Source organism: Cheilinus undulatus, linkage group 5 (genome assembly GCF_018320785.1).
Source record: "Cheilinus undulatus linkage group 5, ASM1832078v1, whole genome shotgun sequence".
Classification (NCBI taxonomy): domain Eukaryota; kingdom Metazoa; phylum Chordata; class Actinopteri; order Labriformes; family Labridae; genus Cheilinus; species Cheilinus undulatus.
In genome coordinates, this window is record NC_054869.1 from 51,281,043 (window position 1) to 51,425,221 (window position 144,179).

Genomic DNA, 144,179 nt, shown 5'->3' on the forward strand with positions numbered 1-144,179 from the left:
GACAAAAGGACCCTTTGATTCAGTCATGGGCTCCAGGTTTAACACTTCATCAGGAATCTGGCCCAGTCACCCTGTGTTGCTTTGTATTTACATATGCAGCAGAGTCGACACCTCCCTAGCCCTATCGTTTCCCCATGTCTGTGAGAGGATAGGCTCCATAGAAAGAGAACAGTGGGGGGTGTGAGTGTTGAGACAAAGGAACTAAAACCCCATTACAGGAGGCATCTTGATCAGATGTCCAGCCACCTTAACTGGCTCCTTTTGATGTGAAGGAGCACCAGCTCTACTTTGAGATCCTTCCAGAAGCCCGAGCTCCTCACCTTATCTCTAAGGCTGAGCCCAGACACCCTCCTAACGAATCTCATTTCGACTGCTTGTATCTGCGATCTCATTCTTTCGGTCATTACCCAGAGTTCATGATTGGGTTGGCCAGTAAATCGAAAGCTTTGCCTTTCGGCTCAGCTCCCTCTTCACTACAACAGAGTGGTACAGCACCTGTAAAACTGCTTCTCATTCTACCCTCACTCGTGAACAAAACCCTAAGATACTTGAACTGTTTCACACGGAGCAAAGACTCACTCACTAACCACCCAGAGGGAGCAGTCCACTGTTTTCCAGCAGAGGACCATTTAGTTTGGCCTACATACATCATACCACAAGGATTTTTCAAAGTATAGATGACATGGATGGAGAGGCAGTTAATAAATTGGTTTTTCATAGTTTATTTTAACTTGGATGTTACTGATATATTGCTTCTTCTCTTCTCACTTCTGTGTTTGCACACTACCCTGCAGTGTCATGCCCTTATATGGGCATTATGCTTATTGGAAGATGTCTTCGGCCCCGTCCACACAGAGATGAATTCAGGCGTATACCCAAAAGCTTTTTGTTGTATTGGCATTTCATCCACACGGAAACGGCATTTTGGGTGACTGTAAACGATACTTTTTAAAAATGGGTCACAGAGTGCATAAATCCGTAAACGACTATGGTTTCGTTTCCGTGTGGACAGCTATCTGCATCTTTCTTGAAACGATTACATCACACACAGCGTAGTGCCCTTAAGGCGCCTGCATGGGTCCAGCCAAAAACAATCATGGCGGACTACACAGTTGTGTTTGTGCTGCTGAAGCTAAAGAGCTTGCCATGGCTTTTTCAGCAAAATCTGATGCGCCTTTACCACCACCACGAAACGCACACACCATATGTTCTTAAATCCAACACGGAGAACAACCAGAAGGGCAACAAGAAGAAAGTTTGTGTCAGTTTTCTGTGATCTTCTTCTTCTCTTGTAGTGCATTTCCGTGACAGCAATACAGCGCCACAGACTTGGCATATGCACTATGGCGTTTTCAGTCGTTTCAGTGCTTCCATGCTTAAGCAGATATTTCCTGAAATGATCCCGTCTTTATGGAAAACTTTTTCAAAACGAAACAGCAATATATCGTTTTTGTTTACATGGGGACAGGGCCTTCATGTGACTCCTGCTTAAGTGCTGTTTAAGATCATGAACCCAAGAAAGTTTCTCTCTCAGAAAGCTTAAAAAAAAAAAAACTTTGAAAGATATTAGTGAAAGAAGCCTAATAATCTTATCTTAGCCAGACCGTATTTTTACACAGGAAACAGTCGCATTCTGTGCAACAAAGGCCCTAAAACTACCCATGTAGAATTGTTGCAATGCTATGGTTGGGCTAAAAAAAATTTTTTATTTCCTTTTAAGGTGACATGAGTTCTGCAGTCTCATTGATGACGGAAACAACGTCAGTGACAGGCAAGCACTCTCCAAGTGTAGAAAAGATGACAACACCGGCCTCTAACCACTGCTGACGTAGGTGTCAGATGAGGCAATAAACACCAACGTTGCATAAACAGCCAGCAAAGAATCATTTTCTGTCTGACTGTTCAGAGACACCAGGAGGATTTATCAGTAAGAGCTGCTTCATATGTACAGGACTAGATCAGCAAAGACGTAGGAGGAACCACTTTGACCAAAGATGACATCAAAATCCACACAGTCTGAAAGTTTCTTCACAGGAACTTTTATTTTGAAGGGTTCAGGAGACTTAATTTCCTTTGCAGTGATTATTCTAATCAAACTTAATTCTTTTAAGTGCTTGTAAGTACAGACAAACCCACATATTCAAAGATAAAAATTTATCAATGATTGAAATGTGATGTGGGTTCATTCAGAGGTGTGTTCTTCTATCTCTTGTTTATCGCATTAGAAAGAGAATAAAAAGTGAACCATGTCTCTAATAATTGAGCTTAAAGAAAACACTGAAGGGCTGACTGAGCATGAAGTTTCAGTTGGGTACCCCACCCTGAGCGAGGCAGATGAGGTGAGATGCCTGAGAACAGCTGCTGGGAGGAAAGCACAGACAGACCGGGGCTGCAAGCGTCAGTTTGAGATGAAGAATGAACGAGTGTGGTAGCGGCAATAAAGAGGCGGAGGAGGTGTGACACGCCGCAGCAGCAGAGACAAGAACAGGGGAAAGTTTTAAAGAACTAACTGATAAATCAGGTCCACAATTCTCCATGTGTAAAATGAGTTATAGTGACTGCACGGACACAAATTGATTATTGATGCTAATATTGCATTAGTTCTGGTCTTAGAATTAAAATTGCAGTAGCCTCTCTGAGTGTTTCCATGTTTGTAGTTTACATCTCACACATCAGATTATACACAGCTTGAGCTCTCTTATTTTCCCTCTAGAGCAGGGGTGTCAAACTCAAGGCCCGGGGGCCAAATCCAGCCCGTGGCACAGTTATACCCGGCCTGCAAGATAATATTATATTCTATAACTGGCCCCAAAATATAAAGTCTGATTTCCTTTGGTGTTAAAATGTAAACTTAACCTTGATTATATCAAATATCCTTAAGTCATAAAAATGTGAAAAATATTAAGAGTCAAAATAATAACATAAAAAAAATGTGGGAAAATCATTTGTTTTCATTTCATATTTTAAATTTTGCAAAGCACAATTATGACTTCAATCTGTTATTTGGACTATTATCTTATGTTTTGAGCTTTTAATATTTATTATTTGAACTTTCTATCCCATATTTTGACCTTTTACATTTATTATTTGGACTTTTAGCTAATGTTTAGGCTTTTTCAATTTATAATTTTCATTTTTTCTTTCATATTTTGACATGGTCAATTTATTATTTTGACTTTTGTCCAATATTTTGGCTCTTCTTTTTCTAATTGACTTTTTATCTCATGTTTTGACATTTTTGATATTATTATCTTAAATTTTGACATTGTCAATTTATAATTTTGAGTTTTTAGGTCTTATCTCTCTTTTAGGTTCACAGTTTTAAATTTTAAATTGTTTTTTAGCCTTAAAAGCATGATTGTGTTTTTTTTTTACATATATATTTGCCCTTTAAAAGCATGATACTAACATCTAATTATGTGTTTAACCCTTTGCACTAATAATTTTGACTTTTTATCTCAGATTTTGAGCCTTGTAACTTATCATTTTGGCTTCTTTAAATCCCCAAATCATTTATTATCAGTGATTATTTTTTCTCTATAATGTATACTGGTGAAAATGAGGTTGACAGTTTGGGTTAATGTGGACCCTGGTAGGACCTGAGGTTAGACCTTAATTCAGAATCCGGACCCTTCTGTGATTGAGTTTGACACCCCTGCTTTAGAGTTTTCCCACAGTAACACGCGCCATGTGATGGCTTACAATTACACTCATGACAGCCAAACGTATACGCAAATGCAAGAGGAAACCAAAATATAACTGCCCCTTAATGGGACTTAAAATGCTTCTGCTGGGGAGCAGGTGGCCTAGTGGTTAAAGGTGCTCCCCATGTACATGGACGGCCTGGGGTTCGAATCCGGCCTGAGGCCCTTTACCGCATGTCTCTCCCCGACTCTTGACCCTGTTTCTGACTCTATCCACTGTCCTCCTCTATCTATTAAAGGCACAAAAATGCCCAAAAATAAATCTTAAAAAACAAAAAAAAATGCTTCTGCTGTCAGCCTCAAGTAGACACTTGAGGAACTGCAGTCTTCAGTCCAGTTCATGATTCAACATTGAGAAAGAGACTGGGTTTAAATGGCATCATGGGAAATTTCCGAAGTTTGTGCTACATAATTTACTGATGGCGGATGTTTGTCATCAGGGCAGATGCTTCATCCCTAATTCTTTAATTTTGAAATACTGGATTTTTGAAATCATGATCTGCAAACTGTAACTGTCAAGATTAAACGAAAACCAAGGCTGGGAAAGGTTCACTTTATTTGTGGTGCTAGTGTGATGGTCTGGGGCTGTCTTGGACTACTTTCTGATGTTGACTGAACCTTGAATTCTGCTCTCTAAAAGAAAATCCTGAAGGAGAATGTCCTTCCATCAGAGCATGACTTCAAGCTCTACCACAGGACAGTGATCCCAAACCCTCAAGGGTGGCTGGAATTAAAACATAAACCAGCATTAATCATCATTGTTAACTGATAAATCTTGCTAAATAAATTAACTGTATTGTTATTTTAATACAGCTTTAAATAACTGCAATATTTAAATAAGACAACAATATTTTGAAAAACTTTGGTGATCAAGAAGCTGAGGTTTATAAGTGAATTTTAACATGAATCTTCTGTGCGTGTCTTCTTTTAAGCTCCTCTTTATCCTCCGCTGAAATGCAAAGTGTTGAAACTGTCCTGTCTACCCTTTAGTGACCTTCCTCAGTCACAGTTGTGCAATAAATCACACACACACACACACACCCCCACAACTAGAGCACAGGATATTGAGTGAGCTGTTAGATTAGATGGTAATCACACTTCTTAAATTCTGATTTTCTCATGCACAGATCAGCAGCATCACTAAAATAAATTCCCGTCATCTCTTGCATACCTACCAGTGTTTTTCCATATTAATCACACTTAAATGATTCGGATCATCAAACCAATTTCAATATTTTACAAAGACAACCCAAGTAAATACAAAATGGAGTTTCTAAATGATGATTTTATTTATTAAGGGGGAAAAAATTCCAAACCTGTCTGGCCCTGTGTGAAAAAGTAATTGACCCCTGAACCTAATAACTGGTTGTTCCACCCTTGGCAGCAATAACTGAAATCAAGCGTTTGTGATAACTGGTGATGAGTCTTCCTCATCGCTGTGGAGAAATTTTGGCCCACTCTTCTTCACAGAATTGTTTTAACTCAGCCATATTGGAGGGGTTTCCAGCATGAACTGCCCGTGCAAGGTCACGCCACAGTATCTCAGTTGGATTGAAGTCTGGACTTTGACTTCGCCACTCCAAAACCCTCATTTTGTGTTTTTTCTGCCGTTCAGAGGTGGACTTGCTGGTATATTTTGGGTTGTTGTCTTGCTGCATGACCAAAGAGTGCTTGAGCTTGAGGTCATGAACTGATAGCCGGACGTTGGCCTTCAGGATTTTCTGGTAGACAGCAGAATTCATTGTTCCATCAATCACAGCAAGTGGTCCAGGTCCTGAAGCAGCAAAGCAGCCCCAGACCATCACACTGCCACCACCATGTTTGACTGTTGGAATTACGTTCTTTTCAGCAAATGCTGTGTTATTTTTACTCCAGATGTAACGGGCTGCACACCCTCCTGAAAGTTCAACTTTAGTCTTGTCAGTCCACAGAATATTTCTCCAAAAGTCTTGGGGATCATCAGGATGTTTGTAGTCAAATGTGAGACGAGCCTTTGTGTTCTTTTTTGTCAGCAGTGGTTTTGGCCTTGGAACTCTCTCATGTTGCCATTGTTGCCCAGTGTCTTTCTGATGGTTGAGTCATGAACTCTGACCTTAACTGTGGCCAGTGAGGCCTGCAGGTCTTTGGATGTGGTTCTGGGTTCTTTTGTGACCTCCTGGATGAGTCGTCGTTGCACTCTTGGGGTCATTTTGGTTGGCCCACCACTCCTGGGAAGGGTCACCACTGTTCCCAGTTTTCTCCATTTGTGGATAATGGCTCTGACCGTGGTTCACTGGAGTCCCACAGCCTTGGAAATGTCTGTAACCTTTTCCAGACTGATAGATTTCAATCACTTTGTTTCTCATTTGTTCTTGAATTTCTTTGGATGGTGGCATGATGTGTTTCTTTCTGAGATCTTGTAGCCTACTTCACTTTGTCTGACAGCTTCTATTTAAGTGATTTCTTCATTCAACAAATCTGGTGGTAATCAGGCCTGGGTGTGGCCAGTGAACCTGAACTCAGCTTTCCAAGAACTGTGGTTAATCACAGCTAACTCATGATTTAACAAGGGGGGCAATTATTTTTTTCCATAGGGCCACATAGGTTTGGATTTTTTTCCCTTAATAAATAAAATCATCATTTAGAAACTGCATTTTGTATTTACTTGGGTTGTCTTTATGAGATATTAATATGGGTTTGATGATCAGAAACATTTAAGTGTGATAAATATGTAAAAAAAAATCAGGAATCAGAGAGGGGGCAAATACTTTTCACGGCACTGGGGACGGCACTTTTGATCGAAACATGTCTGGAATCTTAATCTAAATCTACATCGCTTGTTTAGCATTATGTGAATTTTTATTATTCGTTTCTGTGGATTTGGTTGTTCATTTGAAAATCCATGGCTTTTAAAGGTAGCCCATTATGGACTTACTTAAAGACCATGGACAGAGAAGAGAAGGAGATGGGGAAAAGCAGGATTTCTACAGTCTTTGAAAGTCTTGATGAAACCCTAAAGGACAGTTAAAAGGGAAATCCCTGTGTTGCTTTAAAATTCCTTGTTATGACCTTCAAGAGTGCTCCTTTTCTACCCAGTCAAGGTACCATCATGTGTTACCAGTTACCTGTGGAATGTTTCAGGTGTTTTCTGCACAGCTTTCACAGTCTTTTCTTCTCTCCGTCTTATTTTTTTTTTAAACATGTTGCAGGCATTAAATTCAGGATGTTTGTATAATTAAACAAAAAGAAAAACAATATAAGTTTGGAAGCTAAATATCTTGTCTTAGTGCTGTATTCAAAATCATTTTCAGATTCCTATATTTGATATATTTATTAACATTTAACACAATGTGCCAGCTTTTTGGAACTGAGTTGAAACGTCGACCCACTAACTATATAGTAATAAAACATGCTAGAATACAACCAGAATTAGATTTCTAGATAATTTTATTTTCACATGGCATCAAACAGTTTCATCTAAATTTCTCAATCCACAGAAAATGTGAGATTTTCAACTTTTTTTGTTCATTTTTTCTTAACTATGGCACAGCTTAGAGGACAAAAAACATGAAATATGTAGTGCATTTTTACATTACTCATCAGTTTGTTTGCTAAACACAAAATGGAACATTTCTTCATCATTCTACATTATTTAATTTTAATGGTTAGCATTTAATTACAGAGCCCCAGACAGGACATGGTCAAAAAAAATTAAATTAAATTCATGGCCACAAAATAGCTATAACATGCGCAAGAAAGACTAATTCATGGCCATGAAATACTAATTCATGGCCACAAAATACTAATTCGTGGCCATGAAATACTAACTTGTGGCCACAAAATGCTAATTCATGGCCATGAAATACTGAATTGTGGCCACAAAATACTAATTCATGGCCATGAAATACTAACCTGTGGCCACAATATAGCTATCACGTGCACACGAAATACTAATTCATGGCCACAAAATACTAATTCATGGCCATGAAATACTAACTTGTGGCCACAAAACACTCATTCGTGGACACAAAATACTAATTTCTGGCCATGAAATAAGTATAATGTGCGCTCGAAATACTAAATTGTGGCCAAAAAATACTAATTCATGGACAAGAAATACTAAATTGTGGCCAACAAAATACTAAATTGTGGCTACAAAATATTAATTCATGGCCATGAAATACTAAATTTTGGCCACAAAATACTCATGTCTGGCCACGAAATAAGTATAACGTGCGCATGAAATTCTAATTTGTGTCAACAAAATACTAATTCCTGGCCAGGAAATTCTAAATTGTGGCCACAAAATACAAATTCGTTGCCACGAAATACTAAATTGTGGCAACAATATATATATATATATATATATATATAGTTTTTTTTTGCACCTTCATTCATGCTTATAAGTTTGTACATTGTGGAGACATGATATATAATGCATACCATTGGTATACCTATGGGTAGGTACTAATTAATAATATTAATATCATTCCTGGACAGCTGGGTAAGCAAATCAAGCACACCTTCCTATCCTGGCGTCCAAGTCATACCTCCCCCGGTAAAGCAACCTCGCTCCCAATAGTCTGTTTAAATGCCTCTCGGTAATAATGGTTCCTTGCAATGCCAGGCTTTTCAGAACGTTATTGTAGCTCATTCCCAGACAAAAATAAAATTCAATCATACTATCCCTGTCCATGGTGTAGCTTTAGCCCCTCTACCGCCTCTACCTTAGACCTTAGAGAAGGTACACTCGATTTGCTTATCCAGCTGTCCAGGAATGATATTAATATTATAAATTAGCATTTCATGCATTATACTTACTTCATGGCCACAAATTAGTATTTCGTGGCCATAAATTAGTATTTCGTGCGCACGCCATAGCTATATTGTGGCCACAATTAAATTTTTTTTTTTTTGACCATGTCATGCCTGGGGCTCCGTATTTAATAGGTAAAAGCTAACTGGTAAAAAGATTCCAGTCTTTGAAAGGCAACACACAGTGGTAACTGTCCCTGTTAATATGAAATCATTCACAGTAGGATCATCTATATAATCTACAACATGACAATTAGAACACAATGACATTTTATTAATTGACCCTTTGTTGGCACTCTGATTGGTCCACTGATCCACCAATCAGAGAGCCCCTTCTCTTAGCAGCTGTTTCTGGGTTATTTGTCTTTACGCAAACTTCTACCAGGGCCAAGTCAATGAAACTGTGACCTTTATTTCCTTACGTCAGCATGGTTTAAAGGTGTCACCAGGGGTTATGCAAGAGCAGCTCAAGATAACTACATTTTTGGGCTGGGTGATATAGTTTAAAAATGTAACCTGTGATTTTTTTAACAGCACATTTACAACGTTAATCTGTTTTCTTCTTTTCAAATGAAAGAAACTACTCAAAACTGCATGTAACAACAGTAAGCTGAATTTTCCCTTACAGGTTAAAGTGAGAGCTTTGCCTTAAAAAGTGCCCTTTGGGATTTGTTTACATCAACACTCTTGCTCTGAAAGTCTTACGGCTGGCTCAGACTACATGTCTTTTTCAGTGGTTTATGATGGTGATACGTCAGACTATGCAACAAAAATCTTGTCCCGTCTTGGCTGACAGGCTAACCACACTACAAGAGTGATCCTGACTGCTCATCGTATGAGGGCATCACCACTGTCCCGTGACTGTGTGGTCGTCACATGTGATGCTAACTGCCTTTTGCTCTTAAAAGAAGAAAAAAAAAAACAAGAAGCAATCATAGACTCCTCTCCTATGTAACGAGAGGAGGATAATATAGACCGGCTTTCCTTCAGATAGAATTTGAGGTATGAATGTGATAATATAACAAGAAACTATCCCAGTTAACTGAGCAAATACAAACAGATTCATTGTTTTACACATGAATCTGTGGAGGTAGAAAGGTAGGTACTTTTATAATTTCACTCTGGTAAATAATGACATAAAGAAATGCTCCCCCACTGGTAGGTGTCAGGTCAGAATGTACAACTAGACCACATTGCACGAAAAATTTATGTTCGTCTTGTCAAGTTGTGGTCTTGGGGTATCTTGGATTATGTCACATTACAAGAGAAAGTGTTGTCTCTGACATTCATCAATTGAGCCCCAGGTTTGACAATGAGTTAGCATGGTGCAGTCAGGCCAAAATCTGGCAGAGTTTGTGTCGTCTGAGCCGGCCTTTATTCTGCTTCAGAAACTGAAAGTAAGAAAGTAAGAGACTGAAAGTATTGCTGAAATCTCCCCACGGTCTATGAAAGTTAACAAGACTATCATGAGGGTATGGATTATTTCAGTATTCTGTATTTAACTGTCTGAGCCCCAAGCTGTTTTTTTAACCATTGTGTCTCACCTCCACTTTTTGTCTTAAAAGTGTGTTAAACATCGACGCTGTGGTGCACAGTCAAAGTCTAAACAACTTTCTCATGACAGCCTGGGCTTTAAGAATACGTGTGCTGCAGTCATTTCACTTATATTTTAAAAAAAGCTATGGGACTATAAAGTAAAAAAAAAGAAAAAAAAATTGAAATCAAAACTTAGACTTGTTCTCCCATCTCTTTGGAACCAAATAATAAATCATTCTGTGATAAAAAAGTCTTTAAAATATTCACTTTTTTCCCAAAATGCACTGGGGATTTCATGAATTTGAGTCATTAGAAGAATTCCTGTCTACAGTGACTCAGAAGGCCACATAATAACCTCTCTGTGACTCTCTCTCCATTATGAGTCATTCAGGTTCTCTTCTACAGTTTAAGTGTGCTTTCACATTAGGGGCCCCGTCCTGAATCTAAGTGCACTTGAGCCCAAATTCTGGTTTGTTTTGGTAGTGTGAATGCAAATGAACCACGCCCGGGCACTGGGCCCAGGCCCACTTGGGGAGGTGGTCTTGGGTGCAATTCAAGTGGACTCTGGCTCAGTTCGGATGAGATGTGAATGCAACTGCACCCGGATACGGGACAGAGCGACATATCAGCTTTATGACATCATCGTAAAAACTAAACTTCTTTCTACAGCGTGGCAGTTTATTCACATTTTTCCTCAATAAAGGGCAGAAATCAACAGAATCCAGCCAATAAATGGTCTGTTGTGACTCATCTTACAGATGAACACAAGTTGGAGTCAGTGAGAGGAGTTGCAAAGGCAATAAAAGTCTCTGTCACCTCAAAAACCGCTGTATCTGTGTAGCCCGAGCCCATTTAATCCTCTGAGCTGCACTTAGATGTGCGACGTTGCTGGCATCTTAAAAGTGATTTTAAATCATCCATGGCTGCAGGAGGGACATTTTGCCAGGTCAAAACACAAACAATCTTCGCTCAGGTCATGACCCCAGTGGTTGCCATGGTAGCTTCTTCTCTTTCCACCTTGTTGGGGTTGTAAACCAGCTACGTGCATACTGCCATCTGCTGTTTCAGACTGAGTAAATACACAAGTGGCCCTGGGCACGGTTTGATGTTGCTAGTGTGAAAGCAAGCCAGTGGGGGAAGGGGGAGGGGGAGGAGGAGGAATTGCGCCACGGCGCAATTCAAAACAACTGGGCCTAATGTGAAAGCACCCTAAAAGTCTGTGTACATGTGTTGTTTGGTAAAGCATGCCGTGGCAATGGAACAGCCTGCTATTGGTTGTCAAAGCCCAGTCACAATGCATTATGGGATATAACAGACAATATGGCAGCGGGCTAACCCACAAGCTGCAGCAACGATCTAAAAAAATTGATTATAAAATAAAAGATGCCTGATATCAGAGTAACTGGTGTGGATTTAATCTTTATAGACCCTGGAAAGTTAGCCATGTTTCAGGCTATCTAAAAAAAAACCTTCGGTAAGAGCTACAAAGGCATGGATAGCTTCATTCGAACACCACAACAGAGGAAAAAAAACAAGCAAGTGGCTTCCATTTTCGGTTAAAGTTATTTAACTTTAAATAACACGTGTCTTCTTTTCATATGTGACACCACCAGCTACAGAAAGTTAACTGCTAGTCATCTCTGCCACAGAAGCAATGTCAGTTAAACTTTTACCAAGACCAAAACTAAATTGAACTTTAATATCTTAAAAAGGGTTCAGAGTGAGTGATGTGATTGCTTATAAAAACTGAGCAGGATGTTTTTTCTTTGTTTGGGAGGATTTTTTTCTGGAGTTTGGGAAAACTAGTTAGGCCTATTACATACTAGTTATCCAGATTTTTAATTTTTAGAATCTTGATTATACAAAAATCTTCTTATCGATCAAATCTCCCAGCCCTACCACATGGTAATCCAGGAGTCTGTGGGCCAACACTGGCAATTTAACCCCCTCAGCAATCACATATAATGTTTATGTTCAAAGGCAGGAGAAAATCATTTCAATACTGACATTATGTGATGTTCTTCTGCTGTTAGGTAGCTTTAACCTTATTTAAGTTATATTAGTGTTAGAATAACGTAATACTGATGTTTCTATTTTGTTAACTTTAATGCTGCTCTAGTGAGACAGATCTGAAACACATTTTATTTTTCCCTTTTTGCAAAAACAATCTGTTGATGTGCTTAAAGATTACAGTCCAAATACACCCGACTGTATCTTTATGGTTACATTTTCCTTGGGGAACAGTTTAAAAGAATCAGATCAACCAAATATGAATAAAACTCGTTCAAATAGTCTCAGTTGTTTCATATAAGAAGGAGCCTTGTGTCTAACCTAGAAACAGTAACCAAGGAGGACTTGTCAAAGGGTAAACTATGACTTTTCCCTCTTCTAACCTTTAAAACATTCACACACTACAAGTTAATACCACAGGATCTCTGCTACCACCAAACAGGAAACCAGACTTGCATTTATATGTTGCTTAAATAATCAAGTACCAGTTTCAGTAAATCACTAATGTAAGCTAGCTCTGGGTCTAAATCCTGATTATACTTATGATGTCTGTGTTTTTGAGTTTCACTACATTTTATAAAAGTTCAGGCACCAGGTGTGCATAAGAAAGATAGAAAGTAACTGCAGAACTAAGAGTTTGTCCAGGTCTGATCACTGTACGTGGTAAAAAGTGAAATATAAACAATCAGGGCTGGTTTAATTCTCTTTTTTAATGGCAGAGTAAAGATCTGCACAGGGAAGGGGGGGTTATTGTGAAGCTGCTTTTAGCAGTTTTTGCACCACCACTAAAACAAAAGCTCTCATATTTTCACTAACTATTTAGCTCCACATAAAAATTACATTCATGCAACACATCTAAAGTGTGTGTTTCAGTAAATATTAAACCTTAAAATCACAGGTCACTTAGCTTATCACACCTATGGTGTGCAGAGATCGCTTCATTACTGGACAGATGTAACGCTGTATCTGTGTTAATGCTTCCCTATAAAATACAGCTAAATCACGGGTGTCAAACTCAAGGCCTGGGGGCCAAATCCAGCCTGTGAAACAGTTAAGTGGAGGAAATCTGCAGACCTCAAACCAGTGGGCCAGCCATAAGAAAATATGATATGATCTGGTAGGCCGGATATAATTGCCACAGGCCAGATTTGAGTTTGACCCCCCCCTGACCTATATGGAGTTATACACTTCTACTAGAGTGAATCAGAAAAGCTCCTGTTATTTGTAGATTCTAAGTAATCTGTTGATCTTTGTGGATTTTAATGTGTTTGAATTAAATCTTGATTTGGATTGGTGTGGCCCTTTCAGATGCAGTAGGACTATTTTTGTTGAACTATTTTGATCAGGAGAGAACCATTGAGCTTTTAATGAAGTTCCAGGATTCTATAATCTGTTGTTAGTTTCCTGGTGGGTTGCTGGATTGTGGCTGCTGGTCTGAGTTAAACAACAGTTGTGTATAATGTATACAACAGTTAATAACTGTGAAGAGGGGGCGGACTGTCAGACTTCCGAGAGATTTTGACATTAATGTTAACTTCTGTTGAATTTGGGTGAAAGTCATCATTAATGGATCACTAGTTAATGGAGTTAATCTTTCCTTAATTGTACCCATCTCTGCAGGTACACTTGTGCGCACTTAAGCCATACCAGAGAAAAAGTTCATCACTTAACACTTTCATTAGTGTTATGTCTGTACATAGTTAGCTTATATGTAAACAATACTGAAGTTAAGGATCGGAGCTTATTATGCAGAAAATAGTGCCAAAGATCGACACTGCATGTTATAAATGTAGGATGTGCAGAAAGTTCATTTTGTGCAGGACATTTTTGTATGATGATAGAAATCTTTTAACTATTTTTTAAAATTCAAGGCTCTCTAAATACAATTCCATCAATGTCCCTATTTTACCAAACTATATACAGATCAATAAGGTTTATCTTATCTTAATTTATCTTTGTCAGAGACAACAAAACAAAAGAAAAAAGGAAAGAAAACTGAATTTGTATACTTCCCTGTTTGGAGAGCACATTCTGACAGAGGCAGAATATTTTAGACAGAACCCTTTAAAAACTGAACTTTTAAAACCACAGAAATGAACAAAGTGCTAGAGAACATGAGGCACACCGGGACTTCCCTTTCCTCCTTATGCTAAAAGTTTTGAGCCCAGAAATCCCTGAATCCAAACAGCTTCATGTCCTGCTGAGGTGTCTGAGTATTTCTTGGCTGCAGGTTTTGTAAGGCATAAAAGTTACCAGCATTAAATGTGTGTCATGGCTGTCATGACCTTGATGTTGAAGACCTCATGGCTGAAAGCTTTGTGAGGAATTCTTCGTACGACGTCGAACCCTGATTGGAATTTCTTCATCCTATAAAACAGAAAAAAAGATGTGGACACATGTTCCCTTTACCTTTGGATGATGGCTTTTTGTTGTTTGATGATAATTGCATTTTTGAATGAATATATTATACTTGTCTAATCCTTACTGTTTCTGCTGTGTCTGCAGTCTCCTCTCCTTCTGTGTATTCACTGCCGGCGTTGAATGCCTCAAAGTCAGACAAGGCGCTTTCCACTGCCTCCTCATCGTAGTCGGTCTGGTACTCATCAGAAAGTTCCTCTGAAAGAAGACGAGAGCGAACAACATGAATATCAGTTATTTTACCATGGTCTTGGTGAATACTCGATTCTGATTGGCTCTGGAAATTCCATTGGTGTCCATTAACTTCTGATATATGGACATTGTTCGAACTTCACAAGTAGTTCGGGTCAAAAAACATCACACTTCCAAATTAATGCGCAGCAGCTGTTAGCCGTTGCTCCATTAGGAGTAACTATAGCAACCTGAGACAGTCATATTTTCTGGGCAGGGAGTACAGCACTGCCAGCCTAAGGAGCCTGCGGCAGACATAAATAAAATGACAGACTCCAGGTTTAAGACCAGTTACGTAAGATGGTCTTATCTTCTGTATCTGATGTATGTCTCGTTTCCAGGCTCACCTTAACACTGAGAGGCGAGTGTCGCAAAAACACTCACTTCCCTCCTGTTCTAACTGCTATAAACTATTGTCAGAAGATTCAAGTAACATAAAAAAAAAAGAAAAGAAGCCATTATTTCTTTGTAGAGCCAAAGGACACACTTCTGGTAAACTGGCATGATAATATCTGATAAATACAGACGTATCTGATGGAGAATCAGCACCTACAGGGCGTGGACAGCTCTGTTTCATGTCTGTGACCTAGTAGTGCAGAAGGGGGATTTATTCTCTTTATTCAAACAGCTGGTCTACTAAAACTAAGCTTTCTATCAGATGACTGTTCATGTTACCTTACAGGTTTATAGTCTGATCACTGATGACTCTCACTATCACTCGTCTTTGTGTCTTTTCATTGATAAATCTGTTCAAAAAGCGTGCGGAGTGGACTAGTATTTTTGTTCCGTTGTGACTTCCAATCTATGGCCCATCCTATTTACTGGAGTACTGAACTACGTTTACATTCCCTAAGAACGTTATGGGATTGGAATGACTATTCCAGTTATTAGTCAAGCCCTCAGGTGCTGCTAGGGGAAAGAAATTGTTGTTTTAGTAAAACTTTCTATTTTGATCAAAAAAACATGAAATTATAAATTAGTAGTTTTATTAATTATTTTCGTTGGCAAGTGACCATGGTATAAGTGGGATAATGCCCTTTGCGGAGGCAACCGTTTAATGCGCAGCAGAGAACAGTTCAGGCCTCCATGTCATCCATTTATCCCTGATAACTGGACACCTCGTCTGGCATTAACCCTTACTTAAATGATAATAATAATAACTTTATATGCATAGTATCTAGTGCCTTGACAATAGGCAAAAATCACCATTTAGACAAGGCATCATAACCCAAGCAAAGGACACAACAAGAAAGACAAAAGCCCAACAACAGAAGAACCCATGAAAAATTCAGCCAGCACTATAACCCCAACATCATAATGACCCTAGTAGACACATTATAGAGCCAGAAAACATGTCAAGTTAGAAATGCATCATAAAACCCTTGATATATAGAATTCCAGAATAAAAGTAAAGACCTAGAATAAAAACCCAGAATAACCTAGACCGGTCTAGGCAACAAAGGAACCCAACCACCTAAAAGAGACCTAAGGACCAAAAATGTAAGAGCATTTGAAATATTAGGAAGAGACAGAAAGGAGTAGAAGTAAAGACAGTAGAAATAGAATAAAAACAATTAAAATTTGTAGAGATAAATAAGTCATAATACTAAATTTAGACAGCTAGAGACTTTAAAAAACTAATCATAGTAATAGTTAAAATCATAATAACTCCTAGAATAAGGGTAAAGGCAGTCTTTTATGTATTTTGGTGCCTGGAAATGCAAGGATTTGAGAGTCATTAGCGAAATATTAAACTGTGAAAAAAGCCAAGAGAGGGGGTGATAAGTTTTGACAACTTGTAAACGTGCTTTTGAAAATCTGTTAAAAAGGAGTTTACAGTAATGGTTGTGAGAAAAGATAAAGATGAGTACACCAACATTCACAAAGCCTTACCATCGATTAGGGCATTCTTTACAGGTTCAATTCTTGACACGATCTCTGCCAGGTCAGTGAAGGAGGCATTTGGACAGGTGACCACCTAAAAGACACAATGTGCATCATGCCATTTAAGACTTTAAATCAGCTACACCTTCAGTTTATTCTTACTTTTTATATGCATTATTATAACAGATATTCATAGGCATCATAAAGAGATCTGTCTGAATGAACTACATGACAAAACCTTCCCATTTTGGGAATCACATAAACTGAAGCACATTTTTATTATAACCCTCATGCCTAAGTTTGCATAAACCACCTCTAATTAAAGGGCACATGTTTTACCTTTTTAAGACAAGTCAATTTTGGTCTCAGATGTCCCCAAAACATGCTTCTGAAGTCTGTTGCTGAAAAAACACTCCAGTATTGGATTTTTGCATGTCTAAAAACCCCTCTGTTTCAGCCCTGCTCAGAACGAGCTGTTTCTGTGTCTGTGGCTTTAAATGTTATCGAGCCGTCAGACTCTGCCCCTGACCACACCCCTTTCAGGAAATGGATGTGGCTCCCCTGATCCTCCCCAGGAGGGGAGGGGCGAACTTTCTCCCAAGCGGGAAGGGCCACCCAAACCTGGGGGTGGGGCTTACTGTCCACATAACATCATGAGGGGAAAATCTGAGAATGGCTCATTTCAGCATACATTTTCTGAAAGAAGGAAAAAGGGGGTTCTGGTTCTTGGGGGGATTGTGGACAGGCCAGGGTCACATATTTTTGTCAGAAAAGCCAATAAAGTGATTTTTGAACAATATACCCCCTTTAAAGAGGAGGCAGCCCTGTATGAAATCTTTCCAACATGGACCCCCAGAGTGTAAAAATGCATTTAAAATAACATACTATATAAAGAGATAAAAGATATGACTGATAATTGTTACACACAAGAATTTTAAGACAGAAATGTGCCGTACAAATACTAACACACCAGCCTGCAGGTGCACCTCGCTCTTAAAGGTAGCGGAACTTATGCTGCTCCTGAACACACCCCTATACAATTGGGTATCTCAGTCTTAATCTTTGTGGTCTGTGCCTGGCTTTGCGCCTGATGCGAAGGATAAAATGTTGACAGACATGTCCTAAATATGACCAGTGGGGGACATCATCATCATCACCACTACTTTAGACATGCTTCATGCTGTTCTAGGATCAGATATTCCTGTGTGTCAGATCTGCACAATATGATTGTCTGTATCTTTGCATGGATTATTTATAACTTCCATATTTGAAGTATTTGTTATCAACACCTTAATTGTGGTATATGTGACCAGTGACGTCTGTAGTTTGCACTCACATGGCCAGTTTTGGTCTTATGGAACTCCTCCTGATGCCTGTCCTTAAGTATGCTGTCCACCACGCCACTGCGCTGCCACACATCAAACAGCGTCTTTCCATGCTGGTATCCCACCTCCTGCAGGCGCAGCGAAGTAGGGTTAGGGTGACATTCAACCTTTAAAGAAATTAGGGTAATGGTGTTAAAGAGCAAAGCTGAAACTCACAGCAATCTCGTCAAACTTGCCAAACTCCAGGGTGCCGTAGTGGTCGATGGGAGGTCGGATGTACTCGCAGTATTCACTCTCTCTGACCACTTCTAGCTGCCGGACACAGCAGACGTACGCAAGCCGGGTTTGGATCTCTGCCATGTTCAGGACCTGGTGGGAAAAATCGGTTTAATGGAGATTGCTGATAATCATTGCTTCTAGGGCTTTTTCCATGAATGTAAAAAATATTCAGTAAACCTAGGGGCTACCTTCACTTTCTCTGCCAGAGGATTGAAGCGTTTCCAGAGCAGCCAAAAGCCGTTCAGAGAGTCACCATAGTTTGTTAGATTGGTTTCATCCCGGCTTCCAACATCAATGGCGATCACAACCTTTGCCCCCATGGAGCGGGCCACATCAGCTGGAAAATAGAAATGACAGAAACTTGTTTACTGGAGGTCTTAATGGTTCAAATAAGCAATTTTTACAGTCTGTTTCTTAGCTGTGTGAGTTGTATACATGTCAATAGTAAAGCACAGATCAATTCATAAAATGTACAAAGCAATAGTAATAGTATAGCAAAAGTTTTCATCATTCTATGTACAGCCAGTGTAGTGGAGTTTGGCATCTTAATGAAGCAGAAAAGCTGTATTGCACAGTGAGGATAGTGGATGTCTTTTTAATTGTCATTCATTGATTGTTGTAATCTGTATCTTAGAACTTGACACTGAATTTTCAGGGGGTTCCAAAAGTGGAAGCCAGTTGGTAAATTTAACTTTTACCAAAGCTGGACTGAAGAAGAGCAACTTTTCTGCTGAAAAAAGGCTTTCAGTGCAGTTCTTTGCTCATCTTTTAATAAAGAAATGTGGTCCAGTTGTGATAGAACTACTGCCATAGCTGCATCTATGCGAATCTCTTCATCAGCCACCATTGTTTACAGGCTTGTAGTCATTTAAACTAAGACAGTGATTCTCAAATAGTGTGTCTTGAGCCAAGTCTAGGTGTGCCTTAGGAATTTGTATAGCATACATGACTACAACCATACAACAACTAGAAATACTATAACCTATGCCCTAACTGCATGTCAGACATTGCTTTGGATCATGCAGTGTTGCATGCCATCTGTTCTCTGTTAAATATGTTTCTCTTTGCCCTGTACAGTGACTGTTTTTCCACATATACAAATATGACATCTCAGGCTGTTATTTTGAAAGTGGAGAACTGGAGGTGTGGTGCCTCGGATTGACTATCCTTCAATAGCTGTGAGCCACATAGTTTGTCTCCATGTTAGCACAAGTCAGACCACAACATTTTATAAATGGATATGGACAATATTCATGCATCACACTCTCTACTTTGTAAAACATGCTAACAAGTCCGGGGAGTGAGGACAGTGGAAGGAAATTAAGAATATCTTCTTGTAGAACACTCCTGGTACCTTGTCATCCTCCTTAATTCAGATCTATTTTTCCAAATTTACATCCCAAATTCTACACCGTTAATAATCTTCTTTCTTTATTTTCAAATCATCCACTCTCCATCAAACTAGATTAGCATCATTCCTTTATAAAAACATTTAGTCTTTTGCAGTTTTATATACTCACATAATATTCATATTAGATACGTGATATATACAGTGCTTAACAAATTTATTAGACCACCTGTCATATTTGTCACAGAGACCATCCATCATAATGAAGTGCTTTAATGCGGACTCTTTCAATTTCAGTCAGCTCTCCATGTTTTACCATTTTGAACAGGAATGAGGGATTTCAAACTGAATTCACCTAAATTTGTGCCGGCTCACCGGGCTTCTCTGAGAAGTCAGAAATTAATCAAGCATAAAATTCAACCACTAAAACTCATTTTTCTGCTCAGGAATGCAAGTAAATAACTATAATTTGACATATTAATCAAGAAATATTAATATGCTTTACTATTTTTTCCATTTTTTGTAAATCATTAAATTTGAAAATTCATGGATAACAATAATAATTCTATTTTAGCATTAAAAATATCATTTGGGTTAAAGAACTTCTACATATTGGTGTATTAACCATTGCAGAAACATAAAAATAGATTTTGGTAATTACCAATGCTGTTAATCTAGGGCAGCTGTGGCATAAACCTTACTTTGGTTAGGATTAGGGCGATCTAATAAATTTGTTAAGCACTGTACATTGTATTTCTGTGATTTAATAATAAATCTTCACAACATCAGTTGTTGTCTAGAAATCATTATTAAGTCAGGAAGTGGAGTCACTGTCATGAGGACTCATAACTTGAAATATGAGATTGATTCATAATTAATTTTATAAATTAATTAATTAAACTTTAATTAATTTATAATTATATTATTCAAATTGATCCTAATCAATCTGAAACTGCATAAGCGGTGGTGCCCCTATTATTAATACTATAACAGGTTTATAAGATAATAGGAAAATAAGAACAGGGTGATGGGGGAAAACCTTGCGCCACTGAGCTGCATTGCACTCCAGCGCTCACAGGCTGTGGGGATGATGCTCACTGAAGTTGCATGCAGTTAGCACATGCAGCGACACATGATAAAGAGGCTATTTTGCAAAGTCATGAACATGGTGTGCCAAGTAACTGAACTTGAAGCTTGGCAAAATGGACACGCCTAATGGCAGACATGAAATCTGGCCAAACCATCTGCTTTGCAAAGACAACTGATAACGTCTGTAGTAAGAGCAACTCATTAAAAAATGAGGCGTTAATACAGATCTAGATGGTCCACTTGAACAGCTTTTCCTCTGTGTTGTTAGAATATTAAATGATCAGTACCATGCTGTCAGAGTTTCTTACCAGGCAGGTTGTTGATGTATCCCCCGTCCATGAGCAAATGTCCATCTTTGGGATCACAGAGAGGCGGCAGGTAACCAGACAGAGACATGCTGGCCCGGACATATCTCCACAAAGATCCTGAGGTTGAAAGATGAGTGAAGCGTTAACAAGTTTATAGAACATACAAACATTAAACTCTATCCAGGGGTGGAAAGTAACTAATTACATTTACTCAAATTACTGTAATGGTGTAATGTTTTGGGGTACTTGTACTTTCTTGAGTGAATTTTGAAATCAGTACTTTTACTTCTACTTAAGTTTTAACTGGCGTATTCCTGTCAGACATCTGACTGTAGCACTTAAGCAGATTATTCCAAACTCTTGTTTTTACTGTACGCACAATCATATATTTCCTCTTTTCATTAACAGTGACATTTCTCTTTTAAAATTAAAAAATGAGACTTAAAGACAGATTCAAAATTGCACAGACCGTCAGTGTGAATCCTCATGGAGGAAGCTGTGATGTCCGTTGTAATGTTGAAGTATGGCAGCCAAAGATCCTGGAAGAGGAGAGAGAAAGTTTAATACAAATTATAATTTATTCAAACCTAAGGGCTAATTTATTTTTGCTTTTAATCTGGGCACTGCTTTTTTCATATTTTGGGTTCTAGGCTTACAGTTACAAAAAACATCTTCAAGTCGAAAAAGAAAAATCTTTCTAAAACAAACAAACAGTATTTTCCAACAGTTAAAACAATCCACTGGAGCAATTTTAGTAAACTCTTTGTATTCACTCATTTAGACACACATGAGCTTTAATCGGGGCCAAAGCTAAAAATTAGAGTGTTTTTTCAATGTCCTACAACAACGTCCTACATGAAAGTCTCATCAGTGGCTGCTGAATACTCTGTAACTGTTGCTGCGTAGAGTTTGATATGTGACTTGCAACAACCTCAATCTTCTAAATAAAGATAACCAATGCCTTTTCCTCTTTATCTTTGACTGTTAGAGAGCTTGATTTTAAAATCTTACCTCTATCTGTTTACCCTTGAAGACGGCGCTAATGCTGGAGTTAAAAGACGCTCCAGAGAACATGGAGGTAACGGGGTAGGTCAGATCCAAGATCTTCTTAAAGTAAGAGGTCATATCCTGAAGAAAAGACAGTTTAAAGAAAGATTAATATACATTTTACCAAATAAAAATGACTTTTTAGAAGTGGTGTAGAGCAGGGATTCTAAAACTTTTCAGGGCAAGGGACCCCTTACAGGGCAGAAAATTTTCCAAGGACCTCCACATAACCCTCATGCTGATGAAACATATGTTAACTCTCATTTGTACTCCTAGATGCTGTATTTTCTGTATGTATTCCTCACATTTCTTCAGAAAAAATCTTTTGTTTTGTACTTAAACTCTGCATGCTTTGTTATCAGATGACACTTTAGTTTTGCGTGCTTCACAACAACACAACAAATGTTGGTCTTCTGTCACTGTTCTTATTAAAACCAAACTCCAGCTAGCTGCCATCACATCCTCTCAGTTTAGCTGGTTTGGGTCTAGCATTACTTGATGAAGTTGACGCACTTAAATATTCATCCATTGTTGCTATCTGGACCTGCACACCATATACAGTGCTTAACAAATTTATTAGACCACCTGTCATATTTGTCTCAGAGACCATCCAGCATCATGAAGTGCTTTAATGCGGACTCTTTCAATTTCAGTCAGCTCTCCATGTTTTACCATTTTGAACAGGAATGAGGAATTTCAAACTGAATTCACCTAAATTTGAGCTGGCTCACCGGGCTTCTCTGAGAAGTCAGAAATTAATCAAGCATAACATTCAACCACTAAAACTCATTTTTCTGTTCAGGAATGCAAGTAAATAACTATAATTTGACATATTAATCAAGAAATATTAATGTGCTTTACTATTTTTTCCATTTTTTGTAAATCAGTAAATTTGAAAATTCATGGATAACAAAAATAATTCTATTTTAGCATTAAAAATATCATTTGGGTTAAAGAGCTTCTACATATTGGTGTATCAACCATTGCAGAAACATAAAAAATGATTTTGGTAATTACTAATGCTGTTAATTTAGGGCAGCTGTGGCACAAACCTTACTTTGGGTGGCGATCTAATAAATTTGTTAAGCACTGTATATTCTGAGCAAAGAGACGATGCATGGTGAGTGATAGATTTATGTGATATCTCACAATCATATCTGAGTTTTTATTGGCCCAAAGCTGACTGATGTGGGAGTCACTGGTTTAGTATGGTTGTTTTATGGTGCTGTGGTCTCTATATGCATTTATTTGCTTTTTAATGACATGGCCTCACTTTAATAATTTGTTATGAATTAATTTGTGGACCCCAAAGCTGTGACTCACAGACCCCCAGGGGTCCCTGGATCTCAGTTTGAGAACCACTGGTGAAACTGTTAAAATATTTTGATAACAATTTAGCAAAATATTGCCAATATTCACTCACACACCACTTTTTGGTGTTTAGCTACTTATTGGTACAGATATCTAATCAGCCAATAGCAATGCAGCAACCAGTGCAACAAGTCATGTAGACATGATCTAGATCCATGTTTCTTAATGGTGGGGCAAGGCACACTGGTATGCTTTGAGGTAAGTCTAGGTTTGCCATGGAAATTGTGCAAACAAACATTACTACAACAACTAAAGTTACTGTTACATGTTAAGGTTATTCCCTACACATTTAAATATGGTGCGTCTTGAGATTTCGTCTTGATCTTAGGTGTGCCTTGGCCCTAAAAGTTTGAAAACCACTGATCTAGATCAGGGTTCAATTTTTGTTCCATTTTTTCTTGGAACCCCCCCCCCCCCCATATTAAGAAAAGCCAAGCCCCCCAAAACAAACATAAAAAAATATTCTCAATTTATCATTGCCAAAAACAACATCCAGTGAAGTGTTTCACCGATAAAATCCAAAGAAATGGCTCTATACATGTTTTTCTTACCCAAAAAAACATTGTATAAACTGTTCATTAAGTGTTCTATCATCATTTGACTTAATGTATGCAAAAACAATATGAAAACCTCAGAGCAGAGCAAGCCCAGATTCGATTGGGGGAGAAAGGTGGTTTAAGTTTGCAGTTTTCCAAGTCAGGGTATATACTATAAACAGAAAATCTGACATTAAATTCAACAATTTTAAGAACTTGTTCAAGACCCTCTTCAATTTTTAATCCTTTTTTTTCTGAAACCAAAGATGGATGTTAAAAAAATATGCAGACAAAAATGTCAGACACTTCAATAATTATTTAAAGATCAGGCAAAGATGTTTGAAAATGGAGTTTGTTTCATTTTTCAAATGCTATCTTTTTATGGGCGTGGTTGAGAACAGAAAATATTGTTCTTTTAGTGAAGCCTCACTCTAGCACAGAACTGTGATCTGATTTGACTTAATTGACTCTGAATTGTTGTTTGTGGTCAACGAAGTCTTTCATGTTATTGTTGCCTTTCTGTCAGCTTGAACCAGCCTGGTCATTCTCCTCTGACCTCTGCCATCAACAAGACCTTTAAACCAGAGAAACGTCTTTAGATATTAGACCGTTCTCTGTAAACCCTAGAGATGCTTGTACACGGCTGCCTCAGTAGATCAGTAGTTTCTGAAATACAGATTTTGAGTGTGTCTACAAGCTTGCTAGATATTTACATTAATGAGCCGTATAATAACAAGTTATAACTAATGCAGTGAGTATATATGATATAATAGTATAAAGTCAACACACCATAGCCCACTCTCGAGCTCTGACCCTCATGCGACTGTTGCTCTTCTCCTCGGCGTAAAGCGCTCCCATGAAGGAGCCGATGGAAGTCCCACCCACCATGTCAACAGGGATTCCTGCCTCATTCAGCGCACGCAGTATGCCAACTTGAGAACAACCCCTGAAAGAATATCAAAAAACATCTCAAATAAAATTCACATTTTGATTAAATACTATTGCAAATGATCGTTTTGACAAGTCCATCAGTCTGTTGTTTTACTTTGTTTTCCTATTTTTCTTAAAGAATATAGAAATTTTACAGCAGGCAGTAAGATACTTTTAACAGACTTATTGGTTGCCTTGCTCTTTTAAAAGTCAAAAATCTCAATCATAATATCTGTATATTTACCTTACTCTAAAGGTCACATATATTTCACCTTTAAGACATATTTATATTGGTCTCAAAGGTCCCCAAAATATGCCTGTGAAGTTCCTTTCTGTAAAAACCACTCCAGTATTGGATTTTTGCATGTCTAAAAAATCCTCTGTGTCAGCCCTGCTCAGAACGAGCTGTTTCTGTGACTGTAGCTTTAAATGTTAATGAGGTATCTGAATCCGCCCCTCTCAGGAAAGGATGTGGCCTAATGGATGTGGCTCTCCTGATCCTCCTCTCAGCTGGCAGCTGAGTGGAACTTCCTTCCGAGTGGGTAGGGCCAACCGAACCTGAGGGCGGGGCTGACTCCCCACATGACATCATGAGGGGAAAATCTGACAATTGCTTGTTTCAGCACACATTTTCTGAAAGGTGGAGAAAGAGAGGGGGAGGGGGAATGGATTTTTTTATTCTGGGGGGGGGGTTGTGGACAGGCCAGGGGCACATAATGTTTGTTAGAAAAGCCTGAAAAAGTGTATTTTGCATAAGATGTGCCCTTTAAAATGATTTATTTGAATACCCTTATCCAGTCACCTGGTTTGTATGTTCTGTCATGTCATTAGCCAAGGTCTAGCACAACACAATAACACAATAACACAACAAACTAGCAAAATCCAGGCAGGGAGACAAGCAACTCCACTGTTCTGCAAGTAAAACTACTGTTTTTTGTAAGTTATCTATCTGCTTTGAATTTGTCAATGTAGCGAACAGTTCTCTCTCTGGTTAAATGTAGATCTCAGTTTATCAAGAGGGTTTATTTTGGTTATTTTAATAACTGTTTCAATAATAAAAGGGGTAAAAAAGCTATAATTTGACCTCCAGGACAGTGCTGAAGTCATTATAGAAAAAAAGAGGACTCTATCCAGAAAAAAAATCAAGACAGCTAGGAAAGAATCAATGACCACAGGTATATTATAACTTCAGGAGTCACAGATCAGATGTTTCTAGTCACAGCTGAAAGGAACACAGCCCCTACCTTATCTGAGCTCCAGATAAAGTCAGAGCAATGATGGAAAAAAAGAGATCAGAGTAAAACAACTAGAAGTCACTGTCTTATTAAATGTCGCTTCTTGTTGTGGAAGCAAAATGACCACGATATTTAAATATAAGCTACAGCCATTAAAATCAAAGACTTATGATGTTAGACAAACTGGCACAAGAAAGTCAAACATCATCTTTAGTTGGTGCATTTTCTACCCTCAGGTACCAAGTGAATCCAAAATTACATTGTTTTATGTTTTCCTTTAAGTTTTAAGTTGTTTTTTTAATGTGCTTTGGGGCTTTGGCTGCTGCCTTGGCCTGGTAACTGCTGTAAAAGAGATTTGTAATCACAATGAGACTTTTGGGTGAATTAAGGTAAACAAATAAGTACAAATTAATTTAAAAAGTGTAAATGATCCAGAATTTAGAGTTGATATGAATATAACTGTTCCTATGGGTGAGATCTAACAGTGCTAGTGTATTAACCCATGAATGCCTGAAAACACAAATTATAGCCAGAAAATTCTAATTTTTTTAGAACTGAAATGTTTATTTAACCTTCTACTGAAATTCAAAAAATCAAAATTTCCATAAGATTTAACATATACTTTTTGTATCTCATTTGATACATTAGGTATTTCTGGTAACCGATAATCCACTTGAGGGCATTTTTATCATTTATCAGATTGTATTCAGAAGTTTTATTTATTGATCATATTGATTAGATAGAGGTATCATAAAAGTATGTATCAAAAATGATACAACAGGCGTTAAGGGGTTAAATGTTTGTGTATATAAAAGTGCAGCACCTAGCCCCGCCTCCACCCAGCACGAGGGCGATGCTGTTTCCAGTCAGGATCCTGGCCAATCGAGAGAAGTCAGAATGACGATCTGGACACTTTTCAAACACACGCTGGTACAGCTCTCTCTGAAAACAACAAACACACACGCAGAAATAAACATCAGTTATCCAGGCCAGGATCTTCAGATTTAAAGGAAATGAGTTGGTGTTGAGTACCAGCTTTGGTAAACTCCTCCTGGAGAACACTCTGCGAGGGCAGGATAGGTGATGATGCCTGGATATCCAGCTCCGCATGTTCAGCCACTCGGCCGTCCCTTTGGGAGGTGGGCCGTCCTCCTTGTGCAGCAGCACCAGCTGCTTCTGAGCACGAACAGAACTCCCCTCCAACATCCGCTCCAACTACAGGTAGACAGACGGAAGAGGAAGGTAGCTTCAAACAACTCACTGGCTGTGAAATGTCTTTTTAATGAACAAAGGCTGGAATAGGAGTGATTAGCTTATAAAACAGATTTATGCAGCAGTCTCTACCCTGAAAACATAGGGTGTAACTTCAGTGGGCACACCTAAACACCTTTTTGTCCTTTTAATTTTAAACACAGAAACTGAGCTCATCAAACTATGGAACCTTATGAGGAATGTTTCAGTCCTGGAAAAAACAAGAGCAGTTTTAAATAACAAATCCCTGCTTACTATGTTTTATTCGCTGGTTTTGCCTAATCTAAAATAATATCTGAGCTAAGACCTTAGCCCTGCATTACGAAAAGGCAATAAGGACAATGAAAATATCATAAACACACCTAAACACTGTCTATAAAGTCATTTGTTTTGAAGTTTATGGGTCTGTCAATATTTTAAACACAACAAAAATTTGGACTTGAATCTCAGAATACGATCATGTATTTGGTCATATATGTACACTGTTGGGGTGTGCCGGTAGTCGAGTGATTAAGGCACGCACCTACCGGTAAGCAGCCAGCCCAGGTTCGAATCCGGCCTGAGGCCCTTTGCCCCCCCCCCCAACTTTCATCCCCATTTCTGAGTCTATCCACTGTCCTCCTCTATCTAATAAAGGCATGAAAAGGCCCAAAAACAAATCTATTAAAAATATATATATATATATGTACACTGTTGTAGATCTAACCCTGACGTTGTTGATCACTGTTGAAAAATAATGTTAAAAAAAACAAAAAAAGTTTTGATTTAACATCAATAAATGGATGCATGGCTATTTGATGTTGTACCTCAACATTTATCAGAAAAGAGATGATAATTTTTAAACACTTAAGACTTTTCTTGTTTAATATCCTGTACTTTTCTGTTGTAAGAACCATTCAGAAGCTAAAGGGGTTTGAGTCTCACCTCACCCACAGTGGGCTCCTGCTCACCCAGTCCCACAATGATGATGCAGTCAGCCTGGCGGATGCAGCGCTGCGTCCACGGCGTGAGGCTGGGGTCTGACTGGTAGAGGACGATACGATGAATGTCTTCCTGCTGCCCGAGCCAACTGGACAGACGATACTCGTGGACACTTTCAAAAAAATCATAACATACAAATATCAGCTGATTTTAATTTGATCATCTGTTTACAGTCAATTAAACATCATCTTGTACACAAATCAAGTATTTTCCAAAGAAAGATTATACAGGATGCCACTTTTGGAATAGGTAGCATGTGTTTTAGTGTTGAGTGATGTCTAACTTGTTTTAAAAGAAGAGCCAGAAATCATATCTAGAAATGCCTCAGGGAGTACCTGTCGAGGGCAGCAGAGCCTAGTCGCTGTTTGATGATGTCACTGGTCAGGAGCAGAGTGGGGCCTTCAGAAAGCAGAAGCAAAACAACATATATATCATATATATCAAAAATAGACATTTTTTTCAATTGTATTTGTATATGACTTGGATGTTGTGTTGGCGATGTATTTTACAACAAACAAAAGTTATACTTGTGAAAAAGCAAAGCCAGACTTTCTTACCTAAACCTGCAAAATTTAAATGTTTTCATGTGGTCTTGCAGGTTTTTTTAATCTTTATATCTGTGTTAAAGTGAACAGTTTTATTTCTGACTGAGGTTAGTGTGGACAAGTTGTGCAAAAATCTCTTTAACACTATGTAAAAAATACAGGCAATTAAAAAAATGAATGTGCAAAAGTGTTGGTTAATAATCTATTCTTTAAGTTTTCTGCTCTGCTCTTTCTGTGTTGCATGTTCTCTACACTCCTGGAAAGTTCTGAAAGATGGACTACCTAACAGACCCAAGCAGTAAACACATTTGTGAGCCGCTGTGCTTGCTTAATGAGTTTGTATGTCTAAAATTTAGCAGTAGGAATAAATCCATGATAGTGATAGATTTTGCAGCTATATTGCTACCCATAACATCTGAGTATGAAAAAGATTCCATGACCTCCCACCAGTGTTAATTTCATTGACTAAAACTATGACCAAAACTATTAGTGGACAGCCTTTTTTTCCATGACAAAAACTAGACTAAGACTAACAAAAATAGATCTGTGATCACTTAAACTGACAAAAACGGAGTTTAGTTTTTGTCAAGTTGACTAAAACTAGACTAAATGTAATGCAGTTTTTGTCGGACATTCAAAATCTGTGATATTTCTCCACTGTGGGTAAATCTGTCAAAATGCAGTGCATCTGTATCTATTCTGCCTCTCAGCTGTAGAAAGCAGGAACCCCAGGTTTGGCAGGGTGCAGAGAACACAGTACCATGATTTGGTACCAGAAAATAAATGCTTTACTAAAAGTAAAGACTAAAATGTGAGGATTTTTTATGGACTAAAACTAGACTAAAATGTTTTGAGTTTTTGTCGGCTAAAACTAGACTAAAACTAAAAAGGGTAGAAATGACTAAAATTGGGCTTAAACTAAATGTATTTCATTTAAAGACTAAAACTAAAATTAAAAATAGCTTTGAAAAATTAACACTGCCTCTCACATGGTCTGCATAAGGGGAGTCACTCTATTTTTTTGTGTCTTTACCAATGCCACTGAGTGCATGCTGCAGCTCCAGAGTGAAGGCTGTGAGGGGAACTTCCTCAGACACGGGGAGGATGGCCACAGTAGACAGGTTAGATGCTGGATTCCCAGAATCCCACTTACTAGTGGGGGTGTGGAGACCAAGACTACGAGCTGCAGGCAGAGGAGAGTTTTATCATTATAAAACGTTCAGATACAGAAAATCTGTGAATGCTCCTTACCAAGTTGCAATAGTGCTGACACTGATGCTGCACTGATGTATCGCACATCCCTCACCATTTTATTATCAGGCTAGTTTCACACTTTTCTGTGTGCATTTCCTTTTGTTGCTCCATCTCTATCTTTTTGTCTCAGTTTCAGGTGAAGGCTGTTCAACATGTGTCCGGTTCTGCTTCTGTTTAAAGAACAGTTTCCATGCTACTGAAACTTTGTTAGAGTGCTGTGTTTATGATAGGTTAATACTGTGCATTATATTCTAAATGGTGTAATAAATGTGTTACGTAAAAGAGAAGGATCTATGTTTGAGACAACTTGTGTTATAAATTTGCACATACAAATACAAGTTGCCTTATTTATTTGTTAGTTCTTACTGATCATCATTTGAAAAGTATTTCTCTTTTTTATGCATCAGTGTAGAATTCAAGCTCAGTCAATAGAAGACACATGAGTTGACAAAAAGATAATGTGGTTACCAGCCAGAGGTCCATTGACCTGCTGCATGTTTCCCAGGATCTTCTGACCAAGCAGATGAATAAGCCTGGTGACAACCTGAGGGTACCTCCTCTTGATGGAGTTCAGAGCTCCTTCAGGAAGCTTGGCCAGCTCCGAGTCTCTGACGGCGTGGACTGTGGTGGCTCGATTCATGTGGGTCAGGGCCTCAACCTGGACAATCCACCAAACAGATGTTATGCTGCTGGTGATGGGAATTTTGGGACTTTTTAGAGATCTGAATCATTTGGTTCAGCTGAACAATAAACACGACTCTTTCAGCTTCCAAGAAGCTATCCGTTCACAACTATCCTGGCTTCATTTACTCATCCAGCACTGCGTTTACTTAAGACTGATATGTGTGGATGTATTTTATTATCAAACTAAACTGTATTATTATTATTATTCTCTGAATGATACTCTACCACTGACTAACAGGTGAGCCTGTTGATGCCTTAATTCTTTGATGTACTTATTAATAGTAAAAGGCGGATAAAGGAAAACAACAACTCCAGCTCATCTGTGACCAGAATGTCACTAAATTCTGCAATATGTAAAAATAAAATGTCATAAAAGAGTTTCTGGTTTACGCACAACACCGATAAGATCTCCACGGCCATACTCTCCAGCCAGCTCCTTCTTCCCATCATCCTTTGCGATTACAGAACGCAGGCGACCACTGAGGACGATGAAGGTGCTGTCGGACTTGTCTCTCTGTCTGCAGAACAAAATAAAATCCAACATAACTTAAAAGTTAACAAAATAATAAAATTATGTTTGAAGATTTATATGGAATAAAATAACAATAATTCCTCACCCTATACCCAGTTTACTGACACTTTTACCATGATGAACACCTGCATTACATGATTTATAATCACAACATGAACCTTACGCTTAATGCTTTGTAAATTGGCTGCAGCCAAACTGGGGGCCAGCAAAATCATGGTCCATTGCAAAGTTAAGCTGTGGTATTTTATATTTAACCTGAGTAAAAAACACTCTTATCAAAGAAACACATTTTAATTCATTTGTGTAGTAAGTAGCCCTCTTTTAAAATGTAAATCCTTTTGTTGAAAACAGAATTAAAATACATAAAAAATAGCTTAGTTTTTTTAGGTATCTGGAGACCTCCTCTCAGTGTCTCCCCAACGTCGATAACCCCTGTGTTAGGTTATCTATCTACTCACTGATTGACAATGACATTATATAATCTCACAACATGAAACACACGGCACTTTTCTCATCTTCAGTCACTGGAGATTTAACCCTGTGATCAGTCTGGTGACTTCAAGCATAAACTCTGATCTATGAATCATGTAAATAGGATATAGGATTAAATTGATGTTTTGTGCCAGGAAATTTGAGCTTTGGAAGGAAACACGACTTTCCTGAGTAAACCTATACAATGGCAGCAGACACTGGTGCCTTTAGGCTTTTTCTTTTAAATTTTGATCTTTCCAAAGAAGAAGAAGGATGTGTACAGTAATTAATAAAGCTACAACATGTCTTTCAGTTTCTTTTAGGCACACATAGAAAACAAATCCTTCTTTACATAACTAATGTAGGAGGCTTAGAACAGATCTAAAAATGCTGCTTTTAAACATTTCACTCCAAAGCCTTCAGATACCGGTAGACAGCCCGTCCAGCCTCCACAGCCATCCAGTCCAGAGCAAAGTCGATCTGCCTGACAAACGGTGAAACCCTCTTCACCACAGTGTGAGCTACGTTCAACACCACCCTGGGCTCCTCACGCATTATCCTGCAAAGTTAACACCCAGATTTCAGCATGAGGAGGGAAGAACCCATATTCAAGAATGTGACTGAGAGCTCTGTGGCTGATCTTACTCATAGAAGTTGGCCTTTGATATGGAGAGGAAGGTGCAGTCTCTGTGAGCTCGGACACTGAAAATCAGCGGCTCTCCTGTGAGAACGGCCAGGTGACCCACCATCTCTCCTGGGTGGGTGACAAACAGCAGGGAGTCCTCCTCGCGGTCTATCATACGCTGGTAGACGTGGAGCGACCCTGAGATGACGAATGCAATGCTCACATCCTGTGTGTGATGTGGAGAGGAGGAAAATTAAAGTAGTATGGCTGAAGAAGACACAAAAGTCAGTTACATAATTTAAAAGCTGAAAAATAAAGATCAGAGTTGTTTGAATTACAGTTACTATATTATCTTTGGAAACACTTTTAAGAAAAGGAAGTTTCTACTCAGACAAAAACAGTTGAAAATGCCTGAAAACACTGCACCTCCTTCAGACAATATTTATGTTTTTTTCTCTCTTTAGCAAGTGTAAACTAAGAAAGACTTAAAAAGAATTTAACATCCCAGAATCTGGTCATAGTAGTGATGGAAGTGAAAGACAACTTCCTGTTAACCTGTCAGCCAATCACAAAGCTCAAAATCCCCCCTTTGTTGTTTTCTTGGTGGTAGCCAGAGATGGAAAAAGTACTAGACTATTGTACTCAAGTAAAGTAAAGTTACTTTGGATAAAATATACTGAAGTAGAAGTAAAATCAGTCATCTGTAAATTTATGCAAGTAAAAGTAAAAAGTGAGTCTTTAAAAAGGTATTTAAAAGTACTAAGTACTGAGTAACTACTTTTGATATTTGAGGGGGTGATACAGTAAAATATCTTTTATTAATATGAATTAACTAAAAGAGAATATGAATCTAAAACCAGGTTGTTTTTTTATAAGTTAAGACTTTACATAAAGTCAAATGCAACAGCTGTTTAGGATTAAATGTGGAATCATTGTCTCACTACTAGTGATGGGTATTCTGGCTCTTTTCAGAGATCTGGATCATTTGGCTCCCACTTCGGCTTTTAATAAATCAGATAAATTAAGCATTTTTTATCCATGGGTAAAAAATATATATATATAACTGCATTTATTTTTATAAAAAATTGCTGGACTAAATCCTTTTGTTCTCAGAATAGCACAGATTTTACACAATACTTGATTTGAGGTAATTAAGCACCAGTTCTATAACTTTTTTAAAAATGCTGAAAGCTGTAAGTTTTTATGTTTTTACATTAAACATGAAACACAGTCCAACTAGTCTGCTGTGATTTCCATTAAAACATAAATAATAATAATAATGAAATATATAACACTGCTTTGTCAAAATAATTCCCAAATAATTTAAACTCTAAATGGAGCATAACGCCAAAAAATAAACCATAAAAATCAAAGAATGACTACATTTTACACAATCTTTTGTTATTTAAAAAAATATGTTACACAACCTAGCACATGTCCTTATTTAAAGGAATTTATTGCTCTTGGTTGCTGAAATTTACATTTTCTCCTCTCTTTCTCTCTGTAAGTGAATGTTCACGAAGCACTGAGCAACAGCATCCCCCTCCCTTCCAGCTTTTCTGTTCTTGCATCTGATTGGTTAAAAGTCGTACACACAAACACACGCAGCTACACACACATATGGATTCAACAACAACAGTTACGTCATTTAGTTATTGTCTTTAAGGTGCTGGCTCGGGCAGAATGGTGAGGAGGAAATATCCTCCCTTTATTCTTCACACTAAAGAGCGGGCACATAGAGATGGGTCGTTCGCAACCGACACGCCACTACTCGCCATCGTGTGCTATGAAAGTCAAACTTCTGGACATGTTCTTGTTGGCGGAAGGCTAACCTCCTTGTTTTTGTCTTTTATTGTTATTTTTTGTACTCAGTACTCAATGCTTATTAAAATGTAGTGAAGTACAAGTGAAAGTAGTAATTTTGAAAAGCACTCAAAAAAGTACAAGTACACAAAAAAGCTACTCAATAACAGTAACCTGAGTAAAGGTAATTAGTTACTTTCCATCTCTGGTGGAAGCGACCAATCAGTGCCAGCCAAAAGATCAACAAGAGACAAGATAGTTATCTGCCAGGCCGTAAAGGAAAGAGAAAATAGTCCTCCATGGCCCAGATAATGAAAAGAGGATGCTAGAATGAGATTCATGTGCATTTTATGCACTGAAAAACCACATAAGTGTAACTTTGTTTTACAGAGATAAATGAGAGTGATAGTTCGGTTATGTTTTGTTAGGAAGTTGATATTTTCTTTAATGAAAGACAAAGCGTGTTGGAACTAAATGCAGATGTGAAAAGGGCTTGTTCATTGTTGGTCTGGGTGGGATTTGTATAAAGTTCTTTGAAATTCTATTTCTGTTTTGTTCTTGTATCTGGTCTTTCTGGTGTTGTAACTGTTGATAAATTCATCTGACATCCTTGCAGAACACATAATCTGATAGTTCGGGTTGTCTTTAAAAAATAGATGTCTACAAGTTGATTGTGCTTGAGAGGGTTGTGATTCTTCTGGCATTTTTGCAAAAAAAAATACAGGCAGGCCAAAAATAGCAAAAACTGCCTTGGGCTTCCAAGTTATTGAACTTGTGTTTTTTTGTTCTAGATGTTTCTCCTTTAATTGCGTTTACCCTGAAGGCAGAGTTCACATAAACAGTCAAATCAGAAATCCTTTTAATGGATTACTTACACATCTGTTAATATGACTATCATTTCCAAACATGAATAAAAATAAAACCACAAACAATCCAAAATGTGTAATAGGAGAAAAAACGTTGATGGGTCAGAGTTTCTGGAAAAAGACCCATAGGCATTGAAGAGAAGTCACAGACTGACCTGGTCTCCTTGGTGGGCCACAACAGAGCCGGCTTTGACCTGTCGCAGATTTACTCTCCCCTCCAGCAGATTGGGGTTCTGTTGGCATATTACAATTAAAAGAGCAAACTCTGTCTGAAATACCTCCTCATAACTATTTTAAAAAATCAGGGGTTCATGATTAGGAACAGCTGATTTTGCAGTTTGCAGGAATGTCATTAAAACAGTTTATTCATCTCTTAAAAAACTATTTTTTTCCTGTGTAATAAAAAAACAAAGGATTTTAAATTGATTTTTTCTTTTTAGAAAAATCTCACAGCAGCTAAAAAAAGAGGCCATTTGCACTCTACCTGTAGCTGGATGACTTGCAGCAGATCCTTTTTGGCAGCTTGGAAAATGGCATTAACTTTATTATGGTTGACGTTTCCACCTCCAGCATCACTGTAGTGATAAACAGCAGATGGAGTCTGCAGCATTGTAACGCTCTTCTTTAATATAGACTGCAGAGACAGAGAGAGAGGGATAAAGAGAGAAAATTAATGGCAATGAAGACTATGTCCTTTTAAACACCACTAAACTATAAGCTCATCCTTAGCAATAAATAAAGCATAAATGTTCTAAAATTGAATCTGCAGTAAAGAGAGCAGAAGCCTGAGAAGTGACACATTTATCAGCATCTGGTCTATATGTCCTCTTTTCTGTGAGCATGCATCACAAACAGCAGGTATATATTTAATTTGCCAGGTGTAATTTTCAATCAAACCTGCCTTTTGGATCTTGTCTCTCATTCATTTATTTCTTTTTATCTGGAAAAATAGTGAGATATTCTGAACTGTTTCTTAGTCTGAGTATCCTCGGGTTTCTTGATTTTAAATATATGACAACAGATTTTTTTTTTTTTTAAGAGCCACCAAAGAGAACATGTTTTATAGTTAACAACTTTATTTTTCTCCTTCTGCATTAGTTTTTCATTTCCATCCCCTTGCTTTATTTTAATGATATTGTGTCAGCGGTTTCCAATTCTAAATTTCATCTTTATGCCAATGACACAGTTTTGTTTTGGCATTGCTGATAATGTACAGTGTTCTCTCCATAGCTGCTTTTATGATTTGGAAGTTGCTCAGACCAAACACAGGTTAGTTCTGAATGCAGAGAAAACAAAATATAATTTTTTTCCAGGACTAAAAGCACTGATTCTGAAAGTGTCATTATAACTACTGAAGGTGGCACCAATATAGAAAGAGTGATAGTATATAAATATCTGAGCATTTTAATTGATGAGAAGATTACATTAAAACATTTTGTCTTATTTTGTAAATAAACTTAGACAAAAAAATGGCTTTTTCTTTAGAAATAAATCTCGCTTCCTCTGAATTGTAGAAAAACCCTGTTTGAGGTATCTTTTCTATCAGTGCTGGATTATGGTGATATTTTGTATAGGCATGCTTCGGCTGTAACATTTTTTTTTAAGATTAATTTTTGGGCATTTCTGAGCCTTTATTGATCGAGGGGGACAGTGGATAGAGACGGAAACAGGGACGGGAGCAGGGGAAAGACATGTGGTAAAGGGCCTCTGGCCGAATTAGAATCTGGGCGGTCCACGTACATGGAACATGCCTTAGAATACTAGGCCACCTGCACCCCGGCTGTAACTTTAAAACCTCTTGATGCAGTTTGATGATGCGCTTAGTTTCATAACAGGTGAAGCCTGCCATCACTGCATCCTTTACAGTAAGGTTAGATGGTCTTTGCTCTCTAAGACAGTGCTTCTGAACCTTTTCAGCCTGCAACCCCCAAAATAAAGACACCAGAGCCTGGGACCCCCCACTGTACCTGGAGGTGGCTGAACACAGACATGAACATTCAAGAATAATGCAGACAAGGCTGTCCATAAGGGGGGATAAAGGGGAGGTCTCTGGGTGCAGCCAAACTGGGGGCCCATGGAGGTTAGCAAACCCATGGTCTATTATGAAGTTAAGCTGTAAAAACCATATTTTATATTTGACCTGAATAATAACCACTCTTATCAAAGAAACAAATATCTTTATTTATTCATTTGTGTAGTGAATAGCCTTCTTTAAATGAAAATAACTTTTGTAAAAAACACAACTTAAATGGGTTAAAAGTTGCTAAAATTGGTTAAAAATGGCAAAAAATGGTGGAAAAGGTGGTAAGATTGGATTTCTAAAGAATATATTTGGGTTAAAGTGGCAAAAACGAGCACAAAAAGTGGTAAGAGAGGATTAAAAAGCGGCTGAAATGGCTTTCAAGTGCAAAAATTGGTGGAATTAAGGCAGAATGGTATAAAATGTCAAAAATGGGTTAACTGTGGTTAAAATGGGCAAAAAAGGGTTGTAAAAAGTGACTGATAGAGACAATAAAGAAAGTGGCAAAAACTGGTTTAGAAGTGGCAGAAACAGGTAGATAAAATGATGGAAAGGGTTTAAAATGGAAAAAAAGGGTTTTAAGTGGCAAAAATGTTCTAAAACTGGTGTTAAAAAATGATGAAAAAGGGTTGACATTTGGCAAAAATTGGTGTAAAGTGGCAACAGTGTAATTTAAAAAACATTCTCAGTTTTTTTCAAGGTATCTGGTGACCCCCTCTCTGTGTCTCGCAACCCCCGAGGTTGAGAACCGATGCTCTAAGAGACAAGACCAGGATGCACACATGATTTTACAGAGATCTTAATAGGATGCTTTTTTCTTGTATTTCCTCTTCTGGCTTTCTGGAGCTCATAACACCCGCTCTAACGAATGGCTCCTTAGGTTCATCAGAGCTGGTTTCGTTGGGGTATTTCAGATCCTTAATTGTTATTTCTTATCCTCTAATTGGAAATTGACTATGTCGTTCAATTCCAGATTTTTATGTCATTTTAACTTAATACTGTGCTTTTTTATTTTAAGACATGTTTGATATAGTTTATATATTGCTTAATGGTCTCTCTTGCATTATATTCTTTATCTGCTCAACATCATTGTAAATGAGGGCTGGTCCTAAAGGATTTTCAAATCTAAATTAAGATTATTAGAATAGGAGTAGAGAAATAAAAGTCTTGAACCAAATGCTGATCCGTCTAACAGCTCTAAGCGGCTGCAGACAGAAATCCACCGACCTTTGTAGGACTCTGTGATGCCGCCTCCTCTTTGGCTACCCGAGCCCTCTCGTACACTCTGTTGAGGTCGACCGACATTTCACCTGCATGACAAAAAGTAGACAGTCATCACAATCTTTACTATTAGATTTACTTATCATAAAAAGAAGCCACTGGTACAGGTGAGCAAGCATCCGTAAATAGGACTGTGTCTGAGTGGCAACAATGATACAGATAGAATCTAACGCTATAATAGCTGGTGACCGCTGCAGGAGCATCAATAACGTATTTGTTTTGTCAGATATCTAGCTTCTCCTTTCCAGTGGACTTAAATGCACAGTTAGTAAATTACGCCACTAGGGGGCGTAATTTACTAACCATACTGAAAATGAACTCCAAGTGATCACAGTCATGTCTAAGGAGGGAGGGAGTGTGAGCAACAGAATGGCAGGGAAATAATCACAATCCATCACAACTAAGCAGCACAAACATGACTGGGATACAGCAACAGAAAGGCAGCTTTAAGTATCAGTAGTTGCTTCTTTTACAGCAAAACTTTCAGATGATATCCACAAGCAGCATACAGCATACCTTAATAAATGTAATGGCAGGAATTCTACAACAAAAACTAAGAATCTCTTTGGCGTAGAAAATGTTAAATAAATTTACTATTACTGGGAAAGCAAACAAATTTTAACAGCTGAACTCATTCAAGTTTCTTGCCAAATCCTAAACTTTTTTCTTGATGTAATATTTGGAGATGATGGTTTATTTACATTTGCCTTCTAGTATTTCTGAACTGGCCTTCAATACATCACAAGTCACCTTGTTTAATTAGCTTTAGCTTTAATCCTGCTGATTTGATTTCAACATTGGATTTACTATTTTAACCCACAGCACTTGTTTGGCTGCACTTGGCTGTTTTAAAGGAGGTGGATGGTTGTAATGCAGCAGCAACAGCCACAGCTGGCTTTTTGCTATCTTAATCTGAAAAGAGAACTGCATTTTGGTTGAATTTAACTCAGTGCTGATGTTCTTGGAAGTTATGTTCCTCCTTGCAAGAACGGATGTACTATTTGTGCACCAGATTTTCACGTTTGAAAAATGCAGACTGGGTCCTGGTTGAGCTCAGAGCAGGTTCCCATGTACAGAGTCTAAAGTCCTCATTGCATTGGTAGCAGGTTTAAATCACAATCCTAGAGCTTATGGTGTTATCAAGGTTTTAAAAGACAACATCCCATCATCCCAGTTTTAGCTTCTTTTAACAGGATTTTCAGTTAGTTTTAGATTTATTACAAGATTTTACTTTTCAGTTTTAAAGCATGTATGTGTCTGGCTCTAAGCTATCAGAATTATTGATCCCCAATGAGCCAGCCCTCAGCTTCAGATCCCCGGTTGGGGGCCTCCTGGTTGTTTAAAAGACAAAACTAAAAACTAACGGTGACTGGGTGGTTTCCATCAACATCCCATGACTTTGGAACAACCCAGAATCAGTGACATCTTTTAAATCACTTCTTAAAAGTCAGACTCATCTACTTGCTAATACATCTCATTATTTCCTTCATATCATCCTCTCCCTTGCTTTTTTCCAAAACTATTTTTGAGCCTTTTTTTCTTATTTAGCCAGGATAACTGCAGAGAGAAAAGACACATGGGGAGAGAGTTGGGGGAAGATATGCACCAAACAGCACAATTTTCAATACCTTTTACTCTTTTAACTGCTTGAATTGCCAATCAGACTTATTACCTCCTTTTGTTTGTTTATTCATTATTGCCTTTCTCTCTCAAATGCTTGTATCTCTGTTATTGTTTTCCCATTTCATACTCTAATTGTTACATTAAACGCTAATACTGTTTTTATGGTTGTAGTGTTTTGAGTTATTTCTCTCTGTAATGATGTTTTTTATTGTTTGTTTTCTTATCATTTCTCATTTTCCTTTTCCCCAATTTGCTGCCTCTTCCCACCTTTGTTTTTGTATCTCTTACAGTTTTCTGTGGTTGTTTCCCAATCATGCAAACATCCACTTAAATCTTTGGTCCTCTTAATCTTATCTAATGTAGCTGAGTTCCTGGGTTCTTCTGTTGTTTGGGGTAAATATGTTGGTGGTTTTTTTGTTCCTTTAAAGGTTGGGTTCTGTTGATGTTGTTTTGTTGTCTTTAGTTGTTTTGCTGTGTTGGTTCGTTCTTCTGTGTGTTTCTGCACATGTGAAAGCACTTTGTAGACTCTTGTTTCTGAAATGTTTTATACTAGTAATGTTTTTATTTCTAACATTTCTCTACACTTTCTCTCAACATTTCCCTTTTCTTCGGCTGTCCGATCTGACACAGGCAAAAAGCAGAGAGAAAAGAAAACTACAGTGTCGTGGTTTGTTCTGTTTCTGAGTTTGGATTCTGATAATCATCTCTTAGATTCATCTCATCTTTTTCCCCCTCTGTGTATTTTCTGTGTCCTATTTGTGTTTATATATTATTATTCCTCCATGTAGTTGAAGTGTTTTCATTTTATACAACTCCTGGGTTCCTGTTCTCCTTGTGTGTTATTAGTTTCCCTTAGTTTGCATTTCTGGTATGTAATGTCTTACTTCGTCATCCTTCCTTACCTGTGTTCTTGCATTTTTCCTTGTAGTTGTTCCCTTGAACTTCCAGTTTTATTTTGTCCCTTGTTTTTTATGTCTAGTTTAACTTCCTGATGTTTTTCCACCTCTGAGATTGTGCCACTATTCTCACCTGAGCTTGATTCTGGGTTGGATTTGAACTTTTTCAGCTGCCTGTCACTGTGACTGCTGGATTCCAAAATAAAGCTGCCACACATGATTTTACCAGCCATTCTATTTTAAAAAGCAGCAATAAGGTACAATATAATAATCAATGTTTATAGTAGGGCTGGGCGATTATGGCAAAAATCAAAATCACGATTAATTGAACTTTTTACCTCGATTATGATTAATGAACTATTGATTATTCCACCCCCAACCTTTGACTCTGTTTGTTCTGTAAATATTTGTATAATTTTAAAACAAACAACTGAAAGGTACAGGCACAGATTAACAATTTGTTTATCTATTGAAACACCTGAAATCAAAACACAGCTGAAATGAAAATGTTTTTCATAAAAAGTCAAAGTTTTCCAAGAAAAGGGGAAGAAATTGAAGTAATTCACAGGCAGGTTTTCGTTGGTTAGAGGCTCTAAATGTTGGTTTCTATTATTTTTCGAATAATTGCCCTGCTGTAGTTTATAGTATTCAAGTAATAGGCTACTTAATAACAGAGAGTTAGTTCATGAGTAATCCAAACTGTTGCTAATTTCAAATCTTATTTTCCAATTGATCTGTCCTGTAATCAGCCATACAAACGTTTGCCATGTTTCCTACAGGTGAGCTGCATTTTCCTACATTATCATGGTCAGACTTGCTAGAATGTAATATTTTGTTTAATGCAGTCTCACAAAAATTCAGGCTTTGTTTTGATAATTTAATTGACAATTTTGGACTTGCGACAAGCAAGACATCACTTCAAAAATATCTTGAGCAAATTCATCAGCTGCAATGGAGAACTAGTCTCATGATACCGAGTCAAACCACCCCAGGACACAGCCGCTTGTAAACATATGACATCGCTCTGACATGGGGAAAAGGAGACAGGCTGATCCACTCAGCTTTGCTCAAAAAGTCAGGAGGAATGAGCAGAAAAAAGCGGTTTAATTTATGCCATTTACAGTACAGTACGGTTAGGTTAGGTTAGGCGTCTTTGATTTTCCTGCCCCAGTGCCTGGTAAGTAGGGCTGAACGATTTGCAAAAATAATCGAATTGCGATTTTTTTTTCCAGAGATTGCAATTACGATTTAATATGCGATTATTATTAGGTTACTCACCTTATGCATTTTTGAACAAATTCAAGCAATAAATCATTCTATATTATAAAAAACATTCAGCCAGGAACACCCATCAGACGTTTTTTCATATTGTGTAAATTGGATCTACAGTTTTACTTGTCAGAGAAAGCTCTGCTCTAAAAAACCCCAGATGAATACATAAATAACAATGTGTATAGAAAACAATGAATTCAGAAGCAATTAATCCATTGTAGCATGGATCTGAATATGGGGGTGCAACAAGCTTTAAGCTATAAAGGAGGCGACTGGGGTGGAGGAGGTGAAGCTGGCTATTAGCTGACTGCTACTGGGGTGTGACTTCTGTGAAGTAATGCTAAGCTTCATCAATATTTGATAGAATTAACTAATTATTTTTGTTCATATTACAGAGTTAATACCAATTGCTTCATTGAAGGGGATCATCATTTTTATATCACTCATTTTGACTGAAACAAAACACACATAAAACACGAAAAAGAGGATTTTTGTAAACTACTTGACACTTGAATGTTTGCAAGAAAAATTGCAACTGGCTTAAATGTCTTAGTTTTGTCTAATTAACCTTGTCTGTATTTAGTCTCTGTGCTCTGGCCTTTTGTGTTATTTTGTTGTAGTCAGCCTCTGTGTCTTCTTTTTGATGGACTTTTTTTTCCAAGTAATTTTTGTTTTTCTGGATTTATCCTTGTGGTCCCATAGTTGATTTTTCTTGGTAGTATTTTTAGTTATTTTAACTTTTTGTTGGACTTTGTTATGTGCTTTTTTGTTATTTTCCTCAGCCTTTTGTCTAATAAATCATGTTTCCAATCTACCATTTGCAAAACCCTGATATACAGTTAGATATAATTTATTATTTAAGTAGGTCTTAATAGATCTGCAGCTTGGGGTCCACTAAAAAGTGGAAGATTCATGTTTATTTGACCTTCATCTTCAAAATAAAATAAAGATATTTATTTTAAATAGTCAGATGACTACAAATGTGCTATACAAGCTCAAGTTTATTTACTATTTATTCTGCATTATGACCTACTGTTATCCTGAGATGCAATAAACATCCATCTTGTATTAATAACTTATTCTTAAAGCTGACCGAAATCCTTTAATTTCTACTTCATTCATAATATTAAGACTCTAATTATTATTTAGTTTCAGGACCTAAACCTCATTCATACAAGATAAATGATGCATTCCAAATAGACACATTTAGACACTCAAACTGATACCATAGGTGCAGTGCATTTGTTTACCTGTAACTGCCATCGGGGTGGAGAGTGAGCGAGACTTTTTGAACTTGGATGTGGGCACTTCAGAGGGACCTGCTTTTTCTGAGACACAGAGAATTAAGATAACAGATACCAGTTTCACAACCATCACTGCAAAATAACAGTGAGATGACTGAAGATGGTCGGTGTTTCTGACCTGTGTCAGCTTTTTCAGAACCCAGATCGTCAGAGTGGGACGGCAGCCTACGAAGGCCCCTTTGTGGATGAGCTTCACCCAGAACATGTGCCACCGATACCAGTGAGATAGCCTGGCTCTCCTGTGAAACACATAGGAAGAAATATTAAAGAACACATTACAGCATATACTGCCATGTTTACTCATACCACAGCTAGTATTTCCCACGGAATGACAGGATAGCGAGGATAAGATCTAGATACTGAAAAGATACTTTATGCTGAAATCAAAGCCCCATTTTTAGTAGGCCTATAGAAACAGAAGAGGTCGCACTATAATCAGTTACAGCAGGGGCAAAAACAAAAGAAAGTCTGTTATACTCTATTCTATTCTCTATTCTATTCTCCCTACATCATAAGACAGTCACCAGACCCTCTCAGGTCAACAAAAGGAACAAGGACATGAGGGGGAGAGAAAGGGAGATAATCCACAAATCCATCATGGGTGTTGTTAATTCAGATGGATTAAAAAAATAACATAAACCAGATTTAATTCCCTGCAGCCTTTATGAAGGATCACGCCCATGAACATAGAGAATAACAGAGGCTTTGTCCTTTAAACTATCAAAATTTAATCAGTTCATCTTGAGTGGAAATAGCAGTTAGTGCTGAATTTGAAGATATTCCCTTTTTTCACTCATGAGATATCTGGAGGAGGAAATAAAAAGGATGGAAACTAGGGAATTATATTTACTTACATTACTGTAACTGAGCATCTTTAACGTACTTGTGTTTTTGCTTAGTCTTTAAAACCAGTAGGTCTACTTCTACTTAAGCATATTTTTGAGGAGAGCTGCACCTTAGCACATTTTGAATAATATCCATAAAATAAAAACAAAAACTCATGCCTGGCTTGTGCTAACACGACAGTCGGTAGTAAATAACGGGGGGATGATTCCACATTTCATCTAAAATTTGTGGTTGAGTTAAACACTCTGGTTGGAGATTCGTCCTCTCTTTGTTGTTTTTGCTCTATACCCTGAGAACAGATCATCTTTTAAATTTCAGCCTCCTCAGTTATGTACATGCATTAAAATGGACAATTATTGCTCTATTAGATAATTATCTACTTTTCTAATCCCAGTGTGCATGCACTAAGAGGTGAATTCATTTATTGATAGGTGCATGTCCACCTCCACAACTGTAGGTGGAGATGTGTCCCTTTTAGCTAGTTACTGTGGATCGTCTTCCTGTTGAGCATGCTAGTAGCAGAGAACTAGTTGTATGTTGAATGATGAAAACATGGACAACATTACAGCTCTGTAACTTTACTGTATGCTTTACTTGTGGCACAAATGCATTGCATGCTGTCCCTCTAGACCAGTGGTTCTCAACCTTGGGGTCGGGACCCCGTTGGGGGTCGCGAGACACTGAGAGGGGGTCTCCAGATTCCGTTAAAAAAAACTATTTTGAATTCCACAGTTGCCACTTTATACCAACCAAATTCTAACAGGTTTTCATCATTTTTTCCCCACAAATTTTAACACATTTTTTGCCAGTTAACATTATTTTTGCTATTTTAAACCCTTTCCACCACCTTTTCTGTTTCTGTTTTTGCCACTTCTAAACCAGTTCTTGCCACATAAGCCTAATGTTGCCTCTGTTGACCCATTATTGCCACTATTAACCCAATTTTACCACTTTGAAGGCCCAATTCTACCCATTTTAACCACATTTAGCTATCCAATATGTCAATTTTTGCCAGTTTGACCAATTTCTGCCAATATCTGCCTCTTTTCTTTTTTCAGTTAGGCATATTTTGCCAGTGTATATCAATTTTTCTTCCCATTTCACCAGATTTCCACCCATTTTTGCCTATTTAAGCCTTTTCAGCCCCTTTTGAATTCTCTTTTACCACAATTTATGCCCATTTTTGCCTTTTTTCTACTATTTTTTGCCATTCTCATATATAGTTTTTGCCACTTCCAACCCAATTCTGCTACTTTTAGCATCCAAATTCACCACCTTTTCCTCCATTTTTTGCCATTATTAACCCATTTTTTCAATTTTTAACCCATGTTAAGTCCTTTTTTTTTTTTTTTTTTTTTTTACAAATTAGATTTACATTTTTAAGAAGGCTATGTTCTACACCAGTGATTTAAAAAAGAGATTTCTTTCATTGATAAGAGCGGTTATTTTTTCAGGTTAAATATAAAATATGGATATCACAGCTTAACTTTACAAGACCTTGATTTTGCCGACCTCCATGGGCCCCCAATTTGGCTGGGACCCAGAAAGCTCTCCGCTTTATACCCCCTTCTGGACGGCCTTGTCTGCACATGACTAATCTTGAATGTGCATAGTTGTGTTCAACCACCCTCAGATACAGTAGGGGTCACCAGTCTCTGGATCCTTTATTTTGGGGGTCACAGACTAAAAAGGTTGAGGACCCCTGTTCTAGATTATGGTGTTATCTGAAGGCAGACAATTACACAATGTCTGCTAGGCTACATGTGTGTGTACATGCAAGAGTACATCGATCCACTACCACCATCATTTTCAACCCGGCACGCCAAAAAGACGGTTCCAAAAACCCTTTGCATTGATTTATTTCAAACTCATCTGGGAAAGCTCCTTTATAAAGCATCCGAGAAGGAAAGACTTTTCAAAAAATTCTTGGAAGGAGGTTGGAAGAACGTTCTGTCTGTCACATTTATAACGGGCCAATCAGAGCGAAGAGTAAAAGTGGTAGTAGACATGCACTGCTTCACTGCTAACCTGAGCTACACAGGCTAGCACTGCCATAGCATTTGAACCGCAAAGCTTGTGGGTGGCTGAAATTAATGCCAAAGCCAATTGGGAGACCTGCAAAAACATCTTCTCTGCTAAGAGAAACTTTTGGTTAGGGTTTTTGCTCTTGTTTTAATAAAGAAATGTGGTTTAGATCTAAATAAACTGCCACTTTTCTACAGCTTCATCCAGCCATTGCATAGACCGGCTTACAGTACAACTCAACCCTTCCCTTACTGATTGCAAACCCACGCCAAAACAGGTTTTCAGAAGAGTGAAAGACATCTTTTCCATCATGATAAGCTTTCAGTGTGGCTCTTTGCTCTTGTTTAAATAAAGAAATGTGGTGCGGTTCTGATAAAACGGCAGCTGTCCTTTAGCTACATCAGAGCTAACCGCTACACTGGAGGTAGCCATTGCTAACAACCTTAGTTTGATACACATGTACTGTATTTGGTCTCTTTTAATTGCTATATAGAATTCGTGATGTCCTCTACCCACAAACAAAAGGATAAAATAAAGCCAAAAAGGAGAAAAGGTACATGGGAGGTTAAAAGAGGAAGAGTGCAGTGATCCAAACAGAAATGTTTTGGTACCGTACCGGGTTAAAGAGCTCGGTGGTCAGGCCAAGGTAGTTGTGCAAGGCAAGGAAGGTCACTCTCTGGAGACGTACCATGATAATCTAGAGGGAACAGAGAGAGTTGATAAAGACAGAACAAGAGAATTATTTACATAAAGTGAAACTATGTGAGCTTTATTTTGCATGTTACGCACAGGGTTAAATTGGATCATGTCATGCCTGTAGCTCTATCGGTGAATTAAAGTCTTCTCTGTTTGACACTTTACCTGTATGACACGGACCAGAGTTTCAGGATATTTTTCAAAGACTGACTGAAAGGCTGCGGCAGGAAGACGCAGGACTGTGGAGGGAACTGCAGCTCTTGCAGACACAGTTTTGTAAGGCGCCGGATAGCCCTGAAACACAGATAACACAGCTCATTCAGAGAAGAGGAACAGAAAGATTTATGAGGAGTAAAGATATTCAACAGCGGGTTTTCAGGATGGATATGCTAATCTGTTGGTATTAAAACTTAACATGCAAACAAGAATGCAGACTAAAGGCACGTCAGAAGCTTCAAATCATTAGATTTAAGATGTTGACTTCTGTTGTTGACTTTGGCAAAATTGAATTTTAATTATCAAATATGAATTAAGAATGGGATGTCACTTAAGTTCATATGCGAGTCAAGGCAGATGAGCAAATACTTTTGGCAAAATGGTGTATCTAATATCACTTTTCTCATTTTGTATGTTTTGGGTGTTGATTGTTCATTCATATTTAAGTGTTTTCTGGAAACAAAGAAAAAAATATTAATGTTTCCAAATAAGGTTGGTTTGTCCTGTCCTTTTGTTCAGTCATGGTTTGTTCCATCTAAGGTCCAAACTTCATTTTTAAAGTTGACTTGTTAAAGTATTTCATACATTTTGGACCTTATTTCTTTTTAAGAAAGTGAAGGTTGGGTCCTGAGCCTAGACTATCTAAGAACAACTGTCTCACATCATAACAGTCCAATATATTTTTGCCAACTGCATGCTATCTGCATGAAATCTTCTTTTGAACAGTCTCCTTTTACATGCAAAGACGTACAGTTATGATGTCAAGAATGCTGAGCAAACTGTGGACACTGTCTCCTGGTAAAACTTCCTTCACCACAGCGTCTGTTCCATCCTGCAGTGGGAAAGAACAAACATGAGAACGTAATCATGGAGGCGGATAAGGGTTCCAACATTTCTCCACACTGATTCCTGTAACCCCCCAGAATTTGGAGTCTTGTAGAAGTATGAATGTGAGTAATTGTGATTCCTCTAAAGCTGAGATGCGCTGATCAGCTCTGTGGTCTTACACTCTCATGGATGCACAGCTCCAGGCGGCCATCTTGAACCACGTAAATACTGTCATCAGTATCACCCGGTCTGAAGAGTGCCTCTCCCTGGTGCAGCTGGATGAGCAGCATGTGACGGCACAGCTCCAGGAAGAGAGGCTTTTCAAAGTGGCCGAGCACCCTGAGAACAACACACATGAGCAGCTGATGGGATTAAATTACAGTTTATACCAACACATTGCAAATAATTGTAAGAGCTTAATTATTTTATTTATTGAGACAATTTGAGGCTAATATTTCCCTTTAAATTTAATTAATCTAAAGGTATTACAGATTAAATTACTGTGTTTCTTTAAGTGGCACAACACATTCAAACGACATTACATTCAACTGTCTCTGATATTAAGCATTAAAAAGATAATCAGTTATAGATTTAATGCTTCAGATTTTCCCTGGTTGTTTTGGTCAGGCCTGTAGTTTTTCTAGAAAAACACTCCGCAGTTAAATTAAAAAATAACAGGACCCACTATTTGGGGCAGAAAACAATCCTTAATTTTTGTTATTTAATGTATATATAAGTGGATAAAGCCTCAGGTCTGCATATAAAAGCCACTGCCATAGAAACATCACCTTTTTATGTTCAAATAACCAACAGCTGGATTCTACTTGTTGGAACAAGAAGCAGGAATGCATGGATGCAGACAAGGAAATTACCCTTTTTCCCATGTGATTTATCACCTCAGTTAATGGTTTCCTAAAGAGCTTCTGGGCTCTTTTAGTACTGTTAAAGCCCCTTGATTACTATGTGGCGTTATTTCCATTAATAATGGACCCATTAAGAGAAAAAAAGAATAAATTAGTGTCAGTTTTTAGACTGGACAACATAAGAGACATGGTGGTCCAAAAACTTATTTCTTCAGGGAAAAAAATGTGCTTTGCTAACTAACATTATCATTAAATTTCCAGTTATTACAAATACAAATAAACAGTGTTCAGCACTCATATCGACATGAAGTCGAAATTGTTGTAACTCGTGCTTCTTTTTCTCTGAAACTAGCTCAGAAATCAACACAGACAGCTAACAAGTTAAATTTAAAACTTTAAATATTAGTCAAAAAAATCTACTTCTTAAGTAGCCTATGGCAGCTGCTCCAGTTTGCAACCAGGTTTGCAGTTTACTAATCCAGGTTTTATAATGAGGACAAAAGACATGCCTGCCATGGCCAAACCAAACTCATTACTGTTTTTTTTCTTACAGTGTGTAGAATTTCTGCTCTGCATTAATCTATAAATGACTAGACTTAAGTTTTTTTTTTGAGTAGTAATATTTCAAAAAGTTTATAAAGCCAGAGAAATCCTTCATCTTTATTGCTGCATGGGGCATGTCTTGTCATGGCAGCCACCATGAGAAATAAATGTGGAAAGACTAGATGTTATGTCACGGCTAATTCATAAGGAAGTGGGAACTGTCCCTGGAAGCAGCTGTTCTGTTGCTTTATCTCATTCATGTTTTGAGCAGCATACGTGTGATGGACCATGATTACTCCCCCTTATATCACACAGGGAGGATCTATCTTCAACTTCTGTTATTTTTTTGATTAAGAGGCCCCTGGCAGCGGAAATCACTTACAATGAATTTAAGCATTATGTAAAATGTGCAAGCATGATCAAGACTTCTTTAAATAAAGGAAGAATATTCATTAGTTCAAATATCATTACTATAGTGTGTAAAACTGTCTATGAACATGTCCATGTGAAGGATGGAAATAAAGCATATTATGCTTCTTACCTCACATTTTTCAGCATGTACAGCACCTCTGAGGGCAGATGGGAGCTCTGGACATCAAACTCTGTCAGGTCAGCCTCAAGGAGACAGGGTGGAGGCTCCTTAGGCTGCAGGGTGGGGGGTTCTCTCCGGATGCGCAGGATCCTTACATAAAAACAAAAATATTAAAGACATAATGCTAATCCTTAATAAATGTTTCTTTTCATTTTGGGATACTATACTGCATTTAAGGTTGTATTTATGATCATTTTAACAATAAGCTAAGTTTCTTCCATCTACCCTGAAAAAAACTCTTTTCTGGACTCCTTTTACACTTATTCCTTAAAAGGTACCTGCTATGACAGGGATCAATTCCTCCCGATTTTTCTGTACATATAAACATTCAGAGAGAATTCATTCATCTTGTGTTTTTTTTTTTTAGATTGCTGTGTCTTGTTCATGCTGAATTATCTAAATGTTGTACTTTATTTCTCAAAACTTGTACATGATGCATGTAACATTTAATGGTGGCTGGCTGTGATGATGTAATTTTCAGGGGCGTTTTTATTACTGAAGTAAACATCTTTAAAGTTAAGCTCTTTTTGGACTGTGTTATTTATAGTACATTTAATACTTAACAGAGCTGTTTCTAATCATATACATATGATTTATTTACCGCTTATCTGCATAAACCTTGAGTCAGTGTGAATTTGTAAATTGTTTCTGAGCTGAAGAATAAACTTTCACACTCAAATCTTATCTTCTGTTTGAACCTGACACTAAAAAAGGACTCACTTGCGTGCAATAGACAGGACTTTGGTCCTCTTCCTCACTCTCTGGCGTGAAGCTGAGTTTGAATTAGAGGCAGGGGTTGAAGACAACGTCTGGACCTGGAAAACGTGGAAAGTTTGCTTAATTGGCATTTAGAAAGAAAAGAATTATTGTGACTGAAAATGAAAACCCCAATTTAGTTGAAATGTCTGCAGTCATGGGAGGATTTATGCCTCAAAAACAACAGAGGCATATGATGGATTTATCAGTGCCAAGTCAGTAAATTTCATCAGTCAATAAAAAGATCAAACAGAACAGCTTAAGTATCTTTTTTGCTTTATTCTGAACTAGGGCTGGGCAATTAATCCAAAATTAGATTAAATAGCAATATGACCTGCTGTAATGTTCAAATCGCAGAAGGTATATATTTCAGAAGAGATGCAGAAATGTTATGCATGACATATCATGCAATCATTCTGGTATCATATTTCAAGAATAGTCTACAAAAAATCCTTCCTTCTTCATTTTTGTACTTTTTTCTTATTAGATATCAGAATGACAAAAACCCTTCAGTGCAATAATTCATATCCAATTTGCAATACGAGTCAAAATCATTGGAATTAGACACTTTTAAAAATTGTTCAGCCTCTTTTAAGGAATAAAAGAAAGTTAATGAATTATTGGATATCAAGTCGCAATTGCAATATTGGGGAAAAAAATCGCACTAAGATTATTTTCCAAAACATTCAGCCCTATTCTGAAACTCCTAACAGTGTGTAAAACAAAAAAAAATTCTCCAGCATAGGCCCTTAGGTTAGATCTGAATCCAGAAACTGGCCCCTGCTCTGACTGAGTTTGGAACTCCTGACTTGTTGCAAAATAAAAACTAAACAAACAAACCAGCAGTAAAAACGTATAAAAACTAATCTGAGATTTAAACCAAAAGGTAAAAACTAATAAAATATTCAAAACTATTACAACTCTTTTACAAGCACAGAACATCTCTTTATGCTGTGTGTTTGTTTGAAAGGTGCAAAGTTAAAGTTGCTTTAAGTTAAAGCAGCGAACTTGGATACAAGTGTGTCCACTCTAAAATCAAAACTCTCAGTGGGATGGTGCGACACTACTGACCTTTCTCATGATCTTTCGGCCGTAAAACATCACCTTATCCCTCTTACGAAAGCGATAGTGGGGAACCCCAGCTTCCTCCTCTGAAACACAGCACAGACTCTGTATAAGACCCTTTTATTTACTAAGAACCACTCTGACATGAGTTATCTTAAACAAGTCAAACTACAACAACAGCATACCCTGTAGTCATATGGTGGGTTAATATAGTATTAGATGGTATTAACTCATTCTCTGTTAACTTATTGTGTAATTTATGTTAGAGCAATTTGACAAATTGCTGCCGTTACTCAACACCAGGGGTTCTCAACCTTTTCAGCCTGCGACCCCCAAAATAAAGGTGCAAGACACCAGGGACCCCCACTGTACCTGAAGATGGTGAAACACAGCCATGCATAATCAAGAAGAGTTATGTGGAGACAAGGCCGCCCATTAGGGGAGGAAAATGGGAGCGCTTTCTGGGGCCCAGCCAAACTGGAGGCCAGCAAAATCATGGTCCATTGTAAAGTTAAGCTGTGGTATTTTATATTTAACCTGAATAGTAACCACTCTTATCAAAGAAACATTTTTTAATTAATTTGTGTAGTAAGTAGCTCTTTTTAAAAATGTAAATCCTTTTGATGAAAACAGAATTGAAATACATTAAACACAGATAAAATGGGTTAATAATGGCAAAAAATGATGGGAAAGGTAGGGAAATTGGATTTTAAAAGTAGCAGAAATGAGTTAGAAATGCCAAAAATTAGATGCAAAATAACCAAAAAATGACAAAAAATTGGTGGAAATTTGGTGAACAGGGATGAAAATTGATATAAACTGGCATAAAAAGGGTTATCTGGGGCAGAAAAAGTCAGAAACTGGCAAAAATGGGCATATCAAATTGTGAAATGTGGCTTAAAAAGTGGCATTAGGAGTTAATGGTGGCAATAATGTGTCAACAAAGCCAAATATAGGCAGAGAGTTGCAAGAATTGGTTTACAGGTGGCAAAAACAGGCAGAAAAAAGTGGTGGAAAGGTTTTAAAATAAACAAAAAATTGATTTTAAGCTGCAAAAATGTGTTAAAATTGACGACATTGGTGGGAAAAAATGATGAAAACAGGGTTTTTTTTAAGGTATCTGGAGACTTCCTCCCAGTGTCTCGCAACCCCCAATGGGGTCCTGACCCCAACGTTAAGAGCCCCTGCTCTACACAATGTTTTGTTTCGAAGAGCATCTTTAATGACAGTTTTCTCTATCAGTGTTTTTGTGTTCCTACACTGATATCCTGGAGTAATAATAAAAAATTTTCTCTTATACTTCTTCTCATTTCTCTTTACTTGCTTCCACTGTTTTCCTGCCATTAGTATGTGTGCCCATCCGTGTTTCTTATCTTGCTGTGTTGAGGGCCTCATAAATATGTGGGCGTGTTAGTAAATCATTGCTTGCTGAACATTTTTGTACACAAATTTACTCAGAAAAACAGGTTATCTTGAATGGAAAGTGTGCAGGGCACTGACTTGAGAGTTTGTATCTTCTGTAAAGAAGGAACACAATGACTCCAACGACAGAAATCATCGTCACAGCTCCAATCAGCACTGCTGTCCACTGTAAGAAAAACACACAGGACATTAGTTTCATAAGTCAAGGCTCAGAGTCTTAAATCTAATAGTTAAACACTCTTACTCTATCTATTTGCATGTAAAGGCACCAAAAACATTCATGTTTCCACCCTAAATCCTACTACAGCGTACTTCCAGTCAAACACTAATCATTACATTTTTTTAAAGGTCACATATTTTACCTTTTAAGACAAGTTTATATTGGTCTCAGAGGTCCCCAAAACATGTCTGTGAAGTTTGTTGCTGAAAAAACACTCCAGTATTGGATTTTTGCATGTCTATAAACCCCTCTGTTTCAGTCCTGCTCAGAACGAGCCGTTTCTGTGTCTGTGACTCCGCCCCTAACTACGCCCCTCTCAGGAAATGAATGTTGCTTCATGGATGTGGCTCTCCTGATCCTCCCTTCAGCTGCCAGCTGAGAGGAGGATCAGTAGAGGAAGGTGGAACTTTCTTCCAAGTGAGGAGGGCCAACCGAACCTGGGGGCGGGGCTAACTCCCCACATGACATCATGAGGGGAAATCTGAAAATGGCTTGTTTCAGCACACATTTTCTGAAAGGTGGAGAAAGAGAGAAGGGGAGGAAATGGATTTTCTGATTCTTGGGGAGATTGTTGACAGGCCAAGGGCACATATGTTTGCTAGAAAAGCCTGAAAAGTGTATTTTGCATAATATGTGACCTTTAAATCAAACAAGCCATTTGCAACCAGTGTCCCAGTTACCATAGTGGCCTCCGTCCTTTCCTCCATAAACTTTTCCATTGTGTCCTTGATCCCACTGCCAAGGGGAACCAGGGTCTGCAGCAAATATCAGGAGCAGAAACAAAACTTAAGGCCTGAAATCAGCTGAGAATGGGCAGACTGTTAAAAAGAAACTGGACCAGATGCTAGTAGCTAAGCAATTAGATCAAGCTGCATATACTGAGGCTAAAGTGCTCCAATTGGGAGACCCAGGTTCAAATCAGACTTGTGGTCCCATCCCATACATCTTTCCCCCTTCTCTTTTCAGAATTTTATACTGTATTCTCAGCCCTGTCATCTACAAAAGGCAAAAAATAGATAGACTATATCAGGCAATATTACTGGATATTTTAACCCCATATGGACCTGGCTGAAAAATTAAACATTGCAAAATATTTGTGATTTGTTTAAAAAATTTGATCAGATAGGGCTGTAATATCATTGTAATCTGCAAAGTCAAAGACAAAGACATGGACATTTACAGTAAATCCAAATGATGGAGTGAAATGAATGTTATCAAGGAAAGACATACCGGGTAAATGCTGCAGCTCCCCTCTTCATCATTGTCTTCCATGCCTGTTTCAAGAAAGTAGTGCAGGATTTAAAGTTTAAGAAAGGCACTTAATGAACAATAAATACAATCAAAAGGACACAATAACAATGTCTGATGAGTTAAATGTGGATTTTAAGATGTGAACAATAGTTACAGGAGACAGTTTAACAGAAAACAGGCAGTAGCAACAGTTTTGTTCATTCATGGCTGAAAATGAAACCAAAACCTAAGACTGAGTCCTGTAAAAAAAAAAAAAAAAAAAAAAAAAAAAGACCTATATAGCCATGGCCGAAAGTATTGGCACCTTTGGAATTTTTCCAGAAAATACACCATTTCTCACAGAAATTGTTGCAATTACAAATGTTTTTGGTATACACATGTTTATTTCCTTTATGTGCGTTAGACAACACAAAAAAAAACTGATGAAAAAAGACAAAATTGACACACAAAACTCAAAAAATGGGCCAGACAAAATGATTGGCACCCTTTTAAAACTGTGGGTGAATCATTTCATTTCAAGCATGTGATGCTCATTTAAACTCACCTGTGGCAGTAACAGGTGCTGCAATCTAGAAATCACACCTGAAGCCAGTTAGAATGTATAAAAGTTGACTCAACCTTTGTGTTGTGTGCCTGTGTGTGTCACACCAAGCATGGAGAAGAGAAAGAAGAGCCCAGAATCGTCTGAGGACTTAAGAAGCAAAATTGTGGAAAAATATGAACAATCTCAAGGTTACAAGACCATCTCCAGAGATCTAGAAATTCCTTTGTCCACTGTGCCTAATATAATCAAGAAGTTTATAACCCATGGAACTGTGGGTAATATACCTGGACGTAGACGGAAGAGAAAAATTGACAAAAGAATGCCACACAGGATAGTTGGAATGGTGGATAAACATCCTCAGTCAACTTCCACACAAATTCAGGCTGTCCTGCAGACTCAGGGTGCAAAAGTGTCAGCTGGGACCATACGTGGTCATCTGAATGAGATGAAGCGCTATGGCAGGAGACAGAGGAGAACCCCACTGCTGACAAAGAGACATAAAAAAGCCAGGCTGGAGTTTGCAAAAATGTACCTGAGTAAGCCTCAGTCCTTCTGGGAGAACATTTTGGGGACAGAGGAGACTAAGGTAGAGCTTTTTGGAAAAGCACGTCATTCTACAGTTTACAGAAAACAGAATGAGGTCTACAAAGAAAAGAACACAGTACCTACAGTCACACATGGTGGAGGTTCAAAGATGTTTAGGGGCTATTTTGCTGCCTCTGGCACTGGGTGCCTTGACTGTGGGAAAGGAATCATGAAATCTAGACAATCAAAAAATTCTGGGCCGCAATTTAGGGCCTAGTGTCAGAGAGCTGGGTCTGCGTCAGAGATCATGAGCATTCCAGCAGGACAATGACCTGAAACATACTTTAAAAAGCACCAAGAAATGGTTGGAGACAAAGCGCTGGAGAGTTCTGAAGTGGCCAACAATGAGTCCAGATTTAAATCCCATTGAACACCTTTGAGAAATCTCAAAATTGCTGTGGTAAGAAGTCAGCCTTCAAATCTGAGAGACCTGGAGCAGTCTGCAAAAGAGTGGTCCAAAATTCCAGTTGAGAGGTGTAAGAAGCTTGTTGATGGTTATAGGATATGATTGGTTTCAGTTATTTTTTCCCAAGGGTGTGCAACCAAATATTAAGGTGAGGGTGCCAATAATTTTGTCCAGCCCATTTTTTGAGTTTTGTGTAAAATTATGTCAATTTTGTCTTTTTTCTTCAGATTTTTCATGTTGTTCCAATGCACATAAAGGAAATGAACACTTGTATACAAAACATTTGTAATTGCAACAATTTCTGTGAGAAATGGTGTATTTTCTGGAAAAATTCCAGGGGTGCCAATAGTTTCATCCATGACTGTACATCTTGCAATCATTCTAGTGGCATCTTTTGAGAATAGTGTACAAAAAATATCCTATTTTCTTCATTTTTGTATGTTTTTCTGTGTTAGATATTAAATTATATGAAAATTATGAATCCCTTTGATACAACAGTTCATATCCAATTTGCAAAATGAGTCAAAATCATCACAGTTAGACATTTTTTCAAAATTGTTCAGCCCTAGTTTACTCTAGTATTGTGTCGGTTATAGTTTAGAATGAATTATTGCTTATTTCTGTTGGAAAATACATAAGATGAGAAACTTAAGAAATAATTGCATATAGAATCGCAATTGTAATATTAGGTAAAAAAAAAAATCGCAATTAGATTATTTTCCCAAATCGTTCAGCATCAGGCATGGTGAAAAAACACAATTCTTAATCAAATCAAAGTTAATATAAAATGTTGCATCTGTCTCTGATGAGTCAGGCAACCTCTCACTATACATCAATATTATCAATGACAATTCATGTTATCTTCAGTTAATATTATTGGTTATTACAGGTCAGAAGGCCTAGTTCAAATGATCAAATGACGACAGAATGAAATATGACATGTCCTGAAACCATCAATAACGGCCCTCTCTGTTGATGAAACTTATTGATTGTATGTAAATAGCGCAGGATTTGAACTTTTGACCCTTGGATCTTTACTATTTGACTCTTCCCAAACTGTCCGACACAGAGTCACAAAGTAAATCTGGGTTAAAGATCACCTCAGCTCAACAAGAAGCGGTCACAAGCTCTGTGCTTGTAACCAAACACTCACCCTGCATTTGTACTACCCAGTTATACTCCAGTCAACTCCACAAACGTACGCGTACTGACAGAGGGCTAGGCCGGGAAAAGGGGAAACTATCCCGTCCATAATTCTTAAATAGGGCGGTCTTTCATTTTTGATGTTAACAAAGGCTCGGTCTTGTCTCTTGAGCCAAGCTCAATTAAAAAAAAAAACCAAAAAAAACAAAGAAACCCAGAGAACTTTCTGCGAGTCACGGTCCAGTGGTGAATCTGACGAGGTTATTTGCTAAAGAGCAGTGGCACATAAAATTAACCTCAACCCAAATATTTGTTTTGACTATAGAGATGTGAAACTGTGCTCATGTTCCCTGTTGACGAGAACGTAAAGTAGCCAGGAGTCAACAAACTTATTCGGGCTTAAAAATGACAAATCATGACTGTGGAGTAAAGCAACGAAATCAAAACTGTAGTGTACTGATTTGCTATCTTTAACTTTGTTGTGGCCAATTCTCGCCGATTGTCTACGGACTCCGCTTCTTCTACTTACCGCTACATATCATAAAGGACTCACAAATGCAACAAAAACACTTAAAGAACAAGTCGACATTGACAGAGACTAGAGAAAAGATAAACATATAAATATACCATAAGCCAACTTTGACAGACTGAAGCTACCAAAAAGTTTTTCCCACGTACCTTTCTTGTGTGAAAGTTATTGTATACGGCTTCACGCAACCGTCAAGCCTTGTACGTAATGTTGATCCGCATTTCCTGCCATTCATTTCAAAATAAAATCACCGAAGACAAAAAAAGGTCAACATACCAATATTTTTGGCACAAAGGCAGCTCAAAAAACTGCTTGTTGTGTAACACTTTTTCAAGGTTGATTATTAAGAAATTCAAAGTACATCTATCGTCGAGGTAAAGATTTTCAAAAGACCTCTTGCGCCGCACTTACTTCTGTGCATTTATTTTGAAAATCTGGTGGTTTGTGGTTGAGGTAACTTTGCCTTTTTGACTATCAACAACCAGTGACAGTTCAATAGTAGTATCGCAGATTATGATTCGTTGATACTGTTGCCTGTTGGCCAATCAGTGACCGTTTCGTTGGATGGTTAGCCATATGACGCTTGGTCCATCGGCGTGCTCAAGGTGAGATGTGTCAAATTTTGTAGAAATTTGTTGAAGTAACGTCAGTTTAATTCTTTTCAGTTCTAGAAAAAAAGCAGAGTTCCTGTCAGTCGAGTAGTATGTATCATTTTAGGTTTTACTATTAACTTACAACTGGAAAATGGTGTGGCGTTAGCAAAGTTGTATTGTACACTTCACTAGCTTAGCTTGTCATCGGTTCATTGCACTCCAATCAGGCATCAGAAGGCCGTTCAAAGATTTAAAGACTGGCTCATTACATTAACCCATTTTGTCTACCCTTACATTGGGAGTAATAGTGAACATGCAGTGCTCACTACCATCAGTGGTTTCAGTGAGGAACGACAAGTTAAGGACGCTAACTGTAAGCTAGCTGTTACGGTTTGAAAAGTTACCATGTTATCGGATGACTTAAAGAAGAAAAACAGATGTTGACCAGCGTTACTATTGACGACTGTTTTGACTTTATTCAAGACTGAAATGCTTATTGTTTTTTGTCATATTTTTTTGTCATTCTGATGAGAGAGAAGATCAAGATTATCATACTCAAGTAAAAGTACAGTTACTTTGGTTGAAACTTCGTCAAGTCGAAGCAAACATACTGGTGTACAAAACAACTCAAGTAAAAGTAGATCATTTAGATTTTACTCAGAGTAAATAGTACTACTATTACTTTTGATCTGAATAAATATAATTAGTTACTTTCACCTTCCCACCCCTTTTATAGTTTTGGTCTAGTTTTAGTCAGTGAAAACATAATAACAATTCAGTCCGATTTTAGTTCATTAAAAGTCCTTACACTTTAGTTTAACTTTTTACTCAAACATTTATTGTCTCTACCTGAATATAAATAGGGAAGGGCAATTTCTTGAAATTTAGATTAAATTGCAATATATCTTTATGCAACTTTTTAAACTGCAGAAGGTGCAATATTTTTTTGACCTAAAATGTGTCAAAATGAGCGTTCAATACATTTTTTTGATGCAGAAATGTTCTGCTCAACACATCATGCAATCATTGAAGCATCTTTTTTTTTCTTTAGAAAAATTAGCAAAAAAATTTACTTTCCTTATTTTTGTATGCATTTCTCTTATGAAATATGAGAGACATTAAATTATCATTCCCTTCAATACAACTATTCATATCCATATAAACTGTGTTCGAAATAATTGCATTTAGAAATTGTTTCAAAATTATTCAGCCTTTATTTAATCCAGTGATTCTCAACCTCGGGGTCAGGTTTTGCCACACAAAACCCAATTATGTCCATTTTAAACCTTTTCTTTCTGCCTTTTTTTGCCACTTTTAAACTAAATGTTGCCACATTCTGCATATTGTTGCCTCTGTTGACCCATTATTGCCTCTATTACCTTTTCCACCTATTTTTGCCATTTTTAACCCATTTTAATTCCGTTTTTAAGCAAAGGGATTTACATTTTGAAGAAGGCTGCTTACTATGGCACAATAGAATTAAAAATGGTTTATTTGATAAGAGTGGTTATTATTTAGGTTAAAAATATGGATATCACAGCTTTATTTTACAATGGACCATGATTTTGCTGACCTCCCTGGTCCCCCAGTTTATTTGGGCCCCAGAAAGCTCTCCCCTTTATCCCCCTTATGGGCAACCTTGTTTGAACATGAATATTCTAGAATGTGCATGGCTGTGTTAAAACATCTTCAGGCACAGTCAGGGTCCCCGGTCTCTGGCACCTTTATTTTGGGGGTCTCAGGCTGAAAAGGTTGAGAACCCTTGATTTAATCTATTAAATACTGTATTTGTTATAATATAGAATTGTTTAGTACTCGTTTGTTGAGAAGTACATTGGATGAGAAACTTTAAAAATGGACGCGCATTAAATTGCATTTGCAATTTTGGGGGGAAAATATTAGTTAGTAGATTTCCCAAATCATTCAGCCCTAAACCTAATGCAAATCATGTGTTCAACACACCCTGCAAAAACCTGGGACCCCTGCTTTCTACAGCTGAAAGGCAGAAGAGCTACAGCTTGGCCCTACCTAACAGCTTGTGTTCTACCAAATTATGGATTTTGAAAGTCTGATGAAAACCAAGTAACATTTTAGTCTCACTTTAGTCTCCTTCAGGTAAACTAAACTTACTGCAGTTTTTGTCATCAAAGAACTAGTTTTAGTTGGTATAAGTCTTTTCTTGTGGAAAAAAAGGTAGATGGACTGACATTTTATTTATAGTTTTAGTTAACAAAATGAATACTATTAAAGACAAAAAGTGTCTTAACAATTGTCTCTATGATTTTATGATTTTCTGTAAAAAAAAAAAAAAATCAAAGAGGTAGCCTATTTGGAATTTTTTGGTCCTCAACATCTGTTGAAAGTGAACATGGTTATATTTTAATCCACAACACTGATGAAAAAACTACTATGAAACATTAGTACCTATTGATTTTTACAGCATCTGCATAGCATTCATTTATAGATCTCAAATACACTTAACTCTTTTAAATTATTAATGCTGTGGAAAACAAGAAATAAATTCAATAGAATTTGTCAGAACAGAACTGTTAAGATAACTCACTTCATCAGAGTATGTATGGAAAAAACAATAATTCTTTAACCAACTGTCTCTGTCCTGGTAGGGGGAACGCTCTGACACCATGGGTGTGCTATCTAGGCTGATGAGGGGTCTGGTGAGAGGAGCTGACAGGATGTCTGAGTTCACCAGCAAGCGTGGATCAAGGACACACAACAAAGGCAGGGGAGCAAGACCCACGGGACTGAATCTCTCCAGCAGAAAGTTTCTGGCCTTACGAGCCATGATTCCTGAGTTTGTCGTACCAAACTTAGAAGGATTCAAACTCAAACCTTATGTGTCCTATCGTGCTCCACGTGGAACAGAGCCTCCTTTGACAGCACAAATTGTGTTTGAGGAGGTCGTAGCCCCTCAGATCAAGAAAGACTTTGAAGAGGGCAATTTCAGCCAAGACAATCTGGAGAAATATGGATTTGATCCAACGCAGGAGGGGAAGCTATTCAAGCTGTATCCTAAGAACTATGTGCGTTAAAGGTGCTCTTCAGTTATGTATATACTGTATAAAACACTGAAAGCTGCAGATGAACTCATGGGACACATTAAGGGTTAAATCACTCTGCATTGTGTTGGGCTTACAAATACATCTACAACCAATGGCTGCCCTTTTTTGTTACTTGATCATTGTGCAAAATAAATCTTTAGTAACTATGCTCCATACTGAAAAATGTGTTGATTCTTGAAATTATTAGTTTTTTGATCACATCTTTATTTCCTGTTTTACAAAACCAAGAGTCCTGTGATGTTGAATGAAGAAAAACAAGGACTTTTACATGTGACAAACCTGTATTTAAATGGCACCTACGTAAATGTATCACTTCTGTGGACAGTGGCAGCCCAAGCAGAATCTCTGTGAATATATCTATGGTTTTTCACACCACCTGGACTCCAAATTACTCCTGCTATTTCCTGTTTTACCTTTTGAGAATAGAAGAAAAAATATAGACCTGAATACTTTATTAAATGCAGCATGGCATTTTTTCAGTATGAAAGAATATAAACTGTTTTGTGAAAGACAACTGTTCAAGTTGACAAGTTACTGATATCACAAAGGTAACAAACATGAACATGAGTAGATCATTTTGCTTACAACCCCATCAGATTCATAAACCTCATGCTTAACAATCTAACTACACAGTTTGTCATAAATATGGGCTCCACAAATTTTCTTTTCCCAAATTTACATTGTAGGGGGAGATACTGCCCCCTCCAAAAGCATTGGAACAGTTGGCCCATTTCCTTTATTTTCGCTGTAGACTAACAACTTCTGGGTTTGACATCAAAAGATGAATATGAAACAATAGATGAACATTTCAGCTTTTATTTCCAGGTATTTCCAGGTGAGCAAAAGTATTGGAACAGATAGACTTAAAACGGATTAAAGTGAATAAGATTTAATATCTAGTTGGAAATCTTTTTCTTGCTGTAACTGCATCGAGCCTGTGACCCACTGACATCACCAAACTTGGGGGGTTACTCCCTTCAGTCTCCTTTGTGGTGATCAAAATGCATGCGCTGTAGGGTTCAAGTCTGGAGATTGACTCAGCCAGTCTAAAACCTTCCTCTTCTTGCCCCTGATGAACTCCTTTGTTGTGTTGGCAGTGTGTTTTGGGTGCATCATGAAATATCTCCTAATCAGTTTGGTCACATCTTTCTTTAAATTGGTAGACAAAATGTTTCTGTAGACTTCAGAGTTCATTTCTGCTATCATCATGTGTTACATCATCAGTGAAGATTAATGAGCCTGTCCCAGAAGAAGCCATGCAAGCCCAAGCCATGACATTACCTCCACTGTGCTTCACAGATGAGCTTGTGTTTGGGATTATGAGCAGATCATTTCTTTCTACAAACTTTAGTCTTCCCATCACTTTAGTAAAGGTTTGTCTGTCTCATCAGTCCATAAAACTTTGTCCTAGAATGTTTGAGGCTCGTCTCTGTACTTTTAGGCAAATTCCAGCCAGGCCTTCCTGTTCTTCTTGCTAATGAGTGGTTTGCATCTTCTGGTGTAGCCTCTGTACTTTTGTCTATGAAGTCTTCTGTGAACAGTAGATGGTGATACCTTCACTCCCACCCTCTGGAGGTTGTTGCTGCTGTCACTAACAGTACATGGTGATACCTTCACTCCTGTCCTCTGGAGGTTGTTGATGATGTCACTAACAGTAGATGGTGATACCTTCACTCCTGTCCTCTGGAGGTTGTTGCTGATGTCAGTAACTGTTGTTTTAGGGTCTTTCATTACAGCTCTCCCAATGTTTCTGTCATCAACTGCAGCCGTTTTCCTTGGTCAAACCACCACAACTGTTACTGAGTACACCAGTGGTATCTTTCTTCTTCACGACATTCCTCATGGTTGTACTGGCTATGGCCAATGTTTTTGCAGTGGCTTTGATTAATTTTCCATCTTCTCTCAGCTTCATAATCGCTTGTTTTTCCACCCGTATACAGCTCTCTGGTTTTCATGTTGGTTACACCTCTAACTATAGATAGTCTGCACAGGCAAAACCCAAATCCGAAACTAGTGTTGCCATTCAGCACTATTTATTGTGTAAATAATCAATGTAATAAGACACACCTGGGCAACAAAACACACCTGTCAGCCACGTGTCAATATGTTTGCTTACATAAAAAATGGGTGGGTTCAAACACATAATGATATCTTCAAAGTGGTGCATCAGATCAAGACATAAACACCTGAAAATAAGCTGAAATATTCATCTATTGTTTCCTATTCATCTTTTAATGTCAAACACAAATGTTTTTAGTCAACAGCAAAAATAAAGGAATTGGGCCACTGTTCCAATACTTTTGGAGAGGACTGTATCCTGGAAATAATACTAACAGAAAAAGGCAAATGCAAAACTGGGGCCTGGGTCATTAACTGAATCCAGGATTTAATTTCCCTTTGATGGTAAAATGGACATCAGAAACATTCACACACAGGTCAGGTAAAGGGGAGCAGGAATAGAAATTAAAGAAGGGCTTACAGACTTCATTGATAACAGATTATTTCACATTTTTAGCTAGTTTTAACATGCTAGTGATAAAGAATACTTTAAAAAATGGGTGAACAACAATATTTATTTAGCTGGCCAGAAAACATTACAAATACAATTTGTAGTGATAGGTATACTTCTTTGGACAGAGATGTCTACAGTGGAACGTATCAAAGTGGACTCAACAGCCACTCAGGAGAAATGCTAAACTTCATAGGGCTGGCTCGACAATCCCAAAATAAAGCCCAGCAATAAAATAGCATACAAAACATAATGTAACAGAGATGTTTAATTGTAAAACTATCTTTTACTTCTCAAATATGGTATGAAAAAGGATTGTGGGGAAATTTCAGTCTAGAAAAGTAAGGAATATAAAGAGGGAAATATGTAGGCACTCTTCAAACTGTACGAGTGCCGTAAATAAATACATGTGAAAAATGATGCTCATCTTCAAACATTGTGTTTAGGTTTTGATGAAGTGAAGGTATAGTATATGGTTGTTTTCAAATCAGGTTTAGCATTACTTAATTTAAGCTTATAAAAATCGCTGTTCTTATGAAAATATATTTTCTTTCCATAATTGCATATTCTGTGATATTTCATTCTAAAATGCAGGGACTTCAAAGTGAAGGTTGTGAATAGCAAAACAGTAATTTATGCCCCTGTTACAGCAGGGCTACATGTTTGCTTTTCTACTGTTGACGTCATAATGTGATTATGGATGTATCTATAGTGTCAAAGCAGCCATTTCCCCAGCCTGGTCAACACAGTTGAGCCTCATCTGGAGCCCAGTCCCAGCGCCACACATGAAGCATGTGGTCATAGAAAGAGCAGCTCGCCATCAAGCAGGACTGAGACGAGGCTTCCTCGTTTGAGTTAATGAGCAGGCCCGCAGAAGGGGTGGTAGGCGGTGCCGTTACTTCCTCAGGGATGTACCGTCCTGCATCATCCTCCAGGGAAGTGTCAAAGCTGGCAGTGGGAGATTCATACTGAATCCTCAAGTGTCCTCCACTCTCTGTGAAGCTTTCCTTTGGTTCTACAGCAGGAGGGGAGCAGGGAGCTGCTTCCTCCAGGGATAGCCGGGACCAGTCAGCGCCATATGCAAGGGAATTGTGGAGGATGTAGGAGGCTATGATTGGACATGGTCCACCAGTGCCCTCTGGACAAAAGTGCATTGTTAAAAAGAGATGTAAGACAAATAAAAAACAAAACTCAAAACATCATGAGCAGATTTAGCATTTAGTATTAGAACACCAATTAGTTATTACACTCTCTCTCTCATAGTTGAACTCTGAGTCAGACCCTGTGAACCAGCTGGTCTTGGACACTTAGACCTGGAGTATCTTTGACACAGCCCAAGGTTTAAAGTTAGACTCTGTGAACCAGCTAGTCTTGGACCATGAGTTGGGACAGGGACACCAAATATCACATTGTCACAGTATCAGTAAGAATGTCTCAGAGCTTAGCTGCAGTGCTGTCATGGAAACACAGTGTGAATCTAAGCCCTATGGTTGGTCCCAAATCTTAAACCAACCATGTCAAGTTCACATGAACAACAAAAGCAAGCATTTTCTCACCATCTCTCATCCACACTCACCTAGGGCCTGCTTGCAGTGAAGGATGTGGAAGTCATTGTGCATGCAGGCTGCCAGCAGCAGGTGCCGATTGACGGGGTGCCACTTCAGCCTCCACACCCCTCCACCCGTGGGACTTTCACTGAGAGGCTGCCGCATGTTCCTTTCATCCCACAGCAAAATAAGCTCATCATAGCTGAAGAGAGAGAAGCCCATATTAAAACTCTTATACATAACTGAAAAAATAAGTAGACAAGATGACAAACTAGGAAGCCATGGAGGTAAACAGTAGTCAAGTTACCACTTGGATATTTACCTGCCTGTAGCCAGGATGTGTTCCTGGTGTGGGTTGCTGTGGATACTGCACACACCCATTGAATGCCTCCAGAGAGAACAAAATTTAAAAGCACAGCAAAAAAAAAACTTGACTAAATAAGCATGATAAAATGTAATACCAGTGCTCACCTTTTACTGGTGAATGTTGGGCAGGAGGGACCAGCCCTGAGATCCCAGCCTTTAAGTTTGCAATCATCACCACCTGTTGAGGAATAACACAAACTCATGTAGAAAAGCAAGCATAGAGAAATAACGACTAAGATACACACTCTAACCAAAACCATATACCAGTGACACTATTCATATTAAGTATGAAACTGTAGTTGGTGATGTTCCAGTTAAACATGATATGGGAGCTCACTTGTTACACTCCACTGCCCCACAATGCATTGCGGCTCTTCAGTCTGCTTGCTTTGCTACCCAGCTGGTTAAACAAGCAGCATAGCTTACATCTTGTTGAACCCTCATATTCAGATTCATGTTTCCATGGATTAATTGCTTCTGAAATTTATAGCTATGCAATCCCTGGAAAGTCAAAGCATGCTGCTGACAAACAAAGGGAGCATCTTTAAAGCAGAGCCTTCTCTGTAAAGTAAAACTATACATCCATCTTTCAATAAAATGGTTAAATGTATGAGTGTGTACCTGGTACAACACAGATTATAATAAAGAATGATTTATTGCTTGAATTTGTTGAAAAAAAAAAAACAGAAATGAAAAACCCAACAATAATTGCATATTAAATCACAATCGCAATATTGTGGGTAAAAATTGCAATTCAATTATTTTTGCAAATTGCTCAGCCCTAGAAAAGAGCTGCAATTCCTAAACTCTTCCACCTTTTTGGACATGAATACCCTCAAATTAAAGCTAAGAGTTTGCACTTTAAGACTTCTTTAAGTCTTCCATATGTTTTGGTAAACAGCTAAAATAACAAAACGTGTCAGTCTCCAAACATATATGGACCTTACTCCATGTAGTTAAATCTTTTACCCCGAATTTCCATATACAGCGTGCGCGCCGCGGAACGCCGGCGAATCGAACTGCGGAGCACTTCGCTCTCTCTCTAGTCTATCAGAGCATTTCCATTGCGCTCCAGACCGGCAGCGCCGCGTGCCTGGAGCGCCACTCCGCTCCGCTTCGTTTCAAATACGCTGCAAGTCTATTTCGGCGCCGGCCGCTGCCAAACCTCGTAAATTCACTGTCGCTCAGAAAGCACCAACCATGGAAGTCACAAGAGTATAACATCCGGTTCTTTCAAAATAAAACAAAATGCACGGGATTCCGATCGTAGATCTTTATCAACATTATGTCTCATCCTGTAGAGAGAGCAAAGGGTCACCGAGAGGTCAGTGGGTCACAGAGCTACAATGGCGTCTTTGACGAGGAAAAGTTAACTTTTGGGGACATTTAGCCAAAGAATTTTGCATAAAACCACAGATCCTTTAAGCAAACATTGACCTTTTAACTTACTAATGTACTCACTCAATGGAGGAAGCAGTAGTATCGTGGACTTATACTGGAAAGGATGATAAATTAACCCCGAAAGGTAAAATAGTCCGCTGTTGACATACTATTCCTGCTTGAACTCGCAGTTCTCCCGTGATCTCTTCCTGATGATCAGGGCTGCGCGCCGCGGCGCAGCGCTCTAGACTCGCTTCCAGTGGGCGAGGTCGCTCGCCTTTCGGTCGGAGCAAACCCGCGGCGCTTCGGTGCGCGGCGCACACGCTGTATATGGAAATTCGGGGCTAGATGATCTGAGGGTCGAGCTAGCTTGGTGCCATACAAGAGAGAAGATTTAGCATAGAATGGACCAGAAATAACACTGAAATCATGAGTGTTGGTATGGTTTAAAAGCATTCTAATGGACCTGTTAGTATACTATGCAGTATGTTCTGTCTGGATATGTGGAAGGTAGTAATAATGTGGTTTCAGACACAGCCAAAGCAGACAAAATGTACTTCTTTGTTACTTGCTTCTGAGAGCTTCTGTAGAAAATTAACTTAGTGCTTATAGGTTGGCAACAACACAACAGCTGATTTTTGAGGTGCAGAATAGTTTCAAAGTTATAGTAACGAGAAGCTCTGCAGTAGAAGTTCAAGAAATATTTTAATATAAATCTGTATATTACCAGAGTAAACCAGCTGGGTGTCCCAGTAGGAAAAAGCTGAGATCCATGCCTCAAACTCATGAGCCTTCCACTGGGACAGAGCCGTCAGACCGCCCTCAGCTGGCATGAGTACACTGACACAGCCCGCAGAGTCGCTGCACACCACCCGCACATCGCTGCTGCTGACACAAACAGAGGAGGGTTAATGTGACAAAAACATTACTACCTCATCAGGCACATCCTAATGGCCCAGTTTTTATTTGTTGTATGTTACCTGTCCATCCTCCCAGTCGACCAGTCTAATGACAGAGCCAGACGCTCCCCTCCCACCTCCAAACTGCTGAGAGAGTGCAGACTGCGGTTGCCTTCCTACTGGAATCAATTCAAACATTCATGAGTGAAGACTACCACATCCACAGCTGAGTCACAAAAGGTTTAACAGGTAATGACACATGGGTCAAAGAGTGACAACACAGCTATTTTACATTGATGTGGTACTACGTCATGCCTTGGTGTGATTCAAGCTTTCACGCAGTGCCAGGAGTGGAGAAAGATGGCTGACCTGGAGCTGAGTTTTTCTAAGCCAACATTTGATGGGGCTACATATCATTCACAATGCTGATGTGTTTTAAATTTAGCCGACAATTCCTGTAGATCCTTTTAGTGTTAGTAAACAGTACAACACATTTTGGTGGGTGGAACTTAGCTGGAGGCAAAACATTCATTTCCACTCACTTGCCAGTGTTAACTAGCAAGTTGTTTAAGGCTTGTTTTTGACGAGATAGGAAGAAATAACTGTGATATCTGAATATGTGAGGTCACCAACACTTCAGGACTGAGGATGTTACTTTGAAAAGTTAATACAGTCACTCACTGGACTGAAGGAGGACTGGACATATACACCTATTTGATAGAAAAACCAAGAGGCTATAGCAAAGATAAATGCACCGTTAACATGGGATTAAATGTTAGCTGTGGTCCTCTGATGATTTATGATTTACCCTGACATCAGTGTTTTTATGGTGCATCGTGCAGGATAATTAAAGTCTGTAATAAACCATGGTTTACCGACACTTCTGCAGAGGTGCAGCATGACAGCAATCAATAACACACTGTAGATTACTGTTTTTAGATTCAGTAGGCTACAATCTAAGGTAATGCAGAACACATCACATTTCACAGCTGATATTTCTTTATGTATCCCACAGATACAGTTAAGCAGAGCTTCAAACGGACATGTGACAAAGTCTAGACAATTTTTACAATTTTCTTTACATGTTTATAATCTGTATCAAACTGTTCATGATCAACAAACTAGTGAATGGTCCTCACTTGCTCTTCTGTCATGTACTCTCACCCGTGTAAGTATACAACTCTGGCAAAAACTAAGAGACCACTGCAAATTTTTCTTAAATCAGCATTTCTACATGTATGACATCCATTCCGTTCCAGTGAATTCCAGCACAAGCTCACCTCATTCTACTTAATGAGGTACTGATTAGGTGATCACCTGAATCGAATACTATCTAACAAGGTAAAGTATAAAAACCACTGCAGTGGTCATCACTATCCTCTTGCAACAGGACCAGCTGGATGGCAAAAACAGTGCTAGTAGTACCTCAAAAGTAATTTGGAATAAATAAAAAAAAAAACTATTGACCATGCCAAAACAGTTGAAAAAAAAGCTCTGAGTGTGGACAAGAAGGATTCAGTTCTGGTTTAACTAGCAGAGGGTTACAGTGAGGGTCAGGTTGCTTCCGTCCTTAAAATTTGTAAGACAGCGGTTCAAAAGAACCAGGTCAAGCAGCAGAGATTGGGGACAACAAAGCTACAGACCGGCAGAGGGCAAAAATGACTCTCCAGTGACCGGGATGACTGCCAACTAACCTGACATCAAGTGAGCTACAAAAAGAACTGCAAATGGTAAATGGGTGAAGTGCATGGCGAGATCTGCTCAGAACAGGCTCCAAGGGGCAGGGCTCAAGTCGTGTAAATGAGGTTTGCAAAAGACCATAAGGAGTGGACCATAGAGGACTGGAGTAAGGTCATCTTCTCTGATGAGTCCAATTTTCAGCTTTGTCCCACACCTGGTCATCTAATGGTTAGACGGAGACCTGGAGAGGCCTACAAGTCACAGTGTCTCGCACCCACTGTGAAATGTGGTGAAGGTTGGGGGTGATCTGGGGGTGCTTCATCAAGGCTGGGATTGGGCAGATTCGTCTCTGCAAAGGACGCATGACTCAAGCCACGTACAAGGTTATCCTGGAAGAAAACTTGCTTCCTTCTGCTCTGACAATGTTCCACAACTCTGAGGGTTGGTTGTTCCAGCAGGACAGTGCTCCATGCCACACAGCTAAGTCAATCAAGGTGTGGATGAAGGACCCCAAGATCAAAACTCTGTCATGGCCAGCCCAATCTCCAGATCTGAACCCCACTGAAAACCTCTAGAATGTGATCAAGAGGAAGATGGATGGTCACAAGCCATCAAACAAAGCCGAGCAGGTTGAATTTTTGCGTCAGTAGGGACATAAAGTCACCAAACAGCAACATGAAGACTGGTGGAGAGCATGCCAAGATGCATGAAAGCTGTGATTAAAAATCAGGTTTATTCCACCACATATTGGTTTCGAAACTCTTCCTAAGTTAAAACATTAGTATTGTGTTATTCATAGATAAATATGAAATTGTTTTCTTTGCATTTTTGGAGGTCTGAAAACACTGCATCTTTTTTGATGTTTTGACCAATTTTCATTTTATGCAAAAAAAAAAAAAAAAACTCTAAATGACAATATTTTTATTTGAAATTTGGAAGGAATAGTGAAATCAGAGAAACTGATCATTTTGCAGTGGTCTCTTAATTTTTTCAGAGCTGTATATCTGTATTTTTAACTTTGATCACACATAATCATAAGTTGATGCATAGAAATAAAAGACATCAGTCTCTTCTGATGCCACATTTCCCACCTGACTGTTTGACAGTGAGTACAGCTGCAGCTCTCCACTGGCCATCGCCATACCCAGCACTGGCTCTCCTGACAGCGGAACATGGCACCTGAGAGAATGAAAGAGAGTCACTCAAAAAGTAGCACGCATGCAGTGACGTCGAAGGTCCCTAGGGTCAAACCTTTTTTTCTTACCATTTCATATCTAAAATGGCTGCCGTGTCCATACGCTGTAACTCAGTGAGAGGAGGTCTCATTGACCCCTCCCGCCGAAATTCAAACAGGTACAAGCGTCCTGTCCGACTTGTGCTGGCATCCTCTTCACCTGTCTGAAATAAGATGGTAAAAGGAAGCTGTATCATTCATGCTGGAGAAGAAATTAATATAGTGTCAGTATGTTAAAGGTGCTATTGCACTGATTAAACTCAGTACAAGATTTCTGTGAACAGCACACACCAACCACCATGGATTAAGGTTATTAAAACCTCAGTTTACTTCAATGAGGTATACAAACGTATTGAACTGTTTCAACAAAAAAAAAAACAAACAAAAAAAAAAAATCAGACATACAGTCATATTTTCTTACCAAAAGTTTAGCAAAAGAGAAACAGCACTGTCTAAGCTGCAAATTCAAACTTTACCAACACATGTATGCAATTTTGACAGCATGAAGGACTTTCTCTGGTATTTTTAGTAATTAAAAAACAAGAAATGACCCAAAATATTTGGTGTATTAGCTGCCTTGGTCTTCTATTTGTGTTTCTCCTACATCAGTAGGGCTGGGTATTGCTAAGAACCTCATGACTCAATTCGATTTCGATTCTTTAGGTTGCGATTCAATTCGATATCAATTGGATATTGATTTTAATGCTTTGATGTTGATTCAGTAAGAAGCAAAAATATGCAAATGACCTGTTGACAATTTTTAATAATTATTTTCATGCCCATGTGAACATATGTGGTAGGTAACCTCACATTTTTTAGCAATAAAACATCTGAAAATAAAAATTTGCACAATAACTTATTTGTGCAAATAACTTATAAACACGGAAAAAGTAAAGTGCATGTAAACTTTAATATTTCTTTCCTCTTGAAAATTGTGATAAACCTCACATATCATGGTTATGGTTGGTTGTTGTTTGGTCAAGTGCGGCCTCCGTCCATACAACGCGAATCACATGCACAGTGACCCCCACTTGCCAGGAGGTGAATCGATTCAGAGGATTTACTGAATTGATATTGAATTGAGGGGAGAAATATTGCGATGCATCAATTTATCGATATTTTTACCCACCCCTATACATCAGGCCTATTCAATTAGCGGCCTGGGGGCCACATGGGACCCAGAACCAACCCTCAAGTGGCCCAGCCTGTGGTCATGCCAGAGACGCAGAGGGCAACCTGTTTCGCTAGTTTTCATAAATTCCTACAGTATTTCAGACCATGAAAGTAACACTAGCAACAGTCTACCAACAATGCACTGCATTGTTTTGAAGTGAAGCTGACAGAAGTAGCCCCAAGATACCATGTATAAAACATGTACCTTTCAGCTGTAGCTACAACTGTCCAAATTCAATTTTTATGCACTTTAAAATATACTTGGGTAAGATGTTACCAAAATTATTATTTACAGAATTTAATTACATTTTTTCACCCTATTTCATTGTAGTGGCTATTTGTTATCAAAAAAGGGCTCAACTAAAGAAACTAACTTTAACGAACAGCCACGATGCACCGGTCCAGTTAGGTTTTTGTAAGTTCAATTTCCACCCAGGATTCAACATTTTGTCATTTACTCAGATCAAACAAAGGTTAACAAACATTTCATGCCACGTCTCATTGACCTGGTAAAAAACCTGTATCCCCTTCCAGGTGCATGAACCCCAATGACACACCCTCTACCTGTATGGGAATCCTGTCAAATCACTGCTTGGCACAGTGCCTAATGCCCCCTGGTGTTTACAAAGACAAAACAAAACACAAAGTACATTCATTATCAACAATAGCCTGGTGAAATAGCTCCAACACTCCGGCCCCTAATCGTGCTTTAAACAAACACAATTACATCTACATTCTTTAGGAGCTATCACCACAAATAATTCCCATATAAATACCTTTTACAATATGCCTCATATTTGTGAACCTTTTATGGTGTTACCAGTAAACCTCATAAACAGTCTTAGCCTGTCGCCTCCAACAACAGGCATAACTTTGTGACAGGCCTTTCCAGTACACTGTTCTTTGTTTTGAGCTTTACAGTCCGCACCAAGCCTTTGGCATCAGGTTTGGCCTCCAAATTCATTTATTCAAGTGGAAAAAAACACCACATTTCTACTACCTCAGGTTATGTTCAAATACAGCTCTGCTGTTGTGTTTTTATACAATTTTTGATGTTCTTTTGTTGTGTTGCCAAATGTAAAATGGAGAATACGAATAATAAGTGCATATTTTTTCAATCAAGTTGATCTATATTGGTTAGACATTTGACATTACCAGTTGCTTACTGGGTGTGGGACATGTCATGCCCAGCTACACTTCTTGATTTAAAAATTTTGGCCCAGTTGAATTTTTAATTGAATAGCCCTGCCCTACATCCATCTGATAGGTTGGTGGCAGGAAACAAATGGTTTGGGACTTAATATCTTTTTGCAAGTATCTTTTACAAATTTTGCAACTTACAGCACATGTGAGTAATGTGACACTGAGTGACACAGAGTCTGCAGCTCCATTACAATAAGAAGAAACATCACATACATGAATACTTTTAGAGAGGAATGATGTCTGCACCCTGAGGCACGCAGAGCTCGAACACTGCTCAGTAATGCAGCTAATTCACTATGTGGGGGATGTGCCTGTTTATTTAGTCTATCATCAGAGTGCTGGGTCTGTCTCTGAAAACTGCATCAACATGGGGCAGGATCTAGGCAAATATTACATGCTGGATAAGGAGATGCCAACCTAATCACAAAGTGGCAACTGTATCGGCATTCTGAAAAGGTATCCCTCTGTTGACATGACAGGGAAATGAAACACTTAAGATTAGGGCTGCAACGATAAGTCGCCATAATTGTTTGTGTCGACTGTAAAAATTAGGTGACACGGAAATTCAAGCCTTGACGCATCGTATTATTGTTTTTGATATTGGTAAAATCAAATACCGGCAGGTAAAAACTCATCTGTACTTGCAGTTCACTACTCAAAGAAGAGAGCCAGCCCTCACACCAGAACATGTTGACATGCTCACGTTCCTGCACTGCAATTTAAAGAAATTATAATCTATTGTTCAGTCACTTGGGCTAGAAGTTTGATTTGTTTACATTAAGCTTTATTTGTACTTTTGGACTTTGGATGGGCTATTTGCTTCATTTACTTTTATGGACATACCAGTCACTTTAAAGAAAGCCATCCTTTAGTTATTTGTAACCTGCAAGGCACGTGAACTGCTACTATTTACATAAAATGGGGATCCAAAATAGTATGCCAAATGACCGTGATCAATCGACTAATCGGAAAATTTATCGATAGATTAGTGGACATTAAAAAAAAATTCAGCTGCAGCCCTACTTAAGATGTCCAGGCTCTACTAATGTAAAACAAGTTCACATAAGTTCTTTGAGTTCTGTGGATACTATAATCATAGAAATTATTGGGCTCCATTATTCACATGCAGACTTTTACATTGCCAAACTCCATTTACAAAACCATCCTTGGGATGCTTCATTTCACTCACCCAATAATATCAAGATGCTAAAAAAGTCATCACATTTCAGTGTAATATTTTAGTTAAGTCTACTCTAGCACTACAAACCTAAAACTTCAGCTTACCCCAATGAAGGATGTGGATTTTTCCGCAGGAACTGAGTGTTTGTTTATAACATCAGGTGTATTTGTTTTTTTTAAATCTAATACATGTTTGTACACACTGTAAGTGATCCCGAATTCTTAAAAGTCAGATTTTATGTACACGGGACATCGAGAATAGCTCACCCCTTTCTGCAGCTGATATGTCCCACAGGCCAGGATGTCTTGACTCGATGAAACAGGGCACCACTCCACAGTGTCAGCACTCAGCTCCGTGTCAAACACCTGTAGATTGCGGGTCCTCGACTTCCAAGCCATGGCCACCTGCTCTGCATTACTGTTCGCTACTGAGCCGAAGTCGAAGTGCTAAAACGCAGTGATGTTAACGTTGTTATTGTTACAAGTGGCATGAATAACGTCTGAGCTTACGCATAACGTCACCGCTTCCTCTCATCAAGCTATGTGAGCTAGCTTAGTAATCTCTATTTGACTGTAACTCAACTTCACGTTAGCTAGCAACCATAGCAAACTCACCGCTGTCTCAGGAAGCGCTAACTGGAGCCGGAAAGACACTTCAGATAATGTAAGATGATTGAATAGGGATAAAATGTCAACAGCAGAGTGTTCTTTTATATCATAGTAAACGAATTTCTGAAAAATAAGTCAATATCAACAAAACTCACATGTGAACCAGTCCCAATCGTCCCAACACGACGACCATCTGCGTCGTTACGTCACCACTGGGCTAGGGTGCATTCAAGCACCGCTGCATTAAAGTCGTCATTGATATTCAATTGCAATACACACATATCCATATCAAAATAAGTAATGACTTTTTAAATACATTGACTCCCAAATCTCGACAGTAAATTAATTACAAACCACCTTCAATTCATCTGCCTTGGTCAAATGTTTTACTTCGAAGATTTTCACCGGAAGTCGTACTCTGTTATTCTTGTTATTGTTGTTGCAGGATTAATGGAGAGCAACAGTGGACGTTACTGCCCCTCTGTGGTGACAGACTGTAAGGTACCTATTTTTTGTATTGGCATGAGCCACATGTTTATAGTGCTTCTGTGTTGCATTGGTATGACATTTATTTGAGGAGTAATTTTTTTTTTTTAAATATTGCTGCTGTTCAATACATCAGTGTCGTGCACAGACTTTTTCAAGGGCAGGGGCGAAAAGAGAAAAAAGGGCACATACAGCGCGTTCTCGCCACTGAGGATCAGCATCCACAAGAACTGTGTAGATTTATCATTGGACTGTGACACATAAATCAATCAATCAATCAATCCAGAGGGGGTCTGGGGGTCTTCCCCCAGAACATTTTCAGGTATGTAGATGCCATTTCCTGTATTCTAATGCATTTTAACACCATATTAGCACCAGATAATCCGAACTGGTTCTGTGAGTTATAGTTCTGGCTCAATATAGATCAAAAAAGGGCCCAACATAAAAGCCATTGCAACAGTAGTGTTTTGCGAACCGAGAGGGCAGGTTATCAAGTTTTAACCAGCCAAAAGGGCAATTAAGTGTTTGTTTTTTCACCCAAGAGGGCAGTTTAGTGTGTTTTGTCAATGAGGAGGGTACTTATACACACATTTTTGCCACTCAAGTGGGCAGTTTAGTATGTTTCGCCAACTAGGAGGGCATTTTAGCAGGCGTTTTGGCTCTCGAGGGCACCTTTAGCACGTGTTTTGGCTCTAGAGGGCAATTTAGCACGTGTTTTGGCTTCAAAGAGGGCACTTTAGCACATGTTTTGGCTCCCATGAGGGCACTTGAGAGTGCGTTTTGTCTCCCAAGAGGGCACTTTACCACGTGTTTATCAACAACTGGGCCACAAGGGGGGGTGACCGTCCCCCCCCCCCCCCTACACACAAACACCACTGTAGGTATGACATTTATTTGGTGAGTTATAACTTTTTTTAAATATTGCTGCTGTTCAATACATAATAATTATTAGTGGTTCTGCCACCTCGTCGTTGGGAAAGGTCAAACTGTGTTTTTTGAAATACCCTTTTAATTATCAAAAATGTCGGCATTTGTAGGTGCATATGCAAAATAGAATAATTGAAAAGAGCAGACCATTGAAATTATAATGATGACTGAAAGATATATAAGACACAGAGTGAGGGGGTTTCTTGTCATTCGTGTTCTTCCATAATTCTTTCATGTATCATTGATATTGATTGATATACACTCTATAGGATATTAAAGTGATTTTCTCCGCATTTGTAACATGTTGTAGCCCACACACGAGAATCTGGGGAATATTTTTTTATGTAAATAATATCTTTTCTCCAAAATGGTACATTTACTGTAGGTAAGGTAAACCTTGTCTAACTCCAGTTGGTCCTCTTTTTGCAGTGTCTTCATCTCTCTGACACTGCTACTGACAACCACCAGCCAGTACACTCATCATTGTTAGCACTATTGTTGTCTAATAAACTCCTTTTACCTCACTACCTTGTTTTGTGCTCTGCTCCTCTGTCCTTGTCATATGTTCATCACAAATATGTGGCACCATTTAAAAGGGAAATAAACAGGCTTTCCAAGGGTATAAGATTTATTGCCAAGAAGCTTTATTATAACAAAGAAATAATCTACCAAACACAAATATCCTAACTTTTTGTGCTAAGTTTTATATCAGATGTTGTCATCCATAATGTGCAAGCATGTATGAAGCTTTCTTGCTTTTCTTCATGCTTACTTGTATAATTGTTTACGCAGTGTAAGAAGCCATTTGAATTGTTTTTAGATGCTTGACGGATTACTTAAACCAGGCTGAGCTGGTTTTAGGCAGGATGATAGATCAGCTTGATAAATGTGACAGTTCTGCTGTGGTCTCTAGTGTCTGTGGCTGATCAGAGACTGCTATGGGTGATATTTTGATGGTGGTTTTCTGCGAATTGTCTTTTCCCTGGCAAATGAAATCACAGTTCAACTAATCTTTTTTTTTTTTTCAGATATTAAGTCTGATTTTGGACGCTGCTATTTAATATACTGGGTCTTGAAATGTGCTCTATTATAGTCTCTATTAATTATTATAGTGCTCTATAGTATAGAGTATATATAGGGGATTATTCCTAGTTTCTAACCTGGCATCTTAAAAGCTACGTTTCAAGTATAAGTAATTTGTTATAAAAGGTCAAACTATGGCTACTAATTTTACCAGCACGAATAAAAAGGCAGACAGGGACTATTGGCTAAATGCTGATGTTGAGACTTTTCTAATTGTGACCGCTAGATGGAAATTATGAGAGGGCGAGTTTAAAAAGTCTGTCAGTCAGACACAATAGCAGATTTCCGGTATGACCTTTCATAATAAAATAGTATAACGGTGTTTCAATAACAAATACATTGCGCGTTTAATGCAACAAAGACTTTCCTATTTCAAGTGGAACAAATACATACACACCCCCTAAATGTATATTTAGGTTTTTAACGGCATAAGTTGGATTACAACCGCAGAGATTTTGAGGAAACGTGGCAGTGAATTTGTTTATTTTTCAATTTTTAATGCGATCAAATGGCGACATCTGCTGCTCAGACTCAGGTATTGTTATGTTATGATTAAAACAAGACTAAGAAATGGTGAAAAAATAAATAAAGTACCAGCTGTTTTGTTGCACTGTACACTAATCTATAGTTAAACTGGCGCTAAAGTCAGGTAATTTCTTTCTTTTACATGTTTTGGAAGACTGCTTGAAGGTGGCACGTGTGACGTAACAAGGCCCAGTCCATGTTGGTCACGTGATTATTGGCGTGTACCATCGCCTCATCTAACCGCTGGTGTCGTGTAGTGAGCATCGATTGTAACATCAGTGGCTTGTAAGAAATACAAATACGATGGATTTCAACGTGAAGAAATTAGCTTCAGGTGCCGGACTGTTTTTCACGCGAGCTGTCCAGGTAAGTAGACGCTACATTGATGAAAAAGTGCTGAAGTTTAGCTAGTCAGCTTCTTTCATTTTGACAGCTGGCTGTTACTATCGTTACTTACACCCGTTACAGTATCTGACATTGCAGCATTTTACACTCCCAAGCTAACGTAACACTCACGAAGATACAAAATAGCTAGCGGATGCAGTGAGTTCCTATCAGCTGCGTCTTAGTAGTAAAAGTTAAGGCCTACATCGTAGTTAAACATTGCTGTCCAGATGCTACAATTGTCAGTGTTGTTCGCCCTCAGGTTAACCCATCTGTTTTATATAACGCTGTATTTCATGGGAAGCTAGCTTAGCGGTCGCTTGTAAAGATTAAAAATGGGTGTGGTAAAAAAAAAAAAAACAGATAAAGAAACTGTTATACATGTATGAACTTCATTGGGTTTTTGGTAAGTTTGAAGAGGACGGGGGAGTGAAGCTGCCTGTCAGTCGAGCAAGCAACGTATGTCGTGAACCGGACCCTTTAAAACGTTATGACGTCACGTCCACGCCTACCGTTTTTTATTTATGCGTTATGGTTGCTGTAAACAATACTACTTCACATACTAATTTTACTGTATGAAAGGCCGGAGTATTATGCATATATAACCTGTAGTATTAAGGGGACATACTATATTTAAGATGACACAATTATGCCTGTCTGTATATTTAAAGTGCTTCAGACCCCTTGATAATTGTTTTAAAGCTTTTTAACACATTAATTTCAGTTGTAATCTCTCTAAAGAACTATGCATTTATTTCAGATAGAGCTCATTGGTGCATATATTTTGACAGTAATTGTTTAAGTACAGTGTAAAATCACTAAATAAGTTATTTTAAAAAGAGGGGAAATTGAGTAAAAAGAGACTAAATTTGGCTAAAAGTAGCAAAAAGGTGGGGGAAAATGAGGGGAAAATTAACTAAAATTGGTAAAAACTGGCAAAAAGGTGGGGAAAATGAGTGAAAAGTGACTGAAATTGGTTAAAAAAAAGTAGCAAAAAGGTGGGGGAATATTAGTGTAAAGTGACAAATTGGCAAAAAGCAGCAAAAAGAGGGGAAATTGAGTAAAAAGAGACTAGATTAGGCAAGAAGCAGCACAAACGTGGGGGAAAATTAGTGAAAATTAACTAAATTTGGTATAGAGCAGGAACAAGGTGACGGAAAATGAGTGAAAATTAACTAGAATTGGCAAAACTAGCAAAAAGGTGGGGGAAAATAAGTAAAAATAAACTAAAATTGGCAAAACTAGTAAAAAGGAGGGGGGAAATTGAGTAAAATGTACTACAAATGGCAAAAAGCAGCAAAAAGGTGGGGAAAATGAGTGAAAATGAAATAAAATGGCAAAACTAGCAAAAAGGTGGGGAAAATGAGTGAAAAGTGACTGAAATTGGTTAAAAAAAAGTAGCAAAAAGGTGGGGGGAAATTAGTGTAAAGTGACAAATTGGCAAAGAGCAGCAAAAAGAGGGGAAATTGAGTAAAAAGAGACTAGATTAGGCTAAAACCAGCACAAGCGTGGGGGAAAATGAGTGAAAATTAACTAAATTTGGTAAAGAGCAGGAACAAGGTGACTGAAAATGAGTGAAAATTAACTAGAATTGGCAAAACTAGCAAAAAGGTGGGGGAAAATAAGTAAAAATAAACTAAAATTGGCAAAACTAGTAAAAAGGAGGGGGGAAATTGAGTAAAATGTACTACAAATGGCAAAAAGCAGCAAAAAGGTGGGGAAAATGAGTGAAAATGAAATAAAATGGCAAAACTAGCAAAAAGGTGGGGAAAATGAGTGAAAAGTGACTGAAATTGGTTAAAAAAAAGTAGCAAAAAGGTGGGGGGAAATTAGTGTAAAGTGACAAATTGGCAAAGAGCAGCAAAAAGAGGGGAAATTGAGTAAAAAGAGACTAGATTAGGCTAAAACCAGCACAAGCGTGGGGGAAAATGAGTGAAAATTAACTAAATTTGGTAAAGAGCAGGAACAAGGTGACTGAAAATGAGTGAAAATTAACTAGAATTGGCAAAACTAGCAAAAAGGTGGGGGAAATTAAGTAAAAATAAACTAAAATTGGCAAAACTAGTAAAAAGGAGGGGGGAAATTGAGTAAAATGTACTACAAATGGCAAAAAGCAGCAAATAGGTGGGGAAAATGAGTGAAAATGAAATAAATTGGCAAAACTAGCAAAAAGGTGGGGAAAATTATTTAAAAGTGACTGAAATTGGTTAAAAAAAAGTAGCAAAAAGGTGGGGGGAAATTAGTGTAAAGTGACAAATTGGCAAAACTAGCAAAAAGAGGGGAAATTGAGTAAAAAGAGACTAGATTAGGCTAAAACCAGCACAAGCGTGGGGGAAAATGAGTGAAAATTAACTAAATTTGGTAAAGAGCAGGAACAAGGTGACTGAAAATGAGTGAAAATTAACTAGAATTGGCAAAACTAGCAAAAAGGTGGGGGAAATTAAGTAAAAATAAACTAAAATTGGCAAAACTAGTAAAAAGGAGGGGGGAAATTGAGTAAAATGTACTACAAATGGCAAAAAGCAGCAAATAGGTGGGGAAAATGAGTGAAAATGAAATAAATTGGCAAAACTAGCAAAAAGGTGGGGGAAAATGAGTGAAAAGTGACTAAAATTGGCAAGAAGCAGCAAATAAGAGGGGAAATCGAGTAAAAAGTGACTAAATTTGGCTAAAACTAGCAAAAAGATGGGTGAAAATGAGTGAAAAGTAACTAAAATTGGTCAAAACTAGCAAAAAGGTTGGGGGAAATGAGGAAAAAGTGACTAGATTTGGCAAGAAGCAGCAACAAGGTGGGGGAAATGAGTGAAAATTTCCTAAAATTGGCCAAAACTGGCAAAAAGCACCAAAAAAGAGGGGAAATTGAGTAAAATGTGACTAAATTTGGTGAAAAGCAGCAACAAGTTGGGGGAAATGAGTGAAATTAACTAAAATTGGTAAAAAAAAAAAAAAAAAACTAGCAAAAAGCACCAAAAAAGAGGGGAAAATGAGTGAAAATGTGACTAAATTTGGTGAAAAGCAGCAAGAAGGTGGGGGAAATGAGTGAAAATTAACTAAAATTGGTCAAAACTAGCAAAAAGGTGTGGGGAAATGAGTGAAAAGTGACTAAAATTGGCAAAAAGCACTTAAAAAGAGGGGAAATTGAGTAAAAAGTGACCAAATTTGGTGAAATGCAGCAACAACACTTTCAGTGAACGATCCCCAGATAGTCCTGAAAAACTTCTAAAAATGATGTAAAGATGACTAAATTTGGTAAAAATACTGGCTAAGTGAAAAAGCAGCAACAAAAATTTGGTGCACAAAATATAAATAAATTTGGGAAAAAGCAGCAACAAGGTGGGGGAAATTAGTGAAAAATATAATTTATGGGGTTTTTTTTTTGGAAGACATCTCAACCACACACTTTCAGTGTCTCCAACGATCCCCAGATAGGTCCTGACCCCCACTTCTAAAACCACTGATGTAAAGATATAAGATTCAAAAATACTGGCTAAGTGATACATAAGCAGCAACACTAACTTAAACACTGGTGCACAAAATATAAACACTTCTGGACTGCAGTAATTAACAGGAAAATTAGCAGCAAGGTGGATCTTCTGTTTAATCCAAGGCATTGATTTATTTTTTTTCAAGGGATGCACAATGTTGGATTTATGTTTCAATATCCTATAAGCTGATATTTCCAAACTCATTTTAACTGGGACCAAAACCAACATGTAGACATGTGTTTTTACTGTAACACCAAGTTTCTGCTGTTGCTACTAGAAATGATCAGTTATTCTAATTGCAACACTCTGTTTGCTTTAGAAACAAACTTAAAGACTAAAAACTTGAGTTTTGGATTCTTCCATTTTGAGGTTTTCATTTGCCTATTTGAAAGCTACAAACAGCACTGTAACAGCCTGCTGTGATTGAGCCCTACTTTTGCATAGCAAACATTATAAAATAAAGCATATAATGTTGTTTTCAGTTCAATTGATGATTGATGTAGAAAATACATTTTAACTGATTAAAAACAAGGGTGGGACAGGAACATCTCTTGCTTCAGTAGTTGATCTTTTTTTTTGTCTTTTACACTGTACATCAGTTCACAGAGGAGAAGCTGGGCCAGGCAGAGAAGACTGAGTTGGATGCCCACTTTGAGAGCCTGATGAGCCGCGCAGACTGCACCAAAAACTGGACTGATAAAATTTACAGACAGACTGAGGTCCTGCTGCAGCCCAACCCAAGTAAGACATCAATATAATGTATGACACAGCAAATATTCAGATTTTTTTATCTCTAAAACAAAACATTTTCATAAAAAAACAACACAACCAAATGATACGCTCCATAATAAACTCTGTGGTTGTATTAAATTAGACATTCATGATGTTTGTAATGTAATGACAAACGGTTGAACTAGTTAGTTTGCCTAGTATATTGTCTGATAAAGTAAAGCTGGCCTTAGCCCATCTTTGTCCTAAAGAAACATAGTTATATTATTCCAAACTTTTCTAGTTTTAGTAGGAACAGAAATAGTAGTTGTGACCATCAAATACTTAATTTGGAACATGCAATGCTGATCATTTGTATTGCATGCTTCACTGAACCATGAATTGTACGTCAACCATACTAAGATTCTGAAAAGATTTTCAGTTGTCAGTTGAATGAAAATTGACTTTAATGGATCTGAAACAGCTTAAAGAGAAGTCGCTCTTACATTTGTGTCAGCTAACTCATTGTCAGATAGCAAGTAAGTTGCATTTTCTCTCTCTCTATGGCAGCTAGTAGACAATATATCCTCAGGTCACTGCCACATAAACGTATATAACAGGTGACTGTGTTTTAATCATCCATTTAACATAAATGGCACCCTAACTTACTGAACAGAAATGTTTTTTTTCTTTTGCAACTAAGGACTGAAACCCTTAAGCTATCCCAAAATGATAACTGAGTGTAACAAGCAAAGTTAAAAGTAGGCGTCAGCCACAGTATATCAGCTATAGCCTTAATTATGCATAACTTGTATCCTTAAAGCCAAACCAGATGAGTTACAGATAAATTCACCCCCTTGTAGAGTATTCATGACATGAAATACTCTGACCATAGTAGAGAATATAGAACCAGGCTATAAGTATGTTCATTTCTACTGTAAAAATAGGCATTACATGTATGTAACTTTAGCTGGACCCTTGAGGAACAGCATGGATTATTTTTTTCAGTACTGCAGGTTGTCACTTGGACTGACTCTGTCAATACCAAAAAGTTACAGGAAATGAATGAAGGTCATGAGGCACCATGGAAAATTATTAAAATCTTTAAACCAGGTCAAACTCCACTCAAAAATAATCCTCAGCAGTGGGGAAGGCTTATGGGTTTTAATTGGACAAAAATAGATGCAGATTAATGTGTAAATCAAATTATTTAGAAAGCAGAAGATGCAAAAATGAGTGATAGTTTTCTCTGAATATAAGCACTTATTCAAGTGGTGTAATGCTCAAAGTCTAAATCAAAGCAGCAAAGATAAACTCTGTGACAAAGTAGATGCCAGTTTCTTTTATGTAATGAAGCTTAGTAGTATTATTTTCTAGGTTTACAGTAATATGGCGTGGTATACTGCAGTAGGGAGCTCTAACTTGTGACTTTTTGATTCTCCATGCTACAGTTGATCACACTGGTGAGTATTCTGTCTCCCTATTTTAGTGCTCTTCAGTAGAAACTTTTCATGCCTTTTACTTTCACTGCAGAGAAAAAACTGATGAACACTAATAGGAGCAAATCAGCACATAAACCCTCAATCCCATTTTTCAATACAATCCTAATCTAATAGATTTATCCTGTAATTGGAGCAATTGCTCTAGTTGTCATCATAATATAAGTATGGTATATGAAACTGTAAACATTCCTACAAAGAGAAGTATCTGCTATTCAGGCCTGTTAGATTTGTTTGTTTGTATTTCTCTTTCTATGATCATTATTCAAGTTTTCTAGAAGAATAATTATTTGCTCTAGCTAAGTACTTTTTAAGTCAGCCAGAACTAAAACCTCACACAAATCAGTGTATAATTATTTGCCCTTTTATTTAAATAAAAGATTAACCAAAGCTAACAGAACTAAATCATATTCAGAGGGCAGGGTTTTAACTATTCATACTCTTAGAATTGAACTTCCCACTTTTCTACCCCTTTCACCATTCGTACTTATTTTTAATGTTTATATTTTCATCTCATCATCTCTGACAAGCTGCCATCCTCATAATCCTCCTCAGTAGAAGTCTGTGACAGTGTGATGTGATGTCTGTGTTTGTGGACTATTTATACGTGCTGCTTTTCATGCACTTAAAGGGGACATGTTATGCAAAATCACTTTTTCAGGCTTTTCTAACAAAAATCTGTGCCCCTGGTCTGTCCACAATCCCCTCAAGTACCAGACCCCGCCCCCCCCAACTTGGAGGAAAGTTCTGCCCTCCTTTACTGATCCTCTCAGCTACCAGCTGAGATGCTGGATAGCTAGGGTTACCCTGCCTCTGAGAACAATATAAACTTGTCTTAAAAGGGTAAACTATGTCCCCCTTAAGTCTCAAACTGTAGATTTGTGTCTTGCAGACAAAGTTTTCCACAAGTACCACATAAATTGTCAGCCATAGCTGACTAGGTAATGTATATTTCCCTATTTCCTAAGTAAATATTTTTGTGGTCAACAAAACCTATACATAGAAAGGGTTTGGAACAGAACAGGAATAACATTATGGTCTGTAAAGATGAATGGTGGATACAGGGGATTTCTTCAGGCCAGTGAAAAAAATCTGTTCTTTTTATCAGCAGTAATACATGTTAGATGTTAGCATGAGACTGACTGGACACAACAGATAAACATTGGCTATTTACACCATATTATTTTCCAACAGAGCTGATACTGGCCTATAACAATGTTCAACTAGAGCATCAGTTCATCTCTACTAAGCTGCCCTGGAAACCCCCCACATTTGTTATTAGATCTTTAGTGATTTGTTTTTTCCTTTTGTCAGCTTTAATCAGTGTTTTATATTTTTTTGTGTGGTTCTTTGGTAAAAGAAAATAAAAAGGATTATTAAAAACTTGAAACATTGCCTGACAGGAACACTGCACTCACCGTCCATTTTAGGTACACCTTGCGAGTTGTGCCAGGTTGTTCCTTCAGGACTGCCTTTATTCTTTGTAGGATAGTTTCAACAAAGTGTTGGAAATATTCCTCAGAGATTTTGGTGATTATTGAGATTATTCACATGATAGCGTCACAGATTTGTCAGCTGCACATCCGAGTGTCCCATTCCACCACATCCCAAATATGCTCTACTGGACTGAGATCTGGTGACTGTGGAGGCCGTTGGACTACAGTGAACTCATTGTCATGTTCAAGAAACCAGCTTGAGCTGATTTGAACTTTGTGACATGGTGCATTGTCCTGCTGGATGCAGCCATCAGAAGATGGGTACACTGTGAAAATGTCCCCCACACCAATACACCACCACCAGCCTTAACCGTTGACATGAGGCAGGATGGATCCATGCTTTCATGATGTTTACACCTAATTCTGAGCCTACCAGCTGAATGTTGCAGCTGAAATCAAGACTCATCTGACCAGGTGATGTTTTCCAGTCCTCTATTGTCTAATTTTCGTGAGCCCCTGCGAATTGCAGCTTCAGTTTCTGGTTCTTAGCTGACAGGAGTGGCTCCTGGTGTGGTCTGCTGCTGGTGTTCTGTGTACCTTGGTTGTAACGAGTGGTTATTTGAGTTCCTGTTGCCTTTCTATCATCTTAAACCAGTCTGCCCATTCTCTGCCCTCTGACATCAATAAGGCATTGTCATCCACACAACCGCCATTCAGTGGATATTTTCATTTTTTCAGACCATTCTCTGTAAACTCTAGAGAAGGTTCTGCCTAAAAATCCCAGTAGATCAGCAGTTTCTGAAATACTCAGACTACCCCGTCTGATACCAACACCCATACCATGTTCAAAGTCACTTAAATCCCCTTTCTTCCCCATTCTGATCCTTGGTTTGAACTTCAGCAAGTCGTCTTGACCACGTCTACATGCCTAAATGCATTTAGTTGCTGCCATGTGATTGGTTAATTTGTGTTATCAAGCAATTGAACAGGTGTACCTAATAAAGTGGCCGATGAGTGTATGTCTCCTAAAGATAAACAACAAACATTGACTTAAAGGTACAGTGTGTGAAATTGGAAAAATTAGCGACATCTAACAATCAGATTCTGGATGGCAACCAGTGGAATTTTAAAAACACATATCTGTAATTTTGTCCCTTCTGTGGTACTGTAGGAGCATGGTCATGTAATTTACAGAAATCTTAGAAGCAAAGGGGGAACATGAAGACCAGGGACCTTAACCTTTGACCTCCAACATCTAATCAGTTCATCACTGAGGCAAAGTGGAATTTTGTGCAATGTTTAAAAAAAACTTCAACTTATTATTAATAGTAATAAATAATAAATGAAATTAACAGTAACAGAAAAACAGTTTTCTGAAACTAATATGTGCACAGTAGGAAGGACGTCCTGATCAAACTGTCATTCACTGGAGGTTTTTATGATCTCTGTACCCTCTATGTAATAGTTTAAAACTTAAACTATTTTGAGGCTTTCCACAGACAAAAGAGGAATTATCACTCCTATCCCTGTACTCTCATAATCTTTATATGAACGTAATGGTGCTAGTGGAGATGAATGCTTCGATAATTTACAAGAAACACAGGTCACAATTTGTTAGCCAAGTTTTATGAAATTACCAAAAGAAAAGTAGGAGCCAAGAGGCCTTGAAAACAGCCTATTTATGACATCCAGGAACGCTTTATTTTATATTTGAGGTTATAGCCTGGAAATGCATAAAAGTACGGGTCATTAGGATAGTTTTTTTTCCTGGTTAACACACCTCCTGAATATTCTGGCTTATTTGCTGATGGTGTACTTGTGGAAAACATGTTTATTATCATTGTATTTCTGTAGACTAAACTCATCCATTATAATATTATTCATCCCTTAGAAGAAGAATTAGACTTTGGTGGTATTTGTTTTAAAGGATTAAACAGATCATTCACTGATAATAGTCACAGTTGGAACATTACTCCAGAACGATCACTGAGCCATGTGAGCAGCAGGTCTGGATTACACCCAGATCAGACTTGATCTTCTGACATGAAACAGACTGTCTTCTGTTAAGTCCTCATTCAGCATGTTCTCTGTTCCATTTCATAGAGAAAATTAAATTTGAAATGCACATGACCTCAGCTGCTGTTGAAGTGCATGGCCCAGCCTCAGATCTGTGAGGCATACACACTGTAACGCAGCAGTGGTCACTAAATACCTGCTCAGTGGTTTTTCTTCCATTTTTCCCTGGTAGATTGGAAAAGAGAAAATTAGGTTGATTTTAATTTTTTTTTCAAAATTGTATGATATTCATTAGCCTTTATGTTAAATGACAAGGATGGTGAGTGCACATGGATCAAACTATCTGCTCTGTTATTATTCTTATGTAGCTTATATTTGGGCAAGGCAGAAGAACAAGGATCAGATTTGAGAAATTCTGCAGTTAAAAAGGGAAGTTGAAATGCTGAGAAGAAAGGGGAAACGCAGGGGAACGCTTCTTCCTCTGATTTATTTCCTCAACTGCAAAAAAGTTGGGACATAGTGTAGAAAGTAAATAAAGGATACAGGGATCTGAAAATCTTCTTGAAATTATACTCAATTGAGTATAACACAAAGACAAGATATTTAATGTTTAAACTGATTTACTTAATTTTTCCAGTGTACACACATAATAATTTGATGCCAGCTAGGCTGGGACAAAAAAAAATTGGGGTAAATTGAATGCTGGTGACCTTCAATACGGCATCATTTTGTGATGGATCTTAAAATATGGGCTGAAAATGATGGCTGTCTAGTCATCTGGGGTAGAAAGGTTTCCAGATTTTTTCAATGCAAAAAAAAAAAAGCCAACATCCGTTCTGATTTGGTGGTGTTTTACTGCCCATGGCAAGGGTAACTTGCACATCTGTGAGGCACCATTAATACCGAGAAGTATATAAATGATTAAGAGCAACATAGAATGAGGATTGTCTGTTGAATAATGAGACTGCGCTGATGAGGATAAAACCACGTGGTTCACAGTCTCACTGATGTTAAGGTGGTGTGTTCACACACACATCTGCAGAAAGTTTCCAATAAGTGGCGTCTTTAGTTCACTGCTAGGTACTGATTGAAGTGCACATGCTTTGCCAAGGCATTGGAAAATTTTAAGCTCAAAACTTGAGCAATGCATTAACTTGAAATTTTTAGGGAAACTGAACAAAACTTTAACATTAACTAAAGTTTATGGGGAACACTGAATGTCACTTGCATGTGTGTTTAAGTGGAAAAAAAGATTTAGCGAAGGCAGAGAGGATGTCTAAGACCATGAATATTCTGGGCACCCGTGGCCATCATAAACCTCCAAAAAACATTCAACAAATTGACTCAGTTTAAGAATGATAGTAGAAATTGTCTCCATCAGTGTATTTTTAATTTCAGCCTCAGTTTTAGTCTATAAATTAAACGCCTTTTAGTCTTAGCCACATTTTAGTCATTTCTATCCTTTATAGTTTTAGTCTGGTTTAGTTGATTAGAACTCAAAAACATGTTAGTCTAGTTTTAGTCCATAAAAAGTCCTCACATTTTATTCTTAACTTATAGTCCAAGCATTTATCCTCTTGCCTGACTCTGGTACCAAACCATGGATGGTAGTGTGCTCTCTGCACCCTGCCAAACCTGGGTCCCTGCTTTCTACAGCTTAGAGGCAGAATAGCTACGGATGCATTGTATTTAGACAGATTTGACTAAACTAAATTACTTTTTAGTCAAGTTTTAGTCATTTTGATGAAAACTAAATTTACTTTTAGTCAGTTTTAGTAATCAAAGATCTCTTTGTGGGTAATCGTAGTTGAATCTTTCTAATGGAAAAAAGGCTGTCGACAAACATTTTTTAGTCATAGTTTTAGTGAACAAAATGAACACTGGTCTGCACTGATAAAGAGACAGCTTTGCATGAAAATCTGACCATGAAAAAAGTTTGTGCCAGTGTTGTCCCAAAATGTTGGACTTCTGATTGAAGGAAAAACCAAGCACATTTGTGGAGGCATTTTTGGAATAAGTCGAAAGGAAGCCCTGGTTTTTTTACAATGTAGCACAATTTCTAAGATAACAGTTTTCCAACACCTTAGCAAAAACACATGCACTTCAATCAGTAGCTATCAGTGAACTAAAGATGTCACTTACTGGAAACCCAGCAGTTGTGGGTGAATACCCACCCTTAAATATAGAACACTCAGTGTGACTGTGGCTTTATCCTCATAAGCACAGTCTCATTATCTAATAGACATACCTCATATGCTTCCATCACGATGATCTCTTCTTCTTCAGGAATTTCCCTGCTTATTTCAGCTAGACAATGCCAGGCCACACTCTGCCTGAGTCACAACAGCATGGATTCACAGTCTAAGAGTGAGGAAGCTAGACTGGTATGCATGCAGTTCAGATCTGATTCCCATTGAAACTGTAGTGAGCATTATGAAGCCCTAAACACAACAACAAAAACCTGAACTGTCGAGCAGTTCGAGATGTACATCAGGAAAACTCAGAAAGAATTCCAGTTCAATTTCAATATTTAAAAAATGTCTTCACTTACAACACAACACAGTGGTAAACACTTTCTTGTCCCAACTATTTGGGGAAATTTTGCTGGCATCAAATTCAAACTGTGTATATTTTTTGAAAAAATTATCAGGTTGAATATCAGGTGTCTTGTATATGTGCTGTATTCAAATGAATATACTGTAGGTTGAAAGGATTTGCAAATCCTTGTGTTGTGTTTTAGTTTACATTTATCAACACGTCCCAACTTTTTTGCAATTGGTGTTCGTATTTCCTGTAACTGGCACTTTAAGTTTAATATTATTGGCAGCATTTCTTCTCTGTAAGAAAGGTGTAATTTCTTATGCCTGGCCTGTATTTGGTAGCACAGTGGCCTGGTTCTGTATTTTAAATAATAAAAATCTCTCTGCTGGCGACTGTAACAGTAAAACTGGCCTAAACCTACAGTAAACATGATGTTTAAAATAATACACTGAGCTAATATGGAGCAGAGCTCTCTATTATTCCCTTCATATTTCAGTCATTAGATCCAGTATTGGTTGAAGGTTTAAAAGAAGGATACCACCTCAGCCTAAAACATTTTCACCCTCATGTGAGCTGTAATTATGAGTTGGACATTTAAAGAGCACCTTGACTCGCTTATTGCTCCTTGGTGAAGCTCATAATGTTGGGCCTCGTCAGAGGTCTGACTCCACTCCATCACATCTTTATGTCTGTATTGTGTTTTTACTGACTCAGTTCATTACAAAGCATGGACAAAATAACAAACCTTACAACATGTAGCCTGCAGCATTGGCTGAATTCAGTTTCTTTGTTAAGGAGGCATTTGTTTTAATATTATCGGCGGAGTCTCTACTTTCAAAAGCATCAGTTCTTACATGTTGTAAGGTGCTTGTGTTATTTTTTATCTCCATGTTATTCACAGTTGCTGCTTAGCTACAGGGCAGCATATTCTTATAATGATTAAAAAATGTGTGATAGAAACTGTGTTAACCTGCAACGCGGGCCTTTCACGCTTTTACAGACTGCATATCCAAGCAAAACACGGTAGCAAGTTATGAGCACACTGCCAGGCAGATACATCATGAGTATATTTGTGGGGATGTGATGATACCTTGACATATAAGTAATACATGACACAAATATCGACGATTTAAATGAGACTTATCAAACCCTGTATCCACTGTGATCTTTAGAAGACATCCCTGTGATGCTGTGGTCAGAATATATACTGGGTCTAGCACCAGAGGTTATAGAGTAGCTTTAACCAGATTCTCTCAGAAGAGTCTGTTTTAGCATGTCTCTCTTTAAATGAGCTCCTCCTAACTCTACCTCTATCTTCTTTGAGGTGTGCTGCAGGGTGGGAAATCACCTGCCAGCCACCAAATGTGGGTATTTTTTAATAAATGTCTTTTGAGTTTTCTCAACCTACCAGCAACTGAGGCAGGCAAATTAAAGTACCTAGCAGTGAAAGCATGAACTGAATCTCTGCAAAATAAAGGTGCCAGAGACCGGGTACTCTCGCTGTTGCTGAAGGTGGTTGAACACAGCCATGCATATTCAAGGAATGTCATGTACAGACAAGGCCGCTCATAAGGGGGGAGCTTTCTGGGACCCATTCAAACTTGGGGCCCATGTTTAAGTTAAGCTATGATATCTGTTTATCCTGAATTATAACCACTCTTACCAAAGCAACCAATATACCAAATATCTTTTTTTTATGTATTCGTGCCTTAGTATCTTCCTTAAAGATGTAAACCCAATTTCCTAAAAACAGAATTAAAGTGGGTTAAAAAGGTGCTGAAATGGGTAAAAATAATGGCAAAAATTGATGGGAAAAGTGGTTAAATGGGATTTTTAAAGTAACGGAAATGGGTAAGAAGTGGCAAAAGAAAAGAATGGCAATAATGGGTTAAAGTGGTAAAAACAGGTGGCAATTTTGGTGAAATGGGACTTAAAAGTGGAGAGAAGTGGTTGGGACTGGCCAAAATTGGTAAACTGAAGCAGAAACAAGGGTAGAAATTAGCAGAAATGGGTTAAAAATGGGTATCAAAAGTGGTAAAAAAGGGGCTGATAGTGCTAATAATGGGTCAACAGAAGCAACAATAGGCAAAAAATTGACAAAAGGGTGTAAAGAATATATTAAAATGTATTATAATTGGTGGGAAAATTTTTTTGAAACTGGTTAAAATCAGGCAAAATTGGTATTAAGAGGCAAAAGTGGCCAAATTGTGTAAAAATTGATAAAAAGTTGTCAATGATGGTGGCAAAATTGGGTAGAGAAAGTGGTTAAAAAGTTGCACAAATCGATATTTTCAATATAAAACCCCATTGCAATTTGACACGCTTTTCAGCTCCCAAATGAGGGAACAATTATTTAGGATGCTAGCACCAAAGCTACTGATAAAATGTTTTATTTTACATTTAACTAATTTCATGCTTATACTTGCATTAAAATGGCTAAAATATACAGTTTAATATCATTTTAAAATTTTCTCTATTTTTTTAAAGCACCCGATGACCCCCTCTCAGTGTCTTGTGACCTCCAAGGGGGTCCCAGCCCCAGCTTTGAGAACCACTGTGTTAGACTGTATGAGCAGAGCCAAATGGACCTGCATACTAACTGACCAAAGAGCCCTACCTGTAGTTAACATAACTGCGAGAAACTTTGGTGAGCCCTGTAAAGGAATTGGTACTTCTAATTTCTCTCCGATCTTGTCCTGTTCATGCATAGTGCTAAAAGCATCCTGCTGTCTTTATTATTACTACATTTATTACTACTACATCATGACTTTAAATAACAAGGGTTTGCAAAATAAAAGTTCACAATAAGAAATTGGTAATATTTCCTCTCAGTTGAGGTTTAGTTGTTAATTCTACATTTTAGGACATGAAAATGGAAACTAAACCCCTTAAAATAAAAAAGAGATCATTCCAGAATTTTCTTGAACAGTTGAAGCATTCAACTCTAACTTGAATACTCTAAACCTCGACAATTTTACTAAACTGGAAAATAAAAAAGTGGACTTTTTCTTCCCCATCCACTGTGGCAGATAGGCAAAAAAGTTGATTTCCAACCCTGATTTCCAGCAGGTGTACAGTATTATGCATCCATGATTGTGGCTGGTTTTATGGGTGTATTTGTGGGTGGAGATACCAGCTGATGGGCAGGTAATATTCTTATGACTCTTTGTGATTTCACATTGGGAAAAGATCCCAAACAGACTGTCAGATTCAGAGATAGATAAACAGAAGAAGGGGTTGGCTTATTTCACATTTTGTGGGTCAGGAGATACTCTAGGCACCCAAATATACCTGCTAAATTAAAAAAGAAGTCTGTTTCCTTGTGATATGTCCTCTTTAAATGGATTTGACAAAATAGATATTTTGCATGTTCTCTTATTAACTAGCAGAGATCCCTATCAGAGCAGAAGATTTAGAGGTTTAAATGTGTATTGCTTCAAAACTGAGATGGAGGGGGTATGGGAGGCAAGGAGGGCACAAATAGAACAGCCAACATAAACAAGTCTGTCATATTTAGAAGCTTAGGACACAAACACATATCAGCCCAATATGATTACGTATTTTGAAAACAGATTACCTGAAAGAGTGCATAAGCCGTAGCTTTAATAGAAATGACTTCATGCTGTAGTGTTTTGAGGATTCTGGCTGATTGGTTTGGGTTGTCCACTGTTCAAGGACTTTTATTTGGTAACTTAAAGTAGATAAAATTCTGCATTTTTTAAAAGCTTAAAGTGCTTTAAATGCAACAACAAAAAAAGGAATTTCCCTGTTTGTACTGTACATGTTATTTATTTGAAGTTTTTAAAAATTCATTTAAATGATTGTTTTAAAAATGGTTCTTTATCAGTAAGGATGGACTGATAACAGTATCAGGTATCAGTGCCAATGCCAGGCCCAAGTACTCATACAAAAGATAGAGGATCCTTTACTCCAGTGGTTCTAAACCTTCTTTTCCACTGAGCCCCCCCTTCACAGATCTAAGAAAAGCTTTGGCCCCCCACGACCAACATGAACAAGTGACTTATTGAAGTGAAAAATACACAAAACACAGAACTGAGGGTCAGTAAAGGACACATGAGAATTTATTTTTTGGGTCTTGTTTTCGGTGCTTTGCCACAGATTTATTCCTGTCTTGACTTGTCTCTCTGCAGGTGCCAGAATCGAGGAATTTCTTTATGAGAAGTTGGACAGGAAGGCGCCATCCAGAATTACCAACGCAGAGCTGTTGGGTCAATATATGCAGGATGCAGCAAAGGAATTTGGTCCAGGCACCCCGTATGGTTAGTATTCAGCATCTTTAGAACAAGCTTTAAGGGTTCATAAAAGTTGAGTTACATCTGAATTTGAACTGAGGTTCATATTAAACATGTAAGAAGAAAATAAAATGCAATGTGAGATTGTAAAAGACTTAATTCTTTGGTTTACATATCTGAAAAAGAGTGAAAAGAAACACACATATAATTAATTATCCAGCTTCCCTTTTCTTATTTACCCTGACAAAAACTGTCTTCTTTAACGTGTTATTATCTTATCATATTTTGGCTTACCAAATAGAAATGTTTGACTGTAATGTAGACTGTATCACTCAGGCTCGCTGCCTCCTGAACAGCAAAAGGGACATGACTGATTATCAGCGCTAGATATAAATGTATATCCTCAAATTCTCTGCAGTAATCATTGCAGTACACTGAAAGCTGACAGACCTCCAAGAGTAGGTGTAAGATAGCTGCAGATAATTTAATGAAGCATTGAATTTTCTATAGCATCATCTCATCTGTGACAAGTACTGAATGGGAATGAACCAAGACCCTTTTTACAGGTGACGTTCAACTGAGCAAGTTGTTGAAAAGGAGTACTTACAAATGCCTCTTTGTGTAGTCCAAATAGCATAATTTGACATTTTGATGAAACTCTGAACAGTTCATGAGGACTACTATAGGCATTAAGGCTTTATATTAGGGTTGGTCAGATTCCAATACCAGTATCTGAAATACATATGCAGGTATTGGTATCAGCAAATGCAGGTCACATGACCATCTCTGGTTTTAACTTAAGGCCGGCTCAGACCACTCACATTCAGCCAGATTTTTGCCCGACTGCAACATCGTTAACCTGACACGCCAGATGAATTTGTTTCACACATCCATCTGGGAAAGCTCCAATAAGAAACATTTGAGAAAAGGCAGAGGCTTTGAAAAATCCTCGGAGTATGATTGGGTGAACGTTCTGTCCGTCACATCTCTGCGAGCCAATCAGAGCAACAAAGCACGTGGCGTAGCTGCTAGCAAGCTGCGCATGTGCAGCTACTGAGGAATAACGTGAAACATGGTGACTATAGACATGTAAGTACTCGACTTTTGTCGTTTTTGAAAAGAAAACAACTCACTGCTGTTCTTTGTTCTTCTTTTAACGAAGAAATGTCGTCAAGTTCTGATAAAACTGACGCTTTATTAGCATCCATGCTAATCTCTTCCTCCATAACTGCACCAGCTCTTGCTGCTGCTTGTTTACGTCACTGCTGCGCCTGAAAGTGCTGCCCCTAGTTGCTGATTGGTCCTGTCACTTTCTAACCGGGCCCAATCGGCTCAGATGGGAGCTTTGCAAGATGGATTCACCAGTGAAAAACAAGGAAACAGGCGTATCTATCTGCTTTGCAAGGTTGCAACATCGTAGCTTATCGCCAAAACTCGAGCCTAATTTTGCACGCCAAGAACAACAAACACTCTTGTAGTGTGACGGTGTGTCCAAGATGCCCCACGACTTGACAAGACTAGCATGTCAGAAATGTTCTTGCATCATCGTCAAGTTTGACCTGATGCTACTGACATGAATCCTGCTGCCTACCAACAGGAGGACATTTGCTCATCTTTGCAGCATCATTTACCAGAGTTCCCACTATTTCTCCCTCCAGGGAACTAATGTGTACATTTTAACTTATGTCTTTTAAGCTATTGCATGCAAATCTTAAGTTCTAGCTGAAGGAGTCCAGTCCATATTATCCTGCTCTTGATACATCCAGAATTATTTTCCACAATCCAGTCTATTATTACTTGTTGTTTTCTTCTTTTACAAGCAAAAGACCGCTACAATCAAGCAGAGCGCTTCTCTTGTAAAGTGATTGACACTCTTTGACCCCGCCCCCCCTGACAACCTGTGAACTTGCACACAGTCTCAGAGACGGTGGTGGCGCCAGCATACAGGAAAAGATTTTTGTCACATAGTCTGACATGGTGCCGTGGTGAACAACCAAAACAATCTTGTAGTGTGAGCTGGCCTTTAAACTAATCACCAGAAAACGGTGCCAAAAAGCCTTTTTTTACTGCATTCTTGTCTACTTTTATTCCTTAATTTAAACTGGGGTTGTTAATTTAAGTTTTTAACCTTAAACAAAACGAAGTCAATTTAAATGATGCATTTAATTTCTGTTAAGTTTACATTCTAAAGAGAAATAGTTTATCCTCATAAAGACTCTGTTCATCCCTCATTGTTAATGTATTGAAGAACTTACTTATTACAGAAAAAAATATTTTTGCAGCAGATTTATTCTCTTTAAGTCCTGAAGGATTTATGAATTATAAAATAAATAACTAAAATCAGAGACTTTCACTCAGCTGGAACTGAAAGTCTTTTACCAGACAGCCTCTCTACTCTATGCCTCTGTCCCTAAACATTATTTTGGTGCACAATTAATGTTTAAATTGGCAATAAAATGTTTAATTCTTTTTAAGTCATTGGTCTGATTGAAGCGCAGTCCACTCAATCACTTGCTCACATGCTGAGGTTTGTCCCCCTAAAATAAGCGTGCATGACATGGGATCACTGCCTAGCTGGCCAGTGAAATGTCAGATTTGTGAAATCGCTGCTGGGACAAATTAGACTATGGCGATAAATGTAGACTATGGCAGAGCACCATGGTCTAAGTAGTTAATGGGAAACCCTGAATACTACCTTCAGATGATGTGATAAGGCAGGAGATGAGTATATAATTTATAAAGAAAACTCAAGAAAACCATGGATCAGTAGGTAGAGTCTGCCATCTTGACAGAGCTGCAGTGTAAAGCATTTTAAGGTACAAGCTCAAGTCTACTATCCACTCTGAAATCTTGTTTCTTCCAGGGAGCACTTTGATTGAGGTGGGGGAATGTGAGAGGAGATTAGGAGCTGCAGAGAGGGAGTTCCTACAGACATCAGCCATCAGCTTTCTTACCCCGCTCAGGAACTTTCTGGAAGGAGACTGGAGGACCATTTCAGTGAGTCACTTAAACCAGCAGGAAGGCCATCAACATACTGGTCTCCTTTGAATATTATGTTTTCTTATAATGGAATTCTGTCTGATAACTCACTTTTGCAACTGTACAAAATATTTATTTTGCAGCAGGAGGACAATTCTGTGTCCGACTTCATCAATCACTGCAGATGAATTTTGCATGCAGAATTTGAGGAGTGATGAGAGAGCATCTTAAACCCCCTGCAGAGCCTTTAGTCAGATGCTGAGGTGGTGTTGGGTTTAAAGAGCACTGTACTGATTCAAGGTAGAGATGGCAATAGCAGAGCAGAAGGAGAGATGGGAAATCTTGCAGTTTGAATAGACCACAGACTTGGGAGGTAATTGGATAATGATGAATGTAGGTGTGAAATCAGCTCAGGTTGAGTTTAATTACTGCGACTACATCAGCTTATCTGACAAGTTAGCACTGGTCAATAGTATTAGTTTCATCTTGTTTGACTTACTTATATTGTGGGGGATTTTTAAAAAGTAAATTTCCCAAAATGCTTTGCAGCTTAGTATGAGACGTTATGAATTAGGGCTGAACGTTTTGGGAAAGTGATCTATTTTCAATGTTTTTCACCAATATTGCAATTTGATGTGCAATTAAGTTCCTTTTCTTATGTATATTCCAACAAACACAAGCAATAGGTTATTCTCTGTATCAGCTCAAACTAGGGATAAACAATTTCGGAAAATATGTTATTGTGATGATTTTGACTCATATTGCAAATTCCATATCTATTTTTGTATTGAAGGGAGTGATGATTTATTTTAAATCATTCTCATTTAATTACAAAAACACAATTAAATAAAGTAAGAAGGATTTTTTTGTAGGCAGTTAAAAAAAATCCCTTGAATGATTGCATGACATGTAAAGCATAACATCTCTGCTGCAAAAAACGTTTTAACGTTTTGACACACATTTCAGGATAAAGAAATAATGCACCTTCTGCGATTTGAAAATTGCAGCAGGCCGTATTGAGATTTAATCTAGCCCAGCCCTAGTATGAATATGTCTAACAGCTCCTGCTGTATGAACAGTACCTCAGATAGGTCAAAGGTCAAAACTACAGCTTCTGTGAAGAAACCATTTTAAGCCCAAGAGTTTGAGATTCTTGTGGTTCCTCTCAAACTTTTTGATACTGATGGAGATGTAGTTATTGGGAAATAAAAGGAATCATATTTTATATTAGTGTAATATCACTGAAATCAGGATGCTAGTGGCCTAGTGGCTGGTTCACACCCCATGTGAGGAGACCATTTTTTCTTAAGGTGGACAGCCTGGGTTCAAGTCCATGTGGGCTCTGGAGCCACATGTGGCTCTTTTGTAATGATTTGTGGCTCTTTTATGACTTAATTTGAAACATTATTTCCCCAGAAAATCTTAAAAAGGAAAATCTGACCTCAGAAATTATCCATGGAAGTCACATTAGTCAGTTTGTTTCCCACACTTACACAGTAGGCTTTCATTGTCAAACGTATGTCAACCTCTAGTTTTTGTCTGTATATTTCCATTGTCCTTATTTGCAATTTTTTGTTACTTTTATTCCATGTTTACTGCTCTTGGCCCATTTTTGCCTCTTCTTTTTGACACCTTTATCCTGCTTTTTGCAATTTTTTGCCACTTTTTTGCCACTTTTCGCCCATTTAAGCTACCTTTTGCAGCTAAATGCCACCTATTTCCCATTTTGCCACTCTTTGATGCTTTTTGCCCATTTTCCCACCTTTTTGCTGATTTTTGCCAATTTTAGTAACTTCTCACTCATTTTTGCACTGGTTTTGCACACTTTTAGACAATTTATTGCTACCTGTAACTCATTTTTTTCCTCTTCTCACCCATTTTTGCCACTTTTCTCCCAGTGTTTGCCGTTTTCAGCCCATTTTTGCGACTTCTTTTTGTCACTTTTCACTTTTTTGGACACTTTTAACCTACCTTCTGCCATCATGCCTTTTGCAGTTGAATGCCACTTAAGTCCCGTTTTACCACCATTTTTCTGATTTTTGCCCTTTGTATTCACTTTTCACTCAATTTTTGCCATGTTTTTGCCACTTTTGGACCATTTCTGCCACTTGTAACCCATTGTTGTTGCCACTTCTCTCCCATTTTTGCCACTTTTCTCCCAGTGTTAGCCCATTTTTGCCACTTCTCACCCATTTAAGCTTCCTTTTGCATTTAAATGCCACTTTTTGCCCATTTTCCCACCTATTTTTTTCTGATATTTTTCCCTCCTCTCCCTTTTTTACTGCTTTTTGCCACTTTTGACAATTTTTTGCCACCTTTAACATACTTTTGGTCACTTCTCAACCATTTTTGCCACTTTCTGTCATTTTCCACTACTTTTCTACCAGTGTTTGCAGCTTTTTGACCACTTTGGCCGCCTTTAACTTATTTCAATTGCCACTTTTCACCACTTAGATTGTGGCTCTTGCAAATCAATTTTTCAACCCTTTGGCTCTTTGGTTGAGCAGGGTTGAGTAACACTGCTCTAATGTCAAAAATGGTTGGAACTATCTGATGAGAAGTCTGGAGCCTTTAAAAATATAAAATCCTGAATTTAAAATGGAAGGGAACACTGAATGGATAAAACTGCCTGGAATATATTATAGTTCTCAATCCTGTTTTCTCCTTCTGTGTATGATGTTGCATTATCCTGATAAGTCTGACTGACCACTAGAGGTCAGCATCGTTGCATATTGCTGTACTGTGGCTCACTACTTAATGACTCCATGGTTGTATTGTGTGTACTCAGAAAGAACGCCGCCTTCTGGAGAACCTTCGACTGGACCTGGACGCCTGCAAAACCCGTCTGAAGAAGGCCAAACAGGCTGAGGCTAAAGCTGCAGTAAGTCTTTTTTTCAATCCCATCTTCACCCCTCATTCCCACTCCCATTTTAATGTGATATAATCTTTAGTGGTGCTGTCACAACCCATGACTAACTATCTGTGTATTCATAACCTTTGCAGTGCGAGGGTGAAGTGAGTATCCCAGACATTCTTGAAGAATTTCAGTATGATGCAACAAGTTGGGTTGTCTTTTCTGTCTCTTTTGCTTTAGACCAATTATCCTTTTCAATTAAGCCAAGAAACCAGATGTTAATTGGCAGGAAAAAAAAGATGGCAATGGACTGAAACACAGCCTTAACCTGAAATTTGTTTCACTTTTTTCACTCTTGGGCCATAGAGGTTTTCAGAATGAATGACGATGCCTGCAGGCAGAAAAATTTTGTATTTAAATAAATCTGCAGAAGTCTAATATGAATTTTATCTTAAGCGAACCAATTCATGTCCTGAAGATCCTATTAATAGAAGTATTCTTTTTTTAGTTTGGACACATTTGAGAAATATATATGCCTTAAAACCCTCTGCTTTTTAGAAGCTTATTTATGTTTCATTTATAAATTATGATTTAAAAAGTCTGACCTTAATAGAGCTCAACAGTGTGGTCCCAAAGTTAAAATCCCATTCATTTTCCCCATAGTTGTTTTAAATATTAGGCATAATGTAATTACCACCCAAAGTAGACTTACCATGAGCCATCTGAGTGTGAAACAATGATTTACACTCCTCTAGAAGACTCAAGATATGATTTCTACATTGATTTGAAGAAAACATGGTTCACTGGTGGTTCAAATGTCTAATATAAGAGGAGCCTACTGTTCCCTTAAAAATATGTACCAGCCTTATAAACTCTGGCTGTCAGCTTTTGTTGCTTTACAAGCCATACTATAAAAATGAGATGAAACCTTATATACACAAGCTACATTAAATCCCCCCATCATGATTAGAAATATAACAATAAATGGAATAAGAAGGGCTTGTTTCTAACCCTAGAAAAGCTACTATTGCAATGAAGGTCAGGATCTAAAAGTGGGTCGTTTAAGGCAGGACCATCAGACATACATGAGCTGAAGAGGGTTTTTTTGTTTATTTTGTCCCTTAAACTTTTTAATGCATTTTAATGACTGAAGTTTTAGGTCTGAACTATATTTATATATCAGTATCGATGCCAGTAACTAAGGCTGGGCCACTGATTTCCTGGATGGATTCAATTTCGATTCACAAGGTCCCGATTCGATTCAATTTCCGATTCAATTCAAGTCAATATCGATTCATTGAGGGATATTTCAGCTACAGTACCTGTTTTACTTGAATAGGCAAGGGGGTCTTAGAGAACTAATGGCAGAAATTATACTTTCAGTTGAATTATTGATAAGAAACCTTCTAACTAGGCCCAATATTTAAAATATTAAAGTTCACCCTAAAAACTGACACAAACTTGTTTCCTGAAAGTACTTTTTATTGACCAACACATTTGAACAATCAGCATAATAAAGTGCAACATAGACTTAAGAGTCAGTAATCAAAGATTGATCTTTGAAAAAAATGAATCAGTAACAAAAATTCAAACAAAAAATCTATCTGAATCGATGTTTTTGAACCCAGCCCTACCAGTAACAGATAAATTGATTTTTAAATATGGTATAACTGATATCTGCAAAAATCCAACATCATGCACCCTTACAAATGGTGGAAATTTTATAACTGCGTTTGTGCTCATCTATAATAATTCATTTTCCAAACATTTTTATGCCGTTATGTTTGTCTCAATCATGTTTTGTAACATCTAAACTCCAAACTTTAGCATTTTTAATAAATAAATAAGGTTGCTCTAAGTTTTTAAATTTTGGCGTGATTGCTCATAAGGAGATGGTGGTGGATCCTGATGCCTGACCAGTTAAGAACCAGAATTATGGGATGCGTGCTTCCTTCACTCCCAGAAAACAAAAATATGTTCATAATCTTGTACCTTTGTCTTTTTTCTGTTTTCGAATCCCCTTTTTTGTGCCATGTCAAATGATTTGGGTGATATTGTTGCAAGCATTTCTGAAATGCCAATAGAGGAGATGAATGGTTAAATTCACCTAACCAGAACCAAAGCGTGAGCAGCCACTGTTGAGCTCTATTACACTTTTGCTTTAAGCACAGCATAAACAAACTCAGACTGACTGCTAATTGACAAAGTCAGACTTTTGAAACATTACTGCATGCTGGCATGCGCATGATGAAACATTCCTGACTAGTGTGAAAGGTTGTAAACATCTTTGACTGTCCTGTTTATAGAGGATTAGTCAGGCAGTGAATTACTCTGATAAGTCTCGAGTTTCTATGTTTTGTGGAAGGATGTTTACATACAGGTGTGTTACATCATAGCTCTGCACCTTTCTTTTATGACTTCAGACACGCCTAATGTGAAAGTGTGTGTCCAGGATTTACTTGGCAAAAACCTCTCCTCAAACAATCAGAGTGTTTTGATGCAGTTGATCCCTGGATTTAAAAAAATATGATTTTGCATGTTCCTTGGTATATTCTAAAGCTGCCTTGGCAGATGTTTAGTGTTTTTTAATGGTTAATTTAGTTCCAATACAACATTTTTTTAACAAAAACATCCTTTTTAATGCAGGCAAGTAAAACCTCTGTCCTGCAAAGTCAGAAACATGTTTGTCTTTTTCTCTTATGGCTGTAAGACGTGATGTCTCTAACAGCTATTTCTGATTAATAAAGGATACAGACTTGGGGAAAAAGGGTTAATTTCTGCAGCAGTCCTCTCTATAATCAGGTCAGACAATTAAATTCTAACCCATCAAATGCAGAAAAAGAAGCTGTTTTAAAGGAAGCGTTGCTTTAATAGATGTTGCAGTGATTATGGCCCCCTCAGGCTGCAGGCTTAAGCTGAACTTTATGCACCATAAAGACAATAAATAATGTAAAACTTAAAAAGTGATCATGAGATCATAAGTACAAAGATTCCACTCTACTGTCTAGTTTTTTAGAGTCGGTCTGTCCTAGACTTCAGACATCAGGCTGCCTAGATTACTGACAGGAATTTTGATTCTCATAAACGTAAAACACTTATTTCATTTTGATTTATAATACAACGTTAAGTAAGATAATATTAAAGAGATGAACAATTTAAAAACATTCACTTCTGCTGTGCTGTGCCATTCCTATATCTTCATTTCCTTATGCATAGCGTGAGCTGAAGCATGCATACATTCACTGTGAGGTAGTACTACTGTTAAACAACATGAACTATGTTTAACTTTAACATTTATCACTACTTTTAGATGGCTCCAGATTTTCAAGAGACTAGACCCCGCAACTACGTGCTTTCTGCCAGTGCTTCTGCGGTAAGGAGACAGTTCTCTGAGAACAATACCTCATGCTTTGAAAATAATGAAACTGTGCCAGGTTTTAAATGGTATTGTTGATAGTGATATGGTGATATGGTATGATAAAGAACAAAGTACTTTGGGCTTGTGAGTTCAGCAGAAATAGGTGGGTATTTATTATTGCTGTCTTATTAAAGGAGGACTGTATTGTAAGTAGCATTCCATGAGTGAGTCATGTCTGATAATATGTAGTAATGAGGAGCATTGATAACAGCGGCTTTGAAGGAAGTAGTTGAACTTTTTGCAACATGCCAGACTCTTTATGGAGCTCCCTTTATGGAGCTCCAAGTCCCTGAATTGTTTGACCCATAACCTCAGGTGGACCTTTGAAGGTTTTATGAGTCCATGTCTCTGATCCTCCCTAGAACTTCCCCAGCTTTGTCAGTGTTGAATAGTTGATTCATGCTGTTGTCCTGAAGTCAAGGATAAATGATTGTTCCTGTTAAAATCATGGTTTTATTTGATCATCCAGACATTTTTTCCTTTTTTTTGTACAGTTGTTTTTGTAGGGAACAATTCAGGAACGCCAGAGGTGTAAAGCTATAAATCTAATTACATTTAATGTTTTTGGAGAAATTCATATTAATTTGCTTTTTCATCAACAACAGTTCACTTTAAACATTCTGCATTTTCCAGTTGTATTAACATTTTTTTTCAATAAGCTATTAAGCCATCAAAATTCATGAAAAACAAAAAGAAACTAGAATGACATGTCTCCAAAAAACAACAGTGTTGAGTAATAATGAGGAAAAAATAATAATAATAATAATAAATAATAATAAAAAAAATTGAATAGATAAATAATACTTTTGGTTTCTGGTCTTTCTGCAAAGATAATGGTGTCTTGTAAGCCTATTTGGCCTGGGCATTTTGTTTATGCATGACACAATAATAAAATAAAATTAATCAATCAATAGATGAAGTATTAAAAGGAACCTGAGAAGGCACAGGCACCATAAAGTTATTGCTCATACCTTTCAGCCTGAAAAAACATTAAAAATGTAATCGAGGTTGGCACAAACCAGTTTTTAAACCAGTTCAGGTACATGTCAGGTCTTTGTATCGCCTAACAGGAAGTAAAAGTTCATACTCAGGGTTGAGAATGTGAGATGGATCAGACAAAACTCGCTGTGTGTGCCTGAGAATAGACTGTTCATATATGAACTGCAGGGAAAAGTTTCCAGTCCTCCCTAAAACCGTCATGGAAGTCTGCACCCCAACAACATGCACACCGCGTTCCAAATTATTATGCAAATGATATTTTTCTCTGATTTTCCTAAATAGTGGATGCAATGCAAATGCAGTCAGTATAATTTTCAAGTCATCAACCATGAGAGCATAATTCAAATTTTATCGAACAAACCTCCCAATGATAACTTTTTTTTTTTAATAAAAAATTTTAAAGTGCACTGTTCCACATTATTAAGCACAACAGAGTTGAAAACATTTTATAGGTTGTAAAGAACTGAAAATGGTCATTTGTTGAATTTGCAGCATTAGGAGATCATATTTACTGAAATCAAAACTATTTCAATCTAAAACATCATAACAGGCCAAGTTCCAAGTTAACATAGGAGCCCTTCTTTGATATCACCTTCACTATTCTTGCATCCATTGCACTTGTGAGTTTTTGGAGAGTTTCTGCTTGAATTTCTTTGCAGGGTGTCAGAATATCCTCCCAGATCTGTTTTTTTGATGTGAACTGCCTCCCACCCTCATAGATCTTTAGCTTGAGGATGCTCCAAAGGCTCTCAGTAGGGTTGAGGTCAGGGGAGGATGGGGGCCACACCATGAGTTTTTCTCCTTTTATGCCCGTAGCAGCCAATGACACAGAGGTATTCTTTGCAGCATGAGATGGTGCATTGTCGAGGATAATTTTGCTATGGAAGGCATGGTTCTTCTTTTTGTGCCATGGAAGAAAGTGGTCAGTCAGAAACTCTATATTCTTTGCCGAGGTCATTTTCACACCTTCAGGGACCCTAAAGGGGCTACCAGCTCTCTCCCCATGATTCTGGCCCAGAACATGACTCTGCCCCCTCCTTGCTAACGTCGCAGCCTTGTTTGAGACATGGTGGCCATCCACCAACCATCCACTACTCCTCCATCTGGACCATCCAGGGTTGCACGGCACTCATCAGTCAACAAGACCGTTTGAAAATTAGTCTTCGTGTATTTCTGGGCCCACTGCAACCATTTCTGCTTGTGAGCATTGGATAAGGCGGCCAAATAGTAGGGTTATGCATGACTGCAAGCCTCTGGAGGATCCTACACCTTGAGGTTGGTGGGACTCCAGAGGCACCAGCAGCTTCAAATACCCGTTTGCTGCTTTGTAATGGCATTTTAGCATCGCCTCTCTTAATCTGATGAATTTGTCTGTCAGAAACCTTCCTCATCATGCCTTTATCTGCACGATAAGCATGACACCACCATTTTAATAAAAATGATACATCATTTGCTTTAAAGTTACATTTTTTGTCTCTTTTGTCCAAAAAATCAACATAAAGGGGAAATTCCCACGTAGTAAATGTTGTCCTCTCTTTCATCCTGCTAATTAAACTAGCTAGCTAGGCATGCGTATTGACACAACTGTAGGTTCACCTTCATCTGCTACGTACCAAAAGAGAGAAACAGAAACTGTGCACATACTTTTAGGACCTTATTTTTTTTCTTTGCATCAAAAGATAAAGGGAAATACTGCAATTATTTTCCAGTAACCTTTTATGAAAAAGTAACAAATTAATTTAAAATTTGGATAGCAAAGCTAATGTGTGCCTGCTTCGACAAAAGAGTAATCTGAGTACTTTTACATCCCCAGCTCTGAATGCCATGTATAAACTGTTGGTTTCTTACTTTCATCTTGTCGTCTCTAACTTGTATTTTTCTCCTCCTGTTTTGCTTTCCTGCTCTCAGCTCTGGAGTGAGGAAGTTGAAAAAGTAAGTTCAGCAATGTTTGAGTCATGAACTTTACTATACTGCCTGTTCCCCAGGACAAGTGGTTCCTCAATCTTAAGACATTTGTTGCAATAGGTCACAGACACGGTTACAGTCTTGACGTATGAAAACATCAATGACTGACTCACTCAGTAGCTCCTGACCTCAGGCGCTACTCAGTAATTTCTTGTCAAAACTTGAATTGCATTATATTAATTACATGTAGTAAATAAAATCAGCTGCTAGTGCAGGAAGCAGAATTTACTCATTGAGTTCCCGCAAACAGATTTTTATCTGAATTCGTAAACTTAAGTAATCTTGCTTGCTGGAGTGCCTGCTCTTTTTACTAGCACTTTTTACAAGCAATCCAGGCATCATATTTTGCTTGTAATGTCTTGAAATTCAGATGGTTATACAGACTTATCTGGAGTTTGTGGCCTAGATAATATAGGTTTTACTATAAGTCAAATACACAGGCTAAGATTTGAGTTTTTGCATTGCAGAGTAGCTCCCAAATACATTCAGGAACCTCAATTCAACAAATATCAATGTGCAACAAATGCTCCTTCTGCCCTTCATTTTTTGATTCTTTCAAATCTCAACTACATTTTGGTCTAATTACTTAAAAGTGCATGTTGTTTTGGGTTGCAGGACATAAAATCTAGACCTGTATTTTTCTTCAATCACTCAGCTGTTCAGATAGTTTTTATACAAGTCTTTGGAGTTTTATCTGGACTCAAGTATGTCAATGTAATTCTTTCTGTTGTTTAGGCTGAACATGAGCTCCGAGTGGCCCAAACTGAGTTTGATCGCCAAGCAGAGGTTACACGGCTGCTTTTGGAGGGTATCAGCAGTACACATGTAAGTCTGCCATGTGACCTCCACTGCTTTTTTCAGTGACTCTCTCTCACACTCAATTATATATATATACACTCACATTTGTCACATTTTTATAGCACTAATGTCTGTTAAGATGATAGAATAAGAATGAGAGAATGAACAGACCCATCAGAGTCATTGAGAGGGTTAGGGATGCATCGGAGGACCTCCACACCGGAAGTCGGACGAGTGCCGCCATATCTCTTCTTCTAATACCAGAAGTCACTTGAACTGAAGGTCGTCTTCATTGTTTCCTTGTGCATCGCCACCATGTTAATATAGGCAAGTTTGTCACATAAGGAAATATAAGTAGACGAAAAAATGTGACTTCTCAGACTAACAAGCACAGGGATTACATAACATTAATTTTACTAAATCGATTTATGATCCAAATTCAAGTATCACTTTGCACAGACATATTATGCAACGGGAGCTTGGCTGGCCGGATGCCGGTGTCGCCGCCATGTTGCCAGAGGCAAGTCCACTATGTCATTCAAATACAGTAGACAAGGATTGTGTACGTTTTCAGAATAAAAGCTCAAATGACGAGATTACATGGATTTTATTGAATTATTTAACAAATGATCCATATTAAAATATTAACTGATAGCAGCATCCATGCTAAGCTTTTCCGCCATAATTGCATCGGCCTCTTGTCGCTGCTTGCTTACGTTACGACTCCGCCGCGGCTGAAATTATTGCCCCTCGGCGCTGATTTGTCCTGTCACTTTCTAACTGGGACCAAACGGTTCAGACGGGAGCTTTGCAAGATGCAAGATTTGCCAGTGAGAAACAAGGAAATGGACGTATCCATCTGCTTTGCAAGGTTAAGTAATCCTACCATCATCTCAGCTTTTAGTGAAACTGTTCTGTTTCTCTGCAGGTGAACCATCTGCGCTGCCTGCATGAGTTTGTGGAGGCCCAAGCAGCTTACTATAAGCAGTGTCACTTCCACATGCAGGAACTACAGAAAGAGCTGGGAAGGTGAGGACCAGATGGGATGTAACATGTTTTCATTCACACACAGTCTCACTGCTCATACGGAATTCATTCGGAATGGCTCACACACAAGATAGAAACGTATCCTCTAACAGCTTATGCTGACCTTAGCCTTTCTTCTAATGACCAGCAAAGGTCCAGCTGTACGTAAATCTACCAGTAAATAAGCACACTCATAACTTTAATATTTTCTTTGCAATCATGTTTAATCTCAGGTCGGAGTTTTAAATCTTCTTTTAAAAACATGACATTTTCCATAGCAAAGTAGTCCCATTTAAGGCAGCAAAGAAAATGGAGCGGGTAATTCTTCATGGCTTAGCTTCCTGTAACAGGCAAGTATTTAACATTGGTTTGACAACCAGGATCAAAGTGTAATAATGAACCCTGATCAGAGCATTAATGATGACACCATCTGAGGGCTATCCATGGTTTTTACCCGCAGCCATGGGCAAATGGTCTTTGTTTTTCTTGCCCTATACGTCCAGTAATATTGAATAAATAAGTTACGGTAGTTGTGATTCTTTACTGACCATTTTTAGTAACCTTTCATAATTCCGTAACAACAGCCAGAGCCAGAGCAGCTATGTAAAGGCAGATATGGTTTCATTCAGTCTGATCGACGTTATGAACAGAAGTTAGCCACAGATCACGGTGGACTTTACATTCTTAACCTATCTCTGATATGACTTATGTCAGTGCATATTTTTTATCGTTATGTAAAACATCAGCTTGCTTTAATTCTGGCTTAAGCAAAAAAAAACAAAACAAAACAAAAAAAAAAACAGATCCCTAAATATCTCCATTTGTTAAGCATAACAGCCTGTTATCATTTGGTTTTATGGTTTTTATCAGTTGTTTGTGTATGTTGTACTTGGTACTCAAATGTTTAACTAAAAAAAGTTTACTATAATAACAGTTATAAAGTCAGAATAGTTCTTTGTTTTTTGAAAAACATGAGTGCTGTTAGTTAAAATTAGTTATAAATATCTTTGCTCACTACATATTAACCCCTTCTTACCCCCAGGTGTGCATAAACATATAAAATAAACTTCTTTGTTAAATCAGCAATTGAAAAAAATATATAGGTTATTATCGGTTATCGGTCATCAGGAGTAAGAAATTATCGGTTATCGGTGTTGGTTAAAAAAAAAATAGTTATCGTGCATCACTAGTTTTACGGACTAAAGTTTATTTCTTTGGTCATCCTCAAACCTTGAAGTGTGACCAAAAGGACTGAAATTTTATGTCCGAAAAGCATATTTAAATATCGGTATCGGCTGAAATGAATCGGTAAACATCAGCATATCAGATACTGGCAAAAAACTAATAATGTACATCCATTGCATTAATTTTTAAAATGCTTTCACTGCAGTTGTGTGTTTTTCTATCAATGTGTTTTTTTTTTAATGTGCAGTTTTATATGTTTCTGCCCTGTAATACTTGACTCTGAAGCTTTTTCCCGCTCTCTCTCAGGCTCCCCAATGCTTTTGCACTGAACTCAACTCACTCCAAGGTTCCTGCTGGCTCTGCACCAGACGCTGACGGCAGCCCTGTGGAGACGGACACACTCAAGATTGAGGAAGTTCAGGCACCAGCAACAGGAACCCGCAAGGCCAAAGTCCTTTATGACTATGACGCTGCTGACTCGAGCGAGCTCTCCCTGTTAGCTGATGAGGTGAGATTTTATCATCAGGCTACAGATAGCCGACTGATTAACGACTGCTGGGCGTCAGCCACAAATCTCTTTAAGTACAGGCTCTCAGAATACACTCACTCCTGTAATTTTAGTCTTTAATTGTTTTAAAGCCTTGTTTCTCTGTTAACCTTAGCATCTAGCTGCAGTTTTCACATACTTGAGAGTTCTAGGGTCTGCCCCTGAAATACTCCTGAGGTTCTTGTTCACAGTGACAGTGGGTAGCTGTCCCTGCAGGATTGGAGATGGGGTAGAAAGGGGAGGGTAGGCTTACATGCACAGTGAAGTTTAGCTATGGTTACTGTTTATTTTGGGAACTTCAACCAGACTTGTCCCAGTATAAATGCACCAAGAAATAATGGCTTTACTGATGAAAACACATCTGACTTCTCTGAAGTAGGTGTAAGATATGCCTCTTTTAGCAGACTACTTTGTACATTTTCCACTAGTAACTAGTGAAAACCTTCAAATGGTTTTATTGAAGGATGAAAGATGAACAGCTCTGTAAGTTTCATGTGTGTGTCTTTCGCTGTTGGTACAAATACAATGCATGTCATCCCTTCAGATTGGTGATCATCAACTGGCAGCCCGAGGGCCATATGAGGCCCCCGATGGCTTCCCATCTGACCCGCAGAAAATGATCAAATTAAGAAAATGTGCAGAGGAAAAATATGTTGTGGTATTTTGTAGGGCTGAACGATTTGCAAAAATTATCTAATTGCAATGTCTTTCCCCCAAAATTACAATTGCCATTTAATAGGCGATTACTTTTAGGTTCCTTACCTTATGTATTTTTCAAAAGATGCTCCCTGGGTTATTCAGCAGCATGCTTTGGCTTTGCAGGGATTACTTGGCTAGAAATCCCCATATAGATACATACATTTATGACAATGTGTGTTGAAAACAATAAAACTATTCAGGAGCAATTAATCCATGGTAGCATAATTCTGAATATAAGGGTGCAACAAGCTTTATCCCATAAAGGAGGCGGTTGGGGTGGAGGAGATGAAGTTGGCTATCCGCTGATCGCAACTTGGGGTGTAAATTTTGTGAACTAACACTAAGCTTCATTAAATTGAGAAAGAATGAGTTAATTATTTTTGCTCATATTGCAAATTTGATGTCATTTGTTTTATTTGAGGCAAATATCATTTTTATGTCTCCTCACTCTGATTAAGGAAAACATACATAAAATACGAAAAGGAGGATTTTTATAAACCATTATAAAAAAATTTCACACTTGAATGTTTGCATAATGTGCATAAAATATCTGCCGCTGCAAAAATATGATTTATCAAACTGCTATTTTGACACATTTCAAGGTAAAGGAGTTTTGCAACCTGTGCGATTTGGAAATTGCAGCAGGCCATATTGCAATTTAATCGAATATGGCTCAGCCCTAGAATTTAGAGTGTCTTGTCTTGAAAAATACGCCTTAATCAATCTCAAAAACAGTCAAGACTTGAACAATTTTTTCAAGATTGGCTCAATTTTACATAACTACACCTATCAGCCATTATAAGTGAATATGATGCATGATAAGCACATACTCATCGGTCTATTCTTGTTTAAAGCTGCCAATTATTTTCCCTGCCTGAGAATTAAAACTATAGATCTGCACTTTTCTTTTTTTTTAATTTTTTTGACCTAACATGACACAGCATATTAGTATCCAACCCAGCAGTTGACAACACCAGCCCTAGAAATTTGCAGCCAAAATATTTCAATACATCGCTCAGGACTGATTTCACTAAGGCTCAAAATTGTTTACATTTTAACAGAAAATAAAGAATATTTAAAGAATAATAAGGTAATTTGACCAAAATATTTATTTCCCTATATTTTTGTTTAAAATATGAACTATATAAAACTTTTGGTGTCTGCCAACAAAAGCTGGCTGTATACAGGCCTACAGGCTCTAGATTTTAGTTTACTGAAGAAAACCAACAACTAAACTTCTGCTGGGATGTGTGTTGAAGCTGTTTGATTTTTGGGTCAAATTCTGGTGTGGAGGCTGTGGAGCATGTGCAGTCTGCTCAGTCCACTGTGGGAGTGATTGAAGGGTTTACATGCAAAAGATTATTAACCCCCATCAGTATGATCTAGGCGAGTTAGTCAAACTGCAAGAAATTAGATCCAGTACGACTTCACTAGCCGAACATGTTTCCATGTATTTTAAAAGTCCAGTTTTAATCCAACTGGAACAATACATTGGCTTTTTCTAACTGCATGCAAATATAGTGAGAGTCTTAGACTCTAATGGCAGTTTTTGCCTCTAAATCGTTGCGGCATGTATTTTGACACTTTGATGTCATGTGTCAGACATGTCAATACATAAGCAGGCAGTGTAAAAGCCCTGACTTGTTGACACTCAAGCCAAAATAAAAACAGGTCAGACATACGTTTCATTGATTCTGAAACAGGCATAAACAACCAGTCCAGTCTGGATGAGGGCATTCCAGACCACCTCAGTATGTGGTCTGGGATATTGGATATCAAACCATTTTAGTTCTGAGTATCTGAGTGCTTGAATCAGATATAAATCTCTTTTAATGCATTGTAAATCTGTGATAATGAAGCAGTTTTATTATGCAAGCAGAAATTGCTCTGGTTGCATGCCAATGGTAAGACAGAATCACCACCCTCTTTCACATTCCTTATCCTTCCCGCTTGGTCCCACCCGACTTCACATGAAGAATTAACCAGGGGCAGGAAGAAAAGAATACATTGCTGGTAAAGGATGGCGGTAAATTCAGCTGTGCGGCTCACCCTGGTAGTTTCAGGGAAATTTTCAGGAGTTCTGTATGAAGCCTGATAAAATTTTCTGTGTTGCAGCTCATCACAGTTTACACAGTGCCGGGAATGGACTCTGACTGGCTCATTGGAGAGAGAGGGAACCAGAAAGGAAAAGTGCCTGTCACGTACCTGGAGCTGCTCAGCTAAAAAAAAACACACACCTACACACACATTTTCACACACACATGTGCATGTGCATGTGCATGTGTGTGAGTGGGTACTACTAAAAGCCATGAGGATTTTCCATTCACTTCAGTTATTTCACACCTTTACACTCAGCCGTAACCCTCAGTAGCACTCCTACAGCAACATGTTAAATACAGACGTAGACTTTTCCCTGTGTGGAGTAAATTCACACTGACAGCAGGGAGAATGGAGACGATGTTACAGCGGAGACAGGAACATCCTCACGGGGAAGGTTAACATTCCTTCAAGATTTGTTTGGTGATTTATAAAGATGTTTTTTTCTATTTATTTCTTATTTATTGTCGTGCATCCAAAAGGCTGAAGTGGAGCTTTACACTGTAGAGAGTTTAGTTGTGAAAAGATGTGATGCAATTCCTACAAAGATTAATTCTAAATTTGGAAAATAAAGTTCCACTCAGTTTGACAGTCAGTGTTGGGGTTTAGTAATCAATGAGAAGAAAGCGTTATGTTCTTTTTGTCTTCATTGACTTGATTTTATAGTTCATGCTTTTTTACTGAAATGCAAAACATCTTCCTCCTCTCTTTTTTTTTTTTTTTTTTTTTTTTTTTCTCCTGGCTCTAAAATTCCTCTGGAAGAAAACTTTGCTGCACTGAGTTAAGATATGTTTGGTGGTTTTTTCTTCATTGAGCAGATGGGCATATAAAACAAACCTTCAACACCCTGCTTCCCTATTTAAGCACTGATGACGGGTCAATCCTCCTCTGAATAATCAGTGTAGACACACTGCTCACATTTTACAGACGTGGGTGTACAAAACTGCTGATTCTGACATAAAAGTTGTTTTGCCCTTCATGCCTCTGTGTTTAAAATGCATAAAGGAAAGCAAAAGATGTTACTACTTCCTGTTTTAGGTGCAGAAATGTGCTCTGCTCCTCTTTTTTTTTTCATCCGGTATGATACAAACAGAAACTAATTTCTGTGTTTCATTTTTTTTTAATCCTCAACCAAAGCAATTCAGATATAATAGCTTACAGTTAAGAGAAATAATAACAAATATAAAACAGCAAATAAAGATTTTCTTGGGTGCTTTATCATTCTTAACTCTTGAGAAGCAGATTTGCCTTAACTGCTCTCTAAAATGAATGTAATTCTTTAATTATTTAATACAAAAGTAGAGTTTGTTGGTGGTAGTAGGGATCAATATGACTAACAGTTCTGATTTATCTGTTTATCCACTTGTTCTGATTTAATTTTTTATCCTTATTATTATTATTATTGATTTATTTCTCTGTATTTTTTTGTCTTGCCTCTTCTTTCAACTTTGGAGTCATAGGACTGGATGAGAAAATAAATGTGGAATTACAAAGAAAACTGCAGAAAAGAACAAATGAATGTGGAAATAAAGAATCAAATATAATAGAAACATTTTGTCATAGATATTTGAATTTCCTGTCCATATCCACTTACTGTGATGTCATAATTGGCAGTACAGTGGTGCAGCGGTTATTGTCACCTCATAGCAGGTGCTTCAGTCCCCAGTCAGACAGGGCCTTTCGGTGTGGAGTCCGCACCAGCTCCTCCTTAACAGTGTTAATTTCGTCAACAAAAACTATGACTAAAAATGTTCGTCGACAGCCTTTTTTCCATGACAAAAACTAGACTAACAAATTGATCTGTGATGACTAAAACTGACTAAAACTAAGTTTAGTTTTCATCAAGATGACTAAAACTAGACTAAAATGTAATGTAGTTTTCGTCGGACATTCAAAATCTGTGATATTTCTCCACTGTGGGTAGATCTGTCAAAAAACAATGTAGCTGTAGCTATTCTGTTTCTCAGCTGTAGAAAGCAGGGACCCCAGATTTGGCAGAGAACACACTACGATGGTCTGGTACCAGATTTAAACAAGAAAATAAATGCTTTAACTGAAAGTAAAGACTAAAATGTGAGGACTTTTTATGGACTAAAAGTAGACTAAAATGTTTTGAGTTGTCGTCGACTAAAACTAAAAGGATAGAAATAACTAAAATGTGACTGAAACTGAAATGCATTTCATTATAAGACTAAACTTAAAAATAGCTGCCAAAATTAACACTGCTCCATAAACATGCTCTCTCGGTTCATTATTGGCTCTTAACTGGCTGTAGATGTAAGTGAAAGAGTGTACATAACTCCATGATGGACTGGCGAGCAGTTCTGTGTATCTGCTCCGTGTGTCTTACCTCCAGTTTCTGCATACTCAGCCTGCATTCTGATCCTCTCACAAAGCGTACGGAGGGAATCGCTCCCTTTCCAGTCAGTCTTTTCAGTCCCACTGCATGTGCTTCCGCTCCGTCCTCTGGCATATCCCAGAAGAGTCACTTCACTTGCGATGTGCAGAAGGTCTATTTTTAGTGTCGGCCACTGCCAAACTATATCAATCCACGTAGACCAGGTCAATCCAAACAGCCAGAAAAATGAGTAAAGCATCTGGTCAACTTCAAAATACAATACAATGCACAGACTCACAATCAGAAACCATATATCGATATCAACATTTCACCCAATCCTGTAGTTCAGACTACAGGTCACCAGTCAGTCAGTGGGTCACAGTGCTACTACGGCACCACCGATGTAGGAAATTTTAACTTTGGGGTGGAAATATATAACCTCCCATAAACTTCCTAATGTACTCACCCAAGGCAGAAGCAAGAAAGACAAACTAGTCTGTTGTTCACAAACTCTTCCTGCATGAACTGACAGTCCTGTGATCTTGAGTTTCCAGCTGCTCAGTGCTGTGCTGTGCAGCGCTCCAGGATGCTTACATAGTGTGAGGTTGCACACAGTCGGTCAAAGCAAAGCGGTGCACAGCTGGGTCATAGCGCAGGCGGAGTATTTGGATTTTGGGGTAAGTGTGATAGTTCTCTGCAGTACCTGACTGCAGAGTCTACCTCCCTGATGTTTGCAGAGTCACCCGCTGGTCATGCCTAATCATACAGACTCGCAGCTTTCTCCATTTGAGGCACAGCAAATCCTCGCAGTCCTTACATGTCAACATAATTTGTCCTGATTTGCTCAGCAACATTTTTCCTAAGAACAGCACTGGGGGGAACATGTTACAAAGTAATCCATTAGAGCACTCGGATTACATTGTCTTGTAATGAGTAACATGACGGGTTAGTTTTGCATGTCATGTAATTTGTTATTAGTCACTTTTTCATAAAAGAAACTTACCTTAGGTCATCACAGAAAAGTACTGTGAAGCATCTGCACAGTTTCTGTTTCTCTTTACCCGTTAATATGTTAGCTGCATGTCAGCTGAAGGTAAACATGTCTGCGTCGGTGCGTGGGTGTGGCTAGGTGATTGTGTTAGTGATATGGCGCAAAGGACAGCTGGGCTGTAGAGTCCGCACATACAAAGATGTTCAACTGTCTGGATGCTGTTTTAACAAGCAATTTAAAGGGATACTTAAACATTTTGGCAAATTCATCCATTGCCATAATTCCTATAGTCTTAGTAATAGGTTTGTTACCTTTAGTTGTCAGTGCAAGCTGTTTTTAGATTGGCTGCTGCCGAGTTCGGACCTGCTATGCCAACTCAATGTAAGCAGACGGTATTCCGGCTTTCCCCCATCAAACTCATCAAATACACAATCCAACAACTCCAAAATGCTCTCGTGGACAAGTTGTGACCTGCTCATTCACCACGCTATGAAATAATAACGTATAATTATGTAACATTACGACGCATGAGGAAATTAGTCGGAACAATTTCTTTAGTAAACCACAGGGCGGAGTGACATAGTGCAGCAGCCATGCCTGGAGTGTAGTTCCAGCTTTGCATTTAGCTTTAAAACATCTCTGTCTCGTAATGTTCCATGATTATTTCATAGCGTGGTGAATGAGCAGGTCACAACTTGTCCACGAGAGCATTTTGGAGTTGTTGGATAGTGTATTTGATGAGTTTGATGAGGGAAAGCCGGAATATCGTCTGCTTACATTGAGTTGGCACAGCAGGTCCGAACTCGGCAGCAGCGATCTAGAAACAGCTTGCACCGACAACTGAAGGTAACGAACCTATTACTAAAACTATAGGAATTATGGCAATGGACGAATTTGCCATAATGTTTAAGTATCCCTTTAAGGGTCGTAAGATTTTGTAACAAAAATCCTCTAAGACTTTTCTCTTCTCAACAAGTAACCTTGTCAAGGAACAGGTTACTTTTCTCAATATGTAAAAGTAACACTACCTAACACTGCTGAAGAATCTACAGTATGGTGCAAGGTCAGTGTGACCTTCAAAACTTAATTATTTCACCCTCAAGTCTAAGTGTAGTTGAGTGCCAAATAAAATCCTCAATGCACCCTGAATTATTGTGCTGACAGGTTTGAGCTCACAGTGACAGTGGTGTTGTACCTCTGTGATGTGTTCAGGTCATCCTTGAGTCAGAGTGGACGTTTCTGCAAAGTCTGAAGAAATTACCTTAAAAGGAACCCTGCACGATCAGACAAGTTCATCTTGTTGGATAGATATTTGTATCCCTCATATGTATATTGAACTAAAAAATTCACTAGATATCTGCATTTTGAGTAGTTTGAGTTTACACCAGGTGGCTGCTGGTACTGTGACGTCACTTAGCCGCAGCGCTCTTCGCCGTTCCTATGCACTAACCACTGTTTCAGTCTGGCAGTCGGTGTTAGGGCTGCATCTCAGAGACGCTGCAAGTGTCACACACAGAGAATTTGAAGATCTGACGTCACTTCTATTTTTTCTTGCACCACGAGCGGTTATGGGTCAGCCATGTTTAGCTTGTTGTAGCAAATATTTACATCCACATTGGTAGAATATGTTTGAAATCCGTTTCTTGATGAACAAGATGAAGACCTTGAGCTAAAACATGTCTGTTTAATAAAGTTGTTCCCCAAATTTCTACTATTTATGAAGCCCTCTGTTTCCAGACAGTGCAAAATGTTGCAGGTAAAGATAAACACAGTACAAAACACTTCTGGTTTGTGCTTTTCAAAGAAAAAGCCCACTTTGGCATTTCTTTGGAGAAACTCCCTTAATATGTACATAATGCTTTTATTTTGAAAAGCTAGCAGCACACTTCCTCGATACACTGAATCGAGTCACTTGTAGGGAGGTTAATTGAGGTAAAAGGAAAACAAAACCAACACACAGCAAACTTGTGTCTGGTATGAAAGCTGTTATGGCAGCAACAGCTGCAAGCAGAAAAAATGTCTGAAAAATGGTTACTGCATAGCAACGGCGAGGAGCGCTAATGACTCCAGCGTGTACCAGTGTGGACCAAAACATGGCGGCCACTTGGTGAGTTTATGGGCTCAAATTTACTCAAAATGCAGATCTCTGGTGAGTTTTTTAGTTCAATATACATATGAGAGATACAAATCTCTATCCAACAAGATGAACTTGTCTGATTATGCAGGGTTCCTTTTAAGAATAAAGGTATTCCATTCACAAACAAGGGGTGAACATGACTTGACCTTTGCCCTAAGACCCAACCTCGTGAGTTAATCCTTGAGTCAGAGTGAAAGTTTGCGCAAAGTATATTGGGTTCACAAGAAAGGCCCTGACAGACATGGGGACATTTGTGATGCCTCCTGCATAAAAAGACAAGAATGCACCAAATAAATCCATATTTATAACTAAACCAGTACTATAATTTATTACTGGATTTTATATATTGTTTTGATTTCTTTATGTCTGCACTTTACAATGTTCTTACTGTTTTACTGACTACTTCTCATTTTCCACATTCGTTTTAGTTCTTCTATAATTAATGATTCTTTCAGCACTGCTATGACTCCACAGCACTAAAAATGTCCTTTTTAAACAATATGAAGCAAATAAACACAGCCATGCTCCCATTGAAACTGCCTTAAGATGATGGGAACCTTGCTCATGCCACCCGCTGCACTCACAGAATGTGCTTGACACGACAAAATGTCCAGACTTCACCACAAACAGCATGCAGCACTGTAACTCCTCTTATGTGTGTTGGAGGGACTTTGGTTTGCCCTTGGGTGTTAGATGAATTTTCCAAATTTTCTGTCTGCTGCTGTTTTGTCTGCTGATCCTTCCAAGTGTCTTCGGTCTTCGTGCTGCATGTGCTACAGCTAGTAGCCTGTCCATCTGGACATGTGTGTTTACAGTTATATGATGTAGCTAAGTATGTTTGTGTCAGATCTTGAGCACAGAGAAACGTCTGCACTCTCTCACATGCAGTATGTGTGCATGCATGCACTTGTTTTTGTGAAATGAGCACAACGTCTGAAGTCTGCTTATGAAGAAGTTACGTTACTCCGGGCAGGTTAGAATGTTGCTATTTTACGGTTTCCTGCTCTCTAATCTTGTGCTCATTTCAACATTTTTAATGTGTTCCTTTACTTGTTGTGATTCTGTTGTACCTCATCTTGTATTATTATTATTTAGTTCAGTATGTATTGCCTGCTCTTTAACACTGCTGAGTGAAAGAAATGTTGGGATTTAATAAAAAAGAATGATTTACTTGATTTGAGTGACTTTTTGACAGCAGGCATGAACATGTCATTTTACACCATTTATGTGACAAACCAGAGATGAAATCCTTTTTTTTTTTCTTCCTGATACGATCATGGTACCAAGGTGTTGGGTATCAGCCAATATGGATTAAAAATCTGATACCAGTGGGAATTTCCTGGACTGACTGTGCAGATTTGCAAATTATTTTTAGACCAGTGCCATTTTAAGTATTATTCTTTTAAACTTTGACCTCAGAAATTATCCATTGCAAGTCACATTAATCAGTTTGTTTCCCACACTTATACATCAGGTTTTAATTGTCGAACTTAATTGTCAATCTTTATTTTTTTCTCAACCTTGCTGCTTTGATTCCTTTTTTACTGCTTTTAGCCCATTTTTGCCTCTTCTTTTTGACACTTTTATCCTACTTTTTTGCAATTTTTTGACTCTTTTTTGCATTTTTTTGCCTCTTTTCACCCATTAAGTTACCATTTGCAATGCCACCTATTTCCCATTTTGCCACTCTTTGATGCTTTTTGCCCATATTCCCACCTTTTTGCTGAATTTTGCCCACTTTAGTCACTTTTCACTCATTTTTGCAATGGTTTTGCCACTTTTGGACCATTTTTTTGCCACCTGTAACTCATTTTTTTCCCACTTCTAAACCCATTTTTGCTGCTTTTTTCCTAGTGTTTTCCGCTTTTAGCCCATTTTTGACATTTTTATCCTACTGCAGTTTTTTTGGCCCTTTTTGCCTATTTTTGCCACTTCTCATGTATCATGACTTTTGCAGTTAAATGCCAGTTAATTCCTGTTTTCCCACCTTTTTTTCTGTTTTTTGCCCATTTAAGTCATTGTAACTCATTTTTAACTCATTTTGGAACATTTCTGCCACCTGTAACTCAATTTTTAACACTTCTTACACATTTTTGCCTCTTTCTGCCCTTTTGCCACTTTTCTCCCCATTTAATCACTTTTCTCCCAGTGTTTGCCCATTTTTTCATATTTTTGCCACTTCTTCCCCATTTAAGCTGCCTTTTGCAATTAAATGCCACTTTTTGCCCATTTTCCCACCTATTGATCCTGGTATTTGCCCATTTTCCCATCCTTTTTTCTGATTTTTGGCACTTTTTAATGAATTTTTTTGCAACCTTTAACTTATTTTTTGATCACTTTCCACCCATTTTTGCTACATTCTGCCATTTTCACTACTTTTCTCCCAGTGTTTTCCACTTTTTGACCACTTTCGCCACTTTGACTTATTTCAATTGCCACTTTTCACCACTTAGATTGTGGCTCTTGCAAATCTATTTTTCAACAATTTGGCTCTTTGGTTGAGCAGGGTTGAGTAACACTGCTATATATGGACCTTAAATGAGTACAGATTTATGCATTTATGCAGACAGTTTTCATTCAAGATTGAAGAAATTTTTCACACAAACAAATCAGGTATAACTGTGTTGATTGGCCAGCACACTGGCCTGACCTGAAACCTGGCATAGAAAAACTAAAGTTGTGTGAAGAGGGAGAGAGACAGCAGAGTCAACAGTACAGGTGAGTTGAAGGCCAACAGCAAAGCAACCTGGGCTTCAAAACCCCTCAGCAGTACCACAGGCTTGTTTCCTCCATGCCATCCCACACTGATGCAGCAATTCATGCACAAAGGAGGCCCTATCAAGTGTAGTGTGCATCAGGGGTGTGCAATGCATTTGACACCTGCCATGTGTTTCAACCCTGAATTAAGCTGACCACTGATAACCTGATAACCAACTGATCATTTACACTAATATAAAGGCAATAATAATTTTATTTAAAAAAATCACATGCATGTTTGAAAAATGCCTTTTTAAAGTCTCAGAGCAGTTTGGAGCCTCTTTACCACTCGGCCTAACCAGACAAACCGATTGTACCCTGCTGTATCACATCCAGAATGCAGAGTGGAAAGTTTCCCCATCACTGCGTAATATGATCTGTTTCAGTAAATGATAACTTTGTGCATGTCAGGCCTGACTTGTTGAAACCCCAGGTTTGTAGTTTCACAGACAGATATCACTTTCTCTCTGGGTTTGTTACTTTAGGAATATCGTGTCTGCTGGCAGCTCTTCATCAGCAGGCTTCTCTGAGGTGTCCTCCCTTCCCAGCAGCTCTGAATGAGCTTTCTGGCATGCTGTTTCAATCTTGCATTCATGCAGTCTCTAAAGAGTTTATCTTTCAGTCGTTGTAAAAATAACATTTATTGCTAAGTTTTGAGGTTTCCCAGCTCCCTTTGAATGCCACACAAAAGCTCTGAAATTCTTTCCAAAAAAAGATTGTAACAACTGCAAATATTTCCTATTTTAGAAAATCAGTAACACTGCAGATATCATTGATATAAAGTGCAATCACAGATCCCTGCGGAACTCTGAACATAACCTTCCTGAATCCCAACACAGTTTCATTGATTTGTACATCGTTATCTGTCTTACTACTAAAATTGGCAGCGTTTCTGTCTGTCTGTCTGTCTGTCTAGATTTCCACATCACACTGTTGCTCCAATTGTCCTTAATACTTCTCAGAAGACTTCTTCAGCTTGCTGGTTGAAAACTGGTGACATTAAAAAAGCATAACTATGTGTCTGGCATTCTGAAAGTCACAGGCCAGTGCTGCTATCCAGACTTTGGTGCTGTGATTTGAAGTATGAAACGTGACATTTACCATTAAAAAACACGCAAACATGAAGCAGCTTTCAACTCAGGCTTGCAAAAGCATGAAGTGATGCTACATTGCAGCTAACTTAACCCTTGTTTTGACATGCGATATTTCACCAAATTTTGCGTGAGCTATTGTAGTTGCCAGCACGAGCCGGGTAATGGCAGGAACAATAAAGAAGCTTACCTGCACCTGCAGCAGACTCATAAATCTGTTATAGTTTTAGCATGTGTGTTTTAGAGTGAAGGCTGCTCTTCTTCAGCTTTGTAGCAGAGTGAGCGTTTGAGTTCAACAGTGGAAGTGACATGAGCAAAGGGTGCAACAATTTTGGATCTTATTGAATATCTGTACATCTTTATGATTATTTTATGGCATCAGTTTCAAACCAGTAAACCCAAGAAGTCCTCTGAGAGATATCAGGATAATACGAGCAAGGGTGTGGCGTGCAAATCCACACAGACAGACACCCAAACATCGCCAATAAGATACTTAGATCAAACTGTCATTTTATGCTTTGCCTCTGTCAACATTAAGGTAGCTTATGTGAAACACAGCTTTCCAACAGCTGATTACTAACCTTTCCAGATGCTGTGATTGCTCCCACTACATTTCTATTATAGTATATTTGTCAAATTGTCAGTGTTGCCAAGTGAGCCGGCCACACACTACAGGATTTTAAGCCAAATTTTAGCCAAGATTTGACCCCACGATTGTGGGGGCGTATACCGACTGGAGCCTCGTCGCAAACGATTATTTGTCTGAGTAATCTGCATATGTGTGGTGTCAACACGATGAATTTACTGCTCCAAATCCCGTCATAGCCTCCTAAACCCTGAATAGTAAATATCAAACATGTTTGATTTATAGGTCATAGTGCCACTGCTGGAGTACCCACAACAACCAATGAGATCGAGCACACCGGGTAGCGTCACCAGACGAATTACACACACTTTCACCAGCACTTTCCAGCCAGGATTTCGTCCTGAGGCTTTCCCTTGTTTTATGATCGTTGCTGCACCTGTAATGCATGCCAGGACAGCCTGTTGTGGAGAGGCAGCAAGACGGTATCAACAGACATCCGTGTTTTTTTTTTTTTTTCTGAAGTCAAGTGATCACACGAGGTCGTGGGCAGGTCGGCAGGTGTGTGGTCTCCAGTGATCTGACAGTCGGGCTGAGTCGTCCAGTGTGTGTGTTCAGAGGATTAAAGATGAAAAATCTTTGGAAATTGTCCTGAAGTCTGTAGTCTCTCACGGTTTTAAAATCGTTTCAGATTAAAAAATCGTCTAGTGTGCGGCCGGCCTTACCTATCTCATATATAAAGCCCTGGATGAAGGCCGAGTGATGTTGCCAATTGGCAGAGAAGGAAAAAAGTACATGACTATTGTACTCAAGTAAAAGTATTCACTTCAAAGTTTAGTCAAATCTGATCTTTCCATATTGCCAAGAACAACAAGAGAATAGGTCTCCAACCAGGTTGTTCATAACCTGACATGCTAGATCGATTTGTTTCACACATCCATCTGGTAAACCACCTATAGACCAGTGTTAATTTTGTCGAATAAAACTATGACTAAAACTATCTTCCACAGCCTTTTTTCCATGACAAAAACTATGACTAAAACTCACAAAAATAGATCTATGATGACTAAAACTGACAAAAACTAAGATGACTAAAACTAGACTAAAATCTAATTTAGTTTTCGTCTGACATTCAATATCCATAATATCTCTCCACTGTTGGTAAATCTGTCAAAAAATAACAATGCAGCTGTAACTATTCTGCTTCTCAGCTGTAGAAAGCAGGGACCTCAGGTTAGGCAGAGTGCAGAGAACACACTACCATGATTTGGTACCAGATTTAAGCAAGAAATTAAATGCTTGGACTAAAAGTAAAGACTAAAATATGAGGACTTTTTATGGACTAAAACTAGACTAAAATGTTTTGAGTTTCTGTTGACTAAAACTAGGCTAAAACTAAAAAGGATAGAAATGACTAAAGTGTGACTAAAACTGAAATGCATTTCATTTAAAGACTAAAACCAATACTGAAATTAAAAATAGCTAGAGGTATCTGGCTGCAGACCTCGAGCAAACCTCTCCGTTGGGGTGTTCGGCCACAGACCTGCACGCTGGGGCAGACCTCTATGCTGGGGCATGACGTATATTACCCGCGACGAATTTTCTGCTCTAGCCGCTTGCCAATCTAACCACTCAGGTTTTAATGCCTAAACCCAACCACTCGGGTTTTAATAGTGTAGACCCCTTCGCTGGGGCGGGGTCTGCTACTGCACGGCCTAGCGTACAGGTCTATGCTAAGGTCTAGTAAGCACAGCGGTGTAGTCATGCTAACAACAGCTAACACACTGCACGCCCCAGCATAGAGGTCTCTGGCTGAACACCCCAGCATAGAGGTTTTGTCGAGGTCTGCAGCCAGACCCTCTTGAAAATAGCTGCCAAAATGAACACTGCCATAGACAGTGTTTGGGAAAGGGCAGAGCCCTTGAAAAAAAACTCAGAAAGTGATTGGATGAACGTTGTCTGTCACATCTTTCCGGGCCAATCAGAGCGACAAAATACGCGACGTCATAGCCCCTACTGAGGAGTAAATGCTGTAGAGGGCTGCATAATGTGAACCATGGCGACTGTAGACATGTCAGTACACGACTTTTGTTGTTTTTGAAAAACAAAAAGAAAACAACTCGCTGCTGTTCTTTGTTCTTTCAACAAAGAAATGTCATCACGTTCTGATAAAACTGGTGCTTTAGCAGCATCCACGCTAATGCCTTCTGCCATAATTCCACCGGCCTCTTCTTACTGCTTGCTTACGTCATGACTCCACCGCACCTAAAAGTACTGCCCCTCAATGCTGATTGGTCCTGTCACTTTCTAATCAGGCCCAAACTGTTCAGTCGGGAACTTTGGGAGATTGATTCCCCAGTGAGAAACACTGAAACGGGCGAATCCATCTGCTTTGCAAGGTTAGGTGACACCCATAACAAAATAAAAAAAGACGGAAAAATCGACAGTACTTCAATTGAATCTGAAGTTTAATTTACCACTTTAAAAGTCTCTATGTTGGTCCACACCACAATTTAATGGTGTGAAACATTTTATAATATGACAGAGCTGAAGTAATTCTTGAAAATCAGTTGTGAGGTGGGTCCCCCCTGGCAAGAACAAAGCAGAGAGCCAACAGAAGTCACAGGTAGGAACTCTAACTCAGTGGGCAACTTCACTCATGGTGCAAATGTAAAATGGGAAACTCCGTCCACACATCTCCCCAGATTTGAAATTGCAATGGACAGGGCTCAGATAAATTCTCTCTTTATAGACTTGAACTAGCACTGGTGGATTAACAACACTATCTAATAACTCAACACTGAAGAGCATTTAACTCAGAGTGGAGTTAAAATGACACTTTGAACTTTTTATCCCTGAGATTCCACTCCAGTCTCTGCTGTTTTGGATGTGACTTGGAACTATTCTCTTGTTATGAGCTACTGTGTAGTCCACAGAGGTAGTTACTATAAAGTACAAGCATATTGTACTCAAGTGTAGTTACTCTAATTAAAACTAAAGTAAAAGTACTTATTTCAAAATGTACTCAAAAAGGACAAGTACCAAAAAAACTGCTCAATTACAGTAATTTCAGTAAAAGACGTGTCTGTACAGTGAAAATACTTTATCTCTTTAACTAGTTTTTGTCTTTATAATTCACTGATCCAGCAGAGCTTTTATCCTCCTCCGATGAAACAAAGCTTGCAGCTTTTTTTAACTTTCATCAGCGATTACTGGAAGTTTTACTGTTGAACCCTCCTTGATCCCTCTCAAACTGGTTGAAGACGTTTGCGTCACATGTCTGAAAGAATTTATGACCGCTGGATGACATCAGGGTTTCACTCACTTACTGGTGTTGAGAAAAGATTAGCCACATGTCTGACAAGCTCAGTTGCAGCGTTTTCATTACTTTCATTTCCCATTTTACTGGCTTGTGTTGTGTCTCTGCGCTGTGATGCAACGGTGACTGTTTGATTAAAGGAGAAACAACCTGGCCTCAGACTGAAGTAATGACGCCAACAAATCCTGTAAAGTCACTCTCGATAACTGCACTTCAGATTTTACTTCACTAGCACTTTGTCTTTTTGTTCCTTTCAGCATTCTTTATCATCATTATGGAAGGTGAATCCAGACATGGTAGCGGTATTACAAACCCCATTTCAGATGCACAAAGGCAAAATGTCTACAGCAGTGTTTCTCAAATTCTTGAAGAAAATACCTTTCCATGAGCCACAGTCTAAGAAAAAAGTGAAAAGTGGTGAAAAAAATGGGCTGAAGTGGCAATGAAAATAAGTAAAAGCGGCAAAAATGTGTCAAAAATGGATGAAAAGGGGGCAAATAGGCATAAAATGGCAAAAATGGGTGAGAAGTGACAACAAAATGAGTTATGGATGGCAAAAATGGTCAAAAGGTGGCAAGAACATGGCAAAAAAATGTATTAAAAGTGACTAACATGGGCAATAATTAGCAAAAAATGACAAAAATGGGGGAAAAGTGGCATTTAATGGCAAAAAAAACAGCTTAAATGGGCAAAAAAAGGGGAAAATTGCAAAAAGCAGAATAAAAGAGACAATAACTGGTGAGAAGAGACAAAAATAGGTAGAAAATGTGGCAAAAATGGGTGAGAAATTACAAAAAAAATAGTCACAGGTCGCTAAAAAGTGGCAAAAAATGTCTAAAAAGTGACTAACATGGGCAAAAAAGCAGCAAAATGGTGGGAAATGTGCAAAAAAGTAGTGAAGAGTGACAAAAATTGGAAAAACTGGCATTTAATGGCAAAACAAGTGGCAAAACAATTGCAAGAAAAAAATGAAACTGTGAATAGCAAAAATAAAAAAGATAAAAGAGTCAAGGAGTAGTGAAAAGGGACAAAAATGGGATAAAAGTACCAAAAAAGTGGCAAAAGAAGTAGCAAAAATGGCCTAAAAGCAGCAAAAATTGATAAAAGTGGCAGAAGAATGGAAAACAGGGGCAAAAAACTGCAAATGAAGGCAAACTTATTAATGTGATTTAAGATGGATGAAGTTTCAATTTTTTTAAGGTTTTCTGTGGGAGTTATATTTGAAATTAAGACATAAAGAGCCACAAATCACCACAAAAGAACCACATGCTGAGTATCACTGGTCTACAGAATGCTGTGGCACTGTTAAGTTCAAGACAGAGATAACCAGGTACACTCACACCTGCGGGCAATTTAGAGTCACCAGCTGACCTGATGAGCTTGTCTTTGGTCTGTGGGAGGAAGCTAGAGTACCAGGAGAGAACCAACGCATGCACAACTTAGCTCAGTAAAGCCCTGACCAGGATTATAACCAGCAACTGTCTTGCTATTCGGCAACAGTGCTTAGCCTTGCACACAAGAGTAAATCCTTCTCCACCTGCACTTTGATGAATTTACTTTAGTGTGCACAGAAAAAGTCCTGGCTAAAATCTCTGTTATGATGCTTTAAATCAGTGTTATTCAACTCTGCTCAACCGTAGAGCCAAATTGTTGAATTGTTGTATGTATAGAGCCACAATCTAAGTGGTGAAAAAATGACTAAAATGGGTTAAAGTGGCAGTAAAAATAAGTTCAAGGGGGCAAAATGGTCAAAAGAAGCAAAACAGGGTGAAAAGGGGCAAAATTGGCATAAAACACCAAATACTGGGTGAAGTGACAAAGATGGGTGAGAAAAAGTGGCAAAATTAGGGTGAGAAGTGACAAAAAATGAGTTACAGGTGGCAAAAGTGGACAAAAAGTGGTAAAAACATGACATAAAATGAGTAGAAAGTGACTTAAATGGGCAAAAGGCAACAAAAGGTGGGAGAATGGGCAAAAAGTAGTAAAGAGTGGCAAAAAATTTGAAAAAAAAGTGTCATTTAATGGCAAAAGGCAGCTTGAATGGGTGAAAAATGGCAAAAATGGGAAAAAAATGCAAATAGTAAAAAGTAGGATAAAAGAGTCGAAAACTGGGCAAAACAGGGAAAAAAAGGCAAAAAGAAGTGACAAAAGTGGGCTTAAAGCAGTAAAAATGGATTTAAAGCGGCAAAAAATTGAAAATATACAGACAAATTTAAAAGTTGACAATTAAAGCCAACTGTATGAGTGTGGGAAACAAACTGATCAATGTAACTTGCAATTGATAATTTCTAAGCTCAGTTTCCCTTTGTTTAAGGTTTTCTGGGGGAATAATATTTCAAATTAAGACATAAAAGAGCCACAAATCATCACAAAGAGCCACACGCTGAGTATCTCTGCTTTAAATGACTCACAGTGGACCAGTGACGTCATCTGTTCACATATTTGCCCTCCCTAAATAAAACCCAGCCAGGAAAGAGGCACAAAACTGTCAAAATAATTCCAACATTGAAGGTTATTCAACTCAGGAGTTAAACTCAGAGTTAAAATCAACTCTGACATGTTTTTTCTGTTAAAATTCAACTCTCCAGATTTTGCTGTAATTTTGCCTTTGTTGTTTTTGTTCCAAAATTTAGCATAATGGGATTCCTCCATGATGTATACTTTTCCATCTATTTCAGTATACACACATACTGAAATATATAAGAATGGCGGGGCCACTTTCATAAACCGCACCTTGAGGTGTTGAGGTTGTAAACCAGTCTAATGTAGATTAAGATATTCTTAGGGATCAAGCATGCTCACATGGTATTAGTGGTTGACAAGGTAAATAGCCAATCAATTTAAGGATTTTGGGGAGGCCAGTCAGATTTCTGGGGGACCTGGTTGTCCTTCGCTAACCTCCAATTTCCACATACAGCGACCGCCCCGTGATTCATCGGCGAATTGTACTGCACATCTCTCCCTCTCTAGTCTATCAGAGCATTTCCACAGCCAGCGCTCCAGACCAACAGCGGCGTGTGCCTGGAGCATCTCTTTGCGAGTGTACACGAGTGTAGAATATCTGGTTCTTTCAAAATACAACACAATGCACGGACTCCCGATCGTAATCCTCACTTCCCAATGATATTAAACAACAGAATACTCTTTATAGTTTTAAAAAATCCCTGAGAAGATATTATCTCCTGAGAAACTTTAGTAGCCAATACTAATTTTGAATACTTTGTTGAACACATGGGCTTGGCAACGTCTATTCTTTAGAGTCACTTGGAGCAATTGTAGTGTCCGTTGTCTTTGACTTTGTTTGAGTGAGTTGTAATTGTTTAAATGTCTGTTCTGTTGGTGTAATGTGATGTATTGTCATATGTTTGTGTACTGTGATTTTTGGTTGTATAAATTGTATTGTCACAATGTAAACTGTGGATCCCAGGAAGAATAGCTTACAGCTGATGCTTAAGCTAATGGGGATTCAAATAAACAAACAAACAAACAAACTACATCAACATTGCGTCTCATCCTGCAGCGAGAGCAGAGGGTCACCAAGAGATCGGTGGGTCTCAGAGCTACAATGGCGCCATATTTAGCCAAAGAATTTGCATAAAACCACAGATCCTTTAGAGAGGGGGTATTATGCCTTTTTTCAAGGCTTTACACCATCTTTCTGATACCCATCTAGTAGCTTCACATGGTTTACAGCTCAAAAAACTCCTCATGTTTCTCACACTGGCATCCTGAAAAAACCTTATTTTAACCTCCGTCTGAAATGCTTCGTTTTCACTGCTGTCTCTTTAACACCCCCCACTCCACAGACCTGCTTTCCTCCGATTGGCCGATTTTCTGGAGGCTGGCAGGCGGCAGGACACAATGTTTTGTGCCCGCCCCCTCTAGTATGGCTAATGTTGTTATTCTAATAGTTGAAAACTTTGAATGAACCTGTCTGACTGAGTAAAATATGGTGAATTTTGATATATGTCCGTATGTGTTAGACTCTGATAGTTTGGAGAGAAAGGGGGAAGAAAACCAGCAGCAGTGAAGGATAGAGCAGGACGTATCTGTTTGGTAAGTGTTTAATTACTGTGTTTCAATGGCTAAATGGCAAAGAGGCCTTATGGGGGCGGTCTGTTCTGCTTTGCCGGCAGCATGGATGAACCACGAACCAGTCAGGAGATCCTATTGCGATGACCTCATCAGTTCGCTCCCTGTTCGCTCCATCGAAATCTTGTCTCGGGAGAATCTCGGAGAGATTTTCAACTAACCGTTTTCATCAGTTACGCGCTAATTCCAAGATTTCTGCCACATACGTTTATTTTGCAGTTTGAAAATTTGCATACATGGAGTATGGACACCCTACATTGTGACTTTATATTTATGTTTTAAAAATCAGAAAAGTATAATACTCCCTCTTTAAGAAAACATGAACCTTTTAACTTCCTAATGTGCTCACCTAATAGTGGAAGCAATAATATCATGGACTTAGACCGGAAAGGATGATTCCAATGGGCGAGGTTGCTCCCCTTTGGTCAGACCAAACCCGTGGCCCTTCGGTGCGTGGCGCAGCCGTCCTATGTGGAAATTGTGGGTAAGACTGGCTATGCACCTGGAACACTATTGGTGCTACTATTTAGTGGTAATTTATTAGGGCATTATAAAGCAAGAAAACGTTATTACTTAAGTTGCAAATTAATAAAAACATCAATAATTCTTTGTGTCGAAATGTTTGTTTACAGAATTAGCATGGTAGCACTGCCTTGTGCTGAAACGAAGAAGTGCAATACAGTCAAGCAAAAGCCTCATGTTCTAATTACCTCCGCTAATGAGGTTATGTGATCAGGTGGGTTTGTTCGTTTGTTAGTTTGTTAGCAACATAACTCAAACAGTCATAGACAGATTTTCATGAAATTATCATGAAATGTCAGAAATGGCATAAGAAAGAACAGATCAGATTTTGGGACTGATCCTGATCAACATCTGGATCCAGGAATTCTTTAAAGGATTCTGTACTATTGGGAGATAGGGCTAATGGTTGAGGTCTGTGCTGTTACCACTTTACACCAGGAGATGGTGGACATGAGTAACTTCAATCCCAGCAGCATGTTTTTAGTGTGTTTCTATTCAAAGTTTTGGAGTTTATAGAGTTTGAAAGATGCACGCCTGGTCGAGGAGACGAGTCGAAACGTAACAGAGAGAAAGACCGCGAATTGTAGCGAGAATACTCACAATGCTGGGAGGAATAGAGGAATATTCACCCTCTGCCATGACTTTCAGTCGTCCTGTGAGACCATGGGTGAGACTGCCAGTGCATCTGTTGGCTAGGCAGGCAATGCCTCTGCCATGACAATTCACGCGCAGTGAAGCCCATGCTTTGCTTCACAGTGAGTCCACACCCCCGGGGAAGGAGTAATTGGCGAATTAGATTTTGGGAGTGATCCAAATCACTGTCTGGATCCAGGAGTGTTTTTAAAGGATTCTTTGCTGTTGGGAGATAGGGCTAATGGCAGAGGTCTTCACTCTCTGAGTGCTTTTCTAGTTTCATTTTATATTCAAAATTTGCTGCAGGCCAATCAAAAGTGGGTAGCAGTCTGCATTTGGCCCCAGGGCCATAGATAGGACACTAAAAAAAGATGAGCAAAGATAAGATTCACATGATAAGAACAACAATAAACCAAATACGCAGATAAGGCATATTCAGATGGACTACATATTACACCGTAGCCTGTAGTCCATTAAATGCCAAATTAAGAGGAAGCTAAAAAGCTGCAGCATGGGATCATTAAAGTGAATCCAGAGGACTAGACATGGTCATCACAGAGCAGTTTTTCCTGGGTCGCGAATGTCTGGAGAAAAATGGTGGCAGAGAACACGCATCCATACCTTTTATTTACTGTTTTATTGTGATAATGGGTAAATGTTTTATCAACATTTAGACTCATTTATCTCCTTTTCTTGCAGTAATAAAGTCCTGAGGCTGGACCAGCTGAGAATCTATTTTTCTTACTATTCATTCAGCAGAATTATTCATCAGCTTGCAAGCTTATCCTCATTTCGACACAGGTTCAGATGCCATTCAAGTTCATGTCATGTTTAAAACGTGTGGTAATCCGTCTTAATGTGACAGCAAAAAGCACGTTTCTTTCATTGATACCAAACAGCTCAGTGAGCTATACCAAACAGAGACAAGGAAACAGAGAGATGCGGGACCAGTAAACATTAAAGGAATCTATTAACTGCTCACACCCTCACATATCCAAGACAACAAACCACCAAACAAATTCCTGACTTGGTGTTACCGTGCAGGATGTGCAGGAGGCACCAAGAGTCATTTCTTCAGCGGAAGTACAAACTATTTCATCATCCTGGGATGCCTTCTGAAAATATTCCTGTAGCAGAAACTCAACCCACATTTATGCTTTGGTTTTGGTGAGACAAGCTGGCTGATGACCCAATACAACAATATAAAAATAGAGAAACCTGATTAAAGTATAATCCTCCCAAGCCTGATCCAGCATGAACACAGCATTAAGCAACATTCGTCAAAGTTACAGTGGTAATGAAAGTGAAACCTGAAGCCAATCCAGACTCATGGTGAGTAGCCAGCAGCTGTAAATGTACAGGGATGAAGGTGGAATAAAGGGTAGTGAGGTTTCTATTGTATTAGCATGAAAAATCATTAAAACCAGTGTTACTCAACCCTTCTCAACCAAAGAGCCAAATTGTTGAAAAATACCTTTACAAGAGCCACAATCTAAGTGGTGAAAAGTGGCAAAAATGGGTTAAAGTAGCAATTAAAAATAAGTTAAAGATGGCTAGAATGGTCCAAAGGTGGCAAAAAGTGGCATAAAAATGAAAGAAAAGTTACTAAAAACAGCCTAAAAGCAGTGAACAGTGGCAAAATAAGGCAAAAACATTGGAAAGTGGTATTTAATAGCAAAAAGTAGCTTGTATGAGCAAAAAATTGAGAAAAAAGGCAAAATTAGGATTAAAGTGGCTAAAAGAAGTCATAAAACTGGGCAAAAAAGAGGGAAGAAGTGGTATTTAATGGCAAAAGGAGGCTTAAATGGGCAAAAAGTGGTGAAAAAATGGAAAAAAGGAGCAAAAGTTGCAAAAAGGTGGCAAAAAAAAGAGAGAAAAGTGACTAAAATGGACAAAAAGTACTCAAGTGTGGCAAAATGGGCAAAAAATAGAAAACATGTGGTATTTAATGGCAAAAGGGAGCTTAAATAGACAAAAAAATTGTGAAAAAGTGGTGAAAACATGGCAAAAAAAGGGATAAAAGTGACAAAAATAGGAAAAAAGTGTTAAAAAGAAGTGTCAAAAATGGGAAAAAATAGAAAAAAGGGGAACGCAATGGCCAAAGGCAGCTTAAATGGGTGGAAAGTAGCAAAAAATTGTGAAAAGTGGAAAAAAAAGTAGGAAAAAAAGTGGTCTTTTATGGCAAAGGTAGCTTAATTGGATGAAAATTAGCAAAAAAAAAAAAAAAAGGTGAAAAATGGCAAAAATGTGATAAATGGTACAATTAAGTTTTACAACTAAAATCTTCTGTATAAGTCTGGGAAACGAACTGATTAATGTGATTAATTTCTGAGGTTAAAGTTTCTGTTTTCTGGGAGAAGAATATTTCAAATAAAGACATTAATGAGCTCAGATAATCCCAAAAGAGCCTCATGTGGCTCCAGAGCCACAGGTTTAGTATCACTGATTTAGAATAACAGACAGATTACTCCAATATTACTCACTGACTGGTTGTTTTGACAGTTGAGATTTAAGAGATTTGTTGTTCTGACAACAGCTGATGTTAGTGATTATATAAGTTGGCGTTACCCTGACAGTCATCCACTACAACAAACCAGAGGAAGTGACAAGACACAGGAGCTCAGGCTGGGGCGTTGTCAGGAATGTTGAATAACGTGGGCTCAGCACAAACCTAGGAACATGTTGCTGCCATCACATATAAAATGAGCTCATGTTTTTTCATGAAATGGTAAAACGTTTCCGTTTCAACATCTGATATCTAGTTTAAGTTGTTTGCAATCACCTGATCCAGAATGTCTGTTGGGGCTCAGGAAGAGAGGTCAGCCATTAGGAATTTTTATTTATTTAACCTTTATTTAGCCAGGTAAGTCCCTTTGAGATCAAAGATCTCTTTTTCAAGGGAGACCTGACCAAGAATGGCAGCAAATGAATGAATGGGTACAGCCCTTAATGGGCCTCTTTGAGGGCTTTTGAGCCACGTGTGGATCTTTTGTGATGATTTATGGCTCTTTTATGTCTTAATTTGAAATACTATTCCCCCAGAAAACCTTAAAAAGGGAAATACTGACCTCAGAAATGATCCATTACAAGTCACTTTAATCCATTTGTTTCCCAGAGTTATACATTCAGCTTTCATGATCAAACCTTTATCTTTCATCTGTATATTTCCATTGCCCTTATTTGCATTTTTTTTGCCACTTTTATTGCATTTCTTTCGCTTTCAGCCCATTTTTGCCACTCCTTCTTGACACTTTTTGCCCATTTTGAACACTTTATTCCTGCTTTTTGTAATTTTTGGCCGTTTTTTGCCACATTTCATCCATTTAAGCTGCCTTTTGCAATTAAATTTCACTTTTTTTCCCATTTAGCCATTCTTTTCTGATTTTTAACAGTTTTCCCACCTTTCTAACGTTTTTTTTTTTTCCTTTTATCTCACTTTTCACTCTTTTTTTTTTGCCATGTTTATGCCACCCTTTGACCATTTTGCCACTGTGATCCTCTTTTTGCCACTTTTTGCCATTTTCTGCCAATTTTTCTCCCAATTTTTGCCACTTTTCTTCCAGGTTTCCCGTTTGATGCATATTTTGACCCTTTCCCCCCATTTTTGCCACTTCTTTGCAATTTTTGCCATTTAACTTATTTTTATTGCCACTTTAATACATGCCTTTTTTGCCACTTAGATTGTGGCTCTTGCAAATGTACAGTGCTTAACAAATTTATTAGACCACCACTCAAAGTAAGGTTTATACCACAGCTGCCCTAAATTAACAGCATTGGTAAAAATTGGAAAAAACAAAATCATTTTTTATGTTTCTGCAATGGTTTATACATTGATATGTTGAAGGTCTTAGTCCCAAATATTTTTAAGGCTAAAATATAATTTTTATTGTTATCCATGAATTTTCAAATTTACTGATTTACAAAAAAACCTGAAAAAATAATAAGGCACATTTTATTTCTTGATTGATATGTCAAGTCATATTTATTTACTTGCATTCCTGATTCCTGATTCATTTCTGACTTCTCAGAGAAGCCCAGTGAGCCAGCTCAAATTTGGGTGAATTCAGTTTGAAATTCCTCATTCCTGTTCAAAATGGTAAAACGTGGAGAGCTCACTGAAAATGAAAGAGTCCGCATTAAAGTACTTCATGATGCTGGATGATCTCTGAGACAAATATAACAGGTGGTCTAATAAATTTGTTAAGCACTGTATTTCTCAACAATTTGGCTCTTTGGTTGAGCAGAGTTGAGGAACACTGTTCTAGTCAGATGACGGGAGTCTTGAGTACTAGTACAGAGCCAAGAGGCTAGCTGAGTACCTTTAACATATTGAAAAAAAACATATATATATATATATATATATATATATATTTTTTTTTTTTAACTTTTAACTTGTTTTTTAACCATGTCTCTTGCACTCAAAAATATCTGGAAAACTAGGTAACTGAGTTATGAATTTCTTAAATTCCTGCCCATTTGCTATCAAGCTTCTTGCATTCTTTTGTAGCAGAAGAACTATTGTTTAGCTTCTGCTATCCTAGATTTACTACTTCTTGACTAGCCTGTGCACTGAGATCATTTCTCACATCCTGCCAAGTCGGATGATTAATGTTTAGGTGATTTGTTGCTGCTTTCACTATCACCTGTATGCTTTCAGTTTTTGATTTTGTTTCCATTGTTGCATTTATAACTCCCACTTCAGGTCCACTCACATTTTCCCCTCTCTGCCTCATTCCAGTTGTTTGTTTTGTTGCGCTCCATTTACGCCTCCTGTGTCTCTCCTTCTGGACTGATTCACCACCTTAGCAGCCTCTGCATAAGTGATTTTGTTGCGCACTCTGACCTGTTGGACCTGAACCTCCCTTTTCACCACCTCACAACCAGGATTTTCCGATCTTGTTAATTCCCTCCCCTTTTTCCCATCCTCACTCAAGTTTTCAGAACTATGTATTTTCACAAGTGCTTTTGCAATCATCTCGGCTCTCTCTCCATCAGAGATTGCTGTTTCTATTCCACTCTTTAACACTGGATATTGTCTCTCCCTCCGGGTTCCTCTCATACTCTTTTATCATATTTCATATGTCACTTATAGGAGTTGTTCTTCCTATTTTATTACAGAATTTCTGCCAACTTGCTCTTTTTGCTTGTCGGATGATTTTCCTGACCTTTGTCTGGGCTTGTTTATAATTTAATAAGTTTTGGCAGGTATGGGTTTGTTTTAATATTTTCAGAGTTTTATTCCTTTTTTAATTGCATTAGCACACTCTTCAGTCCACCAAGGAACTGCTGTTCTCTTCATTTTTCCTTTACTTTTAGGAATTGCCTTATGGGCTGCTTCTATTAACACAGTTTTAATTACACTCTCAGTTTCCTCTATGCTTTCATTTAAATCAACTTTATGTATTTCATACTCACTTATATATTTAAACAATTCCCAGTTAGCATTGGCAAACATCCATTTCCCCATCACATTCCCTTGGCTCTTACTCTTTTTAAATCTCATTTTACAAAAAATTGGAAAATGGTCACTACCAGCTGAAGATTCTTCAAACACATCCCATTCACATTTTTCTGCCAGTTGTCGAGATACAAACATTAAATTGAGCGTTGAAGTCTTTCCTGTGCACACATCAATTCTGGTTCCTCTGCCATCATTTAAACACACTATGTTCCTTTCATCCAGAAGCTCTTCTATTACCTCACCGTTTACATCTGTTTTTATTCCTCCCCATAATGTGCTATGTGCATTAAAGTCCCCACATATAAGCACCCTGTTGCCATCTAGCCCTTCTATTTGTGTAAACATGTTTAGATCGAGTTTTTTACATGGATCATAGTAATTAATAATCACAAATTCCCCTTCTCTGTCCATGTTTCAACAGTTACAAATTCATGTTCCATTCCTATTCCTATTTCTCGAAAGGCGATTCCTTCTTGAACAAATGTTTCACAACCTCCCCCTACTCCATCCCTCCTGTCACATCTGATAGAATTGTACCCCTGTATCCTGAAATCTAGGATAGGTCTAAGCCATGTTTCTTGTACACAAATAATATCCAGTTTACAAGTTAAATCATCAACAACCTTTTTAAATTCTTGTCCATTGGCTAACAAACTTCTTGCATTTCATTGTAGTATTAACAACATTATCAAGGTTAGCCAACCCATAACTGCTCCTGACTAGCCTGAGCACTGAGGTCATCCCTCACTTCTTCCCAAGTCATCTCACTCAACTCAAAGTGATGGGCTGCCACTTTTACTATGATCTGTATTCTTTCAGTTTTTGACTAAACATCCATGGTCGCATTTATGGCTCCAGCTATGAATGTTACCAATTTCTTTAAGTCCACCAACATTTTATTGTCATTGATTGAGTCTGGGTTGCTTGAGACTGCATTTCGTGCTCTTCCTCTTCCATCATTTCCTCTTTTCTGATTCACCATTTTAACTGCTTCTGCATAGGAGACTTTCTCCTGAACTTTAACCTGTTGGATTTCCATTTGCTTCTTCATTACCTCACACCCTCCATATGCAACGCTATGGTTACCACCAGAGCTACAACATTTCAGTTGTGTATGACTACACTGCTCATAGTCATGATCTTCACCACATCGGGCACATCTTCTCTTACCTTTACATGTCTTGGCTGTGTGACCAAACCTTTGACAGTTATAACACCTCATTGGCTTAGGGATGTACCCCCTGACATTATAGCTCATGAAGACAAGTGTTACTTTCGTAGGGAGCACTTCTTCATCAATCTCCAGTACAATGCCTGCACTCTCCTTCCTCACTTTCTCCCTGGTAACCTGCAGTCGCCATGCAGCTTTCACTGCTCCTCCTTTTACATTGGCAATAGTTTTAATCTATATGTACACCAACAGGCACTCCCCAAATCACTCCTTTAATCCACTTAGTTCTGTTGTCAATACAACTCACACTTACCACTTTAAACCGTCCGATTTCTTTTAACCTTACTGCACGCATTCTCTGCTCTTCGTTGCTACAACAAATCAACAAGTTTCCATCTTTCAGGACCTTTGCCATCTGTATGTCCCCTACCTGGTTTTTCAAAATCATGGTAAGCCTTACCGGACTCATTGACAAAACTCCATTCGCCTCTACAAAACGCAAAATGATTTTAAATTCGGATCCTGCCTGTCTCCTTCCCAAACCTCCTTCCTCATCACCTCAAACACCCCTGAATTTCTTAACTACTGCCTCAGTGGGTTCACTCTCTCCTCTATCCTTTGATTTAATCTCCATTTCCTCACTCTCATCTGATCCATCAGTATCTCCCCACTCTGGTCCATTCACAACACAGTTGTGCCTACCCGCTGTTGTTTTCTTTGAAGACTTCCCCATTGTCCTCGGTTCTTTCCACCTCAAACTTTTCCACCGATGGGCAGATTTTTAGTTCGAGGTCATCAACTGACTTTTCAGATGAGTTAGGATAGGTTTTAACCATAAATTCAACAGAAATTTCAAATTAGCCGTGTTTCCCACGCTGCCGATCCAAACCGTAAATCCTCGTCAACAGCGTCAGGGAAATTCACCCCATATGCCACACTGTGATTCCCTCCACAATCACAGCATTTTGGCTGCTGCACATAGTCATGGTCCTCCCCACATCTTGCACACCTTCTTTTCCCTTTACATGACTGAGCAGTCTGTCCAAGTCTTTCGCAGTGAAACCACCTCATTGGCCGAGGAACATATTCTCTGACAGTATAAGTCATGTGGCCTATCATGACTTTCTTTGGGAGTGATTCCTCATCAAAGAACAACAAAATACTTTCGTTGTCCCTTCTCACTCCATCTCTGAATACCTGCAGTCTCCTTGCTTCTTTCAGTTTACCCCCTCTCAGGTTTGCTCGAAGCTCCTCCATTGAGACCTCAACCGGTATCCCCCACATCACTCCTTTACTCCACTCAGCATCTTTCTCCTCCCGGCTTACACCTGTCACTTTGTGTTTTGTCAACTCTTTCAGCCTGCATGCTCCCTCTCTTTCTAACCGGGCCCAAACTGTTCAGACAGGAGCTTTGCAAGATGGATTCACCAGTGAGAAACACGGGAACAGGCGTATCCATCTGTTTTTCAAGGTTGGCATTCTTGTTTTCTTGTTGTCTTGTTTTCCATGAGTGGAGATAATTCCCACCAACCGCCATTAGATTATTAACTGGACTGAATTAAACTGGACCAAACACGAGTGCCTCATCCTGCTGAGGCTTTTTCAATTCCTGCTGCCATTTTACCATGAGTTTTTTTTAACCGTTTTTTTGGCCTGAATATTTCACTACTTTTGAGACACAAAAGAAGCTTGAGAATAAAGAATGTTTTATTCTTGCACTTTGAATGCTTGGCATAGTCGTGAACAGCTCAAAACATGGCCTTTTGGTAGCATTTCTCCATGCAGAAATTCCTTCTTAACCCCATCTGGAGTTCTCTGCTGCTGTGTGACATCATCTGCAAAGAGCCCATTGTGAATAATTAATGGGGTTATGACATTTGCAAATCATTTCATTCTGTTTTCAACTACATTCTACACAGCACCCCAACTTTTTTGGAATTGGGGTTGAAAGTCTAAAGTTTAACAGCACTTTTCCTCTTGAAACAATAAGAACATAAAAAGTTTATTAAAGTGTGCTTCCAGATTAAAATATTCTTTAATGAAAATACAGATGCTGTGCAATGTTAAATGTTATTTTTTGTGCTTTGGTAGATATCTAGAATTAGGAGAAAAGATTTTTTTTCCACTTTGGTTTTAAAGAATAAATCACCCATGTTGTGATCAGCTGGGTCTATTTGTATTTCATCATCTATTAATCCATCATAACACCCAGCAGAGAGGGTTAGGGTCAGACACTTGCTATGGGAACTTTCTCAAATGACTGTGAAATGTATTCATGCAGATTATATTTGAAAGAATCTGGCATGTCACTTTACAGATTTCTGAGAATGGTGCACAGAGCCAGGCTGAAAGGTCAGCCAGCACGGTAACCTGTTGTTTGGAATAAATAGCAGAAAGCGTCTGGTTCTACTGCCTTTAAAGACCCTGTAAAGTAAAAATAAGTCTGTATTTAGGTTTGTTGTATGATAGATCACTGTGTTATGAACCCCCAGGTCAGACTTCAGTCACATAAAGGATCTCCAAGTTTATAAAATTAAGCTTCAAATCATGAAAAATGAGGCAGTAAAATCTGCTCCAGGATGGTGTGGGCGTGTCTGTTGAATGAGCTGAAACCACGCCCACTCTGGACACAGGTAGTCTACAGTAGTGCCCTGCATGGGCCTATTAGCCCGGCCCTGGCCCGAGGGGGTGAAGCCACAGCCCGGCCCGGCCCGACAGATTTTCAGAATTAACAGGCCTGCAGCGCACAGCAACAGCTGACCTGTATATTGCAGCAATTGTATGCCTATTAACAAATAAACACTTCTATTCTATAGTAGAACTATTAATCAAGTCTGAACATGGCAACGTCCAATTCAGCAACAGTGAGCTGCTTAACATGGCAAACTCCATTCTTTAAACACCACAAGGATAACAGTCTGTTTACTTGGCATCATGCAGAAAAAGAATAGCATGTATTAGTAATAGCAAGTATTGCCATTTAATTTGGTTAAACACAAACACGACAAATAGCTCTAATTGGCAGGTTAAAAACAAAAGAGCCCGAGCCCCCTAAAAACATGAACCAATAAACAAAACATGCATAACTATAACTTTGCAATGAAACATGAACATTATAGAACGGTACAAGAGTACAAGAGTGAATTCCTCTGCACAAAATGAACCAGAGGTCCCTGCTCCAGGCGACTGCTTCCTTCCACAATATTGTAGTGTTAGAGGGATGGGGTCATTCTCTACTGTGGGCTCATGACATCGTGAGTCCACATATTGGCCCCGCCCACATGAAACCAAGCCAGGAAAGAGATTAAATGGCCTAAATCCAAAATTCAGTCTCATGTAGATCTCAAGAGTTTTCACATGTTTACAGCAACCATATTCCAACATTTCTAGAGTGTTAAGACAAAAACTTTGGATTTCACTTTACAGGGTCTTTAAGGCAGGAATGTCAAACTTAATCACAGCAGGGGCCAAACTCTGAATTTGGGTCCAACCTGAGGGCAGAGCAGGGTCCACATTTAACCATAAACTGCACAGTAAAATCTAGGGAGTAATTTTTCCAGAGTAAAAAATTTTTTACTCAAAAGCAGTAGAATTTACTCTTTTCTGAGTTTATTTATTACCAGCTACTGTCAGAGTTGGAGTAAAAACACAGAGTAAATTCTGCTGGAGTAAAACTTTAACCACACCCACTTAAGTTCCAGCTCAGCTGGAGTCACTCATGGCCGGTCACGGCTGCAGCTTGTTAGGTGTCCCACCTGCAGATAATCCTTTGCAATGGAGATCTCCTCACCTAGTGATGAACTTTCAGACACCTGTGGACTACAGCTTCTAATCAGGTAACGTGGCTCCTCTTCAACCTTTGATGATCTAGTAATTTTAGGTGAGTTTTTGCATTGTCTAACTCCATTTTGTCCTCTTTTTTTTGTTTTTGCAGTGTCAACAACTCACTGCCAGTGATTCTGCCAACCATGAGCCAGCTCACCATCATTTGCACTGTTGTTGTCCAATAAACTTCTTTAACCTTACCACCTCATCTCGTGCTCTGCTCCTGGGTCCTTCATCACAATTGCTTCTGTAATCTAAGAACACTATGTCTAATATGTGTAAGCAATTACCATTTTTGTGGTCATGCCCTTTATAGGTGGAAAGGCAGAATAATCTATTAAGGGGAAAATGTAGCTCTTTATAAAGAGGAAGATCAATCTATTTAGAAAAAGATACAGTTCTACATTAGCATTACCTAATTGTGAATGGAGGAGAAATTGTACCGTAAGGAGTGGAGAACATTTCTAAAAGGAATGAAAAACAGCTCTGAAAGGACTAAATATCACTTTACATTGAGAAAAAAAGCTCTATAATGAGTAAACTAAGGTTTGTATTACTCTGTAGTGAGTACAGTTGCTGTAGAGTTGTTTTTATTTTGTTCATTATGGAGCAAATAATCATCATTGAGAGTTAAATAAAAACACTTTTTAGAGTAAATACAACCCTTCAAGCATTACTCTTCAAGCAGAGTAAATTTTACTCCAAATAGACTGGGACCAAATGTAATATTTTTCAGAGTAAAATTTTATTCAGTTTGAGTAGAATTTACTCAGGTAAATTTACTGCGTGTGAAACTCATTTTCACCAGCAATGAATTATGGGGGAAAAAACCTTAGCACTCATGATAAAGGATTCTGAGATTGAAAAAAAAAGTCAAAATGATAAGTTTAAAGGCTCAGAATCTGAGATAAGAATTCAAACATACTTGCTCAAAAGGCCCAAACATGGCATTTAAGGTCAAAATAAATTTTAAAAGGCAAATATATGAGATAGCAAGTTGAAATCATGATTCTTAATGCTCAAAATATAAGATACAATTCTAAATCATTGGTTTAAAATGTCATAGCATGAGAAAAAAAATATTTTTTTTTGTTTTAAAGGTCAAACTAATACTTAAACTTAAACTAAAAGGACATTTTAAATCATCAAGGTCAAGTTTACATTTTTAAACTGGAGGAAATCTGCAGACCTCAAACCAGTGGGTCAGCCATAATAAGAATATGATATGATCTGGTGGGCTGGGTATAACTGTACCACAGGCCAGATTTGGCCCTCGGTGGCAGGGCCCTGGGGGTGGATGAGATCTGCCCTGAGTTCCTCAAGACTCTGGATATTGTAGGGCTGTCGTGGCTGACACGCCTTTGCAACATCGCGTGGACATCAGGGACTGTGCCCCTGGACTGGCAGACTGGGGTGGTGGTTCCCCTCTTTAAGAAGGGGAACTGGAGGGTGTGTTCCAATTATAGAGGGATCACACTCCTCAGCCTCCCCGGTAAGGTCTATTCGAGGGTCCTGGAGAGGAGGGTCCGTCGGATAGTCGATCCTCAGATTCAGGAGGAGCAATGTGGTTTTCGTCCTGGCCGTGGAACAGTGGACCAACTCTACACTCTCGGTAGGGTCCTAGAGGGTGCATGGGAGTTTGCCCAACCAGTCTACATGTGTTTTGTGGATCTGGAGAAGGCATTCGACCGTGTCCCACGAGGAATCCTGTGGAGGGTGCTCTGGGAGTATGGAGTGCCGGACCCCCTGATAAGGGCAGTTTGGTCCCTGTATAACCGGTGCCAGAGCTTGGTCCGCATTGCCGGAAGTAAGTCGGACTCGTTCTCGGTGAGTGTTGGACTCCGGTTTGGTGGCCTCAGGATTAGGTCTCTGCTTTTCGCGAATGATGTGGTCCTGTTGGCTTCATCAGACCGG

The 144,179-nt window shown here is 38.3% G+C and overlaps 4 protein-coding genes across 12 annotated transcripts; 2 read left to right on the top strand and 2 right to left on the bottom strand.

Moving 5' to 3' along the window:
* Window positions 1-10,992: 10,992 nt before the first annotated feature.
* On the bottom strand, window positions 10,993-58,176 carry pnpla7b (patatin-like phospholipase domain containing 7b). Its single transcript, XM_041787866.1, has 35 exons — window positions 58,133-58,176; window positions 54,756-54,799; window positions 54,206-54,280; window positions 53,384-53,471; window positions 51,890-51,969; window positions 50,783-50,877; window positions 50,012-50,152; window positions 48,244-48,403; window positions 47,988-48,068; window positions 47,186-47,314; window positions 46,941-47,021; window positions 43,572-43,692; window positions 43,400-43,477; window positions 38,305-38,387; window positions 35,542-35,691; window positions 35,213-35,290; window positions 32,409-32,614; window positions 32,191-32,322; window positions 31,155-31,278; window positions 30,545-30,734; window positions 29,856-30,005; window positions 28,613-28,676; window positions 28,221-28,389; window positions 27,078-27,260; window positions 26,869-26,987; window positions 24,670-24,826; window positions 21,938-22,054; window positions 21,396-21,465; window positions 20,927-21,043; window positions 18,370-18,518; window positions 18,119-18,271; window positions 17,914-18,030; window positions 16,587-16,671; window positions 14,530-14,660; window positions 10,993-14,411 (listed from the first exon to the last, which is right to left on the bottom strand). The coding sequence occupies exons 2-35, from the start codon at window positions 54,795-54,797 to the stop codon at window positions 14,346-14,348; spliced, it is 3,981 nt and encodes a 1,326-aa protein (XP_041643800.1). The 5' UTR covers window positions 54,798-54,799; window positions 58,133-58,176; the 3' UTR covers window positions 10,993-14,345.
* A 351-nt stretch (window positions 58,177-58,527) lies between these two features.
* mrpl41 (mitochondrial ribosomal protein L41) lies at window positions 58,528-63,214 on the top strand. 2 transcript variants are annotated; one of them, XM_041787852.1, is made up of 2 exons: window positions 58,528-58,588; window positions 61,201-63,213. In XM_041787852.1, the coding sequence occupies exon 2, from the start codon at window positions 61,219-61,221 to the stop codon at window positions 61,624-61,626; it is 408 nt and encodes a 135-aa protein (XP_041643786.1). In that variant the 5' UTR covers window positions 58,528-58,588; window positions 61,201-61,218; the 3' UTR covers window positions 61,627-63,213. The 2 variants fall into 2 exon arrangements, with proteins under 2 accessions (XP_041643786.1, XP_041643787.1); XM_041787853.1 differs by lacking the exon at window positions 58,528-58,588 and adding an exon at window positions 58,617-58,684 and having other exon boundaries at window positions 61,201-63,214.
* A 655-nt stretch (window positions 63,215-63,869) lies between these two features.
* dph7 (diphthamide biosynthesis 7) lies at window positions 63,870-75,701 on the bottom strand. Of its 3 annotated transcripts, none has more exons than XM_041788063.1 (10): window positions 75,591-75,701; window positions 75,094-75,273; window positions 71,302-71,435; window positions 71,129-71,216; window positions 68,439-68,533; window positions 68,186-68,346; window positions 66,184-66,256; window positions 66,035-66,100; window positions 65,742-65,914; window positions 63,870-65,303 (listed from the first exon to the last, which is right to left on the bottom strand). In XM_041788063.1, the coding sequence occupies exons 2-10, from the start codon at window positions 75,223-75,225 to the stop codon at window positions 64,906-64,908; spliced, it is 1,320 nt and encodes a 439-aa protein (XP_041643997.1). In that variant the 5' UTR covers window positions 75,226-75,273; window positions 75,591-75,701; the 3' UTR covers window positions 63,870-64,905. The 3 variants fall into 3 exon arrangements, with proteins under 3 accessions (XP_041643997.1, XP_041643998.1, XP_041643999.1); XM_041788064.1 differs by lacking the exon at window positions 75,591-75,701 and adding an exon at window positions 75,442-75,584; XM_041788065.1 differs by lacking the exon at window positions 75,591-75,701 and having other exon boundaries at window positions 68,186-68,343; window positions 75,094-75,578.
* Window positions 75,702-78,687: 2,986 nt separating this feature from the next.
* LOC121510418 (endophilin-B2-like) lies at window positions 78,688-115,159 on the top strand. Of its 6 annotated transcripts, XM_041788447.1 has the most exons (13): window positions 78,688-78,822; window positions 82,925-83,066; window positions 84,485-84,496; window positions 94,677-94,805; window positions 97,642-97,775; window positions 100,546-100,638; window positions 100,761-100,772; window positions 103,922-103,984; window positions 106,937-106,960; window positions 107,729-107,818; window positions 108,720-108,820; window positions 110,309-110,510; window positions 113,364-115,159. In XM_041788447.1, the coding sequence occupies exons 1-13, from the start codon at window positions 78,760-78,762 to the stop codon at window positions 113,469-113,471; spliced, it is 1,173 nt and encodes a 390-aa protein (XP_041644381.1). In that variant the 5' UTR covers window positions 78,688-78,759; the 3' UTR covers window positions 113,472-115,159. The 6 variants fall into 6 exon arrangements, with proteins under 6 accessions (XP_041644381.1, XP_041644383.1, XP_041644382.1 ...); XM_041788449.1 differs by lacking the exon at window positions 100,761-100,772; XM_041788448.1 differs by lacking the exon at window positions 84,485-84,496.
* Window positions 115,160-144,179: the final 29,020 nt, after the last annotated feature.

What these genes read in the sequence shown, in the direction of transcription:
- pnpla7b (XM_041787866.1), bottom strand. Translation starts at nt 54,797, where the DNA reads ATGGAAGACAATGATGAAGAGGGGAGCTGCAGCATTTACCCG. An exon ending in GCCGAAAGATCATGAGAAAG is followed by an intron (nt 50,878 to 51,889) that starts GTCAGTAGTGTC and finishes CACGTTTTCCAG; the next exon opens with GTCCAGACGTTGTCTTCAAC. An exon ending in TGCAAGTCATCCAGCTACAG is followed by an intron (nt 35,291 to 35,541) that starts GTAGAGTGCAAA and finishes ATATGCCAACAG; the next exon opens with AACCCCAATCTGCTGGAGGG.
- mrpl41 (XM_041787852.1), top strand. Translation starts at nt 61,219, where the DNA reads ATGGGTGTGCTATCTAGGCTGATGAGGGGTCTGGTGAGAGGAGCTGAC.
- dph7 (XM_041788063.1), bottom strand. Translation starts at nt 75,225, where the DNA reads ATGGCTTGGAAGTCGAGGACCCGCAATCTACAGGTGTTTGACACGGAG. An exon ending in CATATCAGCTGCAGAAAGGG is followed by an intron (nt 71,436 to 75,093) that starts GTGAGCTATTCT and finishes ATCTTATTTCAG; the next exon opens with ACAGGTGAAGAGGATGCCAG. An exon ending in TCACTGCAAGCAGGCCCTAG is followed by an intron (nt 65,304 to 65,741) that starts GTGAGTGTGGAT and finishes ACTTTTGTCCAG; the next exon opens with AGGGCACTGGTGGACCATGT.
- LOC121510418 (XM_041788447.1), top strand. Translation starts at nt 78,760, where the DNA reads ATGGATTTCAACGTGAAGAAATTAGCTTCAGGTGCCGGACTGTTTTTC. An exon ending in AGGGTATCAGCAGTACACAT is followed by an intron (nt 107,819 to 108,719) that starts GTAAGTCTGCCA and finishes GTTTCTCTGCAG; the next exon opens with GTGAACCATCTGCGCTGCCT. An exon ending in CTACAGAAAGAGCTGGGAAG is followed by an intron (nt 108,821 to 110,308) that starts GTGAGGACCAGA and finishes GCTCTCTCTCAG; the next exon opens with GCTCCCCAATGCTTTTGCAC.